This window comes from Paroedura picta, chromosome 3, assembly GCF_049243985.1.
Source record: "Paroedura picta isolate Pp20150507F chromosome 3, Ppicta_v3.0, whole genome shotgun sequence".
Taxonomy (NCBI): domain Eukaryota; kingdom Metazoa; phylum Chordata; class Lepidosauria; order Squamata; family Gekkonidae; genus Paroedura; species Paroedura picta.
In genome coordinates, this window is record NC_135371.1 from 60,452,833 (window position 1) to 60,597,011 (window position 144,179).

Sequence of the window (144,179 nt, forward strand, 5' to 3'; positions counted from 1 at the left end):
CATGGAGCAATTTCCCTTTCTACCGAGTAAAGATGATTGTCTGCATTTGTTTTCATTAGGGATGCTTGAATGCCCCTTGATTTGGCACACAGTCTGATCGTCAATTGTGAGCAGTGAGGCATTTTTTTTTGCTAAGCAGTCTGGCTATTTGCCAACAGCTTGACCCTGTTCATAAGGTTACTTTTTCATGTATTTAATACAGTACAGTAAGTTTCCGCATGTGCATTTTCACACAACACAGTTGGAATCCTAGGTTCCCTCCCCCCACAGACCTGTTGTCACTGCTCAGCAGTCCACTGGGTTTAAAAAGTGAACAAACTATGATTACAAACATTATGTTTTTTAAGAAGATGTTGATGGTATTATAGAGGTTGTTTTGCACATGCTTTTTCACACTGATTTATTTGAATTGTAATCCCCGCAGCTCTGCTATTTACTTACCTGGCCTTATCATCCACGGCTCTGAAATGCAAAAGTTCAGATACAATAGCACAGAGGCAAAAGTGGCTTGCAAGAGGCAAATGCATCCTCAAGGACAAAACATATGTTGTGCAACCATGAAGCTATTTAGCATCCACTGAAGGCTATGACAAGACATGAAGATCAAAGACTCGGCTGGTAAATATGATGAAATTGAAGGCACCCCTTGTTTTCATAGTCCCCCCCCTACAGTATCCATTAAGGATATGTCCTCATAGTATATTTAACTATACCTCATGCTTTGACTCTTCTCAGATTTAGTCTATTGACAAATCATGCTATATCTCTGCTTATATTGTAAATATGGCATTAAACCCCCCTAATTTAAATAATAACTTTCTACCCACCCTTATTGGGAGCAGGCTTGACCAAGTCTAGTGTTCTTCTCAGCAAAAATGTTGGTTCACACTCATAGAATCATAGTTGGAAGAGATCTCATGGGTCATCTAGTCCAACCCCCTGCACTATGCAGGACACTCAAAACCCTATCACTCATCCACTGCAACCTGCCACTCCTTTGCCTTCATAGAATCAGCCTCTCTGTCAGGTGGCTATCCAGCCTCTGTTTAAAAATTTCCAAAGATGGAGAACCCACCACCTCCTGAGGAAGCCTGTTCCACTGAGAAACTGCTCTAACTGTCAGGAATTTCTTCTAGATGTTTAGACAGAATTTCTGTTGAATTAATTTCATCCCATTGGATCTGGTTCGTCCCTCTGGGGCAAGAAAGAACAACTCTGTTCCATCCTCTATATGGCAGCCTTCATCTCTCGCTGTGATTAGTAAAACTTCTTTTCCTCTTGTTTTCTGATAACCCACCTCAATGCCTTATTCACTTTACAATTCTAGGGAAGGGGAACTCCTTCACTGCACAGATCCAGGACAAGCTTTTTATCTGGGCCTTCAAAGCTGTATGTGATATTTTGTCACATCTTTGTGATATGCATGGCTAGTTGCTCCTCCTGTCTTACTCCCAGCAATCCAATTTTTTCTTGCTCCCCTCCAATGTCTCTTCCCTTTCTCCCTTACTGCACTTTAAGCCCACAACTACCTCCCAGCATAGGTACACAATGACACCATTCCCTTGGGATCTTTCCTGAAAACATCTCTTTTGTATGTAGCCCATGATAGCTCTCTTTAGTATCTCTCTCCCTTTGAATCTAAGCCTAAATGCTTGTAACTTGACTTAATTCATATTCCTCACTCCACCTTCCTCCCTTGTCATTAAGAAGATTTTTGAATTGTGTTAAAGGTCAGATTTAACTCCCATATCACTTACATGTTTTGATTGTGTGTATTTTATTTTATCATCAGTACAAGTATGTACAAACTAAGTTCCTTGAAGAAAGTCTAGTCTTCTTTTATTTTATGTTGATGCTGTTCTATGTGCTAATGTATGTAGCAGAATGATGACACTATATACTTAACTTCCTAACTAAAATTGATTTATGCCCTTTATATGCATATACACATGACTTCCAGTGTGATATACCGTACCTCTATGGATAGACTTAACTGCTAATAGATATGTTTTGCTTTTGTTCAGAGATTCCTCTTACGAGACCTCTAATAATTTTACAAAGGTGGTACACATATTCGATAAGCATGCTGCAAATTTTGTGGAAACTGTACATGCTGTCTTGTCCATGCAAAACTCTGTGTGTGTGGCAGATTTATCTGCTGATCAATTTAGTATGGAGTTAAGTGGCTCCTTCCCTCTTTCTATCTCAGTCATTTGTGGGATATGAGAATAGCTTGAAGTGGTGGCTGACTCTGCCATCCTACACTTACATTTATTGATTTCAGTGGATTCAGAAGGGTGTTAACTCTGCTTAGACTTGCGCGGTGAGTAAAACCCCATCATAAATACTTAATTATGCATTTGAAAATATTAAAATGTCATTTAAAAATCACATGGATATGGTTCTGCCTATAAGTACCCATATCTGATATAGAGACAAATGTCCACATCTATAAATACAGGTAAAAGCTACCAATTATATTCCCAAACAAGAAACAAAGGCATTTTGGCTAAAGGCTTCCTCATTGGTAAAACTTAAAGTGAACACTCCATATAATAAAGATACATATATAAAACTCATCACATGCAGAATTGACCTAAAATTAATCATTTTTTATGATTAAGTGGATAGGAAACTGGCTAGAAAACCATACCCAAAGAATGTTTATCAATGATATTTCATCAGAATGAAGGGAGGTGAGCAGTGGGGTGACACAGGGCTCGGTACTGAGTCTGGTACTTTTCAATGTTTTTAGCAATGATCTGGATGATGAGGGCAGAGGGACTCCTCATTAAATTTGCAGATGACACCTAATTGGGAGGAGCAGAGAACACCCCAGAAGATATAGAGTTCAGTGAGATCTGAACACACGGAAAAAATGGGCAAATGAGAACAAGATGCAATTCAATAAGGATAAGTGCACCATTCCACATCTGGGTCATAAAAATGAGAAACATGCCTACAGGATGGGAGATACACTTCTGGGTAGCAGTGTGTGTGAATGTGACCTTGGGATACTTGTGTACTGTAAGCTAAATATGTGCAGACAGTGTGATACAGTGATAAAAAGACAAATGCAGTCTAGGGCTATATCAACATAGGCATCACATGGAAATCATAAGATGTCATAGTCCTACTATATCCTGCATTGTTCAGACCCCACCTGGAGTGCTGTGCACAGTTCTGGAAGCCTCACTTCAGAAAGGAGGTGGACAAAATTGAGAGGGTTCAGAGAAGAGTGATGAGGATGATCCAGGGCCTGGGAATCAAGCCCTATGAGGACAGGAATGTTCAGCCCGAAGAAGAGGAGATTGAAAAGGGACATGATTGCTGTCTTTAAGTATGTGAAAGTTTGTCAGAGGAGGGCAGGAAAAGATTCCTGTTGGCAGTAGAGGATAGAACCTGAATTAATGGGTTTAAATTATGTAGAACAGTACCAGCTATATATGAGGAATTTCTTTTCACAGCCAGAATCATTCAGCAGTGGAATCAGCTGCCTAAGGAGGTAGTGAACTCTTCCTCACTGGCAGTCTTCAAGCAGTGGCTCAACAGGTACTTATCCTGGATGCTTTAGGCTGATCCTTCATTGAGCAGGGGGTTGGACTAGATGGCCTGCATTGTTCCTTCCAACCCTAGGATTCTATGATAAACCAAACAGACTTTACTTACACTAAGAGGTTTACCTGTGGAGTTAGTGATGATAAATATTCTTATAATGGGTAACTCTTCAAAATGTGCAATATTTCATATGCCCGTGGATCTGAAAATTACATGAAACATATAGATAAACAACTGTAAATTTAAACATCTACTAAATTTATAATTAATAGCCAATTACTGAGTGGTACTATATTTACCTGCTTAAACCCAATCCACAATACTCAGAGCTTAAATGGAGTGCTCAGGTACAGTATGCAAAGAATCAGCACTATGATTACCCACACCCCTGCCTATATGGAAAAGGTGGGGGTGGGGAAGGATGCTCAGACGTAATCAGCAATACCAAGGATAGGAAAATTACATCACTCAAATTGTACTCCTCAATCCCAAATTCAGCCAAGTAAATCACACACATAGCCAATCAGTTTCTTTGCTTAAGCTTCTCGACGCAAGAGTATCTGACATGAAGATCCAAAAGGATTCCCTTTTCTTCAGAAGTTGAATTTGTTGTGAAGAGTACAATTGTAAGGTTTTTTCTCTCTCTTAATGACCAGGACCTTATGGTTGTTATCTGTATGTCCCAAGGACAGAGTGCTTCACAAGTGGAGCTGGCAATTTTTGTTGTCTGAAACAGCTTCTGTGTTCATACATTCTGACTATTACTGGCCTTGCTGTGATTCCTACATACAACAGATTGCACAGGCACTGATAAAACAAATGACACTTCTGGAGTTACAATTAACAAAAGAACCTCTGGTCATGGAAGAATTACACAGTACATTGGTCTCAAGGCAAAGGCTACACACTGAACAATTGCCACATGGGAAAAAAACAACCTTTGGGACTCTGTCCAACCCCTGCCAGGGTATTGTCTCAAATATTTTCTTTGGGTACTCCTAACCTATATTTAAGATTTTCCGTTCTCTTATAGTTCAACAGAGGGAATCCTTTTCCAGCCCCCCCCCCCATCTTTTTAAATGCCACTTGGCTAAGCTATATTTACCAATTAATTTTTTCCAGTTTCAATAATAATTCTTTTGGCAAATTTCAGGTACAGCACCAGAGCATAAATTTGCCCCAGAACTAGCAAATGTGTTCATGGACAGATTAGAAAACACCTTCATCCTTCAGAGTGACAAGAATGTCTATAGAGACAGCATCATCCTATAGAAAAGGTTTTTTGATGACATTTTCATCATTTGGAAAGGTTCAGAGAAGCTCCTTATTCAGTTTAGGCAATACATTAACCCTATACACCACAGTATTAAATCTGAAATGGTATATGACAGGTCTGGGATTAACTTTTTAAATGTTTGGTTTAAAAGAAAGATATAGAATTACACATTGATGTCTTCAGAAAACCCATGGACACAAACTCTTTTTTTATCGGGTGACAGTTTCTACCCTTATCATTTAAAGAAAAATTTACCTTTTTCTCAGATGGTGAGGATAAGGAGAAGCTTCAGTCATGTTACAGATTTTCATAGACGAGCTAATATCCTAACACAATAACTAAAGCCGGGGTAATCAAACTGTGGCCCTCCAGATATCCATGGACTACAATGCCCATGAGCCCCTGCCAGCATTTGCTGGCAGGGGCTCATGGGAATTGTACTCTATGGACATCTGGAGGGCCACAGTTTGACTCCCCTGATAAAAGATAGAGGATTTTCTTCTACATGATATATGATTTTTTAGGTCCATTCTATATATGATGAGTTTTTTATATATCTTTATTTATTGTACTAGTAAATAAGCCCACTGCTCTTGGAATGCAGTGGGCACTAGTGGGGGTTTGGAGGGTGAGGGGGTGGACTCTAGGGGGGGCGCCGCGTGAGGTGGAGGCGGCTCGTCCTGGCCCCCGCCCGCGGCAGTGGTGGCACAGCCTACCCGGAGCTGGCGGTGGGGCAGCAGTCTGCGGCGTGGCGTGGCGGCATCGCGGCGGGGAGCGGCGTGGGCTGCAGGGCCAGAGAGGAGCGTTGTCGGAGCTGCAGCGGACGGCGCGGTGGGCTCCGTGAGGTGGCAGGTGAGGGGCTGTGGGAGCGAGCGGGGCGGGCGGCAGCGCAGCAGGCGCTCGCAGGTGCTCCGGGTGGCATGGCGGGCCAGCGAGCGTTGTGGGCGACGGTGGGCGAGGTGCGCAGGAAGCTGCGGGCGTGGCGGTGGCGAGGAAGAAAATGGCAGCGTGCGGGTGCAGGCGAGCTTGAAGGGGGGCTCCTTCCGATTAGTCAGGCCAGTGGCCAGGGCCCAATTGCGAGCCGCGCTTTGCGCCTGCCGATTGGGCCCTCCGATTGTCAGTCCGGGGGAAGGAGCCTATGGGCACCATGGCCCTTAACAAATTATTTAATCAGCTCCGCAGGTTAAAGATGGAGTCCTCAGTTTGAATTTTATCACTGAAGAAGGTTGAAATACCTTTGGTTCTTGTGTTAGAATATAATTTTTACCTCTTGCCTGTATTTTTAGTTTTGGACATTTGTCTTTATACCATGAATAGGCAGAACCATACCTATGTGGGCTTTAAATGAGATTTTAATACTCAAGTGCGTCATTAAATATTTATGATATTCTTCACGTTAGCACTGTGTGCTTAGACACATTCTAGTTTCTTTTTTTGGTCTCAAACTTTTAGGTTACCTTTCTCATGCTTCCCCCTTTTATTCCATCATACATTTTTTGCCGCAGCATCTGGAAAACACCACACCTATTAACAATATATGGGATCACAGAAATGACTGGAGAATGACAACACTTTACTGCAAAAATTGAATTGCTGGACAGATTAATAGCACCAGCACTTGCCCATATGTGCATGGATGAATAAACACATACACAAGCAAAGCCTCTTTGTGAAAAACAAGCATTTAAAACTTGTAGATGCACAACAACACTCAAAATGGCATTGTGAGAAACTATGCACAGACACATGCCATGTGAATACTGTTCATTCTGTCCCAACAATCTATTATGAATACCCAATCCTGAGTTCAAGATTTTTTTTGCTTCCCAACAGCTCTGTGAAGCAGTGCTTTCTGTGTGCTAGTGGAGACCTAGAAAACATCCAAATGAAAAAGTAGTTTTCTCCTGCAGCAATGACACGTTCTAGAACTCACTTTCCAGGTATTATCTAAATATTGGCAGTGGTGCAAGCAGGATTAGAGTCAAATACCATTGCCTGATACGTAGAAAAAGAAATTGACAATGTGATAAACCTGAGATGACAGGCTGAAAATTGTAGTTCTTTTCCCTCCACAAGTGATACTAATTTCTCTTATACATGGAGAACACTTAGGAGGCTCTTCTAGTGTTGAAAATACAGCTAAATGTTGTACCATTTAATTTGATTTGCTGCACTATCTCTGCATTCGCATGCATGGCCAACAAACTGACCCTTTGATAATTGCAGTTGTTCCAGATAGCCTCTGCGATAAATGTGCAAATATCTCTGGCTTCACATGACCCAGTCATGTAGACTGAGCCATTGTACAGTCCATTTTTGCTTCCATTAAGACACCTTCTATTTATATGTGCTGTAAAGGTTATCAGAGAGAGAGAGAATGTGAGAGAGCACCATTCCCAAAGAAAAAGCTATCATGGGATCATTGCCACAACATGTGAGGCTGCCTTACAAATGAAGAAAACATGTCAGTGTTCAGCCCAGGAAGGGGGTGATTCACATTGTTCTAAACTTGTGAATGAGCTGAAGTTCAGCAGTCTCATATTGTACTCTTCCCTTGAAGCTTTTCTATTTGAGGACTTCTACTCTTTGGTCAACAATGGAATTACATGGAAGATTAAAATGTCCCCCCACTGGTTTTTGAGTGTTGTGTTTTTTTAATGGCAGATTTATATCCATTTATTGATGTGGAATGAGCCTCTTGTGGCGCAGAGTGGTAAGGCAGCCATCTGAAAGCTTTGCCCATGAGGCTGGGAGTTCAATCCCAGCAGCCGGCTCAAGGTTGACTCAGCCTTCCATCCTTCCGAGGTCAGTAAAATGAGTACCCAGCTTGCTGGGGGGTAAACGGTAATGACTGGGGAAGGCACTGGCAAACCACCCCATATTGAGTCTGCCATGAAAACGCTGGAGGGCGTCACCCCAAGGGTCAGACATGACTCGGTGCTTGCACAGGGGATACCTTTACCTTTACCTTTATTGATGTGGAAACATCTACTGGTGCAGCCCCTCAGACAGATGTAACTACGCACATAGTCTGTAGTCCTGCCCCAAGGGACCGTGGATGGAAAGCATGGGTGGCCTCAAAGAACAAGTGGTGGCGGTGGCTGGCAAGGCTCAGACCTGAGCTCTGTTCACCACCCTGCTGCCCTCCAAGGCTGCCCAGGCACTCACGAGAGCGCAGATGGGTGGAGGAGGCAGCAGCAGAGGCAGCGCAGCAGGCGGGGCCTGGTACCCAGACTCTCCAGCCATTGTTTCCACATGGGATGTTTCCACATAATGCCCGAGAATCCGGTTGCTGGCTCTTTTTTCTTTTGCGTAGGGCCTGGCCCGTTTGGCTGATGTAGAAGGGTCATGCTGACATTTGATAGAACATATAACATTGGAAGATGAACGAATGAATGAACCTGCAATGGTATGGCTGTTTTCTTATGTCAGATTTATATCCATTTATTCTTTTATGTGCGTGTATGGGTTATTTGTTTAACTTGTTTTTAACAATTTTGTTGTTTATTTTAACAATGATGTAAACCACCCCAAGATGCTGTACTGATAGGGGTCATCTAGAAATTTCCTAATAAACAACAAACAAGCAAGTGAGCATCTATAGTCATATCACCCAATATATATTTATTTTAAAAATATATTACAATTAATTAACTCTCATCCATTTGGGAAACCCTTCTATGCTCATCCAGAAACCCGAGGATTTCATGAAACCCTTGTTGAGAATGCCTGATCTAGAGGAAAATATTTGGCAGGTGGAGCTTCCTCACACTTGTATTACTATATGACACAAATTTTCTCTACACCAAAGACCCCTTTCATCTATTGCATCTGATTCCACTGCACCATTTTAAATAACTGGTTATATGAACTTGCCTGAAGTAAAAACAAACATGTGACTCGAAACAAGGAAGTACATTATCAAGGCTAAGTATTCAGATCCCTAACCTCCTTCTCTTCATGAAAAAAATACAGAAACCCTGCATCTCTTGGTATATATACATGTGCCATCTCTACTTGCTGGGACTAAAGGGGATGGTGGAACACAGGCTGGCCCCTATATAGCTTTCCTCTGTGCTGCTGTTGAGGCTATGTGTAAGGCATGTACCATTAGCTCAGCTGGCCCGTTATTCCCTGTCGGCAGTAAGCAAACTCCACTCATCCTGTCTCAGGATAGGGGGCACTGTCCTTTGCAATCAAGGCTGAACTAGATATAAGATGGTACTTCTAGGACTCCAGCTCCTAGTGATTCTGAAACTCTATGTTGATGTTGATATTGATGTTGATGTTGATGTTGGTGTTGGTGTTGGTGTTGGTGTTGGTGTTGATGTTTATATACCATCCTCCCCCGAAGGCTCAGGGCGGTTTACAGGGAACAGGAAACAGGTACAGATAACATGAGGTAACACATGTGACAACAGCAATAACAGTACAGCAACAATAACCCCAACATGATAACAGCAATAATAAAATGATAGAACTGCAAAGGAGCCTCAGCTCAACTCTTACTGTGACCCAGTGCATTAGGCAGATTAGTGGCGGTCATAATGGGGGGGGGGGGCTGAGGGCCAATTGGAAGCAATGGTCCGGGTCAACCTCAACCAAATGCCTGGTGGAGGAGCTCCCTTTTGCAGGCCCTGTAGAACTTTTGTTCTGTTATCAGGCATGCAGTGGCTTAATGGTATAATGATTAAAGTTGCCAAATGGCTTGGAGAAAAAAGTATCCTACCCCTTTAATAGAAGCTTAATAGGATGTTATTTTCCTCCATGCAATGAAAACCTTTACCTGTACATTTCTACACATTAACCCTATATTAAAGGTACAGGACAGTCTACAGTTGTAGTGAGGGCCCTCCTTCTATTGTCCAGATTCACATAAGCAGTCCATAGGTCTGGTACCTGTGGGTGCTTTAAAAACAGAACTGGTTGCTGAACTGAACTGAACTTATGTCCAAGTAAACTTGCACAGAATTTCACCACACAGAAGTCTCCTTTGAATCCCTCAAATTCATTTTGAAAGAAACCCTTTTTCAGTTAGTAACTTCTGATGAAGTGACTTAACTACTCCATCCTCTCCACCATAAATGAGCCAATATTAGTCTTTAGCATTTGTAAAGAATCCTGAGGTGTCTGAAAAGATTATTGGCTTTTTGTGGCATGATGTCCTGTACACAGAAGCCTACACAATAATCTGAAAACAGGGTTGTGGCCATTTGTTTGAACAAAGGTTGGATAGCATAAGTAGCTGCATAACCAGGAACAACCAGAAGTTAGTCACATACCCTAGTTAGCAGAAGGTCCACCAGTAGACCCAGCCTTTGTTTAAGGGTTTACTCGGTAGCACCAGAGTATGTTTAAGGACTTGTGCAGCATTGCTACTTGTGCTGTAAAATGGGGCACACTTGCTAAGGTGACCAGATTGTCCCACTTTTGGAGGGACATCTGGGGGCACCTGGAAAATTGTACTTATGTTGCAAGTAAAAAATATATATATTACAATACTATTTTTGCATTCTATGTGTTCTTTGCTCCATATAGACCAATTTTTTTTATCAAGAACCTCCCCCCCGGTCAATGGTGTCCCACTTTACCAGTGTTAAAATCTGGTCACCTTACACTTGCCAGAGATTGTTGGAACTTACTTTGGAAGTAACGGAAGGCTTCTTTTTTCATTCTTGTGGCCCACAAGCAGCATACGTATGGAGATCCCCTAACAATACAGCACTGTGGGGCCTCTGGAACCACAGGGCGTACTACATGTTCTACTAGAATAAATAACTCTGAGAAGACCTCTGGTTGCTATGCAGCTATTAAAGGCCAACCAAAATAGAAGAACTGGCAACAGCCTTAGAAGAGAGCTCATGCTGAAGAGGTTCACGATGGTGCTCAAGTTTTGTTGTTATTTTTCCTTGAGGAGGAGCAGACTGTTCTGGAACTGAATGATGAAGTAACATAGCCCATGCACCCATCTAACATTTAGTAATCTGAGGATTTCATAAGAACTGTATGAGCAAATGCTTTGGTCTGTGCTGCTGAAACAAACGCAGCACACTCTGCCCTGAAAGAGAAATCAGGAGATCAATGAAGTTTTCATTTTGCTGTCATGTGCAGTGGGTATGAAAGGGATCGCTCCTTACAGTAACAGCGACAGGATGCTGAGATTGTGCTATCAGCTGCAGAATGGAGTATCTGACTGGCACAGTGTTTTATCCCTTCCAGAGAGATGACTGCAACAAATGAAGTGCTTTTGTTATTTCTCGTTCACAGGCAAGAAAACTGATGAGCCACCTGAAGCCAGACAGGGGGTGGGAGCAGCTGGCAGGCAGCACAGAGAGCAAGAAAGGAAGGTGAGTTCTCCCCCCCCCCCAAAAAAAAAAAATAGTGACCAGGAAATCCAGAGATGGATTCTTCGAATGTCCTATCAGGAATTAATTCCAAGTTGGTGTCTCGTAAGAAAAGGATGTGTATTTTCCAGACACCACACAAGTGGATTGCAGGCTTTGTGCCCACTGCTGTTAGGAAGGGCAATAAATAGCGGCCGCGACTGACCGCGGCCGCCGTTGACGCGGCGGGGGCGCCCAGGAGCGGCGCTGACCCACCTGCGTCAGCAGGCCGCGCCGCGGCGCGGGAGAGAAGGGCGGGGCCGCCGGCTTTAAAAGGCCACGTGGAGGCGGACCCGTCCTCTTTCCTCTTGGACCCGCGCCTGGACAGCTTGCTGTTCAGGCGCTCCGGGTGAGTAGGCCCGGGCAGGAACGGCGCTTCGGGTGCCTGCCTGCCCTTGCTTTCTTGGAAGGGGGAGGATCGGGAGTCCCCACGGACCCCGAACAGAAAAAAAAAAAAAAACAAAACACAAGAGAGAGAAAAAGGGAGAGGCAATCCAGAAGGGAAAAGCCGGGGCAGCTGCGGGCCGGGCGGGCAGGTCCGCGGGGGGAGGAGCCGTCGGCGAGATGCCTCGCCGGTCGAAGCCGGCCGCCACCGGCAGCGGGAGTGGGGCGGCAGCGAGAGAGCCGGGCCGCGGAGTAAAGGGGACCGAGGAAGCCAGCGCTCCCGCCGCGGCCCATGGGTCGAGCTCCCGGGCTAGCCCCCGGGAGGGGGCGGTGCGGAACGCACGGGAGCGGCCCGCAGGGTCGCCTGCCTCCGGCAGGCCTCGACGGAGATGCCGCAGCCCGGCCCGGCCTTCCGCATCCCTCGGGCAGCACGAGCGCGGGCGGGCTGGGCAGAGAGGGGGGGCGAGCCAGGCCACCCCGGCCTCGGCCAGCGGTCGCGGGGGGGGGGTCTGGGGCCTCCACGGCGGCCTCGGAAAGGGGCCATGGGCACGGCACGCGGCAAGGGGAAAGGACCGGGGACAACCCCGGATCCCCCGCGCGGTCCCCGGGCGGCCTGCGTCGTTCGCGGTCGCCCGGGGCCTCGCGGGTTTCGGGGAGGGCCAGCAAGCGGGCCAGCGCCCTACGGGCTAGTCGGGCCTGGGCGTCGGCCATTCCGGCGTCCAGGGCCCGCGGCCCCGAAGGGGCCTCTGGGGACTCGGGACCTTCGCCTGAGGAGGTCTCGGGGGGGGCGCCTCCGCGGTCCACCCGCGGGGGGGCTAGGGGGGGAGGTTCCACAGCAGGGGCCCTGCCCAGGGACGGCACCTCCTCCCCCCGGTCGCGGGGCCGACCCGAGAGGGCGTCAGGGACGTCCCGGTCTTCGGCGTCCAGTTCGAGCTGGGGCGCCCGGCGCAGGCTCGGGGCACCGAGGGACCGGGGCAGGGACACGTATCGGTCCCCCTCTCCTCTGCGTCGCCCCAGCCGGCTCCGGGGGCGGGGCGCGGATAGGTCCCGTGGGTCGCCTGGGGAAAAAGGGCGCAGGCCGCGGCACAGGCGGCACAGATCCAGTCACCGTGGGACGCGGCTCGATCGGTCGTCCCGATCCACGTCGTCGGGAGGGGCCGTCCCGGGACACTCGGCTGAGTACCGGGCTGGCTTTGAGGAGGCTAAGAAGCTTTACGGGGCCGGTCGGACGCGCCATCGGAGTCGGGCCCGGACGGACACGTCTTTTTCCGGCAGTCCGCCAGGGAGCGCCGATTCCAGGGGCCGCTCGTCTCGGGCCGGGCGTGGGGAGAAAAGGCGGCGCCAGACGCAGCGGAGGGCGCACAAGCGGAGGCGTACGTCGCGGCACAGCCCGCCCACTGGTGAGTCCTCTTCTTGGGAGGAAGGCGACGACACCATCCACGACGGATGGTACTGGATTGAAGGCGCCTACGTCCCGGGGATCCCGCACTGGCTCAAGAACAGGCGGCGGGATATGGTGCGCATGTTGGACGAGGCCGGGATCAGCCGACGGCGCCGGGAACCCCCGGGGTGGTTTCGAGACGGCGAGGCGCCGCCGGGGGTCCATCTTCCCATTAAGTTGCGGGAACGGATCCTCGACGGTTATTACGTCGATTTTTTCGAATTGGCTAAGTGGCGGCGCAAAGGCGCTGACACGGGAAAAAAGGGTGACAGGGACAAGGCGCAGTCCCAGCCATGCGAGAGGTCCATTCTCAACTGGCTCAAGGGCTTCTCTGAATTCCAGGCCCTCATATGCGGGGGGTATCCAGAAAGGGGGTGGCACCTCGCCCGATACCTTTTCACCGTCCTGGAGGCCTGGGAGGTGGGGGGCGAAGAGGCCGCAATGGATTATGACAGGGAGTTCAGGGAACTCGCCTCCCACAATGCCGCCACACATTGGGATCTCCGGCTGCATGATGCGTGGTTCATGCAGGTGGGGCCCAGCGCTCGGCTGCGGAAAGAACGTGGAAAAGGGGGTGCTGCTGGTCCGGGCCGCAAGCTGTCTGGACTGGTATGTTGGGACTACAACAGAGGCGGTTGCAAACGCTGCAAGTGCCGTTTTGAACACCGCTGCGAGTCCTGCGGCGGCGGCCATTCCATGGCTGCTTGTGCCCAACCGTCTACCTCGCAGCCCTTTCGAGGGACCCGATCCTCCGGAAAGAAGGACGGGGGATCGGGTCCCGCGGCTCCTTCCACGGCTCCAAAATCCGGATGAGGCTGCGGATCAGCTTGGCGGGCTGGCTCCGACGCCCGTTCGGCTCCACGTGCTACTGGCGTGGTTGGAGCACTATCCAGATAGGGAGGCTGCAGCCTACTTGGCAGCCGGATTTATGAACGGTTTCCGGATTCCCTTCACCGGGGAGCGTGTGGCATCCACTTGCGGGAATCTGAAGTCGGCTCGGGAGCTGCCTGATGTTGTCGCAGCCAAGTTGGCAAAGGAGAAGGCCGCTGGGAGGATTGCCGGACCTTTCAGTGGGCCGCCGCTTCCGAACCTGCGCATTTCCCCGCTGGGCGTAGTGCCAAAAAAGAGTCCAGGGGAGTTCCGGCTCATCCAGCACCTATCTTACCCGAGGGGTGGGTCAGTGAACGACTTCATCCCTGCGGAACTGTGCACAGTTAAGTATACACCGTTCGACGCGGCTGTAGCCATGGTTCGCCGGTGCGGAAAAGGGGCGTTGCTCGCCAAGTGCGACGTTCAGTCAGCCTTCCGGCTTTTGCCCGTCCACCCGGATGACTTTTGCCTCTTGGGCTTCCGGTTCCTGGAGGGTTGGTATGTGGACAAGGCCATGCCAATGGGGTGCTCCATAGCCTGCGCGGCCTTTGAGGCTTTCAGCTCCTTCCTCGAGTGGGCGGCCAGGACCAAAGGGGGGTTTAGGGAGCTGGCACACTACCTAGACGACTTCCTGATGGCGGGTCCGGGGGGCTCGGACGCGTGCGCCGTTAGGCTGCGGGTATTTCAATCGGTCATGGCCGAATTGGGGGTGCCTTTGGCTGCAGACAAGACCGAGGGCCCCGCCACCAGGCTCACTTTTTTGGGGGTCGAACTCGACACGGTGGCGGGGACCTCCCGTCTGCCAATGGATAAGGTGGCTTCCTTGCGGGAGCTGATTCGGGGCATACGCAGTCGGCGGAAGTGTGCGCTGCGGGACATTCAAGTGCTACTGGGGCACCTGAACTTCGCCTGCAGGGTGGTCACCCCGGGGAGGGCGTTTTGCTTTCGCCTGTCCTTCGCCACACGGGGGTTGTCCCGCCCCTTCCACCATCTGCGGATCTCCTCCGAGATGAAGGCGGACTTGGAAGTGTGGGAACGTTTCCTGAGTGGCTTTAATGGTGTGGCCATTTGGCAGACCCGGTTTGCCCCCGGGGAGCGTTTGCAAGTCCAATCGGATGCGGCGGGCGGCCATGGGTTTGGGGTCTACTTAGATGGAAAGTGGTGCGCGGCAGCTTGGCCAGACGCCTGGACGGCGGAGGTACACCGCGACATGACTTTCCTTGAGTTCTTCCCCGTTTTGGTGGCGGTCCGCCTCTGGGGGCCGCAATTGGCCAATCGCCTGGTTGAGTTCTTGTGCGACAATCAGGCGGTTGTGCACATAGTCAACAAGCAGTCTTCCAAATCTCCCAGGGTCATGCGCTTGGTGCGGGCTTTTGTGTTGTCATGCTTGGCGCACAATATTTCCTTCCGGGCCAGGCATGTTCCGGGGGTCACCAATGAGCTGGCCGACGCTCTCTCTCGGTTTCAGGTCGAGAGGTTCCGGCGTCTCGCACCCGGAGCGGCAGCGGAGTCGGAGGTTTGCCCGCCGGACCTCTGGGAGCTTGGCGCCACCTGATCGTGGAGGGGGTACTGTCGTCCCTGGCCGAGTCCACTCGGCGGGCCTACCGGCGGGCCGCACAGGATTTTGTGGGATTCGCCCGTCGATTGGGAGAATCTTCGAGCTGGCCCATGAGGGAAGGCATGCTGCTCCGGTTCCTGGCGCACCTCAAGGGGACAGGCCTGTCCTGCCGGACACTGCGGGTCGTCTTGGCCGGACTTTCCTTTTGTTCTAAGGCCTTGGGATCCTGGGACCCAGGGAAATCGTTCCTGGCCCGTCAGGCTGTGAAGGGTTGGGGGCGGCAGGCGGGGTCTCGGACCGACCCCAGGCGACCCATCACACGGGCTGTTCTGTGCCGAATTATAGAACAATTGCCCGCGGTGGCGAGCTCTGATTTCGAGAGCGCCCTGTTCCGGGCGGTTTTTTCGGTTGCTTACCATGGTGCCTTGAGAAGCAGCGAGATGGTGGCACAGTCTCGCTCGGCACGGCTCACCACGGGCCTGCTGGTCTCGGACGTGGAATTGCTAGATGGTGGAGTACAGTTCCTTGTCCGCCGGTCAAAATGTGACCAAGCGGGCAGGGGGAGCCACGTTTACGTTCCCGCCTCGCGGGGGGCGATTGATTGTCCGCGTCGGGCGGTGGGTGCCTACTTAAAAATCAGGCCCCGGCTGCCTGGGGCGCTGTTTGTTCATCGGAATGGGACCTGTCTGTCTCGCTACCAGCTGGTGGCCGTCCTGCGAGCCTGCCTGCGGAGGGCGGGGCTCCAGCCGTCCATGTATGGGGGTCACTCCTTCCGCATTGGGGCCGCCACCGAGGCATACTTGGCTGGCGAGCCTCCCGGGGCCATTAAACGGAGGGGCAGGTGGCGTTCGCAAGCCTATAAGGCGTACATTCGCCCTCAACTTGTTGTTTGATTTATGATTTACCAGGTGTCCCTTCAGCGGCAGCAGTGGTCCACGTGGTGGGCCACAGCATCCCATACTGGGCCGGCAGACACGCGCATTCCACCATGTGGGGACCGCATCTTGGCCTCGAGCGAGTCTGCAGGATCACCTGGTCCGGACGGCGAGGCTTGCAGTGGTCATCTTTGCTGCGGATCGTTGCTGACGATGTCCGGCGTTGGGGCGTTCCCGATGTGCTGGTGATTCATCTGGGGGAGAATGACCTACCATCCCTGACTGGTCGCCAGCTGAGCGCAGCCATCGCCGAGGACCTGCAGATCCTGAAGCAGCGGATGCCTCGTACGCTGTTGGTGTGGTCCGACCTGCTGGATCGGCTGAGGTGGCGTGCCGCCCGGCGGCCCGAGAGGGTGAACTGTGCCAAGCAAAAGGTCAACAAGGCGGCCTTGAAGACGGTGTTTTCGTTGGGGGGTGTGCATGTCCCGCACCCCAACATAACGTTCCGTTCCCCGCTGCATTTTCGGTCTGACGGGGTTCACCTCTCCGAAAGGGGGTGCGACCTCTGGTTGTCCGACGTGCGGGACGTTTTGGTTAAGATTTTGTCCGAGGGTTGGCGGGAACAGGGGCCTGCGGTTCCTGTTCAGTGGCGCGTCATGCAAGGTGGGGAGCCTGTTGGCGGGGAGCCCGGCTGCGCACGGGACTCCCCGGAGTAGGGGGTCTCGCTAAAGAGACCGGCCAGAACCGGGCGCGGCCTACCCGGCTGGGAGGCCAGGGGCCCGGGGCCAAGCGAGAGGGTGAGGGCCCTATGTAGGCGGACGCCTGTGGGGCCCTCAAAGGTCGCTTCCCAGGGACGCCGCGGCTGAAGGCATCCCATCCTCCCGGCTGGGAGTGAGGTGTGGAGCCGGAATGCCGCGGTGAAGGGAGTCAGCCGGCCGGCTGACGAGGAAGGGGCTCCCCTACCTGCATGCAGGCCAACCCTCCCAGTTGGAGGGTCTTTGGGTTAATAAACGGCTGCGGCCAATTTGTTGCCAAGATTGGGTCTGAGTCGTTACTGGATTAGTCGCCCCCTGCTAGTCAAATAGCGGCCGCGACTGACCGCGGCCGCCGTTGACGCGGCGGGGGCGCCCAGGAGCGGCGCTGACCCACCTGCGTCAGCAGGCCGCGCCGCGGCGCGGGAGAGAAGGGCGGGGCCGCCGGCTTTAAAAGGCCACGTGGAGGCGGACCCGTCCTCTTTCCTCTTGGACCCGCGCCTGGACAGTTACCCTCCCTCCCTCCCTGTTATTTCACTGTTCGTCGCTGTCGTGAGGCGCGTCATGCAAGGTGGGGAGCCTGTTGGCGGGGAGCCCGGCTGCGCACGGGACTCCCCGGAGTAGGGGGTCTCGCTAAAGAGACCGGCCAGAACCGGGCGCGGCCTACCCGGCTGGGAGGCCAGGGGCCCGGGGCCAAGCGAGAGGGTGAGGGCCCTATGTAGGCGGACGCCTGTGGGGCCCTCAAAGGTCGCTTCCCAGGGACGCCGCGGCTGAAGGCATCCCATCCTCCCGGCTGGGAGTGAGGTGTGGAGCCGGAATGCCGCGGTGAAGGGAGTCAGCCGGCCGGCTGACGAGGAAGGGGCTCCCCTACCTGCATGCAGGCCAACCCTCCCAGTTGGAGGGTCTTTGGGTTAATAAACGGCTGCGGCCAATTTGTTGCCAAGATTGGGTCTGAGTCGTTACTGGATTAGTCGCCCCCTGCTAGTCAACTGCTCAGTCATCTGAAGCTGCTCAGCCAAGGGATCAGAGTCAGCCCTCACGCGCACACACAGTGTGACTGATACGGTCATCTGCAGCCAGCAACCTTTGCTTTCCTTCAGAAATCATGGCTGATGATTAGTGGGGAAACAGATTTACAATTCACTGCGTGACATGTGCTGGACTTCCTTCAGTTGGGGGAGGGGGGATATTATAACTGGGGGGGGGGAAATCACCATTTCACTGAAAGCCTGGGAGTGGATACAACCAACCAAATATTTATGATGCTTTTTGGCCTGCTATTTAGCATTTCGGGGCAGGAACAAATGTGGCTGCCAGCATCTCTTTGGGCTTAGGCCATCCTCCCGCTTTCCCAAAGCAGACACAGGAAGGGATGCATTGCAGCGAAACCATTAGCCTTCACAGACCCTCATTATCAGTGATGTATTCCTCTGCCAACACAGACCACAACAGCCTGCTCTTTGGGATTTATTTATTTACAATATTTATATTTCAACAAGACATCTCAATAAAATATTTTTTGACGCGACTTACATCATCAAACCATTAACACTGAGCAATAAAAATCAGTAGCGTAAAATCAACAACTGTTGGAATCAAAGGGCAGATAAAAGCAGCAACATTCCACTTAAGAGGCACTATAAGGGGTGCCAGTAAGAGCCAGCTAGCCCCATCTCATCATATCTCAGAAGCTAAGCAGAGTTGGCCCTGGCTAGTATTTGGATGGGAGGCCAGCAAGGAAGGGTGGCAAAGCAGGGAAAGGCAATAACCAACTACCTCTATTTATCTCTTGCCTTGAAAACCCTATGTAGTCACCAGAAACTAACTGCATTTTGACAGTAGACTATGCGCACACACAAGCCAGTAGGGATTGGGCTCAGTATTTCCCCTGATTCACCTATGGCAGACATAAGAGGTAACATTTGCATATCGGTAAGCAGCACTGAACAGTAAACAAGGATCACTGTGACAAGGAATCTAGCAGTCCATTAGGCAGAACAATTGGCTCATGGGTTCATCATGCAGATGAAGCATGGCGAAGAGCAAATGGGATGTATGAGGAAGGGGAGGCCCAGGTCCTGGTATGGTTTTACTTATTTGTTTAGAAAAGTAGTAAGTCACCTCTCCAGACATACTCAAGGTGGCTCTCAACAAAAACAATGACACAAAGCCCGCCAAGATAATAAAAACAAGTTAATAAAACATCTCAAGGCAATAACAACGTGCCAATAAAATAACAAGCATAAAAGTACATTAAACAGAGCAGTCCAAAATTATATTGATAAAACTGTCCTCAGACAAGGAATAGATCATGAATGGCTTAAAAGATGGAACCCGAGTTAAAAGCCTGAATAAAGATAATGTTTTGGCCTAACTCCTCAAAGAAAGCAAGGCAGGAAGTCAGGTGAGCCTCAATGACCATTTATGCACTGGGAACTTCACTGCCCCAGCTCCCATGCAGGAGAAGAATATCGGGGGCAGATGAGGAGTACCGGGCCAAATGCTCCCCCGTGTGGGTGCAGGAAGAGGTGGGGCTACCTGCCACGACTAAAACTCCAGCCTGCAGCCCGGCATGAAACCTCCAGTGCATAAATGGTCAATGAGAAGGGTATGCCAAAGGTAAGTTACTATAACTGAAAAAGCCGTGTCATTGGTAGCCATCTATTTTACCTGTGCAAGTGGAGGCATAGACAATAAGGTCTGAAAAGATAATCTTAGCTGTTAGGTTGTACAACTCAGGAAGAGGTCCTATCTTGGTCCTTCAGGCATCCCAGCCTTATATTATTTAGAGGTTACAAGTAAGAACCTGTGCTTTAAACTGTGTTCAGAAACAAAAGGACCAATAATTTGGTGCAACCTTCTAAAATATGTGCAAAGGCTACATCTACAGTGTTAAGCTATATTTTGGTCATCCATATTCAAGATTGATGCATTCAAACACCAACTAAAATGTACAAAGAATAAAGTATCTCCAGAATGATTGCATGGATGGAGGGTGCTTGTAATCCTAAACAGAATCATGTCCTTCTAAACCAATGGACTTTAAGTTGATATCCACATTAGCCCATTTTTCTCCCTGGTGGAGATGCAAAGCAGTTTACAAACATAACTATCTACAATTTAAGTAAACAAACAATTTAAGTAGAGATATCTCATTCAAATACACCTGATATCAAAAGCACAAACTGCATTGTAAGAAGTTCTGAAATCTGTGGGCTGGTTCATATAAACTCCTTGGGCTTTAGGTCATCATGCCAGAGCAAGGTCCAGCAGCCATCTAAACCTTGACCTTTGGTTTGGACCAAAAGACACAGGCTTCAGGCCAGAAAAGTTCATCCTTGACACTGTATAGCTGATTTTCAGTTACTGGAGTTCTCCCAGCAGTTAAAGCTAGACTATATGCCCTATAAATGGAGCTTTCTGGAGAGCAAGTATAATTGACTGAGAGAAGCACAGGTAGGTAGATTACCATTTACTTCACCCACTCATCCACCTCTGCTTCATCAAAGCTGCTGCAATCTGGAGCTGGCTGCAGTCAGTGCCGATTAAATGATTAATAGCAGCAGCAGCGGCATGGATTTGATTTCTTAGCTTGTGGCCTAATGGAAGAATCTTGGACGGAGCTGCCAGTACTGCTAGCCAGGAAGGTAGCTTTGTAATATTAGTATCCACAGATCTGAGACAGAGACGTCTGCTGGAGGAAATTGCTTGGTGCCTCTTCCTGTGGAGGTGTCTTGTTGAGGGACCCGTTGTTTAGGTTTAGAAGGAAAAATGAGGAACAAAACACTGGTCTTACCTGGAGGTTTCTTCTCTTCAGTGGGGGAAATCCAAGGCTGGTTAGGTCATGCCTCTGCTCGCTAAAGTAGAGCCATTCAAATTCAAATAATAGGTGACCGAGGACTGGCCTTTCCAGTTTGTTACAACCTCCTCTATCCATAATATACCAGTCCTGGAGAGTTTAAAATGCATGTTGCTGGATCAAACAGTGCAGGGATGACCTGGGACCTCTTGAATGTCCATAGTGGTAGTTGGAAGTGACTTGGTGTCGTGGCACCTTCACGACCAGGTCCCAGCTGTGAAGCCAGTCATTCTTTCTTTTCTCTCTCTCTCCTATTTTTAAATTTTATTTATTTATATTTAAAACGGTGAGTCACAGGGGGCACCAGCCGGGCCAGACCCTTGTTGAACCATCTGATGTACTTGTTGCAGCTCAGGCTCCTGTGGCCACTAGATACGTTATGAGGGCGGTGACCTATCTCTTCAGAGTGTTTGGCTATAAGCCCTTCTTCCAGGCTTCACACAGGAACTGCACTACATCCATGTCTGCTGGGTCTAGGGGATTTACCTTGTGAAGTGCTGCCCATCTGAGAGCGCAACATGACATTTGTGATCTCCCTAGAGAAACTCCGCTTCTCTAGATCCTGCTTTTCAATCTTCAGGCCATCAGGTGGAGCCAGGTCAGGTCTGGGCGGAGAACTGGCCCCTGCAGAAGTAGTTCGGGCCTGCTCGGGAGATGCCAAGGTTCAGTTGAGGCTCTGTGCTGATTCAGACTGGGTCCAGTGCCCCTGTGCCGACTGCCTGCCTCAGTGCACTCCCCAGCCCCTCTTGCTGGTGTCTGTGGTGACTACCACCAGAGACTGCAGGAGAAATGAGGCGCCATGAGCCAAATGGCCTGGATTCGCTCACTATCTGAGCTGGGCCTTGATGTTGTCTGGTAGCCAGACAACCTTGTATACATTCTGTGCTGTTCCTCTGGCAAGGCAGGAGGGCTGACTGTAGAGGTCTTGCATGGAAACATCCCCAAAGGATCATGTTGATCGTGGAGATCAGAAGTTCCTGCACTGTTGCTAGATGCATAAGAGGCACTGAGGGAGCCTTCAATAGATCCCGAACAAGACTATCTTGATCTGTTTCTCATGGGGCAGCAACATCATGGCATGCAAGGTCTCTATCCTTACTGCAAGATTAATTATGTCTGGAGTTGGAGACAAGGGACTCCTGGGGAAGTTGATCAGGAAACCATGGCCCTGCAGTAGGGTGATGGTCTGAGCTGTTTCCCTCTCTGCCATGGACAAGTCTAGCTCCTGGATCAGGAGGTCATTGGATAGAGGCAGGTCAGTCATACTGGTCGTTTTGGACCTGTCGGTGGCCTTTGACATCATGGATCATGAGTTACTGATCCACCACCTCGCTGGCACAGGGATACAGAGCACAGCCTTGCGCTCCTTCCTCCAGAAGCAGACCCAGAGGGTAGCGATGGGGGAGGAGTTTTTGCAACCCTATAGAGGTCCTGTGGCTGGGAGGAAGGGAGTAGGTGCCAGCAGCGCGCTTATCCACCCTGGCAGGGACGCAACTTACCCAGGCCAGGAATTTGGGTGTGACCATTGATGCCTCCTTGACCATGGAGGCACAGGTCAAAAGAGTAGCGAGCCAGGCATTCTTCCATCTTTCCACTGGCAATATGATAAATAAAGAAAAATGTCCTATTTTTGTGGTTTTCCTTGTTACTTCATTCTTTAGGACTTCTGTCAGAATGGAATCCAGGTGATCTCCATTTTCAGTTTCATCAGTGACAAGTCCTTATATGTTCATAGTATAATACTGGCCACAGGCTCACATAGGTATGGGGATACCAATCTGTATTGACACATTCAATGGGAAAAATAGGACATTTTTCTTTATCATATTGCCAGTGGATAGGTCTGTTTCTCTCTGTTTGCTTTAATTATTAAACTGTCCTTCTTATACTGTTGTATGATTCTTCCATCTTTGCCAGGCCCGGCTACTTGCGCCCTACCTGTCCCCTGATCACTTGGCCGCAGTGATCCATGAGACAGTCACCTCCAGAATAAATTTCTGTAAGTCGCTCTACGTGGGCCTACCCTTGTCCTTGATCCGGAAACTTCAGCTAGTGCAAAATGAAGCTTCTAGGGTCTTCACTAGCACACCTTGGAGGGCCCATATCCAGCCTGTGCTGAGGCAGCTGCACTGGTTGCCAATTGCTACCCGGATCCGGTTCAAGGTTTTGGTTTTAACCATTAAGGCCTTATGCGGGTTGGGACCTCCATACCTTAGGGAACCGCCAGTTGCCCTATGGCTCCTGCAGAGCCTTATGCTCTGCGGGTGACAGCTGGTTGTTCCTGGCTCTAAGGAAGCGTGCCTAGCATCAACCAGGGCCAGGGCCTTTTCAGTCCTCGCCCCTACCTGGTGGAATGAGCTGTGGGTGAGCTGTGGGCCCTGTGGGATTTGCCAGCTTTCCGCAGGGCCTGTAAAACAGAGCTCTTCCACCAGGCTTTTGGTTGAGGCTGGGGTCAGTGAATGAGAGCCATCATTCCCCCCCTTTGTGACTAGCAGTTATACCATGCCCTTCATTTTTCCTGCCACTCTGGTAGTGGGGGGTGGGAACAAGATTGTTTTTCTATCATGTTAGGATTTTTAAAGTCTTTTAATGGGTATTTTAATTGGGGCTAAGACTGTTATTACCCACCACGAGCCTTGCAGGGAGTGGCGGGAAATAAATATAACAACAACAACAACAGGTAAACATGTATCCCCTCCTGCCACAGTCATGCCACCAAGGCTACCATAACCTTTGTGAACACCCGTGGAGCAGCCAAGAGGGCAAAAGGCAAGGCCTTGCTGTCCCCACTGCAATCCTCCGGTATTCTTCTTCCAGTCCTCCTGCATCATTCAGGGGGGTGGCGGAGCAGCACTCACTCAGCAGAGCTGCCCGCTGCAGCCCTGCACGTACCACAGACAGCATTCCCTGCCCGGAAGACTTGGGCAGGGGCTCTGTGCTGTCCTTGGAGGTGAGCTGTGGCTGAGTTCCTAAGCCAGACGCCTCCAGGATGGAGCCACTGCTGGATTCGTCTTCTTCTTCTTAGGTATTGAAGATTTCCCTTCCATTTGTGTAAATTAGCGAAGGAGGACTCTTAGAAAAACTAACGAGTGGAGCTAGCCATGAGCCAAACTACGCGTGCGGAGGGCTATCCAAAATGGGAAAGGCCAGTCCTAGGTCACCTAATAGAGCCACTCAATTCATTTGAATTTGAATAGACCTACCTGAGCAAGCAGAGGCGTGACCTAACCAACCTTGGATGACTTCCCCCACTGAAGTAGGCAAGTTGGAGTGTGTCCATAGGATGCTGCACCTGCCACTCCTTCTCTCCTGGCAGGATTGTTTTTGGCAGTGGCATAGCTACCTAGGGCAAGTTGGCAGAACTTGGTGGTATGGTGGTGGGGCTTGGCGATGCTCTGCATTTGCTCCCCAAGCTGCAAAGATGACCACTGACCCAGAGCAGAGGCCCCTCAGCAGGGGAGATGTCCCAGGCTGGAGCCACCTCATGGAAATCCCCTGCCCCATGTCTCAGCTAAGGCTGCTCTGCTCAGTTTCACACAATCCACATGGGCCATCCCAGGCAATCCTTTCATGCCTCTCAACCCCCTGTGCTTCTGCACTAGCATCCACTCTCACAATAACCCTGTGAAGTAGGCCAAGTCTAACAAAAGCTGGCAGCCCAGTGAAGTTTGTCCCCTCAAGGGACTCCAACCTCTAGGTGGGAGAGATTCTCCTCTTTATGGACTGGGTCTTTCTGGACCTTGATGATACCTTGTTGAATGGGGCCACAGGACCCAGGATGGCAGAAGGAGGTGAGACACAGCCCGTCCATCTACCCATTGGGAGATCCCTGAAGCCGGCACAAGCTCAAACTTGCCTGGACAAGCAGATGGGAGAGCCTGGTAATGTGGGGGGTGGGTGCATGTCTGGGTAGTATAGGTACCTGGCCTGTCCTTGCTCACCTTTGCCATTAAAATCCTCACTGGCTCGGAGGAGGGTGATAGGGCCTGATTTAGCCACCGCACCAAGGGACCTTGTTGTCTTGAGAAATCCAGCTGTACCCAGGAGCTGCTGGAAAACCCTGTGGGTGGAGAAGGAGGCTCAAAGCTGCTCAGGGCACCATGGATCCCACCACCACATGTGGCGGCTTGATGGGGCTTGCGGGTACCCCCCTCCATTGGTGCCCATGTGTGCCATAACCTAGATACACTGCTGATTTTTGGGCTCCAGTTTAATCTAACAAACTGGAATAGAATTCACTAGCACATTTTGGGAGAAGGGGTGGATGATAAATTTGGTCTTTCCTGTCCTCAGTACCCTATTCACAGCCTGCTGGGCTAAGCCCTTCCAGCTTTCTCATCGCTGTCTCCTTTTAAAAGGCAAGCAGAGTGTTACATATATTGTCATGATTACCACTGGAATTGCAAGGTTACACTTCATTTTAAATGACTACTGCATAAGCCGCTTTCTATTTATATCCAGAAATCATTCATGGTACCTTGTCTGGGAACAAGTAAAAAATTGAGAAACTGTAGCAGGGTTTTGTAGGTAACTATTGCAGCTTTGATGGGGGCAGGGATGAGCCATTTTCTTTTTATGCTCACGAAAAATATATATAATACAAGCATACAAGAAGAGCAGAGGAGATTCAGGGCCATTCTGCATGACTTCAATGTAGCAGAAGTCTAACCTTTGGTAAATGCTATTAATTCAACATTCCACATGACGGTGTACACAATCTGCAACATTCCTGCAACACTCCCGCAAAAATCACTTTGTTGTAGCGCTTTTCGGGAAATCCAGAAAAGTGGATTCCCCCTAAAAACAATGCTAGACTCTTAAGAGCAACCTGCAACACATCCGAAAAAGACATGTGCGTTCTCAGTGTAGCGGTAGAAAGAATGTCCCTCCCTCGCTCTCGCCCCCGAGCTTCTGGAGATGCGATCGCCATTTTTTCCCCCTTAGACTGGCGAAAGCAATGAACGACCGAGGCTTCTCCTGCTAAAGTCTCTCCACATAAGTGCTTAACAGTAAAACAAAGCTCCCTACTGCAAGTGTCTTTAAAGTTCCCAAGTATAATACAACCCCCTGTTGGACACTGCCCGTAATTTTGGCCACAAATCGCGCCCATTGGAGGGGGGATTTTTTTTTTACTTGAAGAGCATGTAAACGATTAATCACCAGCTCCTATGCCAGCAAAAATGGTCTATGTGAGACAATGAATGAACAAATATTTGTGGCAACTGGTGAGTTTGGGTTTTTAAAAAACAGTTTTTAAAGGGAAAGGGGCTTTTCGGGTGCATGAATACAACAGTTCATTGGCTGTTCTGTTTGATTGACGGCCAGGGGTGGGAAGAAGCATGAAAAAATATTGCTTCCTTTGTTGCGATTCCAGCGAGACCGGAACCATGTAGGGAATGAATACAACGCTACCGGGACTTCAATATTCCACTAGAATTAAAGGTATGTGAAATGACGAAATTTGACTATTAATTATAGTGTTTCTGCATACTACAAACATTCAGCAAAATTGGTCCTTGTGTGGAAAGGCCCTCAGAATATGCTGTGCAGAGTAGTGTAATAACTCAACCATCTGGGTCTGTCAAAGCAAGCCATGAAAAGTAAAGACCCTTGGTTACGGCTATCATTCCCTAGGCCTGAGGTCTCCTCCTGATGAGGAGTGTGCTTTTGCAAATTAGTGTGCTTTTGCAAATTAGTGTGCTTTTGCATCTTCTGCTAAAAGATGGGAAGGCTGGCCATTGCTCTGCCATGTCCCGTCATAGTGAACCTGGCATGACCATGGTGTAGTTGGCAAGACTTCATGAGTATTCCAGTCTTTGAGTGTTGCCCACTAGGTGCCCTGATATTGATATGGAGAGAGGTACAGTCATATCCATGGCTCTGGGATATAATCCAGACACTGGCCTGGAAGATAAAGGATACAAAAAGGTTGCTGGCCCATAATGGGGTATGAAGAACATCCTACTGGGGCATTGGAGCAGGTTTGTATTTAGCATCGTTAGAATGGGAACTTCCTGACATTTTTCAAACAGTCCCCTCCAGGTTCCTGACTGGGTGATTTGGAGATTTCCTGCTCATTTGAGTATACTTCTTCCCTGCTTGCCTTCAGAACTGGACAGAATAACTGCAGACAATAGACAGTTCTCTCTCTCTCTCTCTCACCCACTGTTAAACACAAAGTTGTTTCTCTTCACACTAAAACTATTTTATCATTTTAAGCAGCCAGGAGCGCCCCTCCTCTTTGTAAATATAAACTCTGCCAACAACACAAGGGACTTGAAGCCCTATTTGAGAATAAGCAGATGATCACCAGATGTAAAAACCAATTGCTGGCTCAAGGTTTTGGGAGCTCTTCAGCAAAATGTCCTTGGCAGGCCCACCTCTTCCTCAGTGTCACCACCTGCAAGCTCTCTCTCCTCCAAATGGGCACATTCTCCAAACCAGCCCAGGAGTAGAGAGGAAGCTGGGTGAGCAGTTGCAGTGTATACAGGTGAGTGAGCAATGACAAGTGAAATGAGAAGCAGAAACTATCTCCATTACCTTTTTACCCATTCAGTATTGCAGTTCCCTCCCTCCCAGTAAGAGACCCTTGCCTTTCTCCAAGGAGATAAAGGTGAAGTTCATTATTCTAATGACCTCCATTTTATCCCAGGAGAGTGAGGGAGCAGGTTGCTACTGTCGTTCCTTTTCCTTATTGTTCCTGCTTGCTCTGTTGGCCACTATTTCTCCTAGGAGGAGCGATGAGCAAAGGGTAAGATGACAAGGAGATGCTTCTCCCCCTTCTCCTTCTGAGCAATGGTATTCTACTGGGTTTAGGCTTGGCTACTTGTTGCTAGACCTCCTCATCCTCCTGACCTACTGGAGATCACCCTCACACTTTCCCTTTGGGATGGGAGGCTTTTCCTTGCATCAATAGTGAGGAGGAGAAGCCGCAGGGCTAGGGGCACCAGCAGTTGCTAATAGACTTCCTCCTGGCGAATGGGCCTCAGCAAATGCCAAGTGATGTCTGCCCTTGATGCTGATCCTGCAAATGGACAGCATGAAACCTCTGAGGCACCACCTTATCATCCAAAATGGACCCAGAACTTCTGTAGAAGTTACTAGTACAAGTTGCCTCCTTGGCAGTTGCACATAGTGCTGCTGATGTTGCTACTCCCTACTTTACCACATCATTCCAGCCATAACTCCCCTGGGTGGGTCTGTCCCTGGGTTTCAAGCTGCTTCTGTCATCAGCACCACTAACCAGAGTTCAGTTTGAAGGTTGACTTCCCCTGAGGACTGACTGAACAAGAACTAGATAGGATGCTGGAGAAAGGATGTGACCGTTCACAGTACTGTTTGCTTCTGGGGTCCATTTGTAAACATGAGGTCCTGGAAGGGGCAGAAATTTTAAGTTTTGTTAGGCATCTTTAACAACTTGCCTGGTAGTGCTTTGATGTGGCCTGGTCTTATGTAATGTGCACATTAATGTATAATATGGGCTGATGTACATTTTTAAATGAGCTTAGATGAGATAAATGTGTATGCAAACTCATCTGGTGGAAAAACAATTAATCATTTTAATTGTATCTTAAAATAATTATTAATACAGGTTTTTTTCTCCACAACAGGATTCCAGATTGATGTCCACAAGTAATTAGAACACCCAACCAAACTTTTTTGAGGTGATTATTCAAACCGAATGAAGTATACACAAGAGTATGAGTGGAATTTATGACAAGATACAAAAGAATGGCTTCCTTTGTTACCTCACAGCCCTCAAGGAGACTTATTGAATGTCACTTCAGGACAAGTGCTCCTATTTCTCTGCAAGTACCTCAAGGAAAACTGTCTGACATTTTCCCATTCTATTACTGACTTACGGCAGGATGCACGCTTCCTTAACTGCTCAGGTAGCATGGGGATTTAGTGTGTAGTGCTGCTTCTCCTTTCTAATTACATTTCTAAAAGAGCTATGTTTGTGGTGAAGAACTTAGGAAATACACATAACTTTCCCATAATTGGAAAAGCAGGGAAATCTAGACACACACCTAGAATCCCCTAGCTCACGGAAATTGTTTAGGTTAAAACAAAAGCAACCTAAAAATATCCTATCCTCTGGATCAAGAGATAATAAAAGATGTTGGCCATAAGATACACTCAAAAATTCTTCCCATCCAAATTTTCTAAGAGATTTAAGGTTTCTGTACTACCTGATTTTAGCCATTTACTATCCTTCTGTTTTTGATTTCTGAAGTTTGAACACTGTTTACTGCACTTTTACATTTCCATAACCCCCTGTACTGATTAGCACATGTTTGCAGTAAATAAAGCACTGCACACAAAGGGATATTTATGCATAGACAATTGCATCAATGTTCATCCTTGTCTTGTGAGTGAATGTGTATATGTACTCATATATATGTATAACCTATAAGGGGAAAAGAACTGAAAGATCTAATAAACTGCACATGTACCAGTTCTGAAATCCACTAAGACATTCTCTAAATGACAATAGATTGAGCCAGCAGAATGTAGGGCAAAGCCAAGTCATCTAACTAGGCCGCAGTAATGGCTTTAAACTATGTGTAGAATTTGCTCTCACATTCTACCTATAAGTATGAGCTGAGTACTTCCATTCCATGAAATTGTACTTGAGGAAGTGCATGTGCACATGAAAGCTCATACCTTGAATAAAACTTGGTTGGCCTTAAAGGTGTCGCTGGACTCTGATTTTGTTTAACCATGTTAGTTAAAGCTGAGCAGAATTTGATAAGGCGCAGAAGTGTCAGACTACAATTCTCTTCACCCATGTACTCAAAAAGCTGTCCCACTTCCCTAATGAAAATTACAGGAAAGGGACAATGTCCACTCACGTATGCCAGTTCGAAACAGTCTGTGACCACTGTACAAATAGGAGGTTTCATTGCTTATCATATGAGAATGCTTTCTCTTGTCTATCACATGCATTCTCAGTGCTGGCTCCTATCTTGTGCAACAGCCTGCTCTCAACATTATGTCTTGCAAAACAGTAATTTTAAAGAAGAGATTATAACTGTAGTGAGATGGAACAATCCTGGTGGGCACCTTTGTAATTTTATTACAGACCACGGCAATAATTATTGTAGATATCACATGCTTTTACTGTATTGCCTTATACCAAATATATATTGGTTACAGTGCAGCTTTCCTTAGACAGTTGTCAACATTGTTTTGTAAAACCCCATCCTGCTGCATTGTTCATTGGCTGTCTTATGCTGTCTGATTGTACTGTTTAAATCTTGGAGTTCTCCTCAGCCTCAGCTAGAAAGGTGGATGTGGCAATCATTCTTATAAGTCCCACCTATTCTCCTGGTCTCTGAACCAATCCTTGTGAATCAGGACTAATGCACATCCCAGCAATTGTCAGCCAATAAGAACCCATGGAGCTCCATTGGATGGGTGAGGATGACCCAGACTTCACTTAAAAAGGATGAATAAACTTTTTAAAAACTTTTGGATAGGGATTTTGTGGCTCTGGAAAGGAGTGTTAGCGTAGCCAGGCCTTTTTTTTTTTTTGGCTTTTAGTTAGGGTTTAGGGTGGGCTTAGAGAAGAAATTTTTCTGTGACAAATAAGCATCATTCTTAAATGGTATGTGTGAGTTATGTGGTAAGTTCTATGCTTTGTGGGAGAAAATAGGGACCTTGTACCTGCTGAGGTACTTGTCTAGAGAAAGGGAATCAAGTTTCCCCTCAGGAGTTATTGATGTGGAACATCTACTGGTGCGGTCCCTATAATGGGAATGATAACAGACATGATGTTCATTGTCCTGCCTTAGGGAGAGCACCAGTAGATGGTCCACAGCAGTGGTGGCAACATCAGAGCAGTGAGGCCCAGCACCGAGGCGCACTCCTTGCTCTGGTGCCAGTGATGGTGCTAGTCTTCCGAGGCTGGTCTTGGGAGAGCAGGGAAAGTCTTGGAAGACACTCGATGGTGGCAGTGGCACCTGAGAGATGAGAGGGCCTCAGTGCTGGGGTTCACTGCTCAGGCACCATGGCTGCCAGTCTTCTGAGGCTGACCCTGCCCTTGGGAGAATAGGAGTCACCTTGGAAGATGCTCAGCAGTGTCAGTGGCACTCGAGAGATGAGTGGGCCTCAGTGCTGGAGTTCACTGTTAAGACACCATGGCCAGCATTCTTCAGAAGCCCAAAGGTAAGGAGGGGAAGGGAATATGGGTGGTGTGCCTGGTGGGGGTGGTCAGGGGACAAGAATTCTTACCCCTTTTGTAGATGTTCTACAGAAGGGGTGAGACTTCTTGTTTGTAGATTTTTTTTACTTTGAGAGCCAGCTTCACTTTACATATTTGTCAGTCTTTCTCAACTTTTTTACCATTGAGAAACCTCTGAAACATCTTTCAGATTTCAAGAAACCTCAGAAGTAGCATGATCATGCAGAATATAGTTGCAAAGTATAGCTGTGTACCTATCCATCTTGGCCACCTTCCCTCCCTACTCCCTCCACGCCCATTATTGGCCATTTTGGGAGAGGGGGTGAGTTGACATGACCATGTATGACCTTATCATCTGATAAATGTTTAACAAATTTCTAAAATATATTAAAAAGTAATTAACTCCCACCCATTTGGGAAACCCTTCCAAGGCCATCAAGAAAACTCTGATATAAGTTATCTACTCATCATATATACCTCATTAAATACTTCCTTTTCTGATAAAAAGTGATGTTATTCATCTCCATCTGGGTCTTGTCTGCCAAGTCAAAATTCTTATAATCATCAAGTTGGAAGGGACATCCAGGATAACTTAGTTCAGCTCCCTTAAGAATGCAGGAAATTCACAACTACCTGTCCACCCACAGTGACCCCAATTCCATGCCCAGATGATGCCCTCCCCCCAAACCAAATGCCTGGTGGAAGAGCTCCCTTTTTCAGGTCCTGTGGAATGGATCCATTTCCAGCAGGGCCCTGATCTCCTCGAGCTCCTTCCACCAGGTGGGGGCCAGGACAGAGAAAGCTCTGGCCCTGGTTGAGGTCAGATGAGCTCCTTGGGGCCAGGGATCAGCAGCCATATTCTCTCCAGGCTAAACAGACCAAGCTCCCTCAACCCTTCTTCATATGTCTTTGTCTCCAAACCAATCACTATTTCCATTGCCCTCCCATTTTTTGTTGCCGGTCCAATTTATCTACATCCTTCTTCAGTTGTAGTACCCAAAACTGAACACAGTAGTCTAAGTAGTCTAAGTAAGCAGAGCAGATTAAAGTGGTACCATCACATCACACAACCTGGACACTATACTTCTTTGGCAAAGCCCCAAATCCCATTTGCCTTTTTAGCCACTACTGACTCATGTTCAGGGTATGGTTTATTAAGACCCCTAGGTCCTTTTTGCGCATACTACTGGCAATAAAGAAGAAGAGGTCTCGATTTACCTTACATATCAGTACAAGCTTAGTCTAGCAGGTCTGCAAATAAGAGACCTTTAGGAAGCACGCAGCTTACACACTGCCAACCTTCATTTTAAAGCTCATGTTCCCCTTTTTATTTGATGGTAGGTGGCTGGGGTATAAAGAATCTATAGGAGAGGCCAGAGTGAGGGGAGTGGCTATTCCTCAGTCCAGGAGGCACTTGCCTCAAAGCTTCACTTCCACCCCCACCATACCACTGCCACCCTGGGCTATAAAGAAAGCAAATAAAAATAAATAAAATAAACTTGACCCTAAACTGGTTGGGGGAAAAGCCACAAGTTGAAATTTCTTTAACTATAAAATCAACAGAAACAACTATCAGACTGATTTAATATGACTGATATTAAAGACCCTGAATAGTTTTTTTAAAAAGTCACAGAAGAAATGAGCCACTATTTTTATTTACACAGCTCCTAGTTTTTACCCATGCAACAGTGCCTTATATGATATTGTCACTTCAGTCTTGCAGAAATGTAGGCAAGTACTTAAGTCAGTCTAAATGGGTGGGCAGTTTCTGCTAGAACCCAGTCAGGCTTAAACCTCTAGCCTTCTTAGCTGAGCCAAAGAGACCACTTTGATACATGTGCAATTTGGCTTAATCAGAAGTTGAGCATCAGGGAAGAATTCAGAAACATCTCTTTCCCTTATTAAAAAAAGATAGGTGCATCACAGAAGGAGAATGTAAGGTTAACAGAAAGAGAATGTAAGGTTAAGCATTACCAGGAAGATCCACCTGTTTTTACAGGCTTAGTTAGGGTTTTTTCCCTCCTTCCTCCCCCCCCTTTTAATGTCTGTGATATCATCTTTATAAAATCAGCAAAAGGACAATGCTTTAGGCAGTTCATTTTTAAAGTCAGCCTAAGTGCATAGCATTGCAATAGCAAATCCCAGGCAACAAGTCTGATATAATGACAGGATAGGATGACAACTTGAGAGGAAGATGTGGGTGGGCAGAAATTAAAGTTATTCCCAGACATACAGACTTGGCACTTAAGTCATATGAGAAGACTCTGATAAAACAGATAAAAAATTAGCTAATTGTATTAAGAAAAAAGAACAAATTATCTAATTCTTGTGTTGTGCTGCCAGAGATTCAAATCAGAGCATACGATGTCAGGATTTGTCAGAGACAGAACAAGGAAGGAGAGAAACAGAGATCTTATTTGGTAAGTCAAATGACAGAGTAAGAGCCGGTTGGTTTGTTGCTTTCCCAATAAATACCACAGGTTCATTTTAATCCTTTTACATCCGCACATTGGCACCTGCATTCTAAAAGAGCTCAGGACACTCAGGCTGAAACATAGTCAATGGCTCTACTGCCATGCATGGCTCCATCAGTTCACATTATGGCAGCACTAACTGGGGGGGGGGAGGGCTTGAACACCCAGCTCATGTCTTGTTCACAGGTGAAAAACAGGAAGTCAATTTTTCAATAATTGATTCCATTGTCAATATATTCATGACTGCTCAGCAAGCTGATTTGCTGTATTCCTTCCTAACAATACAAAAAAGTATAGTTGACTATTTGTCAGCGTGTGTTCTCACAGAGCACAAACTGAGTTCTAACCTCTCTCTTCCAAGCTGCATGACTGCTCCACTTAGCAGGCAATTGCTTCAATAGACAAACCGGTCACAAATTCATACAAATCAGTCATAAATAAAAGCTGTGTTTTAATAAAATCCTACGCTTTAGTGTTTGTCTAAGTAGTCTCTAGTGATGATAATGGGTGCCAATTGGTTTGAATGGCAGCATCTTTCATTGACACAGTTTCCCAAAAATCCAAAGCAAGCTGGTCTGTCAGGTGTTCATACAGTTTGACCTGAACTGAATAGATCTGGTGATCAACTCGTGCCTGATTGGCCCCTTTGAACATGGTAAATTTGACTGTCAAAAACATTTATAGTAAATTCTCAGCATCTTTGGCATTAACAGATTAGAGTGTCTCATGATTCCAGGGGGGTATCCGCAAGCAGAGTTCCCTTGTGAAATGGGTGGAAATGACTGGCAGTTCATAAAAAAAAAAACTTTAGGCTGTGTATTTAAAATTAGTTTTTTGGAGGGAGGCCCCTGAAATGCTGTGGCAGATTATTTCACTTACCTACAAATACAAGCCAATCCATGGCTGTTAGTCACTGCTCCTGCCCCACCTCAGAGTCCTGAGGCCAATGTGTGTTAAAAAAAATCATCTTACTACCCAGTCATCTCCTCCCATTCAGTGCATTTACTTCTGGGTGAGAGTCATTTTCTATTCAGAACCCACAGATGGACAGCATGGCATCTCAAGACCATCCTATGGGAAGGGGGAGGGATTACTGTCCCAAGGTTTATCATAAAAGCACTTCTGGTAATTTTTACTTTGTTTTCTTTTTGCATTCAGCAATTAATTTATAAAATGACAAATGCTGGAAGGCAAGCCGACATGCCCTCTAACAGGAAGCCCTTTCCCCTAATGCCAGGTATGTGGGACTGGATGGGATTATTATTGATCACATCTTACATTCCCTCCTTTTTTTTTTGCTTAGATGAAGATAGTTTCTTTGTCAGAAAGTACATGCACATGTACAAGTCCACAGCCGTTCAAACACAACAGTAAATAGCATTATTCCTTTGTGTACACTTTTACAATGTGAACATAAGTGTGATGAAAGAAAGACGTATACATGAAATTATTTAGTTAGAAAATATATGCTTCCTTTCATGATTGAGGGGAAAGTGCTATGGTCTTTGTCATAATCCTGGAGAATAAGTCCTAGGATTGTATCCTGTTGAGTTTGGTTCAAATTAAGAACATTTATTTTCACAGGAATTGGTGAGAACATCTTTCATTATCGCTGTTGAATGTTGTTAATGTGCTATAGCAACAAGAAGAGAACGACTGCTAAATTAAATGCACATTCTACTTCACGCGCCCCTTTAATTTAGAAATGTCTACCAATTTGAGGCTCAGATGATATTCAACAGCAATAGATTTTTGTGTTAAGACTCAGATCTGCCTCAGTCACATAGAAAAAGGAATTTATATCTTAATTTAAAAAGCAAAAAGGGTACCCAGAAAGTATGTATATGTTAAACCCTTCCACCAATTTAGAATGATTTCCCCTACAATCTGTCCCTTGATCTCATCTTTCATCAGAGGGAAGAAAAGTGTTTGAGAAAAGGGGTACAGGGAAGCAAGTGACGGGTGGAGGGAAAAACCTTCATCCAAGCTCCCTTTTTGCTCCTTAATCTAATCTACCTACCCTACATGGTTAGGGCAGAATGAGGTTAATCTATGTATATTAATAGTGAAGTCTACTACACCCAGTGACTGGAGTTGTGAATGGAAAGGTTTTACAAACCTGAAAAGGGTCACAGGTTTGCCCGATTACAGAGATTAGTTTCCCTGGAGAAAATAGCTGTTGCCATCCATACATGTATTCTTCTGCTGCAAGTTGTAAACACTGAGGTGATTTACTTCAAATATAATACCAAAATAGGGGACATCCTGCTATCCTTATCTGGAAAACTAGAATGATACAAGCCAAAGTGGGAAGTAAATAGTCCCTCAGGTGGTTATATGGAAGAAAACTATTTTGGGAAGTAGCAGACAAGATCAGAAGGAAGCCAAGAACAGCAGTTATTTTAGATAGGATTGTTAAGAGTTCCAAAATGTCAAGAAAACTTTCAGGCATCCTCCAGTTTTCCTGTCTTTATTACTTATTAAGTGTGCATCAGTAGCACTACAATGGGAATACTTTCCATCATCTCATCAAAAAGGAGTATAAAAAGGTAGGCCCTTATCTTATTTAAGCAAGTTCATTTTACTAGCTTAGCTAGCTGTAGTCTCCTGATTCTTATAGCTTCATATTTCCAGATAGTAACATAAGCACACACAATGCTCAAACCTGTCACCCACTAACCATGCACTCCTTTCAGTACATAGCAGGAAGAACAGCCTCACTGTCTCTGGAGACTTGGGGTGGTAATGGAAGGTAAGATGCTGTCAATGGCATGCTTGTTTCAGTAGTTCCCCAAGGAACCTGAGGAGAAAGCGTCTGCCAGAGCAAGGCTTCTCTATTTGATAGCAATAGGCAGACTTGCTGAAATGCTCCCTGAAAAACAAATATGTAGGAATACCTGCATAAATTGTTATTTTAAATGCTTCCGTAGGCAAGATTTATACACACGCATGCACACACACCCATACATATATCTCTTCACTTAAGTCTTTGCAGCATGGATATTTTCCACCTGGCTGTTTTTCTATGCTATCCTTTATAATTGCTACACATTACCTCTTGATGACACAGATACCCTGGCTTTTTTTAAATGGACAGAGCTTCTGTGCCTTTAAAAACTGCAGAACGTACATGAATCAATAGGTAAAGATTTCTTCATCATTACCTTTCCACACTGGGAAAAGCTTCAGCTGTGGATTTCTACCTTCTATTCTTAAAAGCACCCTTGGTAGCAGGCTAATATTTCAATTTGTTTCTATTATTACATGCTGTTTTTAAAAACCTGAGTATCGTTGTTCCCCTTGAGCTTTCAGGGTTACAGAAGGCTGAAAAGATAAAATACATGCCTAAACAAATGAAATGTGTGTGTGCTTTGCTTGGTCAAAACTCTGACAAGGCAACAGAGGTTCAACAAGGCCTTAGATGCCATTTTTAATCCAACCGGTCCACTGGTAGATAACAAGGTCAGCTGTGGGGTTGAGCTAATCTTGGGTCATTGTGATATCTGTCTGCATGACAAGGGACCCCTCTTTTTTGGACACAAGAGCAGATCACTCTCCCTTATTTGCTTGCACAGAAGCACTCCTCTTAGTTGGTGCCAAAACCCTTACAAGTGCATAGAATGCTCTCTCACAGCTGAACAACATGAGGACTTATTAAACTCCCAGTTTGCTGCTGTCAAATGTGTAATTAGGTGCAGGGAAATCAGATAAATACATCATTCCAGACAAGCAGTTAAGATTGCAGAATGGTTTCATCTGCAACTGGAATGGGTTACAGCCTGTTTAGTCAATAGGCTACAAGGTGTAAAGCATGTGAGGGAACAGGATTTCTGACAAGTGGCAATGTAGCCTTTTTAAGAACCTGGCTTCAGGAGGATGTTTTAGAGAAATGGCTCTTTGAATATGTGTTTATTCAGGGATGTCATGAGATTATTAGGAATTATTCCTACATTTGTAGGTGCCAAGTCTTTTGAGTTTGCAGCACCAGGTGAAAACACAATTGTTTTTGGTTTTGCTGCTGCTTTGCTTGCCCTCTTTGAGCAGGGACAAATGTGGGATCTTGGTTTGCATACAAGAAGGGTGACAAAAGATTGGTTGGCTTGGCACATGATGGGAGCATGATGGAATTTTCCAGGGGTTTGGATGCCAGGGATGTTGTCCCTGGAGGGCAAAGGTAAAAGGAATGGACAAGAGAGGAAAAGAAAGAGCAAGCATTTGGGTGGTCCAGCATTCTAGAAGTGCTAATGGTTCTACAGATCAGGAAACAAGTAAGGTGAAGACTTCCTGTTGTGTGTCATGGTACTATATACTGAAAAGTGTGGTTCACCTCCTCTGATGACTTCTCACTTACTTTAGGGCCTGGGTATAAGGTGACTGCTTTTAATAACATATTTTCCTTTCTTCTTCTGGTAATACCATGCAGCAGCAGGCATATGTTTCTTTTCAAACATTTTCACTTGAACATAGTTATGGCAAACGCCCAAGGCAAAACTGTGGGTAGCAGTCAGAGCAGGGAAGGGGAAGGTTTACTGATTAGCGTTGCCATGTGAGAAGAAGAAAAGAACTGTCTGTTGAATCTTCACCAGGGGTCCTGTGGTCAATCTTGGCAGCCATGCCATGGTGTCTGTGGCAGCTGTCTTTTTTCTCTTCAGTTTGCTGGCTTATTTGTACCAGAAAAAATGGTTGTACTTGTAAAAATGGTTGATAAGCCTGTATTAATTGTATGCTTTTGTAAAAATGGTTGATAAGCCTGTATTAATTGTATGCTTTTGTATTTTAGAAGGACAACCACTGAGGAAAACAAAATTGAAAACGGTTTAATCTAGAGTCCGTTCTGGTTGTGCTTATACACATAAATATACAAGAAGAGATAAGAAACGTTTATTTGTATTTATTGTGGAATTGTTTAATATAGCCCGGGAGAGGTTCTGTTTTCTGTTACAATAATTTTGAACCGTCCCTTTCTTTTCGTGGTGTAGGCTTATTTGTACTGCATATAGGGTTTTCATCAACTTGGAGAAATGCCCCTCTGACAGAGACTTAAAGTGTGGAAATGGGCAAAGATTTTCATACATGGCAGTACAGAACATTCCTCTGAACTGAGAGAGACTTGGGGGTGATGAGTGGAATTTCACTGAACAGAATCACACCAACTCCATGACATTATTTCCAGCACGGTCCAAGAAGTGGTCAGTTTGGTGCTCTGGATGCACCAAGTAAACTGTGAGGAGAGTTTAAATATGCAAAGAGGAGTAAGCACAAAGCTGCTTAAAAGAATAAAATAGTTTGAATGCGAAGAGAAACAAACTTTTTTTATAGAAAGGGGAGAGAGAGTCCTAATTAATTGTCTAACTGTTGTTGACTAGCAGGGTGGTATAGGGCCAATCAATACACGACTCCTTTCTTTTGGCATTAACGAGGCCACAGCTTTTATTGACACCAACCTTAAACCTTTTGAGGGTTGGCCTGGCACGAGAGAGAGAATCCCTGGCAGCCGTCCGGCTGCTGACATGGGCTCCAGGGGCGCCCTGGGTTCCCCATCCTCCCAGCCGGGAGGGTAGGTCCCTTGCCCCTTGAGTCCCTCCATGAGGAAGAAGCGTGCAAGTGATTGCCGGGCGCCCACCTCATTCAATCCCTGCCGCTTCCTGGCCCCAGGCCGGTGTCCTTCCCAGCCGGGTAAGGCCATGCCTGGTTGAGGCCAATCTCTTACAGAGACCCCTCATCCTCAGGGTCCCAGTGCGCAGACTGGTCCCTGCTCCAAAACTCTTTCTCGTGCCCCATCTCCACGCCACAGAACGGAGGCCAGCTGGCCCCGTTCCCGCCAACCCCCCGAGAATCCCGCAGCCATTCCAACAAGGCTGCCCGCAGGCCATGAAGCCACAAATCCTGCCCCCAGTCTGATAGGTGCACTCCATCCCTCCGAAACAAAGGGGGCAAACTATGGGAAACATCCGGGTGCCTGATAACTGTGCCACCCATCTCCAAAACAAACTTGGACACTGCCTTGTTAACTTTTTCCTTGGCACGATGAACCCGGTCTGGACGACAAGCTCCTCGCCACTCACGCCTGTCCAGAATCTCGGACCACATCAGTACAGATCCAGGCAGCTTCCATCTCAACACGGCAAGGTCCTCACACATCATCCGGCACAGCTGGAGCCCCGAAGTCGCTGGCAAATCGTTCCCTCCGAGCTGTATAAGGACCGCCGCCGGGACACCCACATCATGCACCTCCTGTGAAACCAACTCCAGCATCGTGGGCCACAGCATGCCTCGACGTCCCGACCACCAGATGTGCAGCTTGTCGCCCAGGCCCAGGTGAGCTCCCCATCCGGAGGCTTTGGCATAGCATCCTCCCCAGTAGACAATGCTATGGCCAACGATGAGTACTCTCGGAACCACCGTGTCTGGGCCTGCAACAATCAACACATTAAACAAGGGTAGGTAGTCGAACATAAGCCTGAAAGGCATGAGACCGCCACCTGCCCAGGTGCATAATTTCCTCATCCTCCGCCCCATCCTGAAAGGCCTGGGTAGCAGCTCCTATCCTGAACGAATGTGTGCCATACCACTCCGGGCTGAGCCCTGCTGCCCTGAGGCTGAGCTTCAACACTGCTGTCAGCTGAAAGCGTGACAGGCAAGTCCCGTCACCATGTATGAAGAGCAGGCCTGGGACTGCCGGGCGCTTCTCCAGGTACCCAGACAAACTCCGGACAGGGCAAGTCCGGTGCTCCCCAGACCTGCCCAAATGCACGGCCACTCCCCTGCCCGTTTGATCAGTCTTAGAGCGCCTGAGCCAGACGCGCACGCCTTCGGGAGTGAAGCCTATGTCCTCCACCCGCAGGGCGGGAGAGAAAATGGCTGCCTTGGAAGCAGCTACCAACTCACTGCACCGAAAAGCCCCATGGTACGCCATAGTGAAAACTGACTGCATCAGGGACACTTCATAACGTGAGGAACATACTGTTCCCAGCTGCCTCACGAGCCTGCTTAAGATCTCCGGTGTAATGGGGCGCCTGGGGTCCGGCCTGTGAGTACCTTCCCGGCCCCAACCTCTTATCGCTCTCCTGGCCAGAAAAGAGGAACTGGGATCCCAGGCCCCTTGTAATTTACTACAAAATGAAAGTCCAGCCAAAGTGACCCTCAGTGACTTGTGGGACCTCCCCTGCCCCTCCAAATGGGCCAGGTATTGGAGGAGCAAGCTTTCGCACAACGGCCACGGGCGCTCCTGTCCCCTTGAAGCGGCAAACGCTGCCAAGCCGCTTGCCACCCCTTCATAACGCCTTCGAGTGGCCGGTGCAAGGGATCCCCATGCCCCGTCCAATATCATTCGGCTCCAAGATCCCACAGGCCGTCCGGGAAGTCGTCAGGGTCTGGTCGAGCCCGAGGTGCAAGCCGGCGAAATTTCTCGATCTGCTGGCGAGAAAGAGAGTCGGCAGCATCATTCAACACCCCAGCAATGTGTCTTGCTCGAAAGGAAATATTACACTGCAAGCAGACGAGCACCAGGTGCCGGACCAAGCGCATGACCCTGACATTTTTTGCTGTTTGCCTGTTAAGCACCCGGACTGCAGCTTGGTTGTCACACCAAAAAACCACTTTCTTATTTGTGAACAACCCCTTCCATATCTCCACAGCGACCACAATCGGAAAAAACTCCAGGAACGTAAGGTCCCTGCGCAGCTTACCAGACCACCACTCAGGCCACTGCCTAGCACACCAGCGGTCATTGTAAATGACCCCAAAGCCGGTGCCACCAGCCGCGTCCGATTGCACTTGTAGAGAGTCCTCCAAGTCCAAGGTGGTCTGCCATAAGGACACCCCATTAAAGGAGTCCAGAAACTTGCCCCATACCACAAGATCCTCCCGCATACCACTCGTTATGCGGACATGATGATGTGGCTTATTCAAATCCCTGGTTGCATGTGCCAGGCGCGCGCAAAATGCCCGCCCCGGAGCCACCACCTTACAGGCGAAGTTCAAGTGTCCCAAGAGAACCTGAACCTCCTTGAGCAGGCATTTGCGCTTTCCTAACATCTGAGCAATCAGCCCACGCAGGGTGACCACTTTCTCCACTGGTAAGCTGGACGTACCCTGTATGGAGTCCAGCTGAATGCCCAGATATGTAATTCGTGTAACCGGGCCCTCCGTCTTGCCCTCCGCCAGTGGCACCCCCAGGTCTTTACACAGGCTTTGAAAGGAGCCCAGCCTTTTCCCGCATTCTGGGGTCCCCCCAGGGCCGGCCAGCAAAAAATCATCTAAGTAGTGCTTGATTTCGCTGAACCCCCCTTGGCGTTTTGCCGCCCACTCCAGGAATGTGCTGAACGCCTCGAATGCCGCACATGCCACCGAGCACCCCATTGGCATTGCTTTGTCTATGAACCATTGGTCCCTAAATTTTATGCCAAGCAAGCCAAAATCATCTGGGTGGATGGGCAGCAGACGAAAAGCGGACTGCACGTCACATTTTGCCATAAGGGCACCAACCCCACAGCCACGCACCATGTCCACCGCCTCGTCAAATGAAGCATACCTCACCGTGCATAGCTCCTGGGGTATGGCATCATTGACAGACCCCCCTTTTGGGTAGGATAGATGGTGAATCAACTGGAACTGTCCCTCTGCCTTCTTAGGCACAACCCCCAGGGGGGAGACCCGAAGGTTGGGAACAGGTGGTTCCGGAAAGGGCCCCGCTATCCTGCCCGCCGTACATTCCTTGGCCAACTTGTCGGCCACGATATCCGGACAGTCCCGGGCAGAGCGTAAATTCCTGCAATCCAAAGACTCTCCAATCCCCATGACAGGGATCCGAAAGCCTTCGGTGAAGCCTTTTGCTAGGTATAAAGCCGCCTTTTTGTTAGGGTATACCTGAAGCCAATCCACGAGAGGCCCAAGCTTGATGGGCGTCGGGGCAAGGCACCTCAGGATCGCAGGCACCTCAGGAAGATTTTGCCGCTGCAGAAGCTCCTGTTCCTCCCGACCTACCGTCCTTCTTGCCGGAGGGTCGGGCCCCTCGAAAGGGCGCCCCGCCAGACCCCTGGGCACATGTTGTCAAGGAGTGCTGGCCTCCGCACCCCTCACACTTATGTTCAAACCGGCACCGCCGGCGTTTGCATCCGGTCCTGTTGTAGTCCCAACACAAAAATCCAGCCAATTTTCTGCTGGGACCTCCTGTTTTTGCCCTTTCCTTATGCTGCCTGACACTGGGGCCGACCTGAACAATCCAGGTGTCATGGTGCTTAAGATCCCACCTTGCCATCGGATTGTGGGAGGCCAGCTCCCGAAATTCACGGTCATACTCCAGAGCGGCTTCATCGCCTGCCAGGTCACGGGCCTCCAGGATGTGGGAAAGGTACTTGCACAAGTGCCAGCCCCTTTCAGGGTAAGCGGCGGAAACCAAGGCCATATATTCGACAAAGCCTCGAAGCCAGTTGTCAAATGACCTCTCCACCTGGGGCTTGTCTTTTGTCTTGACCTCCTTGCGCTTGCCGGTGTCTCCCCCTTTTCCCTGGCCCCTGACCATGCTACAAATGTCCATGAAAAAAACCTTCCAAAGCCCGTTCCCGGACTTTGATAGGCAAATGGACCCCCGGAGGGGAATCCTTATCTGTGTGCCAAACTGGGGGTTCCCTTTCCTCCGGCTCAATGCCCTCCTCTTCCAGCAAGCGCTGAGTATCAGCCCTTCGTTTTATCAGCCAAGAGGGGAGGCCAGGCACAAAAGCGCCCTCTAGCCAGTACCACCCCTCCCTCAAGTCATCTCCCCCCTCCCAGTCGGATGACTCACCAGACGACGGACTAAGGCCCGCAACTCGCCCACTCTTGGCATCCTTGGATCGAGGCCTCGGCCTCCTCCTGTCCCCAGAGTGCTGCATGCCATCCTCGGAGGAGGAACTGGCCCCAGGGCTGCCCCCTTGTTCAGAGCTTTCCAAGGAAAGGCTCCCTTCCAGCTCACTAGTCTGCCGCCCTTTCGCCATCTGTGCGAGGGCCTGGGAATAGCCACGCCAGAACGCGGCATCCTCTCCCTTGGAGGAGGCCTTCCCATGTGTGCCCTTGGAGTTCCTGGCGGCGCGCGGCCGCTCGGTGCGCGAGGCGCTCCTTGCCTGGGCTCGCAGCCCCTTACCAGGCCTGTTGCCCTTCTCCCTCCCCAAGGATCGAGCACGTAAATCCCCATGGGCGGCCCCCAGCTTGCGGGACTGCACGCGCTTCGGCCCTGTGGATTGGGACCTCCCGCCATGGGCATCCCTTCCCCTCGCCGCCCTGCGCGCTCGAGGCGTGCTGCTGCCGCCCCCGGAGCCCTGATTTGATTCAGAGGCGGGAGAGGCCGATGCGCCACGTGCCCTGAGTCCCACCCGCGGCAAGGATCTGGCCGCCTGCCGCCCCAACTGGCGACGGGACCCTCCCCCGGGAGGGGTCCGGGGACTCCGTAGGCCTGATCTGGAGCGCCCCCGGGACCCCCCTTGGCCTTGTAAACCTGCTCCGCCGGCGGCCACCTCCGCCCCCGCCGACCTGGAAGCCCTGCCCCGAGTTCGGGGAACCGACGTGGCCCACGCCTCCCTCGCCTTCAAGGCGCTAGCCCGGCTGGACCCCCTCCCACTTGGGACGGGCCTTTCCTCCCTGCGGGCTCCTGGCCTTCCCGCGGCAGCTGCGGAGCCCCGGGCGCGCGATCGCCGCCCCGACATCCTCGCACCGCTCTCTGCCAGCACGGCAAGCAGCCCCGCTCGCTCTTCCCGCTCCCTCTGGAGCGACCTCGCTCTTCGCCGCGGCTGCTGGGGCCTAATTCGAGCCGCCGCCGAAGAGCAAGCTCTCCGACTGGCGACCTGCAGCAAAGAGGCCGGGGGACTGCACGTGGCACCTTAAATAGGCACCCGTGCCCGCGCTTCCCGCCTCTGCCGTGCGCGCCAGCTGGCGCGCACGCCCTGCCGCCTTCCACGCAGCCGCTGCTGCTTGTCCCACCCCCCGCGGCGTCAACAGCCGGGCCTCGGTAAGTCGCGCCCGGTATTTCTGCATTTAGTCAGTCAGTTCAGTTATGGAGGCAGAAAGGGAGAAAGGATGCTCAAAGGAGCAGGAAGTCTCCAATGAGCCAATCAGATTGCAGGAGGAGACTCTTTGAGAAATATCAGGATCTTCCTGATCTAAGTACAGATCTCCTCTGATGCCCCCTGTAGGATATTCTTCAGAGTCTTTTGAATCAAGAACACTACAGATCTTGCACATGTCAAGTTAAACCACATTGAATAGGCCTGAGTAGGCTTCTGAATAGATCTGTCTTAAAGCTTCCTTTCCTTGTGATTCTTCTGCAAGATGTTTTCATTGCCCTGTGGTCCCTGGTAAAGGGCAGATGCCTATTAAGGATACCTCCTTGTTTCCACATTAAAAAAAATCCCTCCTCACAATGGCCTGTATTGCATCATTTTTTTCTCCTTTTTCCGAATATCTTCATAGGAGAGGCTTAGGTTATTGGCCAGTGGTACTGTTAATTGGATGGCTTTTATACTTGTATTGCATTTTATTACTTCTTCAGGCATTAATACCTTCTTCTTGTTAACCTGCACAAGGGATCTGTTGCCAAGCAGAAAGACAATATATAAATATTTCAAATAAATAAATAAGTGAACTGATTTTTACTGTGTGCCAGAAAGAATGTGATGATTTTCAGGAAAGGTAGCCTTAAATATCAAATGAGAACAAGAGAAAATGGGTAGACAAGGAACTGTTCAGGCATCCAAAATATAAATAAATAAAAAGAGAAGGAAACTAGAAGGCGGAATGAAGACAAAGGAATCTAGCTTGCTGCATTGGCCCTTTCTTTCCCTCCCACTGAAAAATCACTAAATATGAAGACACATTGTTTTTCTTTTTAATATCAATTTGCGGTTGTGATGTTGAAAGTAATGAAAAATCCAAGAACAAAGGGGGGGAAAGTGGGCTGCACCCAGAAAAGTGTCAGCAAACAAAAATTAAAAAATGCCAGGTGATTAGAAATAGATTTATTTTACAAAGTCTCCCTATGCGAGTCATTCCATGCAGCAATCAGGGCTGTAGCTAGTAAGTAATGCCTTCTCTGCATTTGTCTATAAGTCTCAGAAATCTGCATGGCTATGAACATATCGCAGAATGACATGGCATCTATACTATACAATCTAAATTAAATGGAGAATATTCAGAACTCACAATCTAAAAATTAATGTTAGCAAACAAAACCCAATTCAGAGTTATGTTAAACAGATGCAAAGTAAAGAAGCCCAAAGTGCAAATTCAAATAGTCAAAGGATGAGATCACCGCACCTGTCATAGCTGGTCCCTGCCTACACCTTTCCCCAGTCACACAAGATGCATCTCTATATAAGGGCCCATGTTTTGAGGCAAGAGGGACAGTAATTTAGTAGAGAACGTTACTTCTGCCTAGCTTTTCCTTTCCTTTGTCACCATAGCTCTGGACAAAGGCAAATATTGTTTGTGTTCTGTGCACACAAGATTTTCGTGTGTGTGCATGACATCCAATAAATGCATTGTTAAAGCACGTGATAGAAGCCTAATACATATTACTGGTTTCCCATTTTCTTTTTAAAAATAACATGGATCAACTCTTTCTACCCAACAGATGTTCATGGATAGAAGCACAGGATGCACATGCTCTCATTGTATGTGTGTTACACTAGACGTGTCCCATTAGATCAAACCAGATATATGACCTATTTCCACAGTGGCAAAAATAAGTACATACATTGTAATGAAGAATAACACCATGTTCCATCCTAAGACAAATCCTGGTGCTGAGAGCCAGCTGTCAACCCCAGCTGACAAGCAGGGGATGCTCCTGTAAAAGTCTACCTCTTCCCAGATCTCTTAAGAGAGTCCCCAATATGGGGAAGGGCAACCTCCTTCCAAATGGATCCAGCCCAGTGCACAAACTGCCTAGCCAAGCTGTGATGAAAATGTCATTAAAAACTACCAACAAATCTTGCCACAATACCACATGAACAAGACTATATATCCAAGGGAGGGAGAGCCAGAACCAAGTGATGTTGGACCCCAGCAGCAGTCCAAAAAATGGGAAAATAGCAGACCAGTAGGAAGCCTCTGTACTGCAGGTCTGCCTGCAGCTCCACTCCTCCCAGTCCAGCCCCAGAGAAGCTGATTGGCCTGCTCAGGTCTTCTGGCTCATCACTACTGCCTTAAGACCAAGGAAAAGCCTTCCCTCGGCCATGGCCATGCTCCCTGCCGTATGGCTGCATATGCAGCCCCAAGTAAGCCAGGGGTCATTGCTTCTTGGATGAACTAGCATCTCCCTAAATGGATGTAAAAACTTTAAAGGGAAACCACAGGTTGAAAGGGTAGGTATCACCTCATACATTAATGTGCCATAGCCCCTTATCATAAGCACTTTCCATCTTACTAATGCACAAAAGCGGTTTCTGACTCTGTTGAAATCTTAAGGAATTGAAAGCAACGTAATTAACTTGGCCACATCCCTGGTTTTTGTCCTTGGCTTTTTGTTTACATACCCATATGTGGGGTGAAAGCCATAATGTGTTCTGAGGCAGAAGCAATTGGAATGAAATGGAAAGGGGCCATGTGTCTCGTTAGAAGCATGTTCCAGCTAGCCAGCTTGTTTTGCTGCCATGGAATAGATACATCCATCCCCCCAAAATGCTGGGACCTGACCAAAGAAGGCAGCACACATTTATGAGCGCAGGTGTTGCTGGCAGGTGTCTTGTTTCTCCGGAAGTGGCAGTCTGGCTCTGCCACTGCTGCCCGCTCCTTTCTATGCCTCTCCTATCTTCTGCCCAGAAAGACTCTCAGGCAGGGCTATTTACGAACAGCAAGCAGAGCAATGAACACATCAGGTAATTAAATGGCAGATCAATTCAAGTTAACCTCCCCTGGGAAAGCATCTCTTAGGAGTGGGAAGAATGAGGCAGCAGGAGACAAAAGCTGAGGTGGGGAAGAGGGGAGGAGAGGAGAATGCAGCAGGAATATAGCATGAAAGAGCATGAAGCACAGAGAGACAGCATGGGGGGGGCACAGTAATGGCAGCAGTTGCACCCTGTGCATTACAAGCTGCCTGTTCTGCTTAACCACAGCAGGGAGGGAGAAGAAGGACCCTGTTTACTAGATGCCACTAAGCATCTTTGTACATTGCGGCAGACCTTTATACATGTGAAAATCATTCGTATGACTGAGTCAATGGTAAACTATGTCCCCTTGCCTTTAGTTGTCACATTTATAATAACGGTCTACACTGACTGCAACTGGGGGGCAGCACGAGGCCAAAGAAAAGCGGCTAAGGGGGAAAGCCAAAAATAATTAGAAAGAAGCGAGGAGGCTGAAGATGAATGAGAAAAAGAGGATGTTTGCATTATTATTAATTGTATTTACATCCTGCCCTCAGTGGTCTCAAAATGATCTACTAGGGGAGGGATCCTATTTCAGGTTTCCAACTCTGAGAAGCTCACTTAGCTAATGAAATTATCCAGTGAGGTTTATGACTGAGTAAATATTTAAACCTGGGCTTCCCTGATGACAACTGGAGATGACAACTCCAAACATGCACTCAATGTGTGAGGAGGAAGAGAGGGTGCAAACATACTGACCCTGCCCCATGTCTCCATTGCCTGGCTGTCTCCATGGTGCAACAACACAGAGACAGTGGCAGCACATATGTGTCTTCCCCATGATCAGTGATGCTAATTTCCAACTCTTGCTGATCACAGGGAGAAAGATTTCATGTGGCCTCTTCTACCATGCCTTTGCACCCCGCAGATAGTCAGAGGATTGTGTGGAGAAAGGGGGTGGGGCTAGCATGCTTGCACCTGTTCTCCCTGTCCATACATTCAGTGAACTTGTTGGGCTATTGTCAATACTGGACTATTATCTCTAGTATAACAGGTTTGGATAATATCTGGGACTCGTTATCAAAATTACTTGTTTGAGATAGCCCAGAACTGGTTAAGTTTTGTAGGCACAAAGTAAATCTGGCAACTGCTTGAGTCCAAGGATGCAATCACTAGTCCAGGGTTTTAAAATTGCGATCAGCAAGTAATTTGATGAAGTCAGCCTTAAAGGGCTATTTGTTTAACTGCTAAAGCAGCTGAGCTGTACCTGTGTGCTCTCTAGTGACACCTAATGGTCACTCTGGAGTTGCAGTGGAAAAAATCCAAGCACATAGCTAGGACTCCCTTTGTTTAAGCTGGGCTCTGACCCACTTCCTCTTTCTTCAGCAAGAACAGATCAGTGTGTACTCTGCAGAAGCAGAAGTAAGGAGCAGCCAATAAGATCTCTCTCCATCTGCTGATGTGCGGAATTCAGTATGCTTGCCACCCAGCCATAAAGGCTTGCAATGCTGTTCTTTGTAATTGCTTTTAAGCTTTTTAAGTCCCAACACAGGTACTATACTAACTGAGAATAATTTTGAGGGACACAGAGCTAAACATTGGGATTGGTGCCCTGGGTGAATTCAAATTTCTTTCTAGCCTGGACTTCTGTCCCATGTCCCAAGATCATGTTACCTATGAAAACAAAATCAAACCTATATAAACCTGAGTAGCACTGCTACCATCTTGATTTTTAGGGGCCCAGAACACCTTTATCTGGTTCTTCAACATACCAGCACACTTTTTAAATTATCTTCTTATACAGGGAATGAAATATCACCTGGGGAGCAAACCAGATAACATGGAAGAATAAGTATGAAGCCAGTTAGGATGCAGAGTCATAAACCTTTGTTCAAGCCATTTTAAGATGGTATTGGCCATGTGAGTCTACAATTAACAGGAAGTCATGCAAAGACATCTTGGCTCAGATGTTCCCAAAAGCTCAGAGACCCCAGCATAACCCCCCCCCCCCTTATTTAAGCATGGGGGAGTAGAAAACAATAATCAGGATTGGCTATCAAGCATATCAAAATAATTAAGTATAGCCAATAGCAATAAATATTCAAATTGCATTTTGAACTTTAACACAGATGTCAGGCAAGTAATGTGACAATACGAGTGGAATCTGCCTCCTCACCCCCACTATCAGAATGGGTGAAATTCCTCACACATGCAGTTAGCAGACAATTGAAGTGAGGCCTAGGTGCACAGGAAAGCAAAAAAACAAACAAACAACCCAGATTTTAAAACCACATATTCCTCAACAAGCTGGTGGAAAAGAAAAGGGTGCAGTATCAACCTGTGGGGTGGGGAGGAAATACTTTGTCAGCTGAGCTAGATAAACCTTAAAGTATAGCTGTTCAAAATGGGACAGCCAATAAGATCTCTCTCCATCTTAGTAAGCCCTGGACTTGAACCTCAATCTGCTGTGCTGCAGCCATTTGCTTTTGCCCTCAGAGATGTGCTTTATGACTCCAGCATTGTAGTTGTGAAGGCCATTGTAATTCTCCACACAGCTCCTTGCAGCTGGCATCCCGAGCTCAAGAAATAACTTCTTGAAGGGGAAGCATGAGCAGTGCCACTAAAGATAAAAATAATGATCATTGCCCAAGATGAAATTTCATGTTAAACGCTTAAAAGGCAATCAAAAGTCAGATTTCTTTCTTCCAATTATTTTGTTTATTTCCTTCTGAAAAGTTTCGTGAACCGCGTTGCCATTGTCTGTGCTGCTGCCTGCTTGACAATTACCTCTCTTCACCAGTCCCCCCCAGCTCCTGCCAGAAGGGGCATGGATGTTCTCTCATTGCACCGAGGAATGCAAAAGGGGTCTCATGGTAGATGGGCAGAAGGGAAGGCAAGGACAATTAATTGCAGGGTTTGTGCTGCCTGACTTGGCACAGAAGCACCTTTTCAGGGAATGAAGATAAAATATGAAAAAGTAGAAATTATTCTGCTACAAAATATGGCAAGTTCGTAAGAGCAGCATTTCATACTAAATCAAAATGGTTCGACAATGCAAAAATTAGGTTTTCAATTGCCATTAGTGTTTTATAATAAGTTCAATTAATATCACTCCTATCCCAGTTTCATTCTTTGCTAATTCTGTTGGTTCAGTTTCTTTCATTTTTTATACTGTTGTCCTGTTGCTTTTTAATATTTAATTATAACAGTAGACTCCCTCCCCATGCATTTTAACTGATCTATTTAAAACAATAATTCTGCTGTTCTTGTACATTCTTCCTCTCTTGGCATGCCTACATGGAATATTGCAGCAAAACTCAAGGCCATTCCACACAAGGACCAATTTTGCTGAATGTTTGCAGTATGTAGAAACGCTATATTTAATAGTGAAATTTCGTCATTCCACATACCTTTAATACTAGTGTAATATTGAAGTCCCAGTAGCGTTGTATTCATTCCCCACATATTTCTGGTCTAGCTGGAATTGCAACAAAGGAAGCGATATTTTTCCACGCTTCTTTCCGCCCCTGGCCGTCAATCCAACAGAACAGCCAGTGAACTGTTGTGTTCGTGCTCCCGAAAAGCCCCTCTCCCTTTAAAAACTGTTTTTTAAAAACCAAAACACACCAGGTGCAACGAATATTTCTTCATTCATTGTCTCAGAAAGACCTTTTTTGCTGGCGTAGGAGGTGGCACGTAATCATTTCCACGCTCTTCAAGTAACCCCCCCCCAATGGGCGCGATTTGTGGCCGAAATTACGGCCAGTGTTGAATAGGGGGCTGTATTGTGCTTGGAAACTTTAAAGACACTTGCAGAAGGGACCTTTGTTCTACTGTTAAGCTGTGGAGGGACTTTAGCCGGAGAAGCCTCGCTTGTTTGTTGCTTTCGCCGGTCTAATGAAAAAAATGGCGATCGCGTCTCCGGAAGCTCGGGGATAAGACCGAGCAAGGGACATTCTTTCTACTGCTACAATGAGAACGCACATGTCTTTTTCGGATGTGTTGCAGGTTGTTCTCAAGAGTCTAGCGTTTTTTAAAGGGGGAATCCACTTTTCTGGATTTCCTGAAAAGCGCTACAACAAAGTGATTTTAGCAGGAGTGTTGCAGGAGTGTTGCAGGTTGTGTACGCCGTCATGTGGAACATTGAATTAATAGCGTTTACCAAAGGTAAGACTTCTGCTACATTTAAGTCGTGCGGAATGGACCTCAGGTTTCACTGCCAACAGCTATATTTCTTGGAGGTTCCAGAATCTCAGGACTTTACACATCCATCAAACCAGTAAGTCATAATCAGGCCTAAGTGTGATCAAGTATTCCTTCCTTCCTTCCTTCCTTCCTTCCTTCCTTCCTTCCTTCCTTCCTTCCTTCATTCATTCATTCATTCATTCATTCATTCAGGACAGTTTACATTGTAACTCTCATAAAACAATGCATTACATTAATCATCTTGCTTTAAATAAACATATTCAACAGTGAAACTTGTACTGAATAGTGTAATTTAACACTCAGTACTCAACAATTAACAGTTAGTTTATCTGCACTGTGGTTCTTTTTTTCTGTTATCCAGGTGAGGCAATCTGTTTCCCATTGGGAAGCTGTTACATGACCCAGTCAAAGTGTAACTATTTGAGGCCTCTCACAGGCCAATGAGCAATGTTTGCAGGACACTCACCTCTATATTTCTTTCTCATTAAAGGCATCCGTCACCATATAGCTCCACTTCTTGCCCCTGAGTCACCCTCAAGATAACATGAGTATCCTGAGTTTCCCCACCCCTAACAGAGGGGTCCTTCTAGGACAGTATTTTAGGTTCATTCATGCTCCAAGGCTGTCCCCCTACAACTGGTACTGGAGAAGACCATGACTCCGTAACCCTGACATGTTCTTGCTTAAAGGAATATGAATACCTCCTCCACCCTACTTTAACCTCCTCCTATTTTTCTTCACTGTTTTCCCCTTCCATATCCAGCCACCCTCGACCAAGCCTGACTTCCACATGTTCACCCTGGATGCCCCTTTTCTTTTCCTTTAGATCCACAACGCATAGCCTTATCTCCCTGTCTTTTCATTCTATCTCTTTCTTTGTGTCTTGAGGACTTCATACATGTATGCCTCTTTGGGTGGATGCATCCAGCTTTCACTAGGAATTGTCAGAAATGTCTTGTTGATTGCTTATTCCCTAATTTGTGTGATTTGTATATATGTGATTTGTTAGCTTATACTATGTTTCCTAGTATTGGTATGTTCTACGACATTACTCTTTCATCTGCCTTCCTTTCTCACTATCCTTCTGTTTATGTATTTTCAATACAGATCAAAGCTAGTTCAATTACCTTTCCCCTTTCCCCTTGTATCTCCCTGCATCAGAAATATCACGCCGACATTTCACCTCTGTATACATGGACTAAAATCCCTTGCTTGGGTTCGAAGGTGTATGTTTCTCACATACTCATAAGTAACTCTTTGGTCCTTTGGGTGTCACTACTGTCACCACATGGTTGAAGCTTTTGTGCACAGTAATATCACCTACACAATTCATTGTGAGTTTGGTTCTGGGAGGACACTGCAAGCTTTCAAAAGTCTACTTATAGTATTGGGCTGGGACCAAGGCAACTCAGTTTCATACCATGCCAAAAACTTACTGAGTGACATTAGATTTGTCATTCCTTTACTGTAATGTACCTCACAGGATTGATTTGAGATGGAGAAGGGACACATGTGTACTGTCCTGAGCTCTTTTGAGGAGCAGTGGGATTAAAATGTACTCCATAAAATACATTTCCACAAAGTAAAAACAATTAGGGATTTCCTACTGAAAAAAATTAGTAGAATCCCTAAATCTTGGTTCACATAAAAAGCCTAGTATTAACAAAAAGAATATGGGGAATCTCCTCTTGTTCATTGATATGATGCTTCTTCTGGTCTGGGTCCCAGCGGAAATGGTCTTGTACCATATACCTTGAATTTGAATCCAGAATGAGGCAAATATTCTAAATTGGAAATGGCAAGGAGGGACTATTGGGACTTGGTTTACGGAATAAGGCTTAACCAGATTTGAAGGTCATTATGCTAGGCCAGATCTGTACACATGAAGATGCTGTTCCAGGATCTTTCATCATGCTTCCTTATCCTGCTGAAGAAGAACTTTTCTAGAAAAGGCATCAATTAAGGAAATACTTGGTTATTCTTGTTTGGGCTTTCTTTGCCACTTTCTCAATTAATCACTAAAATTCTGTTTTGTAAACATGTCTTTTCTTTACAGTTTCTCTTTGTTATGGGTTCTGTAGTCTTCACAATAGACCAGTCATTCCAAAACATGTGCCGCAGATGCATTGCTTAGAAACGTCCTTACAAAATACCAATGGAATAAAAATTTAAAATAGGTGTGACAAAACTCTGGTGATTTATGACTGGACAGGATTATTGGGAATTGTTTGGTACTGCATTTAAAGTATCATGAATATCTATGCAATCTTTAGAAGTCCTTTGTTTTCCCCCCATGAAAATGCAGAGAATAAATGCAAAACTTGGTGGATGAGAAATTGCAGATTCTCCCCACTTCTTACCTTACTATAAATATTAGATTATAATTGTGGGGATGGATAGCTGTGGATTAGAGAGAGCCACCTCACACTTCAAAGAGTGTTGATGAATGTTTTAATCCCAACTTCATTGGGACCTCATTGATCTACCGATGATCTTGCAAATCATCATAATTTACATATCTAAACTAGTATGCCCCAGCAGAGGAATTGTTATAATTGTGATGTAAGCAGCATATAGTTTAGTCATTAGTTCAGTTGCTCAGCCCCAAAACAGTAGCTCAAAGAAACAAATCCTACCCTTAATCATGGATCTGCCAAAGTAGTCCATGAACTCACTAGACCTCAGTCAGCTCTACTGACAAATAGCTGCTGGTGGTATTTTAATAGTTCCTTTCCACAAAGCAGCTCATTTCTTCCTACCCTGGAGTCTCCTTTCTTTCCACTTCCCCCTTTCTCTTCATGGGTATTGCTTGCAAATGCGTACCATAACCCAGTAAATAACAGAGAGCAGCTACCAAATCAAACCTTCAGAGGCTTGCAGCATGCTCATCTTTAGAGCTCTACCTTGACAAACTGCTGGAGTGATACATGGCTCTGGGAGACTTCTCGTTCAGTTTAATCTATTGCTGGCTCCAGGCAGCCTTCTGCTCTATGAAGGACAGGGATGGCTGTGTCATAGGTTCTTTAGAGTCTTAAATCAGGAGTAAAATGCTACCTTGTAACAAGGGGTTGCCAAGATTCTACAGTGATGCATGATAACAGAAAGACCTCCCGAAAATGCCTCTTACATTTACTGGATGTTTCTAAATTTGAGCAAACACATGTTCCTCAAGTTTAACAACAGAATGTTCAGCAGGTCTTTGCAATGATTAGTCCAACTCAGGTTGTTTTAGAAATCTTCTGAGGTCATTATATATATTTGTGAAACAACCTGGCGGGTGGGACATGTCTGGCTGTCCAAGTTGGAATAGGGCCAATCAGGGTGCAGCAAGCAACACTGGCTGCACCCTGATTGGCCCTGCCCCTACAGCTCCCTCCCTCCCTGGATGCTAGCCACGTTCCTCTCAGATGCGCCAGAGACAGACCGAACACAAGTCCTCATTCCCTCCTATCACTCCTGCTGCGATGGAGGCAGAGAGAGACACAGAGAGAGCTGCCCCAAGCTGCTGACAGAGACACAGAGAGAGCTGCCCCTGCTGCGATGAAGGGAGAGAGAGACAGAGAGAGAGGGCTGCCCCAAACTGCACACCAGCCCTCCCTCCCTCCTAAGAACGAGCCACGATAGAGAGAGAGAGAGAGAGAGAGCTACGCCACCTGGTGTCTCCTGGAGCCTAGCGTCCATTGCATTCCTGGTTGCAATGGGCTTTCTTGCTAGTATATATTATGTTCTCTCTCTCTCTCTCTCTCTCTCTCTCTCTCTCTCTCTCTCTCTCTCTCTCTCTCTCTCACACACACACACACACACACACACACACACACACACACACACACAAACACCCATCATTCCCCTTGTTCTCCAAAATTAAAAAAAGAAATAAAGTCAAGTGAAAATGTCCCAGGAATTGTAGACCAGAACACATAGAACTGTTGCAATGCTGGTCCTTTCTTCCCAAAGGACACAATCAAGTGATTCAGCCAAACACCACCCACCTGTCTGGACTAAAATGGATGAAAATGGGACTCCTTGATGGAGGCACAAAAAATAACACAGCCTTTAGAATCTGCTGCCTAAAGCAGACTGTGTTTGTCACTTCTGGTAAGGCTGAACATTCAGGGTTATTAAGAGCAGACATGCCCACTTGAGAAATTGGCTAGTCATTTCCCCAAATAGCTACAATACATCGGAAGGGCTGCTGGGTACTGATAAATAGCGATTGAAAGCTAAGACAGCAACCCACATCTAGACCACCTAAGGTTGTGGACTTGTCAGATGGTATAAGTTAATTAGCATCAGAGCCAGGCTCTGCAGAGATGGGAAATCCAAGAGAAAGGCAGGTGCTGCAAGAAAAAGACTGCACTTTGCATATTCAAGTAAATAAAAAGTTGAAGTACTTTCAAAGGGAAATTAAGAGCTAGTTTCTGATTTGCACATTCAGTTTAATATGGGGTGATGGTTGTTGCAGCCATTCTGCAACATTCTCACTGAGGCAAGAAAAGAGATCCTGATCCACAGAAGCAAAGCCTCATTCACCTATAAAAGCCACTCTTTGATAATAGGCAGCATCATAGTAATTATAGTATGTGTGCCTGCCAGGCAGAAGGAGAAGAAGAGCTGGTTCTTACATGCCACTTTTCTCTACCCGAAGGAGTCTCAAAGAGGCTTACAGTCGCCTTCCCTTTCCTCTCCCCACAACAGACACCCTGTGAGGTGGGTGAGGCTGAGAGAGCCCTGATATCACTGCCCGGTCAGAACAGTTTTATCAGTGCTCTGGTGAGCCCAGGGTCACCCAGCTGGCTGCATGTGGGGGAGTACAGAATTGAACCTGGCTCGCCAGATAAGAAGTCCGCATTCCTAACCACTACACCATACTGGCTGGTAGGGTTGACATCTCCCGACTGGGAAATACCCGGAGAAACCTGGAGATTTTGGGAGTGGAGCCTGAGGAAGGCAGAGTTTGGGGAGGGGAGACACTTCAATGGGTAATAATGCTATACACCTTCTGTAGTAGCCATTTTCTCCAATCAATCTGATCTCTGTTGCTTGGAGTTCAGCTGTAATCCCAGGAGATCTCCAGCCAGCCCCTGGAGTCTGGCAGGCCTTCCCTTATTTCTTTGGTTCTTGCTCAGCAGCAATTCCCAGCCTGCACCCTAGTGTGGACTGTATCTGGATTCTACGGCCTCACTGAGTTCCAATTTAGCAGCTGCACACACCGCCTTCATTGAAACATCCCCCCCTGCTGTGTCAATTGGACACAATGTCTTGCCTAGATGACCTGCCTTAAACTATTAAATGGCATTGCCAGGAGTTCTCGAAGCCTGCCCAGTTCAATTTACTCAATGGACAGCTGAGGTTTTTGTGACTCTACCCTTGCCTACGATTCCTTGTCTCTTTGGGGTGAAATGAACAAATGTAATGTAAGAAATGAATCCGCTGGTCCAGGCTGTTCTGTGCCAGGGTGATGCGGGCAATGGGATTCAAGATGCCTACTCAAACTAAGGCTAGTCAGACATTATAGTATAACAATGTAGCTAGATAAAGTAAGTAGGAGTCACAGACAAACAATGACACGTCTCCTAGAATAAGAATGCATTACCCTCTGGATAGGGCTCTCCAAAGCATTCTGCAATGCCCTGATTTAATCCACTGAAGTCTAAACTGTTTATGGAACTGTGATTATTCATGTTGTGAACCACCCTGAGCTGGCAGTGCCAGGAGGGACTGTTATAGAACTTTGAATATAAATAAATAAATGGGGAAAAAGTATTGACCTCAGCTAAAGAAATTAGGTTCCTTGAGAGTTTCTCAAAAATCCTCGTCCGCGTGACAAGGCCAGTCGGCCGATGTTCTTCTCATTTAATATGCTTTCTTTCCCAGCTTTCTATCGCAGAGAACAACTGGAAACTGCTTGGGTTATAATCTCTTGTTCCAATGGGGTACCACATTCAGCTCTTTAGTGACATTGTTTCTATCACTTGTGACCAAACAGTGAAGGATGCTGGAAAGCCGAAAGAAGAAATGCAGAATGCAGCTGCAATTCTCCTAGGACCCATTCAAGAATAATTCAAGAATAATTAGGTATAAGCCTTGGAACACAAACGGGCTCAGGGACGCTGTGCATGTTTACTATTCCTGTAGCAAGGTAGTGGGTGGGTAAGGAAATTTACTCCAAGTTTTTATGGCCACACCCTCATCTTCCACCACTGTCCTCTATCCATGATTGACTAAACATGAGGACTTGGCTCTCATGCAATGCAAAGAGAACTATACTGCATAAACAGCACATTTCCCCTCTCCAGATATCATCTTCTATGGCCACTGAAACAGGAGGTGGTAGAAATTGCTTTCCTCCTTTTCTATATGCAGTTATATTGAGGGTGAATGAAAATGGGGGTTGTATCCAAGCCATTATTATTATTGTTGTTGTTGTTGTTGTTGTTGTTTGTTTGTTTGTTCATTTAATTTTTAGACCGCCCTTCTCCAAACAGGTCTCAGGGCGGTTTACAACATAAACCATTAAAACACAATGAAATCCCTATAAAACCCCCAATTAACATCAACAAGTCACATATAACATATAAGCGGCGGTGGTCACAATTCTGATCGTATTTACCCGACTTCCCCCAAGTTCAGCCTGGTGGGGAGAATAATATTCAGAAGAGGGTGGCGCCAATGCAATAGATCTAACAATGATCTCAATGTTAGAGATCTCAATATTGGAGGGGATCCTCTGATGGATTAGTGGAAGAGCTGCCCTGGCCTCAACCATATGCCTGGCGGAAGAGCTCCGTCTTGCAGGCCCTGCGGAAAGCTGGTAGATCCTGCAGGGCCCTTAGCTCTTCTGGGAGCTCATTCCACCAGGCTGGGGCCAGGACTGAAAAGGCCCTGGCCCGGGTCAAGGCCATGTGAACATCCTGTGGGCCCAGGACAACCAGTAAATTCATACCTGCAGAGCGAAGTGCTCTGCGGGGGGGGGGGCATAAGCAACTAAGCGGTCCCGTAGGTAGATGGGACCCAGGCCGCGTATAGCCTTAAAGGTAAATACCAATACCTTGAATCTGATTTGGAAACAGACTGGTAACCAGTGCAGATGACGAAGCACCGGCTGAATATGGGCCCTTAAAGGTGTTCTAGTGAGGACCCTGGCAGCCACATTTTGGACCAGCTGTAACTTCCAAGTCAAAGACTATTAACTTAGACATCCCTAAGCATGTCTAATGTCAGTTACTAGACATCTGGAAATACAGAACATGATCACTTCATATTTAATATGAGCTTTCAATTTGTTCTTCTGCATTCGTAGGGTAATAGAATCATAGAGTTGGAAGGCACCTCCAAGGTCATCTAGTCCAACTCCCTGCACAATGCAGGAACTCACAACTCCCTGCCCACCCACAGTGACCCCAGTTTCATGCTTAAGTGATCCCTTCACCAAAAATCTCCAGAATCCAGCCTGGCCTGGTTTTGCTGACAACATGTTTAGAACATTCTAAATTTCATTACTTGTGCCACATGCCATAGAATTCAATTTAGAACACTTCATGGATACAGCTGTTATACCGACTGGGGTTAATATGACCTTCCCCCCTCCCCTCTCCTTTTCCAGTAAGCAGAAGGACTATGCAATTGGGGACTTTATTTTTGTACTTAAATTTGAATTGTATTTAATTTAGTAATTTGATATTTTATCTGTACTTTATCCTAGTTGTGGTTTTATTGTGATGAAACCCACCCTGAGTCCCAGGATATAAATAAATACACTTAGCTTTGGAATTCAAGCAGAAAAAAAAATGCAAGGCTGGAAAGAGAAGCCACATGGAAGTTAGTAGGCATGCTTAGGAGCTGCTGATGGGCCTGTCTCCCATGAATTTCCAGCAGGTACAGGGAGTCTCCTGCTGATGAGCCACATGATCCGGCTCCTTAAGTGCTTCAGTAGTGCATTGAGAGTGGGATGAGACACCATCTCTCCACAGTTTTCTTTGTAGGCTAGCCTACACAAAAGCATCAGTAATGCTGACTGAATTGGGAGCCAGGGTGAGTTACCCAAAAGGCTGTTTGCCAGGGCAGACTGCCTATTATCAAGAGCCCACACCCCAAAATTCAGCAGATCTTATTAATGATTATGATTCTCCATAAATAACTGTAGTCTGGTGAATTATGCCTTCATTCTCAGAGATGATGACATTTAAGAAAACAAGCACATGTAATAATGAAAATAAAGGGGAAATATAAATACTTAAAATCAAATGGAGTGAAAAAAAGAATAAAATGGCACAAATGCTCCCAATTATTTCTACCATCTTTGCAAAGTATAGGTGGAATGACCCTAAAAAAAAAATTCAAAAAAATCAGGCATTTGCAGAAGAGAAAGGGTTAAGTTAGGGTTTTTTTGGGGGGGGGAGGGGGGTGGTTGCTGCAATCTCTGCTGGATGGATGACAATGAATCACATTTCATTCTGTTCTCAGTCAGCCAAGATTGCTCTATAATTTTGTCTTTACTCATTCGTGACTGAGGCCTTCTCTGGGAAATTTAGTCACCCAGCATTTTTTGTGGTTTGGCTTGAATCGCTTTAGAACTTGGGAGAAATGTTTTATAATGCAACAGCTGAGAGATGAGCCATGGGAGAGCTGATGGATATTGATAGCTCATTCTGCTGACATTTGCTATTGTTTCTGTATTCCACCTAGCCACCATGGGTTCCCGATTCACTTATTTATGACCTTCTGCAAAAGATTCAAGTCTTTAATGTCATATTAGTTGATGGACTCCAAGAGAGACAGTCAAGTAGTTTCAGACTTATTCTGACCTCTTTTAGAAGCCATTATAAATGGACGGGAATAAAAACAATTTCCCTATTTGACGTCTTAGTCCTCTGTAAGTATAAGGATCAATCTGTGGCCTCTAACAGCACACTTGTGTCTTAAACAGGGATGTGCCCCATTAAAATGGTATTTTTTTGGATTTGGGGAAGGGTACAAATATCAGTATTTGGGTCGCCCAGTACAGCTTTAATATTTGGGGTTTGTTTGTCCAGAGAGAATTATTTAGGAACTAGATTTAAAGCCCGTTGTACGTTTAAATACAACAGGCGCTAGAAAGTGTAGCTGTGGGTTGGGAGGAGGCTGACACCCATTTCAGGGGGATTGTAGTAGCTGGAAGAGTCCTGGGATCAGGAGTGTTGGGAGACTGGACAGTAGCTGGAGAGGATGGCAGGCACGCAGGGAGCTGTGGGATGAAGACAGAAGGGGGATGCATGAGGTGGCGTCTGGGAGGAGAAGGAGGTGGAGGAGGAGGAGGAGGAGGAGAAGAAGGAGAAGGAGAAGAAGAAGAAGAATTGGTTCTTATATGCCGCTTTTCCCTACCCGAAGGAGGCTCAAAGCGGCTTACAGTCACCTTCCCTTTCCTCTCCCCACAACAGACACCCTGTGGGGTGGGTGAGGCTGAGAGAGCCCTGATATCACTGCTCGGTCAGAACAGCTTTATCAGAGCCGTGGTGAGGCCAAGGTGACCCAGCTGGTTGCATGTGGGGGAGCGCAGAAGAGAACCTGGAATGCCAGATTAGAAGTCCACACTCCTAACTACTACACCAAACTGTGGGTGGCTGAGTATAGAGGAGGGAAGGCATAAGTGTGGAGGATAGGTGGGTGAGGGGGTTACTGTAGGAATAGGGGAGGCAAGGATTGTAGGATTGGGATAAGGAGGGATTGAAACTCACCAAGGAGTGTGTCTGGAGGAGGTGCACAACACAATGCAGAGGGTTGAGGCAGCAGTTCATCAAAGAAGCCTCAGCCAGCTGCCCCACATGCTAAAAGCTTCAGCCATGTGCTCAGAGCAGGCAGGCCTGCTCCAGGTGCAGCTGAAGGCTCGTTTGCCTCCCCCCCACCCCCCCTCGCAAGAGAAATGCTCGGGCCACCGCCCCACAAACCCGAGGCCGTGGCCACCACTATAACCCCCACTGGCAAGCCCTTTCCCTCTCTCTACAGAAGGCTCCGCCAACCGCCCCCCTTCCGTTCGAGGCCGTGGCTTCAACATACTGTATAGCAGATGTCCGGTGTTGGAGTTAGAGCAGCGGCAGCCGGTCTTGTCGCAGGGTCTCACAGCGGCAACGGTCGGCAGTTGGGAGGGAGGTGGAGTGGGTGGGCGGGTGGGGAGGCGCTTGCACCTCCGTTTACCTTCAAACTGCTTGCGTCTGATTGGATCCTTTGTTGTCTTTCCTGACTCCCAATTGGCTTATGTGCTGTCAGGGCTTGGACCCAGACTGACAGTCAAAGGGACCAGTCCCTTCGAGTTTTTATCCCGGACTCGCCCCGCCCTAACTCCTCCCACATTGCCCTTACTGCTTTATTCTTTATCGCTCCCGCAGAGCGGTTTACAGATGATTCAGGTTTCCTTATTCCATTTGGGACACCTTTTCAGGACTGGTGGGCTGGAGTGGCTGTGTTTCAGTCAAATGATATCAAAACTGCGGAAGACCTAGTGCAGTCTGTCCAATAAATACCAACTAATTCTAAGAGTGGCCACTGGCCCAAATCCTAAACAATGCAAACAGGATCAACAAGCCCCAACAAGCTCCAAAGAAGACTAAAGCAGAGCTATGGGCCGGTGTGCAAGTTCAATGCATTCAATATCAATCCAGAAAATACCAGCTGAACTGACTTCAGGTAGGGACACTTTCAAGTCCAATAGAACCAACTGCCTCACATTACGGGCACGCCTGTTCCCCGCAAAGAAGTAAAACACCAGGACAACATGCATAAATTTCAGTTTCAGTGCTTTTGTGGGAACTGCTTGTGCATGTCATAAACTGAGATACTCATCTACTTTCTTAATGTTGCTTGTTAGCTTTATATATCTGGAGATTTTTCTTTATGAGCATGGTAAGAATATTTTTGGCACCATCTTATTCATTTTCTGCACAGAAGTGTTCCCCAAACCATTTCATCTCATTGTGTGGGAGAGCTATTTCCCTCCTCCTTCCCACCCACTGACCAAAAAACTTATAATATTGAAAAGAGCAGGAACCTTAAAATGCCTGCCCAAAATGTTGGGTTATCCTCAATATTCTAGAATGTTTCAGGAACCAGTATTTGGCATTTTCAATAGTCCCAAATATCTCCCAGATATATATTCAAAAATATATAAATGCTTCAAATCCTTCAATGTGTGCAGTCTAGAAACAGCTCTGTGAGAAAAAAAAATATCACAGACCACTTATATAATTCAGGCTTATTGTAGCCAATTACTTAACTAGGTAGAATTATGAACTGTTTCTTACAGAAGAAGTGGTGCAAATTAAGCCAATTTGCATATATACATAATTTTGTTTTGAAGTTTCTCTTTTTAAACACTTAAGGTTTTTTTTAAAGATTAGAGTTGAAATTGCTGTATTTCTATTGGCCTCATTTCTGCACTTCTGACATCAGCTTTTCATGCATAGAGTTAGTAGGTGAAGCTTTGCCAAGACTGGAAAAGCTTCACCTGTTAAATTTCTGGGTGCCAGGCTGCTGTGCTGTAAAGCATAGGAGAACAATTAGAATAAATCTGGTCATGTTAGTGGTAGGCCAACTGAACAAAAGGACAGGCGATGGCATGGAGAAGAAGGCTATATGCTTGGGATCAATTCTCCCTGAGAATTCTACGGGGCTGAGCATAGAAGCCAGGTTGATGTGGAAGACATGTAGGGAAAGCCTGCTTACAGAGAGGGGCGGACTATACTGCTTGGTATAGTGGTTGGGAGCACTGACTTCTGATCTGGCGAGCCAGGTGTGATTCTGCACTCCCCCATATGCAGCCAGCTGGGTGACCTTGGGCTCACCACAGCACTGATAAAGCTGATAAAGTTCTGATGGAGCAGTAATATCAGGGCTCTCTCAGCCTCACTCACCTCACAGGGTCTCTGTTGTGGGGAGAGGAAAGGGAAGGCGACTGTAAGCCGCTTTGAGACTCTTTCGGGTAGAGAAAAGGGGCATATAATAACCAATTCTTCTTCTTCTTCCTCTTCTTCTTCCTCTTCTTCTTCTTCTTCTTCTTCTTCTTCTTCTTCTTCTTCTATTAATAGTTTCTGGAACAGATTGACTAACTGACAGAAAGGATTCCTGTGAGCCTCTGCCCTGGGGGGGGGGGGGATGTAATTGAAAGCCAGGAACAAGCAGTGCCACGTCCCAGTAGGCCTTCCAGGGCTGCAGAGGCCACTCAGTTCTGACCTGTCCAGTGGTGCCAACCCCCATCTTGTGTGCCACTCCCCAGGTCTGACTTGAGTGGCCCAGGCAGCACTGGGTTGGAACACCACATGGGCCATTCAGCCTCACTCACAGTCATTTCCTACTTCCATCTTTTCCCTGTGTAGCTTATTGATAGAGGACATGCCTTGCATGCAGAAGGTCTAACTTTTCTTCCTGATATCCAGCTGTCCTGGGGCAAAGTGGGGATGAAGTGCCAGCAATTACATGAGGTACACAGGGCAAATACCGAAACACCCATGGCCACTGGGGCTAGTGCCTTCCCCTAGTATGTGAGACTAGTAATAAAGCCCGCTGTATGACAAATACAGTGGGCACTAGAAACTTACCATCTTGCGTGTCCTCCGGGCGGTGGTCTCACGGTGACGGCGGCTCTCTCGGGCGGCAGCTCTCTGAGGTGGCAGCCTGAAACGGCGAGAGGCGCGAAGCGCCTCTCGCCGCATCAAGCCGGGAGCAACTGCTTTGCGCCTGCCGATTGGTCCCTCCGATTGTCTGTCCAGAGGAAGGGTCCAATCCGGACCCTTCCTCATCACGGACACATCCCGCCCCAGAACCCCTTACCGCTTTATTTAGTCTGCGGCGCCTGTGGCGCCGCGGGCAGTGTTTAGATATTTTAGTACTTGAACAGAAAAAGCAGCTTTGGAGATGGGTAAAACGGTCATGACATGAACTTCTCCAAGCAACAGCAGCAATCCAATTAGGGGCTGAATTCATTGAGGGCATTCAAACTGTGAAAGTTTCTTCCCACCCAGCCAACACCAGAGGAGCAAGCGGGGAAGGAAGGTGGTGACATGCTACTGCACTCTGCTGTTGTCTGCAGCCCCAGGGTGGGCTCCTGTGGAACTTTGTAGCCCTCTGGGTGACAAGAAGATGAGGGGGCTCTGGCTGGACTGTGTGTTGACCTTGGTGTGCCTCAGTGCAGTTTTGCCCTTTGCCTGGCATGCAACCTGGAGAGGGACTCAAAGTGAGAAATTGACAAGGCTGAGTGATTTAAAAAGAAGTGCGTGTGTGGAACAAGAGGAGCACAGCCAGCTGCCCCTTGCCCAGGGACCATCAGTGTTTTCATTCCGTAATGGATGTAAGTGACTTGCCCAAGTTCACAAAGGAAATCCACTCAGGATTCTGACTTGTTAATATGTACACAGTTCAAGAACTAGATTTCCTTTCTAAACTGGTGCAGGATTTGGTCATTGTCCTCTTCAACCCCACCAGCAAAGGAAATAATGTCTGTGTTGCTCGTGTGCCTTTCATAGATGCCTGATGTGCAGGAATGGGCAAGCAAAGCTTTTCATGGTATGAAATTAAAATCTTATTTTGTTAAAAGCTGAGGGTCAAATTTCTGCAAAAAGCACAACTAAAGGGTGGATTCAGAATCTGCCAACCCTCCCGAGGGAGGGTAATGAAAGCTTAGCAACAGGAGTTGGAGACAATGTGGTTGGACTCATATAAAATCATTCAAAAGCATCCCCCTAATCTCACAAGGCAAAATGTGGGCAATGGTTTGCTCAGAATAGGACATAATCAATGGGGACTGCTTCTGCAAAGCCAAAATAATTTGGAACATAAAGGTAAAGGTACAGGTATCCCCTGTGCAAGCACCGAGTCATGTCTGACCGTTGGGGTGACGCCTTCTAGCGTTTTCATGGCAGACTCAATACGGGGTGGTTAGCCAGTGCCTTCCCCAGTCATTACCATTTACCCCCCAGCAAGCTGGGTACTCATTTTACTGACCTCGGAAGGATGGAAGGCTGAATCAACCTTCAGCCTGCTGGGATTGAACTCCCAGCCTCATGGGCAGAGCTTTCAGACTGCATGTCTGCTGCCTTACTACAAGAGGCTCTTGGAACATATGACAACATTAATAGCACATCGATACTAAAATGGCCTTGATGAGGACTGAATTTTTTTTAATGAATCCTGTTCTTGTGCTTTTAACAACAGCAATCTTACAAGCAGGTGGGGTTTCCCTGGGCATGGAGAGTAGTGGTGGGGAAAACTTCAGTTGTTTGCTTGCTTTGTGCAAGGCAGAGGAGCAGAGCCACTAAAAGGTGGCAGTCCCAGCTCCAGCAATAGAATTCCCAGCTGTGCTTGTGTGGCTACCTTTTGTGGCAGCTGCATAATGGCATTCTCTGCAAGAACAAGTGCCAGTGATTTCAAAGGGCTTCCAAGATAAGGCTCTTAAGTCAGTATTTCCAGGCAGTTAGTGACTGACAGGCGCAAGAACCCGAGGCCATTGATTGCCATTATAAAGCTTGGAATTATATAAAAATGCAGGAGGAGGAAAAATAAAGGAAATTGCCTTTTTATATGCGGGAGAATTTAAACTTGAACGACATGTTGCCATGGATACAGTATTTGGTTTCCAGTATTGTTACCTAAAAATATGGGCCTGATCCTATTCCTTAGTGCACTTTCTCTGAGTTTCATGGGAGGTGTTTCAAGTGCCATAAAGCAAACAATAGAGTGGTGTAACGTTGTCCTCTGCATCCAATCCAATCTATCATATTGAGGGACATTATTGCCTCAAACTGGGGCAAGATTTGGTCATTGTCCTCTTCAGCCACACCAGTGTAGAGCTTCTGAGATTCTTCCATGCATTTCAGAATGGAAGGCTTCCCAGTCTGCTTGGTTATCTTATGTGTCCCTTTCATTATCCCCTGCCAAAAAATGACTGATGTCCTTCATTGAGGAATCTGTTTCATACGTGCAGTGGTATCCAGCCTTTCTTTCTAAACCAGGGGTGGGAGCTGTGCTTGCCAAATCAGAATTGGTCAGAGAACTTCTGCTACCTTGAAGTGAGACTAGATAAGAATGCCCCCATATTGAGACCAAGCTAGTAGTTTTATCAGGAATTAACATGAACTGAAAGGAGACTTCCAGAATTTACTACAAAGGAGGTCAAGACAAAAGAAGCCAACATGACTGTAGAGAAATAGTGGGCAGGCATATTGTTAACATGCCAGCTACAGAACAGGGAACATCTTCTAACATACACTTAAAACATCTGTCATATAGCCAAACAGAATACAGAAAACAAAGGAATGTTTCTCACAAAACAACATTATGGCTGCTAGCTCCATCCACATTGAAAACTAAAGGAAGGAGAATGTGCAGTGTTGGTGTACACTAAGAAACACCACTTACCAGCTGGAATCATCCTTTGGTTGCCACCAACATAAAAAAAAATGTCCTACCCCTTTCACAGAGTCTAAATGTGACGTTGTTGACAGGGGCTGGTTCTGTACTTACTTTTTCTTTCTTTCTTTGTCAGTCCTCAAAAATTCAGATAGATATGAACCCTGCTCTTTCCATCTTCCTTTTTCCTGAATTGAAACAAACTGCATTCTATACTTAATTGTTTGGTGCTCTCTCGTTCCCACCTGATTGGGAAAGCTCAGAGGGAGAAGGGGAGCAGTGGTCATGAAGCTCCAGCTGGAATTGAAGGTGCACAAGGCTGGAGAGGGGTTTATTTCCTGCTGTTTGTCTCCTCTACAGCCAAAGCAAGCGGTGGGGGTTGGGGGGGGGGAAGAATGGAGCACGGGGCTACTTGTTTATTTTTCTTTTCCTGAACTAGTGGGTGGAGGAGAATGAGGGGAGGAGGCAATCTGAAAGGCAAATCTTGGCACAGAAGTGTGGGCTTGGAGCATACTCACTTTAGAAATGAGGGCAAAAATAAGTCTTGTGAGGGAATGGCAATCAGGAACCAGGCTACACCTGGTCATGTGACATGCTTGCCTTAATGGAGAAGCCCCTAATTTCTCTCAACTTCTGTCGGTCCTGGATTTTTCCTCCCTCCTCTGCCTTTTTCGATCCTCTCCCCCTCCCCTCCAAGAAAAGAAAGAGGCTCCCTGCCTGGCTCCTCTCCCCCCCTTCAAGAAACGAAAGAAAGAGGCTTGGCTCCCCCCCCCACCTTCTGAGCCTCCCTAACCATGTGCAGAAGACTTTCCTGTTTCAATAGAGAGGGGGGGGGAGAGGAAGACCCGAGTTCAAAGTGATCTGAATTCAACAAGATCGACAATGGAATAAACAAAGTAAGTGCAGACTCTGCCCTAGTCTCCAAACTCCAGATAAAATAATGGCCCTTTAAAATTTAAAGAGTGTCAAACATCTGAACTTGGTTGACCTGGTTTCCAAAGTACAGAGGCCAGGTCTTCTATTCATTATTTTTAGTATGTGGTAGGTTGGGTCACCAGAGTCTGTTGAAAATAACTATTTTGAATACCCACAGTGACAGCTAGCCTGGCTATGGGCTCTCAGCCTTGGAGGCAGTAGGAGTGGGGGGGGAGAGGGAGAGGGAGAGAGAGAGAGATAGTGCATTAAAACTAATGTGTTGCTTTGAACTTTAAAGAGATAGCATTTTCAATAGGAGGTAGACCTGTCCTCCAGACTCTGGATCCTGTTGAATTCAGATTGATTTGAACCTGGGTCTCCCCCCCCCCCAATTGAAACAGAAAGCCTTCTGCACTTGATTGGGGAAGCTCAGATTGGGGAGGGGAGTGGTGGTCACAAAGCTGAACTACCTTTCCTGAAGTGGTCGGGGGGGGGGTGACTCCAGAAGGCACTAGTGCTTTATTTCTTTGCTTTTGATTCCCAAACTAGCAGCAGCCTCTCAGAAAATGAGGCAAATCTCTGCTGAGAGAAGTGTTGGCAAAAGCTTATGCCGAATAAATCTTCGTCGGTCTTAAAGGTGCTATTGTTCTACTTCAGACCAACATGGCTACCGACTTGAATCTATCCTTCTGGAGCGCAGTCACTTTAAAACAGGGAGGGAAGCCTTGCAACTGGGAACCAGGAAGTCTTTGAACTGACTCCCTGGCCAAACAGGGAAGACTACTTAGCTATGAGGCATGGAGCAGTAAGTTAATTCGTAAAAAGGAGAAATCTACACTTACACTGGTTGCGGTTTTTCAAAAATCGAGACTTGTATCCACTCCTGGATATCGCGGGGGGAAGGTAGGGTCACTGTGGATCAATCATACATGTTGCAGAGGGAAAATATAAAGTGCCCGAAATCAAAATGGAAATCGAATTCAGTGTAGATGGGAGGGATTTATTCAGACTGGGAGTGGATAAAAAGCTCCGTGCAAACTTGACCAAGGTCTACTGTGCAAAGTTTGAGTCCCGTGGCACCTTTAACACCAACCAAGTTTAATTCTGTGTATAAGCTTTCATGTGCATGCACACCACATCAATTTCTACCTAGAATTAAAGGTGCCACTGGACTCAAACTTTGTTCTATTGCTTCAGACCAACATGGTCACCCACCTAGGTCTAATGTGCATTATTTATACTGCTGGCACGTGCATCCTTTCAATTTTAAAAGGCCATTATTTTCTATAGGAGTAAACCTGGTATGCTGGTTTGGAGTGGCAGAAACAGGCACTGAAATATTGTTTTTTTATATACAAGTTTTTTTATTTTCATAAGGATAGAAATATAGGATGCAATACGAGTTATTAATACAAAAAACAGTAAATAAAATATAATCATCGTTTGAAAATATACGACCCCACATTATCTACACAGTGATATAAACTTTTGCCCAAAACTGAGTCTAAGAGCCATCCACATTTCCGCTACATTAAAAAAAAGGCCTATTTAGATATACAAAAGAAAAGTTGTTATTAATCAACTTACTTGAGAGATCGTAGACCTCACGTTAACTGCTTGATACAATCTAAGAGCTATCCTGGCAGATATTTCTAGGTTTAAGTTAGATGGTTAACATTAAACATTTCTTGTAGAACAGTATGAGTTTTGGCCCTGTATCAATACCCTAATGAAGGGAAAGGAAAGTATGGCTTTGCCTTAAAGATGTACAAAGAAAAAAATTACAAGAGGATTTCATAACTTCTCCTTATCCTGAATACAGATACATCTACAAAACAATTTATACTTGACCCATTCTAAGAGCCATCCTGACAGGTATAAGTTGAGAGCTTTGCATTTTCAACAGATCAGTGTGAGCTTCTGGCCCTATAACAATACACCAATAAAGAAAAAATAAGGGGGGAAAACCCCATTTTATATTTCCAACACTAATGATTATATTACCTATATGCCTACAAAGGAAAAGAAACAAGAGAGAAAGAGACACTGCTTCCCCTTTTTCATAAAAATAGAAATATATAATACAGTATAACATTAAACATAAAACAATATGAGCTTTCGGTCTTCTTAAGGGGGTCTCATCTCGAGGCTTGCTACATCTTGTCGTTCCCGTAGACTTATATTCTGTCCCATTGGCCTTTGGTGTAGAAAGTGCAGTTGTACTCTTTCCCGCAGAATACGCATCAATAAATCTTGAGGCCGTTGCACCTCCTGGACTCCAGTATCAATACAATTTTTTTCCCAAAGAGCTCCTTTAAATCAGTTACTTTCACTACAGATCCATATTTCTTTTGATTGATTTTTGTACACTGTTGCTTTGAGATGGTTGTATGTCTTTTTAAAAAGGGTGTCCTTATCTGGGCTGCAGAACTCCGGCATCCCCTTTTCCGTCTCCAGAATTTCAGATTTCTCTTCTACTGTTGGTTTTCCACCTTGTTTAGATGCCTCATATTGATCCATCATTCCTGTTGAAGACTTCTTCCTTGGCATCTTGGATCTCCTTGAAGATATGAATTTCAGATTTCACTTCTACTGTTGGTTTTCCACCTTGTTTAAAGCTGTCATCAGCCACTGTTATTGATCCATCATTCCTGTTGGAGACTTCTTCCTTGCCATCTTGGATCTCCTTGAAGATATTTTTGACCAATCCTTCTGTAAATACTTTGAAATCTTGGGTTTGTTTCTCTATTAGATGAGCCAATCTTTTTAACATAGGCATGTTTTTGACTTTAAAAAAAAACAGCCGGCCTCAAACAATTTTACAAATGGCCAGTAGAGGTCCTCTGTTTTATCCTCTGGCATGTGACGTATTGAAGTCAATAAGGCAAATATTCTAGTGCTGGAAAAGAGTTCTCGCGAGATCTTCCCATTCACAGCTCTTATCTCTTATCTCCGAAAACCAAAACAATTACAATAAGAGCTTTTGCCAATTAATTTGAGTTGATTTGAGTCCTTCTTCTGCTTAGTTAGGAGACTTAGCCTGCCTCATAACGAGGTGGCTTTGGGCAGAGCAGAGTAAAAGGAGGGGGGAAACAAAGGGCTTTGATGCAGGAAGAGAGACGGAGAAAAAAAAACGAGAGATACTTGCAGTAAATAATGCTTTGGAACTCAGCCGATGTCCTCCCCTCAGTCCACAACGTTCATTTGCAGTAAATCGTTGTGTAGGGTTGAAGCAGATACTTTAAGATTAAAGAGAGAAAAGAAAGTCCGAGATAGAAAATGGCAGTCGTCCTCTGGACCTGGAACGCTGACAGCCTATAATCCAGGGAGATATACTCCCTAAAGGATTGGAGACGGCCCCAAGAACTTCCTGGGTAGAAAGGTGAGGTGGGGTTTGCGTACCCCTCCTCTTTTCTGCCAATTGCTTGCGCAATTGACCCCTGTCAGGCTTCAGAGATAGCAGAGCAGATGCCCTGCCACCCTCTCAGGACGACATCTTTAGCCACACCCAGGCACTGAAATATTGTTGAAAACACTACAGAGCCCAGTGCCAGTGCCATCATGATAGTAACTCACGTTGATTTTGGGATTAATTTAGGATTATCTTCCTGTACTTCATTCTCCACCACTACATTGAGCAACCTTGTGAAAGAGGACAAAGCAATGTTTATTTAGTGACCTGCCAGGGCTTGGTATTAGCTACCATTTGCCACCACCCTGGATGTAAACGGTGATGTTTCACCTGAGGTACCCTCTCCCCTGCCTTGATAAACCCAATGATAACCTTTTCTGCCCCCAACATCAAGGAGAAGACCAGAGGTTGAGCTCAAAAAGAAAAAAAAAGATTTATTTACACTCTCTATACTACTGAAGCACGTATATGTGTGTATCTAATGAGTAAAAAAGATTAAAATATGGACAGATAGATCCCAACCTTGCTTAAGGAACCTGTCTCCAATCCCCATTAAACAGCTCCCTTCCCTTCTGCTCTCAAGTGTTCAAAAGGATCAGATTGAACATTTTGGGTTTTCTCCTCAGACCAGCAGGGTACATGAAGGATTGGCAGGTCCTGGAAAAGGGGCCAACTTGGCTCTGTTCATCACACCTGGCTTTTGAGGTTCAGAGGCCAGGTCTTCCCACAGAAAATAATGGCTCTTCTAAATTCAAAGGGCACACACACCGTCAGTCAGAATCTTGCCAAGGCATATTTCCTCTGTGTCCTTCCCCAGTAATGCTGCCATGGGGGGGGGCATAAATGCCTACTAGACCATTTACGCACTGGGAACATCACTACTCTGGCTTCCATGCAGGAGCAAAAATTGGAGGCAGATTAGGAGCACCGGGCCAAATGATCCCCCATGTGGGTGCAGGAAGAGGTGGGGCAACCTGCCATGACTAAAACTCCAGGCTGCAGCCTGGCATGAAACCTCCAGTGCATAAACGATCCTACTGGGGATGGGGAAATGTAAAGCGGCTTAATCTGCCTCTGTTCTCCCCTTCCCAAGCCTGCCTTTCAGTACAGGCAAGCAATGCATTTACTGTGCTTATCTATTGAAAGTGTATGTACTGGGTCTAACATGTACCTCTATCCCCCCTCCCTGAATGAAAGGTTTCACTCAAAGAAGAGTGGTCTGCATATAGCATCAGAAAGTCCTCCCAAGCATGTAGCAGTGCAATAATTAGCAAAAGGCCAAAATTTGCTGCACAGAAAATCAAGCGGGAATCTTGTTTGGTGGGAACATTTGCAACCGATTATGGTTGTATGAGATCTTGTCATACACACAACTGCTCAGTCACTGTATCCCCTTGCTACCTGCCTGGGAAACTGAAACTGGAAAGTCAGGGGCCAGAATGACTGTCAGGTTTTCACATGCCACTGAATCTTAGAGGAATAATTCAGAGCTGCAGAGCATTGATGATTTTAAAGATGGGGTGCGGTTTGAGTAAGATTTTTAAATAGTAAAGATTCCGCCATCCAGCCCTGTTTCTAAGCATTGATGGTCCTACCTGTCTTGAATTAAACCCAGATATGTCATGGCTGGTGGCCCTTAGACACATAGCTGGTTCTATAAGTGGTCAAGCACTCAAGAAACACCATAGGTAAGGAACAAACTGGAACCGAGAAGGCAAGACTTTCTCAGCAACATACTAGAGCCAGTCTGGAGTCCTTGTGTTACTTGATCCCTAAATAGCTGGGAATGGCTCTGTCATTTGCATGGCCATTTGCAGTGTTGGCACTTGAGAGCAGAGAAGTCCAAGCCTGCAGCATTCTTCAATTTATATGTTATGGTAACAAACCTGCTGCAGGAGCCTCTCACTGGAGACTCCTAGAGCCTTACAAAATTGTCACCTGGATGTCATGGTAGTCTTTTTCTTCAGTACTTCTAGCCTCTGTTCTGGACTGTGGCTCAGTGACTTAGCATTGTCTTGGCATGCAGAACTTCCCAGATTCAATACCTGGCTTCTCCAATTAACAGAATCAGGTAATAAATAAGGAGAAAGTCCTCTGCCTGAGACTCTGGAGGACCCCTGCTAGCCTGAGTAGATAATGCTGACCTTGATGGACCAATATTTTGTTCAGTTTAAGGCAGTTTCATGTGTCCATGTGAACTCCAGCTTCCGGTACATCTGCGGGATCTATCCTTCTATTTTTGCTTATCTTGCACTAGATTTTCCATTAATCCTACCACAACAATAGTTATGAGTGTCCCGCCATTCCCTCAGCTTTGATTAGATCTTGTTTTGCTTCATTTATGGCCCAGCTTTCTCGCTGAGACACAAGGTGAATAAATGTTGTGAGTCTTTAATGTGCCACTAGATGCCTGTTTAATTTGCCTAAGACTCACTCTCCTGCTCGCCTCTCTCCCTACGTCTGTGACATCCTACAATTTGGAGTCTGCTCAGCAGGATCCTCTCTCACACTGAAGGAAGAAATATGTAAACAGAAAGACTCCCTGGAGTCCAGCATCAGAGCAAAAATTAGATTGTAGCTGGATCCCAGGGAGGAGTAAATCATTGTATGCTGTCTAGAGGTAACAAAACTCCAAATGCATCATGAAGCACAACTTTCCATGTCTTTGCAGAAGAAGGGGTGGGGAGACTTGTACTGACAAATACTGTCACACCATCTTACCATCCTTTAAAGATGTTTCCACCCCACAGTCTCTCCTATATATGTACTTTTGTCCTCTCTCCCAATCCTCTTTTACATCTGACATTCTGTGCTGTTATCATTGCAGAGGGGAAGCATTCTTGTTGCCAGCAGAAAAATGACCATAGAAGGTTCACTTCACCTGAAATAATGCAGACATAAACAATTGTTTTAAATTTGGCCCTAGCAACCCAAGAAGAGCTCAAAGACATTTTGCTTATCCGTCTTTCATCCTCCTTTATTCTTCAACATATATGGGTAGGTTCTCAGCACTAATGGTAACATTAAAAAAAAAAAAACCAAAGCAAAGGATTTGCTTTAACAAATAAGATATGCTAGGGAGTGTAGAAAACATGATTTATCCTATTCATCAAATCAAAATAACCAGTACTGGGAATTATTGAATTTTTACTTAAGATGGATGGTGCAAATGAATTTGCTTTTACAAATGAGTTATATTTTGCTTACTGTTTCTGCATTTCTGTGTAAATTATAAAGCTTACAAATGGATGCTGGGCTGTCTGAGATCTGTCTCAGTTCAGCACAGACTAAGGCAATACATATTGAACTCATTAGCTGCATCTTACAAGGGTCCCTAAGAGACCAATCTGAACCAAGTTACATCAAGATTCATTCCTGATTCAAAGCCTCATAATTCCTGTCACATAATCCAAAGATGTTCTAGCTAAACTTGATGGTTTGACATAAGAATTGCTTTGAGCATGTACAGAGAGTCTTTCCTTCAATATTGTGCAGCCAACGGGGATATACATTTTAAAAAAAGAATCAGTATTTTTTCAGATTTGGATTTCAAGAAAAGCATAGTTATTGTTAACTTGGGGTAATTGGGACCCCACTAGTGATTTTGTTGTGTGTGTTTGGAGGAAGTGGATTCCAGAATTATTTAAGACACTTTTCAGGAGGAGGGGCTGGGCCAAATTACACCAAACTTGGACTTAGTCTTGTGTGTTCAACAAAGGTCCTCCCAAGTTTCAAGTGAATCCGACTGGAGGGTCCAATTTTATGGATTGTCCCCAGCCTTCCTCCTTATCTGCTCCTTCCCCATCCTATGGGGGAGAATCAAATATAAGCCAATAGGCAAACATACAACGGCAACCACTGCCCAAAAGTGACCATATGCAAGGAGAACTAACAAGCTCAATAGAAGCTTGTCTAGCCAGAAAATTCCATTTAATCAAGGGCACTGTTGCAAGCCCAACTTGCAAGCTAAGCCAACTTATGTCAAACCAGAGACTCTGAGATATGGCGGTCCAGGAAGCTGTGCAGTAACCCGTTTACTAACAGCATGACAGCCACGGCGCAGTATCGTGGGGCAGCAGGAAAAGCGGCGGGCAGACGGCACGAACAGGGAGGAGCGCAGTGCAGGTTTTCCCAGCCGCGGTCTGTCAATTATGGTGGCCCACCGGAAGCAGGCGAGGAGGTGGCCCCAGAGGCCTGATGCATGCACAGACCACCCGGCAAGGGACCGCAAATGGTGCAGAGACTGTGAACGGAACATCCAGGGGCGCAGCCAGCACAGGCAGGTACCACAGGAGAGTGCAGCGGAGCCTCCAAGGAGGGCAGGATGGACCGCAGGGTGGCCACAATGGTAGCAGCACAGCTGGGCTCACCACAGCACTGATAAAGCTGTTCTGACCAAGCAGTGATAACATGCCCGTGAAGAAGAGGGTCGCCATCGCCCTGTGGTACCTGGCCACAGGCGACCAGCCTCCTGGTCAGCGGCGTCTGGGCCATCATGGATGACTGTCAAACAGCAGCCAGGTATCTGTGGCAGTGATGGCGGGCCCGCAGGCAATGTCAAGCCACTGAGAGCAGGGCCAGGGGGGCAACATTGCGGGGAGCCTCCCTGGCCTGGAGGTGAGGGGCCGCCTAGCATTGGCATACCCTGTCCATGGTCCGCTTCCCGGGGGCCCACTGGTCAAAATGCTGGAGCAGGGACTGCTGGGAGAACTACATAACAGCCATCTGGAGTGATGACCACTGGATAGTGAACATCCGGATGATGTGCAACACATTCCAGGAGCTGGTGGCTGTGCTCTAGGGCAGACTGGAGAGACAGGCGACGAGCATGCGGGCCCCAATGCCCATGAAGAAGAGGGTTGCCATCGTTCTGTGGTACCTGGCCACAGGCGACATGTACCAGGTCATTTCCCACCTGTTCTGGGTTGGCGTTGCGATGGCGGGGGAAGTCATTTGTGAGGTGTACATCGCCATGGAGCCGAGCTCTACCAAAAGGGCGTGTGCCTTAGCGACGGGATTGGAGAGGTGAGCAGAGGTGGCCACAGTGCACCAGCATACCATGGGCAGGGGGAGGGACAGCAATCCCACAATTTGGGCCATGGTTATGGGGAGCTGGGACAGGGCCACAGCTGATGGACAGGGCAGTGGCCAGTGGTGGCTGGGTGGCAACATGCAGTACTGTCAGCCCTGGTGCAGCCCTCGGTGGCTGCAGGTGCTGCAACGCCATAGCCTAGGGGCCCAGCCGCCCATGCTCGCCGATCCCCGGGGTCCCATACCTGGCTGTGGGTCTAGTGGTGCTGAATGGCAGCCACCTGGCACGAGGGCAGTGGCAGCGTGGGGATGGCATCCCCGCCCCCCTGCTCCTCTCTGTCCTCAGTAACCACCCTTGTCTGCTGGGAGACTTGACAGAAGCCAAGGCTGTGGGCAACCTGGCGGGGGCGAGCACTGGCTGTCATCCCCAGTATCTCAGTGAGCCCCTGGTAGTGTGAGCAGGTGGCTGGCTCCACGCCCATCTGCTCATTGTGGGCAAGCACATGGAAGTACTCCTGACAGAGAAGGAGTTGGATTTGGTCCTGCACTCGGTCATGGAGTGGTGGTAGTCGCGTGCCCGCAGGTCCCGAACAATGTCCTCAAAGACTTCCAGTTTCCTGTGGGAGGCATTCAGAGCCTCCAGGATGTCCTCCTCTCCCCATATGTCCAGCAGAACGGACACGTCAGCGTCCCACCAGATGGGCTCACACAGCCCCTGGCTGGGAGCCCCCAAGGTGCTGGGTGTTGGGGTGTCGTCCTTCTGGCTGGCCTGGGTGCCCGTGGCAGCTGTCCCCTGCTGTCAGCCCATTGTCCACCCGCTGCCTTCTGTTCCACCTGCGCCCATCAACGGACTCCCCCGTCGCTTATAGGGGCAGTGTGCTGGTCCGATGCATGGTCCGCATGTGTGGGGGGGTGGGCCCGTTGGCAGCACATGACTGTGGGGCAGATGCACAATGGGCATAGGGGGGCGGAGCCAACTCCTGGCCATTTGCCACCATGCTGCAGACCTGTCAGGAGCGCCACTAGGGGTCCCGCTGGCAATGCAGGGCAGTGGAGTTTCTCCTGCTCCACTGCCTGGGCATGGGGTACTTCCTATGCCTAATGACAGTGGACCTGCGGGACTACTGGGATATCTTCCGGGGGGGTCATCCGCCTAGCTGCTCGGTGAGGGCTACTCCTGGACGCCCCAGCAGTGCCAACAGATGTTTGCCCGCCTGTGGGAAGACTTCTTCGGGGCACTCCACGTCACCGTTGCGGGCACCCCGGATAATTCCCCTGTCCACCAGGACCAGCTCACCTGCATGTGGATGGTGGTCGGAGTGCCCACGTGGGTGCTGTGTCATACAGAGGGTGGGTAAGGCAGCGCTGGGTTGCTGTGCAGACCCGGGTCCGGGGTCTGGCTGCACAGTCCCACTGTGCTTCCATGGCCCGCTTGTCCCCTCCGTTTGGTGGGGCCATCCCTTACGGGATTCCTTTTGTCTTCCCCCCTTACAGGGGACCTGTCGGCTGACCCTGTGGACGTCGCCCAATGCACACTGGCCACCTGATGCCTCCGTTTGTGAAATCCTGGGCTGGACTTTGTGGGGCCCTCCTGTTTTTACTGTTGGGTTGTTTGTTCCCTGTTTGTGTTGTGGTTCTACTGTCATTAAAGTTTGTATTTTTGTACCCCTTGGTGTCCTGTGTTTCTGTGCACTGGGGAGCAGGGTGGTAGGCCCTGGGTGGGTTGTTGGGCGGTGCCCTTGGCCTCTTCATTCCATGGCATCTTGCTGCACCGCCTGTCCCTGTGTGGCCCTGGCCCCACCTGGCGCATGGTGTGTGCCTGTCCCGGGTGTGTGGTCCAGCCATCCCCCCGTACTGCTCTCCCCTGCAGGATGGGCCCCGTGGCCTGGGGCTGTCCTCTCTGCATTGCAGCTGCTGGGTCCCTGCTCCATTCCCTGTCCACGCGTTCCATAGCCTGGCTGTGGGTACCCACCATCCTGTTACCGGTGACGTCCAGACATTGCCTTCCGAGTTCACCGCCTTGCTGGTTCCCAGAATCCCCGATTATGCACACACCCCAATCACCGTTGCATCTGGTTGCGCCCTGGCTTGAGGGCAGCCTCCACTTTATTCCGCGTTTCCTTGCTGCAGATTATCTGGAGGACTGTGTCAGCCCTGCACTCGGTCAGTGCTGGTGTCGTGCATACTCGGGGATTTCCCCCAGCGCAGGCCCGGCCCTGTGTCGGGACTTTCCCCCTGTGCATAATTGGTCAACGTGACCCCTAAAAGCTGCCCCTCCAGAGTGCTACTGCTCTTTCCTGATGGACTCTACACCAAAGAAAACTTCTAGCTGCCAGGAATGTTTAAAATCATACTTGTTTCTCCATCTCCTGACCCAGCCAAACTGGGTCAAGGAGGCACTTCCTGGAGATTATACCTGGAGTCTCTTAAGTCTAAAGACCTCCAGACCCCTGACCCCTGCTTGGAGAATGGGAGGGGGGGCTTGACCATCCCATTGTTTTCAGCTGGACATATTAGCATTGCTTAAAAGGCAGTTGAGTTGAGCTTGAAATATCATTGCCTTGACATACTCCTCCCTGCCTGTCATCTGGGGGTCAAGGGGAACTATTAAAATGCTCAGTTCAAACCTCCACAGAATAAATGCATTCCTTCACAAATCATCACAGAGCTTTTCTCTAAAGAACCTGCCTTGTTCTTAGAGAATGCAAAGGAAGTCTGGCTTTTTCACTGATGAAGGCAGAACACTATTTCCAAAGGTTTCAGAGTTACAGGCTACTTGCAGTAGTGTCGAGAGCTGTTTTGCAATGGATTTTCCAGACATTTCAGTTTGGATGGTTCCTCCAGAATACGTAGCTGTACTCATAGAAATACTCCCACTGTCTTGGTTAGATATGCAGAACTGAATTATTCAGGAGAGCATTTTTTACACAGGAAATAGAGCAATATTATAATGAAATGGCTCAGAAAGCTGCTTTGGTAACAGGTAGGAACTATGGATTATACCACGGTGTATGTACTGTCTATTATTGTAAGTATGATCCTATTATGTAATTTCTGCACCATTTAATGTGTCAGGTTAATTCTTGTTTTTCAGGTCCAGATTTCTACAGTCCAAGCCTAATGCATTATTTTTGGGATGAACCTTTCCTGTAGATGGTATTTGACTTATGTTAAGAGAAAGGTGGACTAAAAACAATCTAAACATAACATAACACAAGCCTTTAATAGCATATAAAATACAATATAAGAATATAAATAAATAATTCAGTTTAAGAATGAGATTTTTCAAATTGCCAAGCATCCAGCAGTTCCCATTTTGTCATCTTGTCTCAGTGTCAGGAAGCTGAGTAAACAGGACCTGAGCTTTTTCTGAAAATGTTAGCTTTGTGTGAACATCCCCCCAAATGAATCCTTTGACTGTGAGCTGTGACTTTTTGTAGAAACATAACCATATTTTTAGAAGATTATGTATGAGCCTCTGAAAGTCAAATCAGAGCCATGCGGGTGGCATCTTGGCAATGCCTGGAGCATCAATGAAACCCAGAAAGGCATTTTCTAGAGATATTAGAAATGTACACAGAATTTTATTGGGGTTCTTTTCAGTTCATTTTCTTCTTTAATACTTTGTGTTCATTTTCCTTTTTATAGTTATTACTCATGTTCAGATTCTTTATTCTAGTTGTCGAATTCCTTGGTTTTAGTGGGAAACATATGTTTGCCTGTAACTTTTTAATTTTCCACCTGATTAGAATTAATTTCTCAGGAATAATATCCTTCACCCAAGGGATTCTCCCAGGCATACTTCAGGAATATAGAAGAAAACATCTCTGTTTTAAAGGCAGTTGAAATTCTCATTAGCAGAAAAGGCCATTTAACAACATTTGTCAAGCCAAGCAAGGAACAATTTTAACTCCTTCCCACAGTTATTTCCTGATTGACATGTGTTCCTGGGAACCTCTCAATTACAGGACCACCTCTCTTAATAAGCTCTACTGAGAAAGCATCTCTCATACAAAAGCATTCTGAAGGTGCCCCCTGAAAAGAAGTAAAAACAACAGCTTCTACCCAAGCATTCTTGGTTGTGGTCCTTACCTGGTGGGAATGGCCTGCCTGATGAAGTTCAGAAAGGGTCCCACCCTTTTATCATTCTTTAGATTGTGAAAAATGGAACTGTTAAGAATTTTATCAGTGGAACAGCAGTTTAGGAAAAATGGAATTCTTTATGAAGGGCATTTTCTATGAAGATTATTGGATTCTAGTTTGAACTTCTTATGACATTTTTCAGGGAGTTTCCTAAGCCTTTTACACTTATTGGATAGATTAAACTGTTATTGAACATATTATAATGTCTTTATTTTGCTGTTCTCTAATTGTGAAGCCTCGTTTCTTGGATATATTATGCTCTTTCTATTTTATTGTCCTTCAATTATATAATTATTATTGCATCATTCCTCAAATATATTATACCAGTCTTTATTGCATTGTTTTTATAACTCTGTAATTCACCTCTAGTGAATTACAGAGTGCACCTAGTCAAAGTGTGTCTAGTCAAGGCTATGGGCTTCCCAGTTGCAATGTATGGCTGTGAAAGTTGGACCATAAGGAAGGCCGAGCGTCAAAGAATTGAGGCTTTTGAACTCTGGTGCTGGAGAAGACTCTTGAGAGTCCCTTGGACTGCAAGGCGAACAAACCGGTCAGTCCTAGCAGAGATCAGCCCTGACTGCTCTTTAGAAGGCCAGATCCTGAAGATGAAACTCAAATACTTTGGCCACCTCATGAGAAGGAAGGACTCCCTGGAGAAGAGCCTAATGCTGGGAGCGATCGAGGGCAAAAAAAGAAGGGGATGATAGAGAATGAGGTGGCTGGATGGAGTCACTGAAGCAGTAGGTGCAAACTTAAATGGACTCCGGGGAATGGTAGAGGACAGGAAGGCCTGGAGGATCATTGTCCATGGGGTCGCGATGGGTCAGATACAACTTCGCACCTAACAACAATAACAACAATTCACCTCAAGAAGAAGGCAAACTATAAATGAGTTTAAAGAAATAAATTAAGTATAAAGCAACTTTATCATGATATTGCAGATGTGATGATAGTAAGGTAAGTATCCAGACTAACATTTTCACAGGCACAAGGGCTTCCACCCACAGAGTGCAATTCTAGTCTTCTCGTGGCGACCTGAGATACCTCTCCCAATACTATGGCTGGGGGTAGGAACAGGATGGGTGATTTGAGCTGCCACTGGAGAAAGGAGAGAGAATCACACTCTGTCAGTGGAAGCACTTGCACCTATGGGAACAAGCCATTAAATCTATTCTTGGCCTCATCAGCAGTAGAGAGCAAGTTCTTATGCTCTTCTAGATGATAGCCCTCCAGGTTTCTGAAGAGTCCTATCATATCCTCTCTTAGTTAACTGTTTATTTACTTAGGAAGTTTACATGCTGCCACGCTAGAGAACCTGATCAAAGTGGCTCATAAAGGGACAGGGTGCTATAGTGGTTAAACTGTTAGAAACTGAGCTATGAATCCCCACTTTGCTACTTAAACTCATTGGGTGATCTTTGGCCAGTCACTGTCCCTCAGCCCAAGCTAACTCACAGGGTTGAGGTCAGCATCAACTGGAGAAGGGGGAAATGTTGTAAGCTACATTGAGTCCCCATTGGGGAGGAAAGTGGGGTATAAATAAAGTTAAGGTAAGGTAAACAATCAGAATATTGAGTTGTACCAAGACACAAATAGGCAGCCACTGCAGACCTTTCAGTGTTGAGATGATACAATCCCTGCCCTATCAATAGCTTAGTTGCTGCATTTTAGATGAGCTGAAGTTCACAAACTGTAATCCCAGGCAGCCCCACATAGAACACATTATAGTAATGTAAACTGAATGTAATGAAAACATGAATCACCATGGCCTGATTTTTAAGAATGGTCATAGCTGGTGTATCAGCCGACATTGAAAAAAGGCACTATGTGACACAGAGGAGATTATGATTCAACATTACCCCCAAGCTACAAACCTGTTCTTTGAGGGGGAGTATAACCCTCCATATGGCATTCTGAATCCTCAAGTCCAGCAACAAAGTAACCATGACAAAATCATAAAACAGAACAGAATCATTAACACAGACAAGCTATTAAGGAAAAAACTGCAGACATTAAAAGTCAAACCAGAGCTCCTAAAATTTTTAAATGGCCTGAAATTTATTTTATTTATTTGTTTTTGGATTTCTGTAATCGACAGACAATAAAAACAGTCCTGAAACAATTGTACATCCTTTAACCTTCCCTCGTCAGTTTTCTAGAATTCAGCTCTCTTTGTTATACTTCTATGAACTCTTCCCAGTTAATCTATATCCTTCTTAAAGCACGGCTCCTAGACCTGGACACGGTCTTTCAGATGACCTATAATCAGAGGGAAATAATACAGATCTATTATTTATTGAACTACATTTCAATTAATGCAGTCTGAAATTGCCCTAACTTTTTTGCAGACACATCACACTAAGGCCAGTTGCACTTCCATGATCCTTTTCCCATCCATGACCTCATGCCTGCCTAAGGGCGTGCCTATACCTGGACAAGGCTCCAGTAGTCTCCTAGTGCACTTAAGCAACTACAGCTACTGTCCAATGGTGTATTCAAAACATTATTTTAAAGTGGAGTATTCATCAGCAGAATTTATCCTTATATGAATTATTAACATGTGTTATACCACAAAGATGAGATGAAAATTTGAATTTGGAAAGGATCTCTGATAGGGAAGAAGGGTGATGGACCACTGTAGTTGTTTTCCCTAAAAGAAACTACTATAATTATTAGGATACTATATATATATATATATATATTAAAGGAAGCAGAAGCAAAACGTTCAAGAGGTAAAAAGACATGGATGAGAGGTGAAAGTGGAAAGATATCAGTTTCTGAATCCAAAGAGCAACTGTATGGCCTATTATGCACGGAGTGGAAGGTCTGCAATCAGGGTGGAATGGCAGTGGCTAAAATCACCAATTATGCACACTGCAGGCGGCAACCGGGCACAGAGTCAACATATGCCACCGAAAAAGCCGCGTTAGCAAAATGCGGAAGAAAGTGTAGCTTCCCGAGACCAGGGCGCAACCAGAAGCGGCTCCGGAGTAGCCACATGCATAATCGATTACTCTGGGTTTTGCCGCCGTTGCGTTCCGTCCTGTCCGTAAGCGGTTTGCTTCGCTTCTTCCTCCTCTGCGTTCTCCATGCCGCCGTTTCAGCGGCCGTGCATAATAGGCCTATACAAAACAATATAAAACAAGTACATAAGAGACAAATCTTGAACACAGATCTGCAGTAAATTAACCATATTCAAAACCAATCTGAAAGCATGGTACAGCTAACTTTTCTCCAGTCTCCAGAAACCCCTAAAGCTCTACAGAATAATTCTGTTCTGACGCCACGCTAAAAAGCCAGCAGAATAATCCCATCAACCTCAGCCAGAAGGTTGTTGTGAGTGCAGAGGGGCAACCACTGAGAAAGCTTGATCACAGACTTTTGAAGAACAACAAAGGTACTGTCAATAGACTTTGCTAGAAAGAGCAAACTTGATTCACTGGAACACGCAGGGCACCATGGACCTTCAGCCACATGGACCCCAAGTCATGAAAGGCTTTAGAGGTGAATACCAACACTTTTGAATTGGACATAGAAACTGATCAGCAGTCAGTGAAGGGACCTCATAATGCAAGTAATTCGTTCCTGCTGGTTAGCTCCTGAGAACAGACTACTGCATTTTGCACCAGCCACAGTTTTCAGCTCAAGTTCAGAGGCAGCCTCAAATACAACATATTCCCTGCTTCTGCAATTGAAATGTTCTCACAATAATGTTTATTTGCGTAGAACCTAGATGAAGTTTCGACCATGATTATTATCTGTGTAGACTCATTCCCGCCCTGATGATCCTAGGCAGATAGAAGATGTGACTCTTGTAAACAGACAGATGAGCAGCATCAGGAGAAATAAGAGCAGAACTGTAGCTTGTGGTTTCGTGTTGCAGGTGTCCCTATCAGTTTCCTAGGCTTGCCAAAGCAGAGCCAAGCTTCTAGAATTGTTCCCAGAAGAAACATGTTAGAGACCTAGCAAAGTTTTCTTCAGGCTATCCCAGTTGTAGTCATTATAAAATTTCCTTTGACAAACTGAGTTACACATTTTGAAAAAGTATACATTTTACTGAGCTGAACATGATACATCCTCTTCATACAGCATCTGTAGAAAACAACCTGCTGCATGAGCCTTTTTATGCCAGCATGTACTTCCCTCTTAATTAATTTCAATTTGCAGCTCAGCTTTACCTTATTTTTTCAAGGGGTTTCACCTGGAAACCTAGGGAGGCTCCCTGCCTCTGTATATCATGTGTGTAATTAACTGCAGCATCAAAGTGATCATGCTTTGCCCTACCTTAGTTGTGGAAAGGGCTATGCACCCTCGCAAAAAGACTGAAATTCAGAGTTCAGTGGGGAATACAACAACGTACATAAGCCAGTTTTGCTTTGTGACTGAACATATGAAGCTCCCTTGTACCTGATCAGACCACTGTTCTGTCTAGTTTATTGCTGTCTGTCCTGACTGCCAGTAACTCTTTAAGAGAAGGTTTATGCAGGTAAGGAAAGTTAATTCTGCACGTTTTCCCTAAGTTCTTTTAATTGGACTGATCCACAAAGCATGTGCACTCTCTCTCTGATCCACATCCCCTCCCCAACTATTACATGACTATTTGTCACATAAAATATTGCAGAGATTAAGGCTGTAGGCCTAAAAATATTTTTCTGGGAGTAAACCCTTCTGGGCTTATTTACAATTAGACCTTTTTAGCTTGCTTCCTGCAATTGCTATTTTTTCTTTCCTGGAGGCTCTGCATCATAGATAGACATTCATCAAGTGTGTTTTTTCCAGCTTGAATGAATTGTGCATAATCTTGATTATAGCTAACATTCAATTAACATGAATCTACTCAGAAAACACCGGTAAACAAGATAGCCCAGTCCCCTTAAAATAAGTCTATCACTTTAGCATCTGCGTAAAGATAAAGGTATCCCCTGTGCAAGCACCAAGTCATGTCTGACCATTCGGGTGACGCCCTCTAGCGTTTTCATGGCAGACTCAATACGGGGTGGTTTGCCAGTGCCTTCCCCAGTCATTACCGTTTCACCCCCCAGCAACCTGAGTACTCATTTTACCGACCTCGGAAGGATGGAAGGCTGAGTCAACCTTGAGCCGGCTGCTAGGATCAAACTCCCAGCCTCGTGTTCAAAGCTTCAGACATCATGTTGGCTGCCTTACCACCCTGCACCACCAGAGGCTCTCTCCGTGTAGAGTAGTTCAGAGCAAATGGAGCCACTTACTTTGCAACTGATTACACAATGCTTAAGAATACAAACACAATTTTTCTGGGAATCAAATTGGAGAAGTATTGGGGGAAGGGTTGATTCTTTTATTAATGGCAGAGGACCCCTTATTAAGTCAAGAGAAACATACCTTTATCAATGCCTGCAGCACAGATATTTCATTGTGAAATATTCCAGTAAGGTCATCAAAGGTATTTAATTGAACGTTCAATGTTCTCTTTTTCAGACCAAGAACTGATCATATTTTTTGAGTATTATATTTATCAGATAAGATCTGATATCTTATCTGAATCAAGATGTAGTACTTAAATTTGCCAGCACAGAGAAATACAACTGTTAGAAAACATCCCTTAATTTCTTTTTAAAAATTTTCTTTGGAAGCCACTAGATCAAAACATACACACACACACACTTGCTTTATTTATTTACGGTCATTTAGACCAACATTTTAGAAGCACTACTATACAATAGCAGTTTGTAAAGGGAAGGTAATACATTAAAAGGTTAAAAATGCATCAACAATAAAACTTAAAACTTCTTCACCATAAAAGCCAATGTTTAGAAGCATTAACTGCCATTGACTATTTTACATGGATAAAATGAGCCATAAAAGCAATAAAACTAATAAAACTGTTAAAATATAATGTGCGATACATCTACTAACCAAAAACATAAGAGGTTCTGTGGACCTGTTATGGCTATACATGAGTGACCCATTCTTTCCTAATTCTTAAAGCTAGCCATGCAAATTTTGCTACTTTGCTAGTTAACAAATTATCTGTATCTGATAGCAATATTTGCAGGCGATGCTTTCTCAGGTCGCGAGGGAATTCTATAAGCATTGTTACTAATGCACCTGTGCGAATATGATTATACAGCTTGCACTCAAATAAGATGTGTTCTGTGTTCTCTACTTGACCCTCATTGCAGATACAGAGTCAATCCTTGAGAGGGAGTCCATCAAATTTCCCACTCAAATAAGCAGAGGGCAGGGCATTGTGACGAAGGAGGGTAAAGGATCTCCTGTGCTCAGGATTTACCACTTTTCTTAGATATTGCATCTGGGTGTTCCTGTTTAGGAGATATTTCCTAAAGAGTGGGTCCTGAATATTGTTGAGATCATGTTATCTCTCTACTTCTATCACATTTGTCTTAACAAGATCTATACCCTTGTCCTAACCCATAGACAAAAACAATTGATATGAGAGACCATAGTAGCACAACTTTTTAGTGAGTGCAATTTGCCAAGGTGCGACGATTGTGTCGATCACTATTAGACTTGCAAGACCTTGCTGTTGGAAAAGTAGTTTTAGCCAGAATGTAAAGGTAGCTATCCAAAGCCTGGACTGAACGTTGACCATACCTGTCTCAATCCTAACTTCTACGTTTGAGATGTTGTTTGGTATAGCCAGAATTGCCCTCAGAAATTTAGACTGGACCTTTTCTAGACTGCCCAATCTGCCTGTTATACTAATTGGAGCCCCATATGTTAGCTGAGCAAGAGCCTTAGCCTTGAAGATGTTAATTGCTGCTGGAATGTAGTGGCCTCCTTTCTGCCAGAAGAATTTTTTAATTGCACCTGCACTTTTCTGTGCATTTAGAGAATGTTATTAATATGGGCAGATCTTGAATAGGTTGCCTGGAAAATAACGCCAAGATATTTGTAATGTTGGACTTGTTCTATTAGGGTGCCATTTAGTCTCCAGATATGAAATTTAGGTCTCTTACCACATACTATGATCTTGGTCTTATCATGGTTAATTACCAGGCTATTCAATTGACAGTAGGAGTTTAGTGCTCTTAAGGCTCTTCTCAGTCCTATAGGGGTTCTGGCAAATATGGCAAAGTCATCAGCATATAATAAAAGTGAGATGTGTCTTTCCCCAAGTTTTGGTGGGTGGAAATTTGTTTTTTTCAGAGAGTGGCCAATATCGTTTATAAAGAAATTGAAAGGAGAGGGGCTAAGATACAGCACTGCTTAACTCCCTTTCCAGAGTTAATTATATTAGTTAGATGACCTTGGGGAGTACACTTAACTCTAATAGCTGTGTTTTTGTATAAGGTTTTAATTAAGACACACACACAAAACAGTGCCAGCAAATTTGTCTAGTCAAAGGACTATATTGCCTACTTGTCAAATATCTGCTGTTGGGGAGCCATTACAGTCATGCCTTGAAAGACAGCTTTGGTAACTTGCTTTTCTACATAATTTGGATTTAAAGTTACAAACTGTAAATGTTAGTCTCACCAGATTTCAGCAAGCAAATCACCTGTACTGACTTTTAAGGCATAACCCCCTTTAAGAGTTCTTTTGGCGGTGATTTATACAGTATTGGCTTCTGTTCAGTTTCCAAATCCAGAGAATCATGATGATACATAACTGCTCTGATTTACATAGACTCTACATGTAGGATTTCTGCCTATTATGTCCCTGCTAAAGACTTGAATCCTTGCTCAGGAAGAAAAAAAAAGACAACAACCTGTCCACATTAGCTGCTGCCCCAAGGATCCGGAAGTGAGAACAAATCTTCTCCTGGAGAACTTTCTGCAAACAACTAATCAAACATCTTGCTAATTGGCAACCAGCTGAGACTACCTTGTGCTTTCCCTGGCCTCCCACACTTCTGCTAATTTAGCTTGACCTTTCAGGGCAATAGGGGGATAGATGAAATCACTAAAGGAAAATTCAGAAAACAAATGGTAGAGCTGGAAAGTCATACCAATAGGAGAAGACTTTCAGTTCAGAAAAATACTGCTGCCGACTCCATCTTTTAAAAAATATATGAATTTGTAAGTGATGTAAAGCAGTGGTCCCCAACCTTTTTATCACCGGAGACCACTCAACGCTTGACAGTTTTACTGAGGCCCAGTTGGGGGTAGGGTTGTGCGATTCGGCCGCTTTGGCGGCCGTTCCCTCCGGGAGCAGCCAGCGCCGTGCCGGGGGGGGGGTAAGGCGGTGCCGGCAGCGGTGTGACAGCAGGCGCAACCACGCAGGCGCAGAATTCCGCTGCCGGCACCGCCCTCCCCCCCACTGTGAGGGGGGGTAGTTTACTCCTGTACTTTCAACCTCTGCCCTAACGCTCTCTGATCGCTATGATAATGTTTAAACATCCCTTCAAAATAAGATACAGACACGCCACAACAATGAACATAAGGAATATTTTATTGTCATGGAAATTTTAACTCATGACAATGACAAATAAATGGGAACCCTGAGCTTGTTTCTCTGCAACAAGATAGTCCCACCTGGGAGTGATGGGAGACAATGACACCCAAAGTGTGTTGTAAAGGGCCAGGGGGGATGAAGTAGAGGGCCGGGGGGGGGAGAGAAGGCATCCTTCAGGGCCCACCTCCAATTAGTCTAAGGACCACATGTGGTCGGTGGCCCAAAGGTTGGGGATCGCTAATGTAAAGTATATGAGAAGACTAAAAGTGAAATTGCATTATACTGTGCGATCAACTGCACACATGCTATTTAAAGCATTTTTCAAGTCCTCTTCCAGGTTGGTGAGCATGTATGGAAAGCAGAAAGGTATTTTGAAATGTGCATCTATCAGGCGTCTGAATCTATTAATGTTCTCCTTACTTTGAAGTAACGACAAACACAAAGCTTTGGTCTCAGGACTAGGTCTCTCTGCTCTCTCCTTGAGCAGCTGGCTTTTTATACAGTTTACAGATCAATAGAAACTTTACCGCACATGTCAAAAGACAGAAATTTGCCAAAGCATCTAGCTATGTACACATTCCATTGCTACCAGGTTGTAAGATGCCATGTAGTTATGGCCTTTGAGTGGACTTTCCCATGATCATCCCTTTGCAGGAAAACGTGTTTTCCTAGTGATTTTTTAGAGACTGGCCTTTAGGTCTGCTCCTCACCTGGGTGTGCCCAACAGTGAAGAGCAGAGATTGAATTTGGCAAATAGTCTCTACACTACTTCCCAGTCTTTACAATGCACTTGCAACTTCAGATAAAGATTAAAACAATATTGTTATTCTTTACATTAGTGGTCTCCAACCCCCGGGTGGCAGCCCAGTGCCGGGCTGCGAAGGCCTCGGCGCCGGGCCGCGGCTCCCTCTTCCTCCCCCCCACAGCGAGAAGCTTGTCAGGCCGTGAGCAAATTGGCCGCCGAAGGGAGGGGGGGAAAGAGAAGCTTGCCGGGCCGCAAGCTAATCGGCTGCATCGGTTTGCTGGCGCCAATTTGCTGGCGGCCTGGAGGAGCGGGGAGAGGGAGCCGCGGCCTCCGGCATGGCGGCAGCGCAAACGTGTATGCGCAAGCGCGGACTTCTGCGCATGCGTGTTTGCATCTGGTGTGACCGCAAATGAGCACGTGCAGCAGTTTTGCGCATGCATGCACAGCGCTGCCACACGTGCGCGTTTGCGCCCCCACCGGATGCAAATGCGCATGCGCAGAAAGTCTGCGCATGCGCGTTTGTGCTGGGGTTGCCACGCGTGCATGGGGCAGAAAGTCCGCACATGCACGTTTGTGCTGGGGCTGCCACGCATGCACGGGGCCCCGGGCCACCCTCTCCCCTCACTCTGGCACAGTGGTCCATGGCAGCTAGAAGGTTGCAGACTGCTGCTTTACATAATTAGGTGGGCTAAGCTACCTTTCCTCTGGTCGGGATAAGGCAGCTTCTTATTGAGGGTGTGTGTGGGAGAAGCTTGATCCTGTTCAACTAATTTACACTGGAGTCAGATCACCCTCTCAGTCATCATGTCTTCCTGTGCACATATGCAAGGTTGGATCCAGCCAGTACTGAGTTTTGCCTGGCCAGGTCTACAGCTGGGCTTCTTTTCCAGTCAGTCATTTGCTCCTGTTACAACTTCTGCACTCAGTCTTTCCCAGAAAAGCTGTTCTAGTAGCCTTTGCAGTTTTACAGTGACTTTTGGAGCCCCTTCTCATTTCACAAGGCTTGTGTTAGGATGGAAAGCCCAAGGACAGTGGTAGTCAGGCAAAAGACAGCACTACTTTCAGATTTCTCTCCCAGCTTGCTGCAGGTCCTTGGATGGGGAGGGCATGACATTTCATAGACCTTTAGGCTGCTTATTTTTTTCCCCTGGCCATGTGAGTTAAATGGCATTTACATTGTATGATTTATGACACATCTATTTTCAAGTTACTACACATTCCCTTATGGCCTCCCCCCTCCCTTCTATGGTCCAGCCCTGAAGACTAAATTATATTCTCACCAAATTGCCCACTAATGGCAGGCAGTCTCCTGGGTCCTTGCCTAAAGTTGCCAACCCTGGCATGTTGAATTCCCTTCTCCACTCATCTAAATGTTTTGTTATTGTTGTTGTTAGGTGTGAAGTCGTGTCCGACCCATCGCGACCCCATGGACAATGATCCTCCAGGCCTTCCTGTCCTCTACCATTCCCCGGAGTCCATTTAAATTTGCACCTACTGCTTCAGTGACTCCATCCAGCCACCTCATTCTCTGTCGTCCCCTTCTTCTTTTGCCCTCGATCGCTCCCAGCATTAGGCTCTTCTCCAGGGAGTCCTTCCTTCTCATGAGGTGGCCAAAGTATTTGAGTTTCATCTTCAGGATCTGGCCTTCTAAGGAGCAGTCAGGGCTGATCTCCTCTAGGACTGACCGGTTTGTTCGCCTTGTAGTCCAAGGGACTCACAAGAGTCTTCTCCAGCATCAGAGTTCAAAAGCCTCAATTCTTTGACGCTCGGCCTTCCTTATGGTCCAACTTTCGCAGCCATACATTGCAACTGGGAATACCATAGCCTTGACTAAACGCACTTTTGTTGGCAGGCTGATGTCTCTGCTTTTTAGGATGCTGTCTAGATTTGCCATAGCTTTCCTTCCCAGGAGCAAGCGTCTTTTAATTTCTTTGCTGCAGTCCCCATCTGCAGTGATCTTGGAGTGATCTAAATGTTTACCAAATTTCAAAGCAATAGGGTGCGCTAGAAACTTGGAGGGCACGTACAGGAGCATTTGGACTTTGACTTTGATGTCTCTTGCTTGGGTAGGATCTGTTTTATGAACTCCTGTACCTGCATCATTCATTGTCCCAGAAAGCACTTTCCAGGGACACTGTCTTTGAGGAGCTATAACTTGAACTATCTTGGTCCAATCATCAGCAAATTTGGAAGCTAGGTATAAGAAGGTCATATAGAGATCCCCTGCAAGTTGGGTGCCTCTAGAATGCTGGAAGGGTGTTCTACCATGCCATGAACTTCATTAACTGAACCAGTTTATTTGGCACTTAAATGTACATGACGGTTCATGGTTTGTAAACCGAACACATCACGAAACAAACCAAATCTCATTTTCCCAGTTCATGCCCATTCATAGCCATGGCTGGGAACAAAGGTCTCAATACTTTAGCTTTGTATTATGAATGTGCCTTATATGAGTCAATTATTATGTCAAATGGAGAAATGCAGTCCTAGATAAATGCAGATGAAGGCCTAAGCGAGATGTTGTGACTCCATGACAAAGCATCTGCTCGACAGGCAGAAGGTCCCAGGTTCAATCCCTGCCACCTCTAGCTAAAAAGGCCAGGTAGTAGGTGATGTGCAAGATTTCTACCTGAGACCATGGAGTCCCTCCCCCTCTGAATAGACAATACTGACCTTGATGAACCAGTAGTCTGATTCAATATAAAATAGCTTCCTGTGTTTATGGGCAACAATTAAATGTCCGAGAAACATGTCCCCTTTGATGTGACTTGGGTCTAGTGGATTGCTACAGAATTGGTTTGCTGTCACTTAAAAGCAACAACAATTTCATCACAATGCCAAACAATGAGCTGTTCTGTAGCTGCATGAACAATAATTTAACCTGTACCAACAAGCATTTACAGGCTAGTATTTTGCCTATCTGACCATAGCATGGGACAAGATGACTCTGGTAACAAGTATAGTAGTCTAGGAAAACATTGTTGATTATTCCTCATCTACTCACACAACATTTTATTTTCCTAGATGTTTCTCATTCTCATGGCTTCTTATGGCCAGATGTTGTATGGGGCACCCTAAGAAAACAATTTGACATACCCCTATAACATAACCAGTGGGTGCCAAGAGAATGGAGGGCAACTGGGAAGGCTCTGTATTTACGTACCTGCAATGTTTTGATCACAAGCGGCCTAAATGGAAGTGTTTCTGAACCACCGCTCATTCAAGTTCTCACCCCATTCAGCTCGCAGACAGTGGAGAACAACTGAGCTCTTACAGCAATGACAAAGTGATGCAGTCAATAAGAGAAAGATAAGGTGAAATCAACTGTTTTTTGGACAGAGGAGAGGAGGAATACTCTTATCTGGTTAGCTGCAGTAAAAGAACTCATGTATAAGAATGATACAAACCTGCATGTGTGAATAGGGACAAGACACTCGAGTAGATGAGAGTCAGGCACATTTAATACCAGCATGGTTGAGAGAGATGCAATATTTTCTTCCCTCCAGCTCTTTGACATGATTGGAGGCAAGTGCTAAAATCTCTTACCTAGGCTCAAAGAGCACAAGCCCTATTTTTTCCTGCATTACCTTGAGTGGTGATATTAACTGCCCATAGATAAAAGAGCACTTTAAACATGTGTTACATGAACATCTAATAGACAGACACCTGAAGTTAATTTGTAACTTGCAGAAACCAGCTGAAGTCATCCTGTGCCATGTAAGCAATCAGTAAAGACATGTGCTGGTCTGGCCTCATTAAAATTAGGATATACTTGGTAATATATGATCAAAATTGCCTTCAAGACATGTAACAACATGCTTACTTTGTCCAGTAACCCCAGAAAGATCCACATAGCTGCATGCAAGGGCTGAAATTGAATTACACAGATTTCTACTGCTATTATTACTTCCTCCTGGTGGATGGCCTCCCTGACTTTCCCGCAGAAACCTTAGCCAACTGCCTGGAAGCAGTGATAAGAGTCATCTGAAGCTCAATCCTTCAAAGAGTCCTGTAGCTGGGTAGGAAGGGTCCATGTGAAGAAGCGTGTCCACCCTGGATGGTGTGCAGTTCTCAACAGCTTACTCTGCCAGGAACCTGGGCAGGATTCTGGATGGTTCCCTCACAATGGAAGCCCAGGGTGCAAAGGTAGCGCAGCTGGCATCTCTGCCAAGCCAAGCCACTAGCACCCTACCTGGCCCCAGAACACCTAGCTACAGTGATCCATGCGACAGTTACCTCTATACTGGACTGTAACTTGCTGTACACAGGCCTGCCCTTAGCCTTGGTCCGGAAACTACAGTGGGTCCAAAAAGCAGTGGCCAAGGTCCTCACAGCAACACCTTGGTGTTTTATGAACTCCTGTACCTCCTGTACATTCTCCATCAACTACAGTGGTTGCCAATTGAATTCCATATCAGACTAAAGGTTCTGGTAATTTTCTTTAAGGCCATATGCGATCAGGGCCCAGTGTACCTGAAGGACCGCCTCCCTGCCTTTGCTCCTTGACCGTTATGCTCTGCCACCACCAATCAGCTAATGATCCCTGGCCTCAACCAGGGCCAGAGCCTTCTCTGTCCTGGCCCTCACTTGGTGGAACAAGCTCCCGGAGGAGATCAGGGCCCTGAAGGAGCTAAAACAGTTCCACAGGGCCTGCAAAAAGGAGCTCTGCTGCCAGGCATTTGGTTGAGACTGATCAAAACCAGCAACATCTACAGGGCCCCTGCTCCCTCCCACCCATTCATGTGTTCTGCCCCTGTACCTGTTTGCACTGTAATAGTCCATTACCTCTGTTATATATATTTTACAGCAATATTATTATTGCTGTAAAACTAAGTTCCATGTACTGTTTTCTACGATCTTTGTAAACCAACATGAGCCTCAGGGGAGGGCGGTACATAAATACAATCTTTAAACCGCCCGTGGCGCCACGGGCGCCATGGACTAAATAAAGCGTTAAGGGGTCCTAAGGCGGGATGTGTCCGTGATGAGGAAGGGTCCGGATTGGACCCTTCCTCAGGACAGACAATCGGAGGGAACAATCGGCAGGCGCGCAGCGCCTGCCGATAGGCCCCTCCAATTCCCAGCCCCGGCAACATGCCGGCAGTCGCGCGCAGAGCAGGCAAAAACTGGCGCTTGCCCAACAAAGGCAGGTTCAGAGGAGTCCTTGGAAAACGGATTGCCTCGAGAAGGTCAGTCTTCGTCGCACAGTTTAGCAAAAGCAGGAAAAGAGAGCGTGCGAGAGCAGCCAAAGTTTGGAGGCGCGAGGCCGGAGGAGGGCGAGACTGGTTACTTTGGGCAGGAGGAGACTGTGGAGAGAGGAGAAGTTTGCGGGACGCCAAAGGCTGGCATTTAAAACAACCAAAACGCGGCATCCAAGGAGAGTGGATTAGACTGAGGGAGGGGGAGCCGGCCGGTTTAAAATCTCACCCATGAAAAGGCAGAAGACATCGAGGCAAATAAGCAACACTTTGTTGCTGATGCTTTTGGTCGGGTTGTTGTTCAGGGCAGGGCTGCCCCCATTCTTGCTCTCAGGAGCAATCGCTTTGTCGTCTTTGTAATTCTGCGGGGAGAAAGGCCCAAGCGGCGGCTTGGAGCAGAGGAAAATCCAGGCAATGGAGCGGGGCTGCCTGCCGGCTGCTGGCCGAGCTGGGATCTTTGTGCTCCGAGAGAGAGAGAGGAGGAGGAGGAGCAAGGGGCTGGCTGCCCTGCAGACTTTTGTTGTTGTCGCTAATTTGCCGTGGGCCCTTTAAATGAGGGACTGAGGTGGGTTTTCCTCCCCCCCTCCCGAGGTGAAAAAGGAGAAGGGAAGAAAGTGTGCGATTCCTTCTAGCTGGTCAGAGAGTCCTCGCAAATATTGTTGGTGGAAATCAAAGGTGGAAATCAAGCCTTTTTGCCCAGCGTTATCTGGAATTCAACCAATCCCGGCTGGCCTTTCCGGCCACAGGAGTTTAGCGGAGCAGCCAGCCAAGCGAGCGAGCGCTGCAATGCCCTTGCACAATGAATGGGAGCTGCAGCAGCCAGCCGAGCAGCGCAGCGTGATGTTGTGTGATCCAGCAGGCTGGTCCCGCACTTTTATTTCCTCAGCTGCTTTCCCCCACCCCCTTTTCCAAAAAGGCTCTTACGAGCTATCCAAGTACAGTCCCCTTCCTGAAGCTGACATGTACATATGATAATTAACTCCACATTTTTTCCCCAGAGAAGAGAAATGGGGGGGGGGGGGGAGAGAGAGAGAGAGAGAGAGAGAGAGAGAGAGAGAGAGAGAGAGAGAGAGAGAGAGAGAGAGAGAGAGAGAGAGAGGTTTCATGAAAAGCAAGCAAAAGAGCCCCCAGCGTTCAACCCTTCTCCCCGAGGGCACAGGCGCATCCACACTCTGGTAAACCCCCACCTCCCCTCTCAATCTCCATTGGGGATTCAAATTTGGCTTTATTTCTGTTTTCTGCTCTCATTTAGGGATGGCCTGAATAGAGATCGGTTGCTTTTGATACAGAACAAAGTGTGAGTCCAGGGGTCCCCTTTGAAAGCTTGTGGCTTGAATAAAACTTTGTTGGTCCTAAAGGTGCCACTGGACTCAAATTTTGTTCTGCATAAAAAGCTGCTTCAAACCAACAAGGCTACCCACTTGAATCTAGCATTTTATATAGTTTGTACTCCATATGCAAGCAAAAGACCAGGACTCCAGCCAAAAGACCAGGACTCGCCAGCCGCAAAGGTAGTCCCCCCCCATACCCACTCTCACTCCTGGGGGCTGCTAGCGCCCATTGCATTTTTGTGTGCAATGGGCTTTTTGGCTAGTAAATAAATAAAATTCTATTGAATGACATGACTATTGCTATTAAAGACTGTGTCATCATCATATAATGGTCCTTCTGATGATCACCGTAGAATTGAACTAGCACTTGGAATTCAACAGCAGTTCAAAAAAGTGTTGCTAGGTTTTTAGACCCAAATTCTTGTGCCCTCAGCAAACTCTTGGGCCCTCAGCAACTACTGACATGGAGAAATTTGGCAGGTGAATTGTGCTAACCTCGAAGTGTCATGTCAGGGATAGTTCATAACAGGCTTGAAGTCTCTCTTCAGGAACTACTTCTATGTACTTTCTAACCACTCCCATCCCCTTTATCTTTCTTAAAACTTATGGACACTACTTCTAAAGCTTTTCTATCTTTCCGTCCCAACTATGAGCTGGTTTAAACTTATTCTGCACATGTGGAGATCACTAGAAAATCATTCCTCACACATCTAGGGTGATCATATAAGCAATTGATCCAGAGTGCTCTTGTCTCCCTGAATCTGAAGGCAGGTTGACTGTGGGGTTTCCCCACCAGTGCCCATTTAAGCAGTTTTACCCTCTGGTCAGCACTGAGAGCACAATGCATTAATGCCCTGATGTGGGTGAAATGTAAATGGACTTTTGGACCGTTTATGCACTGGGAACTTCACTGCCCCAGCTCCTGTGCAGAAGCACAAATCAGGGGCGGACGACGTGCGCCAGGCCAAGTGCTCCCCCATGTGGGTGCAGGAAGAGGTGGGATAACCTGCCACAACTAAAGCTCCAGCCTGCAGCCTGATATGAAACCTCCAGTGCATAAACGGTCTTAGGTAGCTGATTTGAATGTACCTAGAGGGAGACCTGAATAAGATCACACATGAGCCCTGACAATTAAAGTGTTTGTTCTGGAATCTTGGGGGGAGGGGGGTGGAAGAACACCGATTTTCTAAAGTTTTTATAAATCCTGCAGGAAACATGGATCCAGGAACAGGATTTCCTTTCTATTCAGGGCTACAAGGCCCTCTCAGTCCCAGCAACCAAGATACATACAAAGGGACGGGGGCGTTGAGGCCTGGTTACCTTTATTTCAGTTGATTTAAAGGTTGATGTGTTAATCTTAGAAAATAGTCAGTAGAATAACTTCCAGGTCCTATTAGTCAAGGGACTTTTCCCAAGAAGATTAATATGTATTAATGTATATATTCTACCTAATAGTAGTAAAAGTCAAGGAGACGATCTCTGGGACTCCCTGGCTGATACCATAGAATCCTTGCTCCTTCACTATCCAAATTCTTATAGTATTATGAGTGGTGATTTCAATGCAAGAATAGGCTCTGGGGCAGTTGATGTAGGTGGTAATAAGAGTACTCAAATAGCTACCCATGCCTATCTCTTGGATCGTTCTTCAAAGGACAGGATTGTCAACAAATCTGGCCTCAAACTTCTAAAATTGCTCTCTCTGGCCAGTCTATACATTTTGCATGGTAGCAGCTTGGATATATCAGGAGGTGCTTATACTAACCTAACAACTTATCGAGCTAGCACGATTGATTACATCACAATCTCATCTGATTTACTTAACTTAGTAGCCAAGTTTGAGGTTGCTGATAGCTTGTTAAGTGACCACTGCCCACTGAGACTAACAATTAAAACTACTGGCAGTAACTTCTTGAAACCAGTTTCTGAACTAGCAGGTGTTACCTTACCATGTTTTAGGAGACTCAAATGGTCTGACCAACTTCAATCCAAATTCTCCCAATTTTTTGCAAACCCAGAAATGGTATCTTTGAGGCATGCTATCCTTCAGTCAGATAATGATGCTATCCAAATCTGGGAAGCCATTACTACTCTCCTAAAACCATTTCTTGTTAATAACAGACCAATCAAACCTTCATCATATTCAAATAATGGTTGGTTTGACCAAGAGTGTAAAACGCTCAAAAAAATTAAAAAAATAATAACCCACACGATGAGAAAAGTAAGGAGTAATACTAATGAGTTCTGGACGCCCCAACTTTTGTATTTAAGATCACAATGCAAAAAATTAATTAAACAAAAAAAGCTTGAATGTGCCAAATCCTTATGGAAAGAATTAGCTCAGGCAGTTTCTGAGAAAAATGACTCATGCTTTTGGGCACTAATCTCAAATAGTTTAAACACCTGGTCCCATCACCTGGAGGCTCAAATACCAGCTAAAGATTGGGCCTTGCATTTTAGCAAGGTCTTTGGAGTCCATTTGGCCTCACCCCCAACAGCCATGTCACATATTCAACATATCCCTTCTGATCTAACAGATCTTCCAGTTTGGCCCACAGTTTCAGAGGCTGAAATCAAAGGCCTGATCTCCTCACTGACACCTGGTAAATCCCCAGCGAAAGATCTGATCCCTGCAGATCTTTATAAAGCCTTTCCATCATGGTGGTCTCCTGTACTAGCAAAAACCTTCTCGCAAATTAACAACACAGGCCAAATCCCCCCTGGATGGAAACTTAGCATTGTCATGCCCACTTACAAAAAAGGGGACTAATCAGCTCCAAACAACTACAGGCCTATTAGTCTGTTGAACACAGCAGCAAAACTGTACAGCAAGTACTTAATGATTAAGCTGGAGAAATGGGTAGATGAAAATCATATTTTATACCCACATCAAGCTGGATTCAGAAAGGGCCTTAGTACTATTGCCCAATGTCAGATACTTCAGCAATTGGTCTATTCAGGGATATATGGCCCTAAGAAAGTGTTTATGTTGCATTTGTTAATTTGGCTGCAGCATTTGATTCTCTAGATTGGCAGCGCCTATGGCAAAAATTAGCAGACCTGAACACTGATAGACGGCTTCTGTTTCTGCTGCGGGAGTTGCACTTTGAGACTTATGCTCAAATTAGAGTAGGAATTTCCAGCTCCCTAACCAATAAAATTCCAACATGCAAGAGCGTCAAGCTCCCCTGTTGATTAATTTATACATAAACCACATTGTAGAAAGCCTCTCGGGCCCACAATTTGTTTGACTAGAAGGTCAAAAAATATCTATTTTACTTTATGCGGATGACAAGGCCCTAATTTCCCTCACAAAAATTGGGATGCAAAGACTACTACAACAACCTGGTGCTTATTGTAAAGGGAAGGTGTTAAAATAAACTACGATAAGACAAAAGTAATGGTCTTTAGAAAAAGGGCAAAAAAATTATGTTGGAGCATATCCAGAAATTCTGTTAGCCAGTGGAATTCATTTAAATATCTGGGTATCACATTTAGTGAGAGCCTGAATTGGAAACTTCATCTGGACACAATTAGAGCCTCTGCAACACGCCTAGTGGGCACTATTCTGAAGTTTTATTATACAACAGGAGGGCTGATCCAGCCCTCAAATTATACAAGTGCAGCCCTCAAATTATACAAGCCTGACTACCCCATCTATTGTATGGAGTAGAGGTCTGGGGATGGAAGGAAAACATTATACCGAGACTAGAATCTGTTCAAAATACATTCTTAAGGTGAATTCTAGCCCTACCGAGGGGAACGCCAGCTGTTTTGATGAGGGCAGAAACAGGTCTACTTTCTCTTAGTGCCCAAGTACATTTGGCAATTCTAAAACTGTGGAAAAACCTTAGGTTAGCCAACTTAAAACAAATTTAGTCATCAGTTCTTTAATATAATGTTATCTAAGGATCCAGCACGGCATAGCCTTATTAATAGCCTTGTTGCACGCTACTCCATCCCCGATGACCTCCTAAATCCTTCAGCTAATAACTCTCACCTTAGAGGCTGGATCTTCAAAAGTGATGCCCAGTTAGACAGAATGCAAATTTTGAAAATTAAGTCAGCAACATGGTTTAAGTGGTTTAAATATGACCATCGTAGATCCTCTTATCTAATTAAGATCACTAACCATAATCTCAGAGCAGCTTTTACATCAATTTGAAACAATGCCCACAGAGGTATTGGTGGGCCGTTTTAGCTGTTCGCCAAAAAAAAACAGTGTTTCTGTATTTGTGGTGCACAAGCCCACTACATCTTTGACTGCTTACTATATGCTCAACCCAGGGCCAAATTCCTCAATGAAATCTTATGGGATTCTAATCTTCCCTCTGTAGCTGAAAAGACAATCTATCTTTTATCTGACCAGGTTGATAAAGTAACATATAAAACCGCAGTATTTGCCTTGGCTGCAAGGAAAATAAGGGCCAACATTACAGCCATTAAGACAACCTCTTAATACTCTTGCACTTTGTAGTCATGTATGCTGTTTCAGTTTTTTGGTCTTAAATTTTATATTTTTATACAGTTCCTTTTATTCTATTCTACTGTTTTTAAATTTGTATTTGATATTTTGTAAAGGCCTATGGCTATATACAAATAAATGTATCTATCTATCTATCTATCTATCTATCTATCTATCTATCTATCTATCTATCTATCTATCTATCTATCTATCTATCTATCTATCCTCTGAATGTACCTAAGAGATCCCAGTCTCTCCACTAATCACAAGGAGAGATTCATTCAGTACAGAATATTTTCTAGAGGCAGCATCTTCAGATATCAGTTTTATCAGCAGGCCTTTTGGTACTTCATAGTGGCACAGAGTAGCAAGTGGCAGAAATGCTGTCTGAAGCTGTCTGTCCATGAGGCTGGGAGTTCGATCCCAGCAGCCAGCTCAAGGTTGACTCAGCCTTCCATCCTTTCAAGGTCAGTAAAATGAGTACCCAACTTGCTGGGGGGTAAATGGTAATGACTGGGGAAGGCACTGGCAAACCACCCTGTATTGAGTCTGCCAAGAAAACGCTAGAGGGCATCACCCCAAGGGTCAGACATGACCCAGTGCTTGCACAGGGGATACCTTTACCTTTAAAGGAAATCATAAACTTGCTTGAATTTTCACCTTCCCAAAACCTTTTTTCTTTTTGGGCCAGTTCTGCCACTTAGTAGCCCAGAGTTATCCCGTCACTCTGCAGTGACTACAGTGTGAGTAATCATATTCTCTGTCTAGTAGAGGCAAGGGCATGTGAAAGTTGGGATGAGGAGGGAGAGAGAGAAATATTCTCTTTGCATCCTTCCTGAGAACAGGAGGCCCCTGTACAATGCTGGCACAAGTCACTTTTCAAAGTGAGATAATACAAATTGAGTATATATTGACCAGTACATGAGCCTGGTATTGTAGCCATGCCCACTCACCAAAGATTACTGTCCCCAAAACTGATTGTATGGTCCTCCTGCTTTTTCAGATGGTCTTCCTCTTTAAGTTGTTGTTGTTATTTATTAGATTTATGGTCCACCTTCCTCCAAGGACTCAAGTCGGTTCACATAAAACAATCCCCATAAAACCCCCAATCTCCTAAAACCAAGTCTATTCCCAGTTCTGTTCCCTCAGTAATAGTACAATTTGATCTGTTATTGGTCAAATATATCTAACAGAATTCTCCGAATCTCTGCAATAGGGGAAAGCCATCCTACATCAAATTTGATGGCGCTGTTTCCAATTTGTACAGTAGATGGGGCCTAACATCTGTTACTGTCAATTTCATGAACTAGCAGGTGATAGTAATGGTTTCATTGGAAGAATATCATTGTAATCGATCATGACAGTTTAGGGACAGCATATCCAAAGGACTACCTATTCCGCTATGAACCTACTCAACCATTCTGGTCATCTTCAGAGGCCCTGCTTCGGGCGCCCATGTCATTTGAGGTTAGACAGATGGCAATCTCAGAAAGAGCCTTCTCAGTCATGGTGACAAAACTTTGAAATTCCCTCCCCAGTGAGAGTCATCTGTCTCCTTTTATCATTGTTGGTGGCTTTTGTGTTTTGTTTGAAATTCCCTCATTGACACTAACCCTCCTTCCTGTCTGAGCATTTTTATGTGTGTTTATTTGTTTAAAATAATTATTAACTGTCTTTCTATCTTATAGGAATGAAAGGCAGCTTGCAATGTAAATAATAATGAAATATATAAAAACCATTATTAGAAATCAATAATTTAAAACTGCTGGTAGACAAAAAGAGCTAATAAAATTGACTTCAGCTGCCTCCTAAAGATCAAGAGTGAGGGGGCCAGGCTCACCTACCTTGGCAGGTTGTTCCATAGTCATGGGCCATGTTTTATTTTTGATTTAATTGATTTAAATATCAGTGTATCTAATTCTCAGTGTGGCCAAATCTGTGGATAATTAAATCCAAAGATTGGAGCCATGAATAGACAAGACTGATCAATACACAGATTTGAATAATATGCTCCAAGTTTGCAGAAAAATCTGAAGGGAAATAAACCATACCCAGAGGAGTTAAATCTCTCAAACTAATGGAATGCTTTGGTAAAGAAATACCCTCTCAGTGGCTAGGCAAACACAACAATATTGCCAGCCTTGTTTTTTATCAGGAGTACACAGGGCCTTTCCAGCCTTTGAAGGAAGATTCATTGGGGCCAGGTCCAACAACAATCAGTAATCTGCTACCATGTGACTTACATGACACACCCATCTGTATCATGGTGAGAGTTTCATACTAGAATCTGGGAGACATAAATTTGATTCTCCACTCTGCCATGGAAGATCACTGGGTGACCCTGGATAAGTCAGAAATTCTCAGTCTAACTTACTTCAAAGCATTGTGAGGATAATATGGGGGACAGCAGAATGATGTAAGTTGCTTTGGATCTCCATTGTGGAGTAAGACAACATATAAATAAGTAATAAATATCACTGGAGATGGACATTGAAAGGGGGGGGAAGTAGGTAGGTGGTTTGAGAGGACAGAAAGAAACAGAGAATGGTGGTTGCCAGGAAGAGGGAATAAGGAAATAGTGTGGGGAGGCAGATACAGGGGGAAATGAGGTGTCACCTGGTAATCCTTCCAACTTCCCTACTGGGCAAATGGATCCAGATCAGTACAACTAGGTCCAGCTCAGTTGTGAACACGGCACAATTTATCCACAGCTTTCCTGTGGTTGCCAGGGTGAGGGGAGGACAGAAAGCTGAAGCCGGGGTAGGATGAAGATAAAGTTAGGTTGGTGGGTAGGTGGGAAGGAAAGAAGGAAGCTGCAAAAGGCTATGGGGACTTTCAAGGAAGGAAAAGCAGACAGTTGGGAATGGGAAAATGAGATGTCCTCACAAGCCTTGCCAATCATATGCTTGCTTTAGATATAGTTGTACTGTAAATGGTTTTCAGTGTTTTAAATCTTTGAAAGTTTTAACATTTTGTTGTGATGTTCACCGCCTTGGAGATCCTGAATTGAGTGAAAAGGTGGCATAGAAATGTTTTAAATAAAATAATTCGGATGACATCCTTAGAAACTTCCTCATTTGGAGGAATATCATCTTAATCATTACATTTGCTCCCAGTAAAGAGGACACCTCCCAGGTTCCACTCTAATATACGCTTCCTGACAGGACAACTTCAGCATTCTATAGATTCAGACCAGACCAGGCCCTTTTAGTTAACCCAGATTTTTCTCTGGCACCCCCAGTTTGCTGGCTGAGGTGCACTTCCTAGCCTGACCCATCTACTTCTGTGTTTTGTCTCCTCTACAGATGCCAGATGTGAACAGGGAAGCAGTCAGCCCTTGCATTTGGAGGGGGAGCCCAGATCTGTGTTCTATCCAGCTCAGAGGTTAGGATTTTTCAAGCTCAGCTGGATCCTACATTAGGCTGTGCATATGAAGGCTAATTTGCTTCTGAGTAAGGATATCGAGTGGTTGAACTCAAAGAATCAAATGCTAGAATTAAAATTGGAGGAAGGAATATAAATAATCTTGGGTATGCTGATGACACTACCCTCCTGTAAGAAGCTAAGGAAGGCCTTTTCTTAAATACTAAAAGGATAAATAATGACCACTGCAAAAAACAGACATGTCACAATAACAATTGATGGTGAAGAGATTGAATGCGCTCAAGAATTCATTTTTCTTGATGTGAGTGGCGATTGTAGTATGGAAATAAAACACTGAATTGCTCTCAGCAATGATGAGCTTACATTGAATATGGAAAATCAAGGACATAAGCCTGACTACCAAATGTAGATTAGTTAGATCTATCATATTTCCAAGAGCCACTTATGGCTGTGAAAGTTGGACCATGAAAAAATTGGACATGAGAAGAATTGGGATTGGAGATCGTGGTGACAGCTGAGTCATGGGATCGCCAAGAGTTGGACTCAACTGAATGGCTGGCAACAACAACAGCAAGGATGTCTAAGATGGGGCATTATCTGCTCTTCAGAATTCTTGTGGCAGAATCTTAAAAGACTAAAAAGTTAAGACATCCAAATCAGTTATCAATAATAAAAAAGGGGAGGCCCTGCATGCATCCAGTTGTTGCCATACCATAATCTCCTTGGAGCAGGGAGAACAATATAAGCTGTTTCATAGAACTCTAACAGTTTTAGCACTTATAAAATTTGTTACCCTTTTCACCTCTGCTTCAAGTAGTCAATTTCTAAGGGGAACAAATTTAACTTTGAAGACCTGTGAAAAGATATAAATCACATCAGGAACATCTGGACCCTTTGGCTAACTAGACACTAAATATAAATCTAAGGAAAAGCTTCATGATGTTTTCCAGGTTTTTATACTGACTGAGGCAACAGAGAAAAAAAGAACACTTTACCTGAAACTTGCAGGGAAGAGATACAGTCCTGTACACTGTCATACTGAGGACTTCTGTGAACATGGAAGGGGGTATTGATGGTGGGAGATGGTCATAGGAATAAATTGGTTTGTACTACAGATATCAGTAGAGTTAACAGGACTAAGGATGAGGGTGCTAAGAAAACCAGGTGGTCTCTGAGGAAACCAAAGGCAATACTATCCTTCCCTATCTAATGAGCTTTTCCAGGCTTTGTGATTCCACTTCACTGCCCTCTGGACATAGATAAAGAAGGGGAGGTTAAAGAAAATTACTTGCTGTCTTCATCAAAGGAACAAGCAGACAAAATAACCCCCAACATTCCTGATACAGGAATGAAGAGAGGGAATTGGATGTCAATGCCTAATTAACAAATTCCCCTCTGGAAGTTTTCAGATCATCTAAAGCACTGGGGGTTGCTTCCAGTAGGACCCATTCTTAATTTATCACCCAATTTCACCTAACAAGCAGTTCTTATTATATTGCTGGTTTACTGGCTCTGCTATTTCTATTTTCCTTCCTGTCTCAGGTACAGAGATGATATTGCATCTAGTGGGGAAACAAAGGTATAATAATGCTGAAGAAGTGGTTACCCTAGGTGTACTGTAGTAGTACTTAATGGAGATGTGCAAAAATAAATTCAGCTCATTTTGGGTTTGGGTTGATTCAACCTCCACACAATTCAGCATATCCCAAATCACCTAAATCACAGGTTTGGTACCAGTATTTGGGTTCAGTTTTATTCAGGATATGTCAAATTATTTGTTTCCAGAGCCCCTATTCAGCTGATCCACAGAGAGAAGTCAACTGTCTATCAGGATTGGGGGGTGAGGGAACCAGCAGCTGAGAGAGTTCTTTCCCCATGATCAGCTTGTGCTCTGTGTGGGAGTTTGCACCTCCCTCTCTACACAGCCCATCAAGCAGCTGACCAGCTTGGGCTCTGCAGGGGAAGGGGGTGGTTTGAATGTCCTCCCAGAGACCACCAGCTGGAAGCCAGCATTCTCTTTCACTTCCCCAACCTGAAAGGGAGGACTTAAATGGTTGCTGGTCATTTAACCTTAACAGCTGACCAGCAGTCAGTTAAGCTATTAAGATTAAAAGGCTAGGAGCCATTTCAGGGTTCCTTTCACTCCACACCCCCCCTCCCCGTAGCCTTTCCAAGGGGAGGTAAGCAAAACGGATCACTGGAATGGCTTGGATCCTGTCCAGTCTTATAGCAGGGCAGATGCCCCTGCTCGCTGTAAGGCTAGAATGGTTGCAAGCCTTTGGAAATGAGGGAGGGAAAGGGAGGGTTTAAATGGCTGCCAATCATTTAAACTTAACCACTGTCTGGCAGCTGGTTAACCTGTTAGGTTTAAATGGCTGGCAGCCATTCCCTTTTGCTTCCCCCCTCCCCTTCCAAAGGCAGGGAAGTGGAAATGATCGCCTGAATCAAAACCTCACTAGATTTGGGCTTCACTGATTCAGGTGATTCATTTCAGCAAGTGTTGCAGTTTGGCTCAGGGGAATCTGAAGCCCCCCTGAATTGGCACTGATACAGTTTAAAAAAAATGAACTGAATCACACATCTTTAGTACTGAATCCTTCAATGATGCAGTAATAGAAAATGCTGTCGAGTCACAGCTGACTTATGGTGACCCTATAGAGTTTTCAAGGTAAAAGATACTCCAATTCAATTTGCATAGCTATCCAGTCTCTGCATAGCTATCCTAAACTTTCTGGATGCTCTCCCATTCAAGTACTAACCAAGTCCATTCCTGTTTCACTTTCAAGATCTGACAAGATCAGGCTAATCCAGGTCATCAAAGTTAGGGCTATATAATGACACAATTATATAGGCTGGTTCAGAACCTAACCTCCCTGAATGTGAGATCCTAAAATATTAGAAATGCAGTTTTTTTGCTGAGATAATTTTGCAACTTTCTTCAAAGATACAATCTTGAAGCTCTTCCATGACATTGCTGTCAGCTTTGCTACCAGTAGTATGCTCCAGGTTCCTTGTTTACATGAAGGTCCCATTTTTCAACAACTTCACCCAGCTCTCAACTGCAGCCATTGACAGGATTTCCATTGGATCCCTGCCCTTCATAGCTGGTTAAATCCTGCTGTGAAGTCATTGGAGGCCCCTGAAGTCGTTGGAGGCCCCTTTACCCCAGCATTGCTCCCCTAGGTACTTGAAGGAGGCCATTGTTAGGGCTCTTCTCAAGAAACCATCCCTGGATCCTGAGGGCCTAACCAATTATCACCTGATATCAAATCCAGAGCCAGTTTGGTGTAGTGGTTAGGAGTGCGGACTTCTAATCTGGCATGCCAGGTTCGATTCTGCGCTCCCCCACATGCAACCAGCTGGGTGACCTTGGGCTCGCCATGGCACTGATAAAACTGTTCTGACTGAGCAGTGATATCAGCGCTCTCTCAGCCTCACCCACCCCACAGGGTGTCTGTTGTGGGGAGAGGAAAGGGAAGGCGACTGTAAGCCGCTTTGAGCCTCCTTCGGGTAGGGAAAAGCGGCATATAAGAACCAACTCTTCTTCTTCTTCTTCTTCTTCTTTCTTATCTTGGGAAGGCGATTGAGAGGTCAATAGCAGAACAATATCAGAGGTTCCTGGATGAGACATCAGCACTTCTAATCTGGTTTCAGGTCTGTGTTTAGAACAGACACAGCACTACTAGCTGTGGTAGGCATTATGGATTGGACAAAGGTAGGTCTGAATTGCTGATTTTACTGAACTTGTCGGCAGCATTTAACACAATTGACCTTTTAATCCTGGTCAACCATCTTAGGGTGGTTTCTTACATTCTTCAAGGGTTGCCATCAGAAGGTAGCAGTTGGGATAAGTGTTCCATTGAGCATTCTTTTAAGTGTAGGGTTCTGCAAGATGTGATTCTCTCTCCAATGTTATTTAATAAAAACGATTAGTTGTGGCATCTGTTATTATTACATGACATTAAATAGCTATACTTTTTAACATCCTAGCTATAAATCTATGTTTTGCTCTCTTGTGAGCTGTGGCTTTCATATGGACATTCTCTCCTGAAAACACTAGCTTGAAAGACCAGCCTATTTAAAGAAAGTGAGCCAAATGAATAGCAGCACAGTGTCTACATTACTCGGTATGTGACTATTAATTGCTCCTGCCAGGTTTAGTACATTGATTGGCACTTCAGGAACATGGGCAGGACTTTTTAAATGGCTAAGTGATGGATGCAGGGATTTACTGCACAGCTAACTCTTGTCTTTCTGTGTAGAAAAACCAGCCCCTTTATCTGAAGTCTAGTGTTGCACCACAGGCTTATTACTGGCCCTCTGGGTGCTGTGTGTTACCTTTCCCTGGTGGTAAGCTGATGAAATTAAAGAGAAGTCAGTAATATAAAGGAAATACCTCAAAATAATCCAAGGCATAGATCAACAGCTTGTGTCAGAAATGTTAGGAATATCTGAAATCCAGTTAGATAGATTACGTCAGTACAAGCAGCATTTCCTGGAGAAATCCACCAGTGGTTTGAGTCTGAGAAAACCTTTTACAGGATTGATATCTATGTATTTTGGAATATGGACTCAAAATGTCAGACTTCACACTACAAAAATTGTAAGTTCCCTCTCCCTCCCCAATACACCAAGAGAACTCAGTGATGAACCTACTTTGCATGGAACTCCAAGAGCAAACTTCTACCATAGAATATAGACGTATCCGTGAGATTTAAGTGGAAGTTCTTAACAGAACTCTGCTTAAAATGTATGAATCTAGACAAATTAAAACAAATGCTCCTATTTGTTACTTGAGATATCATGGAAACAATAGGCACTAGGTTTAGTCTTTCTAAAGGTGGAGGCTTTGGTAAGGAAGAAATTATTGATCTTCAGATGAGGAAGAAATATATTCGTCTAGCAAAGCATGGCAAATGGCCAACCTTTCTGAAGTCATTCAGTACCCTTTCAGCATCCTCAAACATAAAGCATAAAGTCTATAAGAGAATTGAACACATGAATGTGTAGAATTTGCCCAATAAGAACAATGGCAAGGTCAACCTGTTAGGATTTAGCCAGCCATGTGTACAAGATCTTATGTTCCTTATTCTATAACATCATGGAAGAAGCCTTCTAAGAATACCTTTGAGAAACTATACTTCCAGCATGCTTCCATTATGCATCAGTGAAGTAATCTCTAATCTTCCATTAGAGAAATGTTGGAAATAACAAAATCATGAGATTGCTGGAACATTCTAAAGAGGAGTGCAAACATTCAGGTTGTTCTTTCATGGTAACTTTGGGCTACTTATATTTTATAATGATGCAAGTTGTAAGGGAGGCTTCTGAATGGCTGGGAAGTAATTGTTAAGGTGTGGCAGGGCCCCCTGCCTCACTGACAGGCACACTGTCTTCTATAACCAATGGCACCCCACAATAGTCTAGGCTTAAGCTAAAGCCATGCCACTGCTAGGGTCAGCCAAGCCAGGCCAGACTCCATCTTAGAAATCTTGCTCTCTGCCTTAGGTTTGGAATGACAGCCTTTGCCTGACCCAGAGGTGCCTCTGGACTCAAGCTTACATCAGCTCACCCCCCCCCCCCATTGTATTTCTGAGTGGACCGGCTTCCTCCTGTTTGCCTAAGGGCTCCTAGGAAAATCCTTTGTCTTGCAACATTTTTCACACTTGGCCCCTCTGCCAGGGGAAATCTCCTCCCCACATCGTGCCAGCTAGACCTGATGGCTGTTTTCCTCAGAGCCATTAATACCTTTATCCAAATCCATTTACGGCCATCACTCCCACTTGGCCAGGTATTGTCCTAATCTCCGGGGACCCTGGAAACTTCCAGCACATGCATACCTGAGCCTTGTCACATAGCCCCCTTCCCAAAATCCTATAAAAACTGTGGCTTCACACAGACACTCTGAGTGTCTTCCAACCCGGGACCTCCCACGCTGGTTCGTGCTTCTTCCTCTGACCCACCACTCCTCGGACAGGTAACTATCAAGCCTTCCACTCTTCCTCCCCCTTCTCTATATGACTGCTTGTATGTGTGTTAGCTATTTGTGTGTCTTTTTGTTATTTTCCTTTTAATAAAAGCTTATATTACTATTTTACCATTACATCTGTGTTTGCCTTGAGTTCCTACGGGTGTAATCCACCCTGGTATATATAGGCATTTCGATCCATAAATGCTAAGTTACCCCCCTCTCGCAGCATTTGGGCTAATATTCCCCACAAGCTCAAAGATACGTGTTTTGGGACACGTGTTCAGCAATTTGGGTAACATAGTAGTACTCTAGGATATTTTATTACATTTTTATATCACCCTCCCTTGAGGCTGAGGGCGGTATGCAATGAGGATTAACAATTGATCCTAATTCTGTCAGGTGGATCAATAACTGGTTGACAAATTGTACCCAGAGGGTACTTGTTAATGGTTCAGCATCTTCTTGGAAAAGAGTGACAAGTGTTGTTCAACGTATTTATAAATGATTTGGATGAGGGATTAGAGGGGATACTTATTAAATTTGCAGATGATACTAAACTGGGAGGGGTAGCAAACACAACTGAAGACAGCAACAGAATACAGGATGATCTTGATAGGCTCAAGAAGCGGGCTAAACTGAATAAAATGAAGTTCAATAGGGACAAATGTAAAGTTCTGCATTTAGGTAGGAAAAACCAAATACACCAATATAAAATGGGGGAGACTTGTCTTGGCAGTAGCATGTGCGAAAAGGATCTAGGAGTCTTAGTAGACCATACATTGAACATGAGTCAGCAGTGTGACTCAGTGGCTAAAAAAGCAAATGGGATTTGGGGCTGTATCAAACAGAGTATCATGTCCAGATCATGGGAGGTGATGGTACCGCTTTACTCTGCTCTTATTTGGCCTCACTTGGAGTATTGTGTTCAGTTTTGGGCACCCGGGTTGAAGAGGGATGTTGACAAACTGGAACATGACCAGAGGAGGGCAGCAAAGATGGTGAGGGGTTTGGAGACCAAGACATATGAAGAAAGGTTGGGGGAGCTTGGTCTGTTTAGCCTAGAGAGGAGACGACTGAGAGGGGATCTGATAACCATTTTCAAGTATTTTAAAGGGTGCCATATGGAGGATGGAGCAGAATTGTTCTCTCTTGCCCCAGAGGGACAGACCAGAATGAATAGGATGAAATTAATTTTAAAAAATCCATCTAAACATCTGGAAGAAGTTCCTGACAGTTAGAGCAGTTTCTCAGTGGAACAGGCTTCCTCGGGAGGTGGTGGGTTCCCCACCTTTGGAAATTTTTAAACAAAGGCTAGATAGCCATCTGACAGAGAGGCTGATTCTGTGAAGGCAAAGGGGTGGCAGTTATAATAGATGAGCGATTGGGATGTGAGTGCCCTGCATAGTGCAGGGGGTTGAACTAGATTAGTGGTCCCCAACCACCAGGCTGCAGCCGGTGCCAGGTCGCGAAGGCCCTGGCACCAGGCTGCTGCTCCCTCTCCCCGCCCCCCCCCCGCAATAAAAAACTTCCCAGGCCGCAAGCTTGCGGCCCAGCAAGCTTCTTACTCTGGGAGGGGGTGGGAGAGGGAAGCAGGGCCACGCATGCGTGCACGCGGCATGCACGGTTGAAATCGCACACATGCTGCACTTTTGCGCATGCAATGCGCAATTTCGACCGCACATGTGTGGCATGCGCGGCCGGGCAATCGCCCTCGCTGCTGCCACTGGTCCCCAGCCTGAAAAAGGTTGGGGACCACTGGGCTAGATGACCCATGAGGTCACATGCGGCACTTTTGTGCATGCGCATATGCGCAAAAGTGCTGTGCAATACGGTCTTTCGGCCACACATGGTGCATGCATGTGTGGCCCATCTGCACATGCGTGGCATGCGCAGCATGCGCTGCCGGGCAATCGCCGTCCCTGCTGCCACCGGTCCCTAGCCTGAAAAAGGTTGGGGACCACTGGACTAGATGACACATGAGGTCACTTCCAATTCTATTATTCTATGATTCTATGATTCTAGGTAGGGCAGTAGTAGCTTTGTTTGGTGGAAGAACACCAGCTGTGCTACTCTTGTGACCAGTTCCTCCATGGAAAGGGAGGTGTCAAAAATCGTGCCCAGGTTCCTGACTATGTGTGCCACTGATAGTTGCACCCCATCCAGGCAGAGCAATTGTGGTTCCTCTCTGGGATCCTTCCTACCAAACCAAAGGACCTCTGTCTTTGAAGGATTGAGTTTTAGATGGCTCTGCTTGTCCTGCCAGTGCTTTCAGTCACATGGGTAATGAGTCTGAGGGTGACTCAGGGAGGCCATCCATCAGGAGGAAGAAGTGGGTGTCATTGGCATATTGATGACATCCCAGGCTGAACCTTTGTACCAGCTGGGCAAATAAAGATACTTAATAAAATTTGCCAGTTCACAGTGTCTTACATGCCTAAGGAATATCGAATGGGAGAATTAGTAGCATCAGGTCAAATCTTGCCCGAAATATAATTCAAAATACTTTAACTTTCCTCTCAGACTCTTTCAGTCACAGAGGACCTGCCCTACAATTTACATCGTTGTCCATCTAAGTAACTTCTTCAAGAAATAGAGGATTCCAATAAGCTGACATCTGGATGCCTGAGTATTCTGCCTAAAAACTACTGCCAATTTTCATCTTTAAGCACCCTCTCTTCAGTTCATGTCCTGATTGCAAACACTTACTCTTTGTTTTTTTAAGGTGTCATTACTGAGGTGACTTTTTGGAGGTGCTCAAGGCAAGAGATAATACATCCCGGGAAACAGAAACATAACACTTAAAGAAGTGACTGTGAATGAGGAACAGAGTGCCAAACCACAGAGCTGAAACCTTCAGCTGAAGAAGAAACCTCTGTCATTAATGTTCAGGGTGGGAATATAACCCCCAGGTGTTTCATAATGCAGTGCAGCTTATTACATGTATAATTGGCAGTGCATGGTAGAAGGGGAAAGAATAGGGACTTGACCTACATTGAATTCAGACGACTCTGGCATGAATGCTATTCAACCTGCTTATTTTATTCAATATGAAAAATATTAATAGCACACTGTACTTTTATAGCCTTTTAGCTGTAGGTCCCCACTACATTCTGAGTAAGTCTTTTTAACTTTCCCACCTTGCCCTTTCATGTTCTAGGCAGAATAATTTACATATTGTAGCACAGGCAATCTGTCCATCCTCTGATGAAAGTTGATGAACTAATATTTTCATTTTCATTGCTTAGGTTAACAAATGATTAAGCAGTGAGCAATGTTTTCCTTTCCTTTCTTTTTTCATATAACACTGAAAGCAAAAAGCTCAGTTTCTGAGGGTATGCTAGCTACTTAAAGTAAGAGTACTGAGCATGTTGCCAAAACTGCAGAAAATATATCAAGATCATCTTGTTTTTTTTTAACGCATATACATTGCAGTCAGTTTTTTTTTAATTAACAGAGGAAATAAGAGGCAAATTAGGTCTCAAGGTGTTAAGGAAAATCTTCAAAGCACAGGCAAAAGTGAGGAGATACATTTGTTATGTACAGTATTAATATCGACTGCTGAAACCCTGCTCAGTCTGTTAGTATAAGACTACTATCCCCCTGAAGCAACCTTTCCCAACCTTTTTACCATTGACAAACCTCTGGAAGGTTCTTCAGGAAGTAATGTCAGCAGGCCACACCTTCCTTCCGTGTCCCCAGAAATCACATGTCACTAGAAGTGACATCATCCAGACTCTTCCACCAGATGTAACATCACTACGTCACTCCCACAGCACAGGAAGTACCTATACTCTGGGGCATTTCCCACGGCTTAAAAATAGCACAATGGTTGCCGATTGAAAACGCTACTAATTTGCCATAACGCACGACGTCGTCAACAATCTGCAACAATCCTGAAACCGATCAGCAATAAGCGCTTCGTTGTGGCGCTTTCAGGGGAATCCAGAAAACTGGATTCACCCTCCGGATAGCGATACACTCCTGCAACCAATCTGCAACAGTAGCGCTAAAGACCTGTGCGTTACCATTGTAGCTGGTTCTTCAAAGTCCCTCCCCCTGGATCTCTCCTCCAAACTTCCGGCGAAGCGATCGCCATTTTTTTTTCTCGGAGCGAGCGGGGATAAACGCACCGGCGAGCCTCTTTCTGTTTAGAGGCTTCCCTGGCTTCAGTCCTTCACCTTTAGTCACTAAGCACAAACCACATAAAAGCCCGTTTGCTGAAATAAAGTCCCTTTATTTTTTACACATAAATTCAGCCGAAAATCGAGCCCGTGAGAAGGGGGGGGGGGAATTTTTTTTTTATCACTCGAGCCAGCGTGCCAACGATCATACAATCAAACGATAGATCACATTAGGCAGCTGGATGGGTCTCTCCAGTGCAAGGAATCTACGTAGATTCGTTGCTATGGGTCTGTTTTTTTTTTTAAAAAAGCTTTCTTAAAGGGAAAGGGGCTGTTTGGGAGCATGCTAACGGCTGCCCATTGGCTGCTTGACGGCCAGGGGCGGGACAAGCTTGGCAATAGCGCTTCCTTTCTAGCGATTTCTGCCGAGACCGGAAGCCTGTGGGAAACGCTAAAAAACGCAACTGATTCCACTACAAAGCCAGGTGTGCAAAACGACGAATTCCACTATTTTAAATGGCGATTTTTCATTCCGCAAACAATTTGCAACAAAGATCGCCGTGGGAAATGGCCCTCTGAGTTGGCTACCACTTTGTTTTTCTTCACCAAAGAGAGCATGAAGAGGGACCCTGGAGAAAGAGGGCTGGGGCAGGTCCTATGCTGCACCATTGACCCCATGTTCATCCCAATGTGTATGTATATATATCTATATAGATATAGAAATAGATATATAGATATGTCAATTTCCCATACTCTTAAATTGCATATTTTCCATAGTTCAGACAAGTTGTTTTTCCTATTTATGTGCTGATGTTGTATCTGAGTAGTTCATTATTGTATTAGCCATCCTGCTAGTAAGTATTTTTGGTTTATGCTCAGGGTTTATTAGATTGCTAGTTGAGTAATATAAGCCCAAAGCAAGGCATTCTTCATGTAATATCTAGCTTTGGAATGCAGAAGAAGCATGAGAAAAAAGAAATGAATAGATTGTAACATTTTTTTCTGTAGTATCTCAACCAATGCCCTTCCTCACTGCAACATATATTCCACACAACCATTGTCTACAAAATTCCCAGCAAAATCTTTTTGGTGATCAAAAGGAGCACTGTTGCCAAAAGCAGAAGAGCGGGTTCATTCAAAGTCTGTTCATTTAATCTGGCTGTACTTGTGGGGAAAATTCTTCAAGTACAACATCCACTAATCAATGTTTATGTTTACCTATTGTACACAGAGCCTTGAACCCTGGCAACACACAAGCGCCTCCACATACAGACCACAACATGAGAATGTGCCTGTGCAAAGTATTTGAAATCCCATTTAAAATAATAGAAAACATTTTCCAGTTGTTTAACTTTTGTAATCAAATTTCGTGCTGGGTGAACTCCTCTCAAATTGTGATAATAATTAAATATATAGGGCAGCTAAACAGTGCAATATTCAGTGACTTTGCAATGAAAATGTAATTTTTAACCCAACACCAACAGATAACTAGCAGAATTCCTTATCACCAGAAGTAAATATAGACACTGGGTTAAAAGGTTTTTTAAAGGTCCCTGAGTTGCATCCTAAGGTTCCTTTCCACTAAGTGAGGAATCCTCTGTTTACCTGCACATTATTCCTGCACATTAATGGAAGAGAAGAACCTTAACAATTTGGTACTATGCTGTCATTAGTTCTAATGTTTAGAATACTCTTAAAAATTAACTGGCAAAAGTTGAGAACAGGCAGCAGAAATGCAGTATCTTCTAGGTATGTACTGGCAAACTACATTATCTCAAAAATCTTCCTACTGTCAAAAAACAAAATACATTTATATTGGTTTGGCTCTATACAGTAGGACTATTCTGATATTTATACCTCTTGAACCTCAGTGTCAGCTATGCCATCCAGTTCCAATAAGTGTGCATTGGAGTGAGACCTTAATTTCACTGAAGAGGTTCCTAAATAGTAATATAATTTTTAATCTATGTGTAACAACCAAATAGGTTAAAATGCCATAGTAATTGGTTTGGGGAGGTACTGTTGATATGGAATTTTCTAGACCATGGACATGGTATTCAGACAATATTAAATGAAATTTCCCCCCTCCAAAAAAAATTGGCTTTAGAGTTTGGGACCACTTTTATATCCCACAATCATTTGTGGAAGTGCAAATGACATCCATAGCTTGGAACTCCTTCCACCATCTTTGGCTGGTGATCCCTCTATGAATGCTCCTGAAAACAGAGGAACACCATAAAGACTCAGGCCTCTGCCACATCCAGATTGGATTTCTGCAATGGGATTGCCTTTTGAAAATGTTGGAAATTCAGTCAGTCTAAAAAATGGCAACTATGTTACCGGAATCACACTAACTCGTGTCCTGTGACACATGTATTAAGCCATGGGGAACTAGCAGAGTGAGAGTGCAGGAACATAGCAAAAATTGATCAATTTTGCCAATGTTTTATGAGGTAATTGCACCCCTAAGAACTCAAGGCAGACAACGTTGGTAAATTGTAAAAAATAACAGTCTTTATTAGAAAGAAAATAATCCGTATCCATGGTTCCTCTTTATATTTGTGAAACAGCCAGGTGGGAGGAAGGGTCTGGGGTGTCCGAGATGGAATAGGGCCAATCAGGGTGCGGCCAGCTTTGATTGGCCCAGACCCTACTTGGCTAGCCCTCGCTCGACCGCTGCCTGCACTGAGAACAAGGAGAACGACAAGGTGGCAGACATGGTGCAGGGACTTGGAGGCACCAAAGGACACCTACAGCCCTATTTGCCCGGCCCTCCATGGACCCGCTGAGTGCCGTGAGAAACTGCAGGCAGCGGTGCACAATGCGATACAGGCACTCGCCACCCATTCTTTATGCTGCCACCCCTCTCCTTGCTTGCCTCCTACACCTATAGCCCTCACTACCAGAATGCGGTGGTGGCCCACGCAGCGCCCACCGAGGAATCCTCCGCGCCCACTGTGCGATGCTGGTGGCCAGTCACTGCTGACTACTAAGGCTGTCAAGGGAATTAGCGGCACAGAGAACTGCCACAGCAGCATGCATAACCCACATGTAATGAGCAGCCAACCGCAGTGCGGCACCAGTGCCGCCTGCACAGATACTGCCAAGCCCCCAAAACAGTGCCGGTCTAGTTGCTGAGTTTGGGGAAGAGATTTCCCATGGCAGAGGGGCCAAGCATGAGTCATATGAAAGACAAAGAGGTTTGCCTAGGATCCCCTGGGCAAACAGGTTTTAGTCGACTACTGGATCAGCAATACAATGGTGTGAGGGGGTTAGGAGCAGAGCAATATTTGAGCCAGGGGATACCTGCATCAGGCAGAGGCTGCCATTCTGAACCTGTGGCTAAGAGCAAGCTCTTTAAGATGGAGTCTGACCTGGCTTGGCAAACCTTAACAGTGTCCTGGCTTTGGATTAAGCCTAGACTATTGAAGGGGTGCCACTGGTTGTAGAAGACAGTATGCCAATCTGTGAGGCAAGGGTCCTGCCACACTTAACAGCTAGCTTGTTGTGCAAGATACGTTGTATTGAGCATGCCTCTCCAAGGCTCACATATTTCACTGGCTCCAGTATTGTATTGGGGAACAACCTGAAATGTGGGAGCAGATTTTGAAGGCCTTAAATAGTTTGGGACTAAAATGCCCAAAGAACAGTCCTCTCCTATAAGAGTTCCAAAGGCCATGGAGATCATCTTTGTAGGCTCTTCTTTGGGTTTCCTGCTTCCTCTTCCCTTGTCCTTTGTGTTTTTAAATTACTGCTATAGCTTTGCTGTTATGCTATGATCTCATCTACCAATATCTATGTTAGCTATACTATGGACATAATTATTGATAAAGTTTATTTAGATACAATGGTATCTAAATACCCCCCACCCCCACCCAGACACATGTTTTATTTATTCATTCCTTTATACAGTGGAACTGAAATATGCTAAGTTCTAGCTGCCTTCATGACACAATGCTTTCTGTCCCACAAATGGATGTGAGGTGTGTTCTTATCCTTCCCTTGAAGCCCCAGAGGCAAACTTTGGCAATTACTTCATTTCTGTTTTCTAATGTGTTTTGTTATGGTCTAAGAAATTATTCTAGCAAGAAGGTGTGTTGGAGTTTTACTGTATCTGAACACTAGCTATAGGCATGGATATTGTAAAACTGTGTTTATCATACGCTTCTTATTTTTATTTTGTGCAATTTCACACAAGTCCTGCAGTGCTGTGGCAACTAGCACAAGCATGGCTCTTGTGTTCACCAAATGAGGTGGACACATATAAAGAATGTGAAATGAACAAAGGAAGCAACCAAAGGACAGAAATAATCATTTGGTTGCTCTCCTCTAATTGTCAGGAATATTGATCCATTTGCTCTTACCACAGGTAGCAGCTGCTACATGAGGAACTGAAATGATAGCTTAAACCGCTTGACTGAGAGTTTGTGCAGGTTATGCTAATAAATCACAGAACAGCAGGCTCACATACATATCTTATGGATTAAGCATGGGATGAGAAAGCATACTGTGGCGTACATTCCACACTTCCCTGAAGGGCTTGATAGGTGGTACTTCTACATTTGGTTTCCTTTTGGAGATAGCACACCAGAGACTTATAGTGTCTCTGTAATATACGTTTTATTTACAAATGTGCAAGAAGACCATAGGTGGAGAGAAATAAAGGATGTTTTGCAAGGCAATAGATCTTAACCCACATCAGATACTGAATGAGACAGACTGCATCTTTCAGCCAATGCACAGCTTTGACTCTGTACGTTTTCTCTGTCTCTTCTCAATTCCCGGCTACTATTTTTACATGCATGTTCACCCTTATTACTCCTTTCCCAACTGAGAGACAGTTATCACCATAGCCAGACTGTGATGAAACTTTAAACAATGATAGCTGGTGACCATCTCCTGAAGCTTAGCTTCCATTGGAGAAATGCCCACATACATTCTTTTATCAAAGGTCTTTGCTCCCCATCAGGTGTCATGTTGAAAGCTCCAAATCCAAACACAGTAAATGGACAGCACTATCACAAAGGTGCTTTGAATCCACTGATATTTCTGTGGGTGGAAATCCTAATAGAAATGCATTTCTTGTCAACTGGGATCCCTGCTTCAAATATTATTAAACACCTGTCACTTATACCTTTTATGCATCTTTCCAGGAGCAAAAAGCAGAGGGTTTATACAAGTAGAAGTTAAACAGTTCTCCTACGTATAACTACCAGAGCATGATCTTTTGGTTTTCTTTTTTCTAAGACATTTTATTCTTTTTACTTCAGTCATAATTCGATAGATACATCATTCTATATGTAAAAAGCTTCCTATTCATACCCATACATCAAAGCACGAGCCACCTAAGCATCACTACTTATCCAACCGTGTATTATTTCACAACACACTACTATGTAATTTTGTCCTATAAACCTTAGAAGCATGTTTCACAGCTCATATTGTGCTCTGCAGTGTTTAGGCCAGATGGAGTCCATTAAAGTCATTATATGTGAAAAGGGTAGTAATGCCCAGTTTTTGTCGCGCTCATTCATATTGATTAAACATTACATTCTGCAACTTGTCCTCCCACTGAAGTCACTGGAATTATTTGTGGAAGAAGGTATTTTTCAGCACCAGTAGATCTGGCACAACTGACATATTTTATGTTCCAGACTTGGTATCATTCTCTTATTATACATACTGGGCTGAACATTTGCTTTGTGGAGTCACTTTCGGGTTGAACTGGGTAATTAGCAACCCAGGCTCTTGACTTGCCTAACCATTTATCTCCTTGTCATCAAGTGATATTTACCCCATACTCTTAGTTACCAGCAATCGAGTCTTGTAGAACTCTTAGTGCCTTGGATGGAATTTGTCTGATGTCAGGGATGAAGATGACCTGACCATTACCCCCACAATAGCTGATAACTTAGTCCTTGGACTGCACACAAGGCTGTCCTTGAAAATAGTCCAGAATCTGCAGCTGGTCCGAAGTGCAGCAGCCCATGAAACATATTATACTTGTATTAAAATAACTTCACTGGTTACAAAATGAGCTTTCAGGAACAACTCAAGGTGGTTATTCTTACATTAATTTGAAGGCTTAAATGGCCTAGAACCAGGGGCCCGAGGGAGCGTCTCCTTTGTGAATCCCTTAAGTGTTTAGAATAACTTATGAGATCCTACTCCAAGTGCCCCCATGGGCTGATCTCAGTGGTGACAACAGACTTTCCCATTAGCATCCATCCTTTCAATGTCTCTCCCTAAGAAAGCTCATAAAGCTTACAGTCTTCTAGATGTGTGTTGCATATCATGTTGTAATAGCCTGGCCAAATGTTAATATCAGGTTGCAGCAACCGACTCAGGTTTTTCAAACAACCAAAGCTAAGAGAGGTGACCAGCGGCAAGGTCATTTCTAGCCCAAAGGTCAGTGTTTCCAGAGGTCAGGCAAGCATGGTAGTCTGACCCAAGAAGTCAAGGTTTTCTGACAGGGAGGTTTCAATATATAGCTTACATTGTACCCATTGTACCCACACTCCATAACTCTTTTAAGAGGCATTATAGTTAGCCAAGAGCCTTTTGTGGTGCAGAGTGGTAAGGCAGTGACATGCTGCCTGAAGCTGTCTGCCCATGAGGTTGGGAGTTCGATCCCAGCAGCCGGCTCAAGGTTGACTCAGCCTTCCATCCTTCTGAGGTTGGTAAAATGAGTACCCAGCTTGCTGGGGGGTAAACAGTAATGACTGTGGAAGGCACTGGCAAACCACCCTGTATTGAGTCTGCCATGAAAACGCTAGAGGGCGTCACCCCAAGGGTCAGATATGACCCGGTGCTTGCACTGGGGATACCTTTATCTTTTTTATAGTTATCCAGCTGCTGAGATTCAATCATGCAATAACTTATCATCACTGTCAGCAGGTGTCTGATACCTAGCAATAAGGTGAGTGTTCCTTCTTTTAGCCTTCAGCTCTGCTCTAAGCCTCTGCCTTCACCTCTCTAATGGTGCAGGTGATCCTAGAGGGCTGGCAATTGGCTTCCATCTGATGGATCAGATTTGGGGGTGAAGGTGACAATGTACAAACTCTTGGTTGTACTTTTTGGCATGTTTGCACCTCCTTCTCTTGTTTGTCAATTTCTGCTGACTCCTGTCTGGCTATGCTAGTCCCTTCCTTGTCTGAGGAGCCTCAACCTCACTGAGTTTTGGCTGACCAATGATTCATGACAATTCAAACCCCCTTTAGATTACCCTAGTGTGTTGGTGGAGCTTATTTTGCTTCTGATTCTCTTATTTCATTATTGGGTTCTTTCAGGTGGTTAGAATGGTGTTTTGTTCAATGGCTTTAGATGCTGAAAATGGGTACAATGCTGTATTTGTGGGACAGATTTTTGTGAGCTGATTAAAGGGGTTCTGTAGTTGTTTATGATCTGCCTTTGATCTGAGGGTAGGGACAAGAGCACTTGGAAATCCCAAGAGCAGGGTGGAATAAAATATATTTCAGCTCCCCTTGAGCAGTGAGTTTCTGGTGCTTGCTTTCACACTCTGCCAAGAGCTTGAAAACCCTGCTCCAGTCCTCCCTTTGGAAAGTGACTGGGAAAAGGACACCCAAGGAAGGAATGCTAACCTTTTCCTTCCATTTCTAAAACAGCAATGTCAGGAGGTAACCAGGGCATGTATAGAGAGCTCTAAAGAACACAGCAACTCTTATTTCAAGTAGAAAAGAGACTTATTTGGGTATATGATAGGATAAAGTGGGAAGAGTTGAAATAGGTGCTAATTATTTAGGCTCAACAAGACACCCAAACATTTAAATGGTTCCATGTGGTGGAAAGTGCCAATTATGCAGGGGAAGAAAGGCCTGCCTCAGAGCCTGGCCAGCAGCTGTGGAAATCCCCAATTATGCACAATACCAGCAGCAGCCGAGCGCAGGGCCGACGCAGCCTGCCAAATAACCCGCGTTATGGAAACGCAGAAGAAAGCAAAGGCTGCCTGCCAGTCTGTGTGCAATCAGACACAATGCCGGGGAAGGGAGTGTGCATAATCAGGGAGCCCTATTGCCGGCAGGGCAGTGCAACCCCGGAGGCAGGCGCCGGAATGTCACTTCTGGCCCGCACCGGCACCAGCATTCCACGCACTCGCAGCCAGGCCATGGAACACGGGGAATGGGGACAGAACGGTGGCATTGGCAGCTGAGATGCATAGGGTGCATTCCCAGTCCAGGGGGGCTGTCCCATAGGGGAGGGGGACCCGATGGGATGAGCGGGCCATGGCAGCACGACGGGACCGCACGGCCGGGCCACAGTCCTGGGAACGCACATCCATCCAGCACTGCCATACCCACCCTCTCCATGGAGCAGAATCCAGGTAGGCACTCCTGCTGCCACCCACATGTGCACCAGGAGGTTGTGGTGGGCAGGGGAGGTCACAAGGGTCCAGGTGGCGGTGGCACGGAACATCACAAAAAAGTCCTCCCAGAGCCGGTTGAACTTGCAGCAGCATTTCTGGGGCACGTGGAGGTACTTAGAGGCCCCCCAGAAGATGTCCCAGCAGTTAAGAAGGGCACTGGTCAAGAGCTGCCGGGACTGCACCATGGCAAGGCATTGGAGCAGGAGTAGAAGAAGAAGATGAAGAAGAGTTGGTTCTTATATTCTGCTTTTCTCTACCTGAAGGGGGCTCAAAGCAGCTTACATTTGCCTTCCCTTTCCTCTCCCCACAACAGACACCCTGTGAGGTGGGTGAGGCAGAGAGAGCGGTCAGAACAGTTTTATCAGTGCTGTGGCAAGCCCAAGGTCACCCAGCTGGCTACATGTGGGGGAGTGCAGAATCAAACCCTGTCAGATTAGAAGTCTGCACTCCTAACCACTACAACAAACTGGCTCTGCCCGGAGCTCCACTGCCTGGCACTGCCACTACGACCCGTTGCGCTGCTCTCTCCAGTACCACAGTATGGTGCCAAATGAACAGGCAGGTCTGATCCCTGCCCCTTCTAACCACGCCCCCCCCCCCCCCCAGCAGCCGGCTCACAGCCTCGCAATGGTGATGGGACCGGCCCCTGATGCACGCCGCACATACAGCGTCCGATGGCCACAGGGGCGGCAGCGCGTGACTCCCACAAAAGGCCATGCCTCCCCCATAAGTGTAGGGGGTGCTCGCTGGACGCCATAGGCAATGGAGACGGCAGCAAGTGGTGGACTCGATGAGACAGTGACAGAAACCGGCATGACAGCACTGCGGACACAGCTAGGGACACCTGCATCGGAGGGGCCACTGGCCCAGGTGGGCAACAACCCGACGCCCAGCTCCTTGGGCACGTCTGGCATGTCCAGCCATGGGGGACGGGGGATGGGGGTCAACCTGGTGGGATGAGTTCGTTGCCCTACTGGACGTCTGTGGGGATCCGGATGTCTAGGAGGCCCTGAGCGCATCCCACCACAACCGCAACGTGTCTGAGGGCGTTGCCCAGGACCTGCGAGCGTGCGGCTACCAGCATTCCACCACAGAGTCCCAGACAAAGACGAAGGCCCTCTGGCAGGAGTACTTTCGCATCCTCGTGTACAACGAGTGCACAGGTGTGGAGCCGGCCAATTGCCCACACTTCCGCTGGTTTGCTACTATCCTGGGGATCCTGAGGACCATGGGCAGGGGTCGGCCTGCTTCAGATGGCGATGGATGGGGGAGGGGCCAGCAGGTGAGTGGTGCCAATGCTGGGCAGGTAGGGGCCACGGTGGTGTTGGCGCGGCTGGAGCCGACCCCGGGGGCCTTGGAGCCGCCAGGAAGCATCGCCCGCTCCAACGTTGCCTGACCCCCCCAGGTTACACAGATGGCGGAGGCCCAGCCAAGGGCCCAGGACTCGAACTTGGGGCCCTCACAGTGGAGGAGCGCCTATGCCAGGGGCAGACCCGCCACTGGTGCATTGCAGACTTACAGCTATAGGGGAATGCCTTCTGAAGCAGGGATGGGAGGACATGGAGGAGTGACAGCCCTTCGAGGCCGCCATGCTGCTGTGGGACCAGGAGACCATGCATACAATTTAGTTTTATCAGGCTTTTTATGATAATTTATTTCCCACCCCACCCCCATGCTAATCCCTGCTACTCTGGGGTCAATAATATACACTTATTGCTTTGGTAATCCTGGTAGATGACATCTGGCTACAATGGAATAATGATTGTTTTAGGTCTGCCAGCTGTATTCAATACATTAGATAATTCCATAGTTCTGAATTACTTAGGACAGGGGTAGTCAACCTGTGGTCCTCCAGATGTTCATGGACTACAAGTCCCATGAGCCCCTACCAGCAAATGCTGGCAGGGGCTCATGGGAATTGTAGTCCATGGACATCTGGAGGACCACAGGTTGACTACCCCTGGCTTAGGACATAGTTGTGGGATATCTGTCACTGCCCTTTTAGCTTCAGTCTTTTTATCAGAAAGATAGCAGAGAGGTTCCTTTAATGGCTGATTCAGTATACTGACACTTTTTTTGTGGTATCCCCTGAGGATTTTTGCCCCCCCCTCGTTTTATTATTTTTTATAAGACAACTGAATGAAGTAATCTGGAGTTTTGAAGCTAGGTAACACCTATAAAGAGAATACCTAGCAATGTACCTTTTTTGCCTAAACTCTAGAGGCTGCTATCTTTTGACTCAGATCAAGGTCTGCAGACCATTGTGAAATGAATGAGAGAGAACAAGGCAAAATTGAATCCAGATAACATAGGGTGATGCTTGTTGGTAAGGCAGATGTTCTTCAGCATTTGGACATATTGAACATGGATGGATGCAAATTGGTCCTGTCAGATCAAATAAAGAGTTTAGGATGCTCCTGGACCCCTCTTTGCTTTTTGAAACACAAGTTCCACTGGTTGCTATGATTACTTTTTATCAATGGTAGCTAGTTCAAAAACTTTCCTTCTTCCTGGATGCTGCTGAACTAGCCATTTTGATACATGCTTTGATCTCCAAACTGGACATTTTTTATATGGCACTGAGACTAAAGGCAGTCCTAAACTTCAGTTTGCACAGAATATAACATGGACAGTGTTTGCATATCACACCAATTTTACAAAAGATACACTTCTGGACCCAATTCAAGATGCTTCTTTTAATCTTTAAAACTCTTCATGACCTGGAACCCACACACATGGACTACCACTCTCTGTACTAAAAAGCTGCCCACCAACTTTGATCACCATGTTGCTGTATTTTAAAGATGTCTTCTTTTTCAAAGGTACATCTTACTGCTGTTGCTATCTTCTGTCTTCTCCCTGACAGCACCAGTCTGCAGAATTGTCTTTGGATGACATGCACACTTTTCTGGAGAGGTTCCATAACATTTTACAAGGTCTGATGATTTAATGAGCTTGTGGTTAAATTTCTAAGCTTCTGAGTCTGTCTGAGGTCTCATGGCAATGAACTGAATCCAGTGGCCCATCAGCAGGAAGCACTGTTGGTCTCACATTTTTCCCAGTCCCTTCTCCCAGCAATCCATTCTGAAATAACAGTTATATGGGAGAGTGAGATACAATGAGCCAAAGGGAGAAACAAAACTGGGGTTTCTTCCCTTTTCCCTCTTCACTGTAGCTCACTGATCCACATGACTGCTATTCCACCTGTGCCCGGGTAAGGAGAACCAGGCTTCTCAGAGTCAAAAATAGCTGCAGGTTGATAGGAAGATCCATGATACTGATCACAGCTGGTTTGCAAACATTGTTGCCTTCTGGTTTAAATTCAGCTTGGAAGATTGGATGTTTTTTTATAAATGGTTTCTTGTATGGACTGGTTTAACTCTTTTGTAAGACTTTGTATTAATGGACTATCCCTTTAAAATTCTATACAAGCTTTTTGCTTTGCTGCATTGTTCATATATGACTTGCTTTTTATTTAATCTTGTAAATTAGTATTGTAGTTTGAATGGCATGAGAAATTGCCACTGCATGTTCCTAGAGAAGGAGAGAATTAGAGCATTTGCCAATTCTATCTCATTTTGTCCACTTGTGAGGTTTGTAATCTGTGTAAACTCACTGGGACCTGTTTGTTGAGTACTGTGTTGTGCAAATTGTGTTGCACTTTGGTACTCTCCAGTTAGGAGGTTCATTCAGTAAACTGTTTATTGAGCCTGCACAAATTCATTTGTTCACCTCCTGGATCTAACCAATAGTTGTTGTTTGTATTTGGCCATAATGTTGTTTTGGTTAAGGTGAGAAGTCTTTATTAAGGTACTACCCAAAGAAGTCATGGCTTACAATACCCTCTTCAGGTATTAAGGTACTAGATTTAAAGCCCATTTCACATTTAAATGAAATGGGCGCTAGATGGCTTCTGCCCCCCCAACTCCCAAAGGCTTCTGCGTGGTCAGGGAGGTGGGGCGCGCCATCTGTGGGCCCACAGAAGCCTTTATCCTCCTCCCCCCTCCGGACTGGGGAAGGCTTCCGCAGGGCCTGGGTTGGAAAAAGTGAAGGTGGCCTACCTCGTGTGTCCCCACACGGCTCCTGAGCGGGCGTGAGCTGCGGGGATGGTGGATGGCGGCATTGGTGAATCGTGCGGAAATGTGCTGGGCCGCAGCAGTGGCAGGCGAGACGTGCTGCTGTCGGCGGCGTTGGCGTTGGCGGGCGAGGCGCAGCGCTGGGGGGGCGGCGCAGGCGTGGCGCTGACAGCAGAGCTTTTATCCCAGACAGAGCCCGCCCTAACTCCTCCCAACTTGCCCTTACTCCTTTATTTAATCCGCTCTGCAGGAGTGGATTAAAGATTATGTGTATGGTAATAGGTTGTGGTTTAGAGAACTGTAGGATTTGCTTTCAGTTGAGCCTCTTGTGGCGCAGGGTGGTAAGGCAGCCAACATGCTGTCTAAAGCTCTGACCATGAGGCTGGGAGTTCAATCCCAGCAGCCGGCTCAAGGTTGACTCAGCATTCCATCCTTCCGAGGTCGGTAAAATGATTACCCAGCTTGCTGAGGGGTAAAATGGTAATGACTGGGGAAGGGAATGGCAACCCCCCCTGTATTGATTCTGCCAACTAAACGCTATAGAGGGTGTCACCTCAAGGGTCAGACATGACTCGGTGCTTGCACAGGGGATATCTTTACCTTTATGTAGTTAACTAGGGGCAAAGCCTGTTGTATCCAAGAATACAACGGGCGCTAGAGCTTGGCAGTGGGAAGAGGAAGGGGAGGAGTTGTCCAGCCTGTAAGGGCATGGGGTTGAATGTGTGTATTGTGTGGAAGGTTGTGGTGGCATAGTGGCAACTGAGGGCATGGGTGTGGGGATATGGGTGTCAAGAATCTGTGGTGTGGAATGTTCGTTGAATGTGGGAGAGGACTGACCTTTGGGAATTGTGGCATAATGGTTACAGATGAGCTTTCCAGAGCCATGTCTTCAGATATGTGAAGGGAAAATCAGACTGGAGACTCTTCTTAGGGGAAGATTACATGGCAACCAATTCCTCCCAGTTCTGCGTCATTTCCCTTCTCATGTGAATTAGGCCACAGACACCGAAATGCCCCTCTGCCCTAATACACATGGGGTAGCCACAGTACACAGGTGTCCACCCTGTTCCTTCTGTCTCCCATGTTTTCACTGTTGGTAAAATGTTATGTGCCCACATGCTTCTTTCATGGTTGCTCCTTAGAAGAACGGATTTTTGTACCCTATTGCTTACTACCCAAAGGAGTCTCAAAGTGGTTTACAAACACCTTTTCCATTTGTCTCTCCACAATAGTCAACCTGTGAGGTATGTGGGGTTGTGAGAGATCTGAGAGAACTGGGAATGGGCCGCAGTGACCCAGCAGGCCTCAGGTGTCTCAAAGCATTTTCCAATCATCTTCCCTTTCTTTCCCCATAGCAGACTCCCCATGAGGGAGGTGGGGTAGTGAGCCTCACAGTGAAGCTGGCAACCCTAAGAGGAAGACTCTCTGTGCACAGCAGTCTTGACCTTAGTAAGGTTTTTTTAATTTACTGTTTTTTTTTATTTGCCAGGCCAAGGTTATTTGCCAGGCCAATAAGTCATTTCAGTTACTATATGTCTCCAGACATTTACTTGTTCTCTATTTACAGTTTCAGGCTGTAAATATTTATTTAGATCTTCCTGCACTTTCCAGACTCACAGGACTGATGCTGGTCTGCCTGTCTGCGCCCCAGAATACAAACAGTTGCTCTTAAGGGCTGGCCATAACCCATAGGCCAGGAGGGACACTCCTGCACCACTCCCTCCCAACTGCAGGCAAAAATGGCTGGACTCTGAGGCATTGTACGATTTTGAAGTCCCACCTCCAAACCTCCAGGAATATTTCCAAACCAGGGGTAGCCAACCTACAGGTGTGGCCTGGAGAGGTCCTGGAATTACAGCTCACCAGCAGAGTATAAAGATCAGCTCCCCAGGCAGAAAGGGCTACTTTGGAGAGGGTTGTGGTAGAGAAGAAACATTTAAGGCTTCCCACACAGGTTGTTGTTGAATTGAAAGACTTGAGGCCTACTGCACAGGGTTGTTGTGCAGATGAAACAGGAGACAAAAGAGCCAGTTTCCTCTGCAGAATAACGCTGTGCAGTGGCCTCAAATCTGCAGAGAGTTGCAAAGAATAAAGACACCTGGCTTGGCTGTGTCTAACCCCCGGCCAGAGCAGTATTTTAAGTGAGAAGGGGCTTTTCTGTGGCCTCCCTGTCAGACAACTGTTTGGCAGAAGGGGAAAGCCCCCCCCCCCCTCAGACTCCCCTGCATTACTCTTGGAACAAAAACGCCTCCCTCCCCTCAGTCAGGGCCTCTCAGAGGCTCCTTCGCAGCAGGCCTGAAGGGAGGGGGAAGGAGCGCACTCATCAGCCTCCTGCCAGCTCTGTCAGGGTTCTGAGGCAATTTACATTTGGACTTGACAGTTAGGACAGCCTTGAGGCAAAAAGGGCTGGCACAGCCTCTGTTCTCATCCCCCTTGGCAGCCCTACTGACCTCCTCTCCCTGTGGTGGTCAGGAGCAGACTGGCAGGCAGACTGGGCTGGGTGAATGGAATTTTGTTCTGTCCTGGTGAGGGGCCAATACGAAGGCGCTTCGCGCGCCTCCCTATTGGCTCCTTGGCCCTGGATGGACACTCGGAGGGCCCAATCAGGAGCCGCTTTGTAAGTTGCTGTGGGTCACCATTAGGGGGAAAGGCTGAATAAAAATATCTAAATAAATATTTAAATAAGCGTTTTATTATGTTTGTATTTTTGCATTTTTATTGTAAGATATCCCCAAAGATGACAAAGGTGGAATTTTTTTAAGTCTCTGATAAATGATTGTGTTGTTTCCAGAGTTTTAGATTACTGCATATACAGGGGGAAATCATTGCCTCCATACTGATGAAGTAGCTTTATCTGCTGCTAGAAGAAGAAGTTGGATTTTGTACCCCACTTTTTACTACCTGAAGGATTCCTCAAGCAGCTTGTAATTGCCTTCCCTTCCTCTCCCCTCAACAAGCACCCTGTGAAGTAGGTGGGGCTGAGAGAACTCTGACAGAACTGTGACTGGCTTAAGGTCACCTAGCTGGCTGCATGTGGATGAGGAATGGGGAATCAAACCTTGCTCTCCAGATTAGAGGCCATTGCTCTTAACCACTACACTGTGCTAGCTCCAGGTCTTTGCACTATCGAAGTCATTCCTGGTCTGGAAATTGAACTGAGCCTGATATCTTCTAAGAGTTTTTGCCTGCCTCTGCTTCTCTTTGTATTTCTCTACCCCCTCCCACCCCTCCCCAGAAAGTATAATGGAGGAGGGCAATTTCACCTCTGGAACTTTAGGATTAAAAAGCAAAAAATGACAGTAAACCACCAATGGCTCATTTACTGTTGACGGCAAGTCAATCAAATCCCGCTTTCCTACTGTTTCCAGGCTTTCCCATCTGTGTGAATTCATGACCCGGTTTTTGATATGTTCCACGCTGTTACATTTTCCCCCTCAGAGTTTAATTGCTTCTGTTTCACATTTGGGTGCTGAAAACTTGACAGAAGCTGCACAATTCCCTCCAGCTACAGCTCCTATTTATATTGCTGTAAACTATGTTTGCAGTGATATGATTAGTAATAAAAGGGGAGAAAATTAAACAGGAATTAGCTACTCTTTATATAGATTCTGGTTGTCTCCCAAGTTCCCCTTCTAATATTGTGGAAGACAAAAAATGTTGGAAAACCCCCATTATACTTTCCATTCATTCCTTTGCAAGGACAGAATGTAGTTGGCTTGTAGAGGACATACTGGATACTGACCCAATAGTCCACCTGCTATTGGCCAAAACATTTTGCTAAGCCTTTACTCAGGTCTAATGCCAGGCTCTTAGGATGGAAAATCTCCCCGTTGTGAGAAGAGTTGCAACAACTGAAGGACAGGCTGTGTGCCCCAATGTGAAAATTTCATCTACTCCATAAAATGTTCCTGCCTGTAGCCATAAAATGAGTCCACCTTGCCTTGTAAAATCTTTCCCTTCACAGCAGCTGTTCTCAAGGACACCTTTAGAACCTTTTTGCAGAGATGTCCAGAGTTCCTGTCAGTGTAGCGGATGTCATTAAGCTGTGGTGCAGAACAGAATCTGCCTTCTATGGCTGATTTGTCTTAGATGGAGGCATGTTACATGTGCAAAAAGGATGTCCTACGTGGAACAAAACCGCATATCAGACACCAAAAACTTACTGCCCAGAAATCCATGCATACATTTCTCGCCATAGAATAGTCAGTTTTGACAAAATCTATCTCGTATTGGGGAGGGGGGGGGAATGTATCTCTGTCGTGTTTCTTTCCCTTTTTACCTCCAACAGACAACTAGAATTTTCAGACCTGGCACTGTGGACCATCTACAGGTGCACAATGTCCCATCTACTGGTTGTGGATTGTCTGCAAAGGTATGAATATCTAATAAAACTAGACAGGGCTAAACAGTATTAAAACTGGAAATCCCATACACACAATGGGGATAGTGGGCAAATCTTGCCTTCAACAGATATATTATTTAACATGCAATGCAGGGGAAATTAGTGTATTCATTTATTTTGCAATATGTATATCTTGTTTTTCTTGTCTCATAAGGGCCAACCAGGGTGCTTACAGATTAAACATACATCATAAAATCACATTGTAAAGTCATTAAAAATAACATAAAAACAATTGGAACCAGAACTAAAATACACACAAAAACAAAACCAAGAACTAAAACATTAGGCAGGAAGAAGGGAACACTGCAGGGAAATCAAACAATTAAAAAAAATCTTCACCTACTGGCAGAAGATGGCCACAGAACAGTCTGGTCAGTCTTGAGAATGAGTTCCAGAGCTTTGGTGCCACTGCCAGAAATGCTCTTTCTTGGGTTGCTACCTGCCTAATCTCAGAAGTCAGGGTACCCAAATCAGGGTTTCTGAATGTGACCAAAGTGGTAAGGTAGGTTCATGCTCTGTGATGCTAAACTTCTGTGATTCAGTTGTTCCATTTTTCTTTGAGAAAGCCAAAATCAGACATAGATTTATATGCCTACATATCGTCCAGTGACACAGTTAACACATTGAAAATAGCTATAATCATCACCGTGAGATATCCCAAGCCAGCCCAATCCCATCTGATCTTGAAAGCTAAGTAGGGTCGGCCCTGGCTAGCACTTGGAAGGGCAACCTCCAAGAAATACCAGGGTCATGATGCAGAGGCAGGCAATGGCAAACCTCCTCTGAATGTCCCTTACCCGGCAGCCAGACATTCTTAGGATCACATGCCATATGATACATGATAATACCATAAGAAGTAATTTCATTTTGAGAAGGGGGGCAGGAAACCCTGTGAAATTGTCAAGAGTTGAAAACAAAACGGTGGATTCAAATAATCCTTTATATCATCAGTCTCCATACATAAGAACCTTTTAGGGGTTTTTTTTTAGATTAAGGAGCAATCCTGATCAGTTCTACTCAGTAGTAAATCCCAATGTATTTAAGGAGGCTTACTCCCAGAAAAGCATTCAGTTGTATATAATTATTATTAAGGTTTCCAAGTCTCCTAAAGAAATAGACATTTTTTTTTTACCAGAACCAACATTTGTGTTGATATTTTCTCCTACATAATCAGAATTCCAGATTCTCTCTCATAGTGCTCAATTACAGATGGGTCACTGCACATCCATTAGTACTATCCTAACTGAACAAATGTGGAGTCCAGTGGCATCTTGAAGACCAACCAAGTTTATTTAAGGTATGAGCTTTTGTATTCATGCACACTTCTTCAGATAAAATCTTGGACATCAGATCAGTGGACACATGAAAGCTCATATCCTGAATGAAACTTGGTTGGCCTTAAAGGTGCCCCTGGACTCTAAATTTGTTCTGCTGCCTCAGACCAACATGGCTACCCACTTGAATCTACTATCCTAACTGTAAGAGACCAGAACTAAATGTTTCTGATGCAGTTTTAGAATGGTGCAGAGCAGAACTTCCCTTTACCATACAGATGCTATGCTTTTATGTTCCTAACCAATAGGGCTCTGATTTCTATTCTATATAAACTGAGGTAGGAGACCTGGACAGCCCAAGATAGTCTAATCTCAGAAAGTAATCAGGATCAGCCCTGGTTAATATTTGGATGGGAGACCACCAAGAAACACCAGGGTCACTCCATGGAAGCAGGTAATGGCAAATTACCTCTGAATGTCTCTTTCCTTGAAAACCCTGCAGGGTTGCTGTAAGCTGGCTGTGACTGAATGGAAACAAAGAAGAAAACATCAAAGGAATGAGAATTGTAAGGGGCAAACAGTTCTTTTTGGAAGAGGGTCGGCACTAGGCCAGATGGGAGAGACCTGTAATTATCCAGGATATTTTGATTTTGTTAGAAAAAGAGAACTATTTTGAAGGCTCATATAGTTGCTTTGAAGAGCAAAGAAGTGGGCAGGGGACAGGAGTACTTATTCCTTTCCTCCACTGCCTCTTCCACAATTTAAATAACTGCTCTGAAACAGCAATTAGGTCAGTAGGAGGGGAACGACCAATATAAGTGGTAGCCTAGAGACTTTTATTTTTGATTAACTACATTTATAGCCCATCTTTCCATCCCCAAAGTGTAATGCAATAAATTTTAAAAGAAATAAAAACCACTGAATATAGTACAGTTTAGCAGCAAAATGTAGAACTGTATAAGAATCCTCTATCATATTTGGAAACTTTGGAAACAACTAGCAACATCAAATTGTTTCTCAAAATCAGCCACTCCCAAATTTAGCAAGGCAATTTTTAGAGCCACAAATTGTAAAGGAGCTGTCTTCAGCAACTGGCAAAAACTCAGGGGGGGATAATACCTTGCAAATTTCCCTGGTGAGGGCATTTTAAAGCTTTAATGATTCTCCCATGTGACAACCAACTATAATTCAGACAATGGAGAGCACATGGAGAAGGACCTTTCAGGATGATCTGGATGCCCAAAAGGGTCCATATGGTTGAAGATGACGCCCCTTGAGAGACTATGGTCACCGACTGTTAGGGCTTTAGAGCTCTCAACCACGATATTGGATTGGTCCTGGAAATTAACCGGGAACCAATAGAGCTGTAACAGATTTGGAGAATCCAGCTGCTGTATATTCGGCCAATTTTCAAATACTTTTTGAGGACCTCATTTAGGCCCATTATGCATGGGCCGTACTGCCCGCGGCAGCAGCGCTTCGGGGAAAATCCTTGATAACGCTCACTGTCGCCACCAGTGCATGCGCCTCCCCGCCCAGGGCTATGGAAGGCCCACGTTAAGCAAACGTGGGATCTTCCGTAGTTTCCTGGGTAAGTCAGGGCTGCAGCGGTGCATAATCGCCTGCCCAGCTCTGACCCTACGGTGTCCTTTAAGGGGGCCACGGAGCTGGCAGGGGCAACCCCCTGGCCCCACCAGTGTGTGTGGAGGGGGCCTGGCCCCTCCCCACCTCCCCCACCCCAACTGCTTCACTTACCTCGGCCGGCAGCAATCTGGCCCTCCTGGCCCCAGCGTAGCACGTGCGCGTGCTACGCCAGAGCAACCCAGCATGTCCTGCTCCCGCGTGTACATGGGAAATAGCGGGGCATCTTGCCCTGCCGCAATGGCACAGCACCAGCGCGGGGAAGCTGCCGCCGTGCATAAAGGGTCTTAGAGGGGTTTGCTCTCTACACCATTAAGGCAGTAATAAGGAAATGTACTTTCAGTCATTGAATAATTATGGAATTAATTACTTACATTTTGTACTCTGCCTGTATTTCTTTTTGTAAATGGAGAATAGCCCAAGTCAGTCAATTGCACTGAGACAGGAGCAGAATGAAAAAAAAATCAGCGGGTTTCTATACCCCGCTTTTCCCTACCCAAAGGAGTCACAAAGTGGTTTACAATTGCCTTCCCTTCCTCATCCCACAACAGACACTGTGAGGTAGGTAAGACTGAGGGAGCTCTAAGGGGTCACTGACTGACTCAAGGTCCCCCAGCTGGCTGCATATGGAGGAGGAGTGGAGAATCAAGCTGTTATCCATATTGGAGTCTGCTGCTCTTCACCACCCCACCACACTCTCAATAAGAAATTAGGACAGAATGAGAAGTTAACACAAAAGCAAATGCAAAAAAGGAGAAATTTGATAAGGTCCTACACCAGTCAAGAAGACACTGTATAGTTTATGGGTTAGGCAGTACTTTTGGATATACTTCAAATACATCTTAAATACAGCACCTTACAGTCAAACTAGGAGATTCAGAGCTGTGTCTGGCTTTAAGGAAGATTTATTTGAAAGGGAATAGGTGACAGTATCCTGACTATAACAGCTGAAGATTAAAGGAACTGTGTCACTAGTTCCTGAAGAGCCTGGGGCATTGATGACTTCATAGAACACTGGGACTACATACAAAAAGTTGTGATTTGTATATTCCTGCAGGATATACCTCCCGTCAAAGACTTTATTTCACATCAGTTGCAAGAAAGCTTGGGGGAGGGGGAGTGTCTCTTAGATCAGCTGGAACTAGAGCACTTTGTTCAAATCTCTCTAATTTCAGATGGTGAAAGTGATAGCATAGTAAAAACAGCAGATGGAAACACAACCAGCTGAAAACTGTTCTCATACTGAAATTATTACGGCTTCATATTGGAAAAATAAATAGTAGACAGGATAAAATTTCTATTGTATTCATTTCTTACATTCATTTCTTACATTTTCATTACAGCTACATTCCATTTTAGAAATGCTGTTCCCATTCTCCCTTGCCATGAAAACAGGGTTCTTACTATTGTCTTGTACTAGGTGACTGAGAGCCAGGCAAGTACAGAATAAAGATTCAGCACAGTTTTCTGTGGGGGCATATAAATAAGGATATGGGGAGGTTTCTCTTTTTTTGTATATTGTCAGAACACAGCTTTAGCCTTGCCCATTTTCTCTGGCTAATTTTCTATTTTGGCTTGTTCCTTTTACAGCATTTTAATGTCATTTTATGCCACTAAGACAAACTAGGCATCATTTTTGGACCATATTTCTGTTGAATTTTGTGAAGATGGCTGGGGGAAAGATACCTGTGGTTATTCTAGAATGCAGAGAAATCATAAAGGAGATTTGAACTTAGAGTTGTTATGAAATTCAGTATCATCTCTAGCAGTTCTAAAGCAACTGAAATGAAAGTAACTCTGCTTAGGACTGTGCTGTAGTTATTCAATGCCAATCAACACAAGTTTTGTTTTGTTTTCATTTTTTGAAATTACTTCACTTCCACTCATTTCTTTATTGCATTGTTTGTTTTTGTGAGACATCGGTTTCAATGGGAACAACTCTCTTCCTTTCCTCCAGTTGGGATGAAATTCTCAAAGGTGGCTCATTTGGGTGCCCCAAGGAAAACAAGCAGTAACAGACATACAGAAAACAGAAAAAAAAGGCAGACAGCCGTGCAGACTGAGCACAGGGACCTATTTGTAGCTCAAATAACAGATGAAATAGAAATACAGGCACATTGTTGAAAAAAGTGACGGTGAGTGCTCTGCAGAAAGTAAATATTGGAATAATAATTATTAATTTGGGGGCCACAATTTTCTTTGACCCTTTGGGCAACTCTGGAATTCTGAGAGGAGGTGATGCATGCTACTCCAAAGGTCTGTTGCAGGAGGCAAAAAAAACCAACCCAAAAGGCTGTCACAGGGAGCCAAAGTAAAAAAAAATGGCTATTATAGGAGGCACAGGCAAATATAATACATCCCGGTTCACTTTGCAAAAAGAATTGTGAGTGCAGAATTGGAAAGTCCTGGTGGGAGGAGGAAAGAAAGGAAAGGGGAAATAAGGAATGGTTGAATATGAATGGAGCCACAAGCCCGAGTGCTTATGAGTCTTTTTGATCTCCACTGGTTCAGTGCTGTTGCAGCCAGGGGAACCCTTCCATCTGAATGAGAGTAACCAATAAACCACTCTGCCTCACAAAGGCTCCACCTATTTTCTGAAAAGCTTGGTGGACACTAAGGGAAGTACTCGCAGGGGTCATGACACTCATAGGCTCCATGTTGAGGAATGTGGGCTTAATGGAAATTTCATAATATATATACAGTCCAATGAGAGTCATACAGAGCAACAAACAAATTGATTATTTGTTTGTTTGTTTGTTATTTTGATTTATATCCCGCCACTTCCCGCAGGCTCATGGCGGGTAACAGCAGTCTCAAAAATCCCATTAATACTCCCCATTAAAAACTAAAAACTCATAACATGGTGGACACACCACCTACTCCCCCTCCCTCTCTCTCCCACCCTACAAACAAGGTGTTGAGGAAAGGGGCGAGGATAATGTCCACTGTGGGCCATTAATTGTATGCACTTATTAGTGATGCACAATAATTTACTGTGCATAATCATAGTAACATATCCTACAGGGACCGTAACACAGTGCAAAATTAGCAGACAGACTTATAGTAGAACTAACACTAATGGGATATAGGAATAGTGGAAAACCTCACAGACACTTCCACACTTTTGCAAAAATAGCAAATTAATCACACTCCCTCTCTCAATCACATAGTAGACATGCTGTTTAAAAAGCAAGAGAAAGAACCATTGATTGCAGTGCATCTTTTGTATATGGGAGCCCTAGTTACTAGATAGCCCAATTGCTGATCACTTCTGTGACCAATCAGGGAGGGGGGGGTCTGGAAGAGGCATATACATAGTTCCCCTGTTTTCAGCTGGATTCAAATTGTCATTTAGCAATGAAACTCAGGAATTACCTTTGATTGCTCATTCTTTGTCAGCTTAATTTACCTTGTTGTAAGGATAACATTGGGAGGGCATGCAAACACTGCCCTTAATTCCTTGTAACATGTTATGGCAGTCAGGTAAGTAGGCAGGTAGGTGATAGGTTCATTTGGGGGATATTTTGCCTGCTATGGGGGAAGGTAGCCAGGAATGTTACACTTCATGGCCAGAAGTATAGGCCTGCAGAAACAATACATTAGATACAATCCAATAAAGTGTTGTATTTCATCATTTTAACTAAATTTCATGGGTAACTACTTTAAATAACAATGTATACTGCTATGGTGAATAATTTCCCCCCTCTATATACTGAAACTGAACATGGAGTTTAGCTGTCATTTCAATTACTAATGCTTGACAAAAAAATCCATTATCAGGTTGCTTCTGAGATCTTTTCAGTTGTTGACCCTAACTTGGATGAAGGAATGGATAGACAAATACATGCATAAAATGAATTAAGAGGGATTACCAACAAGTTTAGAGAACAGGCTAAAGGTTTTAAAAGGTCTCAAAAATCCTAGAAAAATTATTTTCTTAGCAAAATAAAATTAGGAGAAATGTTCAGCTTTGAGAATAGAATAAAAAACTAGAAAGTGGGTGATGTGCAATAGCACTTAACACAAATTGTATTATCATGTCATACAGTTCCCCATCCTACAAGTGATACAACATAATATGAAGTGCCGGCAGAGAAATCTGTAACAATGATATTGTGCCACTTGCATAGTAAAAGTTACTAAACCTTAAAAAGATCAGGAGGGAGCTCAAGTGGAGACAGTGTTTTTCATGCTGACTCTGAATGCCTGAAACGATGTGCTTCCAGCCTCATTGTCTCGCACCATCCTGAAGACATGTTGGCTTTGCCTACTGGATTTATGGTTGCTTTTACCTTCCACTTTTAGGAAACGTCTGCTAATAGTCATTCACTAGAGAGCAGTGCATTTCTCAGGCAGGGGGCTGAGCTGTCCATGGTACTGAAATGGGAGCTTTCGTTTGAAAAAGTGTGAGAAATCTTTGCAGGTAAGGTTGTAAAGCACCTGCCAGTTCAGCACATATCCTGATTACTAGCCAACCATTTCCTGCAGTTGGTTTGGTTTCTCATAAGCAGTTTGAGTCTGTTTTCTGGGTTGCTTTCTGCACATGCACAGTACGCCTTAACCCCTCTCCTTCAGGCCACATAGTTTTGCTCCACCAGTCCTATAAAAAGAAAGACTGCATAATTTTTAACAGTTTTACTATTGTGTTGAAATGTTGTGTTGAAGGAGATTTTTTTCAGATACCTTGGATTGTCAAAAAGAAAAATAAGTAGATTCTAGAACACATTAAGACTGAACTCTCCCTAGAGGCTATAAATGATCAAGCTGAGGTTATTGTCCTTTGGTCACATTATGAGAAGACTAGACTCACTGGAAAAGACAATAACGCTAGGAAAAATTGAAGGAAACAGGAAAGGGGGAAGACCCAACATGAGATGGAACGATGTTATAGGGAAGCCATAGCCCTCAATTTGTTACATCGGAGTGAGGCTGTTAATGATAGTGTGTTCATAGAGTCACACACACACGGCTTCTTGATCTCGAACACATTTGTCTTTTTGGTGACTCATGATACTATCACTGTTGTACTGTATTATATTTTTTCTGATGTGGAACAAATTCAATGTATTGCTTACGTTCTCTGTGAACCACCCTGAACCTTAGGGGAGAGTGGTATACAAATGGAACAAACAAACAAATAAATATGTAAAATTCTCCATTATAGAGAGAGCCAGAGAGACTCCTATGGGAATAATAAGACACTGAATTTAAAGCAATGTTGTAGTAGTGTGTGCAGCCTACCTGAGATAATGCAATATATAGGGTCTCCTTCCATGTTACCTTGCCTGTCATAATAAGGAATTTGGCCTGTTGAATCACAGAGGCTTGAATTTGGAACTTTGGTGTGGAATGGGAGAAGCAACAGGGGACAAATTCAAGCAGAAATAAAGCTAGTAAAGAAAGGGTTAAACACCTCATCCTTCTCAGCATTACATTCCTAATTTCTCCTTCCTGAAGCTGCATTCACATTTCAAAATAGGCTATGAAAGGTCCTTTTTTGTTTTTTTAAATTTCTATTGTGGAAATATGACATGCATTTTCATACGACATGTAAACCAAAATTAAGTATTAATTTGCTTCAGGTTTCTAAATAAGCCATGGTTGTCAGCAAGGTTGATTATTTGAAGAATTTAATGTTATCTTATTAAAATGTGTGGGTCCAATCATATTATGTTGCAATAACATTGTTCCAGGCCCACATATGGATAATAAGTGAAGTTATCACTAAAACTGTTCCTTGACAAATGACAGATTCCTGCAACAGCATCTACTAATCGGTAGCATTTGATCTCAGGATGGGATGTACTCATTTGCTGTGCTGAACAGATTTCAAAATAGATGCTCGTAGTGGTGCATCATGGTAATCCATTGTTGCGGATCTATGACTGACAGTTTCACACTGTCATTTCAACCGATCCTGTAGCCAGCGTTTTATACCAATTCCCATCACTATAGCTTAATCTGCCTATGTAGTCTATTGTAAAATGAAATGTGAAAGGTGAAATGTTTTTGAACACACTAATCCAAGAGTAGTCAAACTGCAGCCCTTCAGATGCCCATGGACTACAATTCCCATGAGCCCCTGCCAGCAAATGCTGTCAGGGGCTCATGGGAATTGTAGTCCATGGACATCTGGAGGGCCGCAGTTTGACTACTCCTGCTCTAATCTGAGAAATCAATATTGCAGAATTCTATTGCTGAAGAAAGATCGTGTTATTTATTCCCCACTCGACCTGGAGTAAACTACCAATTTGCTTGATGTTCCAGTGAAGTGTGTACATCACCAAGTAACATAAACCATAATTAATATTTATTTTTAGAGTGATCAAGCTCCTTATATTAAAGGGGAATTAAGAGTGTTAGTAGTCACTAAAATGCATCAACAAATCTGTTGCCAAGAAATAAGTAAACTCTGAAGACTAATGCATGAATAGGCTATGTCACCAACCCTTATTTCTGCTTTTCTGTGCCAAACACCTGAGCACGTCAGCTGCAGAAGCAAACACAATCAAAGGTTATTAGCTAATAAGAAGTAATCTAAAAATACCGCCTCTTCAAAGTGAGTTCTCAAAAATATTGGATGCACCGTTATTATTAAGAATATCAGTTGCTTTTTTTCTAGGAAGTGCTTTAAAGCACAAGTCTTCCTCTCACACTGCAGCCGAGTGCATGGTCTCAAGCAGGTATTTGGAAAGGCAGCACACACCTTTTAAAATAATAAATAAATGCTTACACAGACATTGCCCTGAGTTTTGGGAGGCTTCTTCCCAGATAAGCAAGCATAAAATTGTCCTTGAATGAGCTGAGACCTTTTAATCCAAACCACACCCAATTCACTGTGTTGTGCATTGTCATTTAGCCTCTATAGCAGAGAGCACATATATGACTCTTCTGTAGTACTTTTAGGCTACTATCTAGCACTTGCCAAGAAGCCAGCGGTTCTTGAAGGTTGTTTTGGATACACCTCTATTACAGTTTCATTCAATCAGCAGAAAAGAAGGGAGTAAGAACTGCCCCTCTTCAATTATTCCATGAATGCATTCTTTCCCCCCCCCCCTTTTAAATAGAACTGTCTATACGGCATTGTATGACAGAATACTTCAATTTTAAACTTCAGCATCATATGGCTTCCTTGATGTAAATTGTGTCATATACCTTTATTATGTTAATAACAACTGTAACAACAGCAATTTTCAAAAAAATTAAAAAAATAGTATTATTACTTCCCAGAACAAGACCCCTAATAATGTTTTGACAGAAATAGATCCTTATTGATCTTTAATTGGACCGACTTCTCAGTCTCCCAGATGCTTATGCCAAGGGGTCCACAAATTACAAAACAGGGAGTCAGAATACCTATAAACTCAGGTAGACTGCCACCACCCCTGAATATGCCCCAAAAACAAAGGGGTCCAGGGATAACCACTAAGTCTACCTGGGAGCAAAGTAAGGTGCCTCAACCTAGACCAGGGAAGAAAGAGCCCCAAAACCCAAAACATGGGTAGCTGTAACAAAGAAGGTGGGTATTTCCTGCAACACTCCCAAGTATCAGACAAAGATTGATAAAATTGCTATTTATTTAAGATACACACAAAACAAGCTATACTAGAAGTGTGATAAAATAGTTAAGATATCTAATTATATCCTTATCCATAGTTCCTCTATATATTTGTGAAACACCCTGGGGGGTGGAATGTGTCTGGCTGTCCAAGTTGGAATAGGGCCAATCAGGGTGCAATCGGCCAGCTGGCTGCACCCTGATTGGCCTGCCTCTGCTGCTCCTGCCCTCTGTCCCTGTACTCTAGCCTCTTTGCTCTCAGATGCTCCTCAGTGCCTGGAGCCAGCAGCAGGTAAGGGGAGAGGGCCCTGAGCAAAGGGTCATAGAATCATAGAATCATAGAATCATAGAATCATAGAATCATAGAATCATAGAATCATAGAATCATAGAATCATAGAATCATAGAGTTGGAAGGGGCCATACAGGCCATCTAGTCCAACCCCCTGCTCAACACAGGATCAGCCCATGGTAGAGGGCCTTCTAATGAGGGCCTCTGGCTGCTAAGCAGGGCCTGCTAACGAGTGCCTCTTGGCCTGTTAGACTGGGCCAGCTGATGAGGGCTTCTTGGTCTACTAAAGCAGGGCCTGCTAATGAGGGCCTCCCAGCCTAATGGCTGGGCCTGCTAATGAGGGCCTCTTGGCCTGCTAAGCAGGGCCTGCTAATGAGAGCCTCTTGGCCTGCTAGGCTGGGCCTGCTAACGAGGAATTCCAGCCTGCTAAGCAGGGCCTACTAATGATGGCATCCCAGCCTGCTCACTGACTGCTCAGGAGCTCTGTCCTGGCCCTGCTAACAAGCTGGCCAGCCCCCACCTGTCCCACTTGATCTGGCTGGGGGCCGGGGGCCAGGGGAGGGGACCTTTTCAAGGCCCGTTCTTAGGAACGGGCTTTGGAGCTAGTCTAATTATAATAATGGTCGCAAACAAGAAGGTTTTGCAATCAATAGTCAAGAGTTCATAGAGGATAAACAGAGTCCAAAGGACAAAATGGTCAAACCATACAAGTAGTAAAAAGGTAAGACACAAGGGCCAGATTCTAGGTTAAGGCCAAGGAGGATAAGGCAAATGCTTAAGCAATAAGTAATATTTTATGGACATTGTCCCACATGTGGCCTAGTAATAAGAACCAATCAAATTATATTAATTTAGATGAAAGCTAAATACAGCCTTAGTAACTTTATGTTAGGTTACTTTCAATGTCCAGTCAGGAAACAAGGTTCAGGTATTACCCAGATGACATCACTTGACCTTCTGTAATAGAAGTGTCAAGCTCTCACACCTAGCAAGGCTGTTGTTAATTGGCAAAACCTGGAGAGAACCTATCTTCAAAGGTCCATCCCAGGGATGTCTGGTGTTGAGTCTATAGTTGGGTAGGTGCATTCCAAGAACAAACCAAATCTGCATTAATTGAATGGAATAATTTTAAAGACACACCAGAATTGGGCCCACGGGGGTGCTATGCCTGAACCAAAGTTTTACTTGAAGGCCCTAAAAATGCATATGCTGGCTTTTCCACTACAACAGTCAATAAAAATATGGATTCCAGTGGAAAGGGGGGGGGATTTTAAAATACAAGTTACCTATATGGTATTAGCATGATTTCCCCAGTGGGACAAACAGCTGGATCATCCCTTTTATTAACAAAATGTACAATATTATGGTTGTCTAATATGGTCTCTATTCCTTTGTATTCTTAGCACACCATGATCTATTTCCTGAAAAATGAACATTCCCTCTCTATTTTGGAAAATCATTCAGACCTGTGGATGAGAAGTATTATTGACTTACTTATCATCAAGTTTAAACTGCTGCTCCTCACCTTCCAGCTCTACATAAACACTCAACTTCTTTAGGAAGGGCAATTTCATTTTTATTATACCTTTCACATAAAAGTGGCTTTAAAATGTTATTCTTTAGGAAATTCTTTTGCACAGCTTAAGTTGCTAGGGAGACTGTACAGAGGAGGGTGTTTGCTTTACTCTCTGCTTACTGGTTCACTGGCCTCTCCCCTTCAGATGGGTCCCCATTCCTTCTGTACTAGCAAAGGTATCTGTGTGAGTATTGCCATGTATTTTTGTTCAACAACATATCATTGCCTGAATCCAGAAAACGTGTAGATTTTCCAACTTCTAATGTAAATGGGCAAGAGGTTTAACATTGGGTATACTCCCTATAAGCAGGGCAAAACAAGGTGGGGGCTGGAATTCTTCCAGCATTACAACTGATCTCCAGACTATAAAGCTCCCCTGTAGAAAATGGAGGGTGGATTCTCTGTCATCATATTCTGTTGAGCTCCCACTCCTCCTTAACCCCTGTACTCCTCAAGTGCTGCCTCCAAAGCTTCAGAACTTTTCAGCCCAGTGCTGGTAGCCCCAAGAAAGCAATGAAGTTTCCTTAATGCAGCTACTTCACTTGTCCCTAGATATATTTCCATACTGAACCCTTCGGGCATCAATCACACCTTCCCTGGATCATGGATCATCTCCCACTGAGATCTTTTCCACATCTCACATTGCTGCTGTTTCCTGTTGAGTTGAATACCCAGCTGATTCTCTTAATTTGCAGCACCCCTTCCACAAAAGGGGGAATTTTTCTTGAATTCAGATCTGAGACCCCCCCACACACATGTTCAGCACTTCCTTTGAAAAGGAATTGTGCATCTATGCCATCATATATTTCATCAGCAACAGAACCTTCTTTCTTTTTG